The following is a 123,889-nucleotide window of genomic DNA, read 5'->3' on the forward strand; positions in this document are numbered from 1 at the left end:
ATTTAAAACTCGGCTCCTTACTCCACATGCTATTTCTACTGTGCAAAGTAATTAACTTATGTACGTGGCTCAGTGTCGAGAGGTCGTAATCGACCTCGAATTTTAATTCAGAGAGATTGCCATGGCAGGGAAGATGCATGTGCCAATGGAAGTGGTCGACCCGAGTCGTCTGGGATGCCAATGGCCCCATGCTCATCCACACTACTTGTACGTCGTCAATGGCCTATCAAGTCTCACCGGATTTCTCTTTGTACACTCTTACTTTGTCCTTCAAAGTTCAAAATATTGGGTTTTTTGGATAGAGTATTATTTGAAATAATTATTTGGAATAATTATTGTAGCATTTTTTGTGATGTGATGTATGTGAGATAAAAAGTTGATTGGAAATATAAAAAGGTGGGTTGGAAAATGTGTTTATGATACAAGCGAAATATTATTTGGAATAATATGTGTATCCAAACAAACCCATTGTTTGCTGAAGTTCAATGTCAAACAGCATTTCAAAGTTCAAATTTGGGGTACTTTCCAAGTGTTGGTGTGTCTAATTAACTTTGGGATACTAAATTAAATAAGGTCCCATTTATTAGTTTTTTTCAGGACAAGTGTAGTTAAATTGAAATATATATATATAATATTTATATAATTAATTTTTTTTACACTGACAGTATATACACTGTTAGCGTTGGATGAATGACAACTACGCAAAATTTGAATTTAAAACTCAAATTTTAACCATGTATCATGAACCAACAGTGATAGTGTATACATACACACACACACACATATATATATATACACACACGTATACACACACACATGTGAGGAAATAGAAAGAAATAAATGTGAATCCATACAATATTATTATAAATAGAAAAAGGTAATAATTTGAATCAACCTAACTTAATCAAGGAAGGAACTGTTTTGGCTAAAGCTTCCTCGTTTTACTAGTACTATTAGTATTAAGTCAGTGCATCCAAAGGTACTGTTTCTCTCAAAGCTACCCTTTTGGACAGGGGCAGTGTGCCGATCAAATATTTTTTCCCCAGACAATCCAGGGATAACCATCTCCTCATATTGTCACAACTCATTATACAAGCTCCATCTTCCAGTCCATGTCTCTAGTCCTGAACTTTGACTTAAACACCTAAAAGCAGCCAAATTATTAATACGAAAAAATTCTCATTTTCGGTAGTTGGATGTTGAAAGCTCGTTTGCTGATAATCAAGCTGGAGAAAATCTGTTCCGGGGAAATTAGAATTACGGCTGCCAATGCAAGCTGTTACCTAGATATATTTCTAAAGCCATAATAAAGTAATAAGTTCGGATGAGCTTAAGAACCCACGGGATCCTCAGTGTCACTTTTCCAGTGACAATTCAGTGTCACTTTTATATTTATGTCAAGTGTCATATTTATTTAATTTATCATGTGCTATTTATTTAAATTTCTTCTATCATCATGTGATAAGTGAAATTGGCACTGGATTTGACACCGAATAGTGGCATAGAGGATCCCAACTGGCCTAAATGTGGCCAATATTTCACTAAGGTCAACTTTTCTCACCACACGGGACGGGATCCTCAGTGCCACTTTTCCAGTGACAATTCAGTGCCATTTTTATATTTATACCAAGTGTCCTGTTTATTTAATTTGTTATGTGCTATTTATTTAAATTTCTTCTATCATCACGTGATAAGTGAGATTGGCACTGAATTTGGCACCGAATAGTTGTATAGAGGATCCCAACTGGCTTAAGAATACCGTAATGACCACTTGCTAATGCTGTTACACCGGTTAGTTTCCGTAAAATTGGAAGAATTTTAACGTTTAAGCAGCCCAAAAGTAAAAATAAAAAAAAGGGATGAATAGAAACACTCAGCCCTTTCATTGATCACCCCTAATTGCGAGTCTCAAATCTTGGTAGTGGCTCACTGACTTGCGAGTGTTTTGGAGGAGGGGTACAACCAGGTTGAGGAATGCTTAAAATATATATATATATATATATATATATATATATATATATATATATATATATATATCATTTTAATGGATTTTTTCATCAATTGATACAAGGATCCCTAATTTTAATAAGAAACAGTGGATTGACGATTAAATTGACAAAATGACAAAAAAAAATGCGCCATTTCTGTTAATTCAGTAGGTGTTTTGAAATTTAAAATAGTTCAGTAGTCAAAAACACACTACTAGAATGGTTTAATGGCTAATGAAGTTTTTTTGTTTTTTTTGTTTTTGGCCCCCAAAACAATTACGTGAATGAGAACAAATGGAGGCATCTAGTTAGCGGACTTGGAGATATATAATTAAGAGTTGCAGCTTGAAGTTATAAATACACGTTCATAAACGATTATCGTACATTATAGTGAATGGCCAAAAAATTTTTTTTTTTTTGACAGGTATATGATTTGTCAAAATGCTAGTCATCTCATAGAGAAGGATGGGTTGCCTGATATGAGGGAAGGGAATTTGACATTTTCCATTTATATTAAAACAAAAAAAAAGCTTATAAAAAATGCTATTCATCTCTAAATTATGTAATTATGTAGTAGCACTTGTGCCTAAATTTGCCAAAAACATAAATGACTGAAATCTTTCCTCTCTTTTTTTTTTTTCAAAAGTTAAAAACTTTTGGACCGATAATATTTTAAATTTATCCAAAATAAAAGAAATACCGTTAAAAATCGGATGCAATTAAATTGTTAGACCGTTTCACGTTCTTTTAAGTTTGATTTAATTCAAGTGATGATGTGTCTTCTTGTGGTTGGTGCTAAGAGCTGTCCGGTAAAGTCTCGATTAATTGATGAAAATAATGCCATCTAAATTCTGGAAGGATAATTTCTTCTTTTGCATTTAATTAGATGAATAATGAAGCCAGGCTGTGTGAGAAAAGTTGACCTCAGTGAAATATTGGCCACGTTTAGGCAGGCAACGCAGCGCCTTTTTATTTTTTTTGGAGTACAATTTTCCTGAAGCAGCGCCGGCGCGTGCTTAAAAAAGCATTTATATCGTCAAGTCATATTAAATACCACATCACATGGGCTTCCTTGAGTCAGAGAAGCCACGACCAATCCGGGGGCTTATTGAATGTACTAAATGGTAATTTTGTCACATGGATTTCTGGCCTTTTCTATCGCACGCACGCTGGTCTGCTCAGCCACTCGCCATTGCTTAGCTTATCAAATTCGTAATTAATAGGTCTAATCTTATTGATAACTAACTTTAGATTTGATTAGGAGATACAATATAGCATCTCTTCCTAGTTCCTTCCCATGGGTTATTGATGTCCAAATTACATGAAAGTTACGCGTACCCTGTTGTTCTTATTAATAATTGTCCCGAGACAGATATATTATATTCTGAGCGTTGTCTCGTGGAGTGTTTCGTCCGGTGGTTAAGGTTGAAATTGTCGAATATAAAAATGCTGAATTCAAATTTATCGTTTCTCTTCCCAATTTCTTAAATGTCATCACTTTTCTACTGAGAAAAAAGCTGAGTGACATGGGCAAAGATTAATGCAGACACAATTCAAAGCCGTATGTGGGGCATGCGCTAAGATTAATGTAGACACAATTCGATGAAAATATGTAGTGACATCAAATGTCAAACCTATTCTTGTAGACGGCAATGATGGGTTCAAGTTGAAATCAAGAGATAGATGAGACTCTGAAACCGATTTTGTGCAGTAAATTTCGTGCACATCTGAAATTTCTTAGATCATCATACAGTTAGACTGCAGTGAAGATCTTTGATGTTATGATTTTCTTTTGCCATGTGGAAGCAAATTCCGGAGGTATCGAACTGTCTTATTTTACAGCCGGCGCAAAAAATAAACGAGAAAGCGACTCAACAAGTACGTGTATATGATAGCTTGGTAAGTTCTAGTGACCGCCCCACTTGAGTGGATTTATTTGTTCCCAATATATAGCTTATGCATATTTCTGTAGCACAAAAACGAAGTGCGGGTTGATCAAAGAAAAACTCCAGGTTCGAATTTGCGGCGACTATTTGCTAGATTAAACTTGGACAGGGCAATCCAGGGGATCGAATTAAATTCCATCATAAAAGCATTGGTTCAGAAACCTGCAAAACATTTCCCGTCCGCAGGGTTCTAATGCAGTTCCGGAACTGGAGCTTGCTTACAATTTATCTGTCAAATGTCCGTTGATCCAACACCAGCATCCGAATTGACTTGATTCTTGCAGAAACTCTGCAAGATACGCTCGTAGTACATAGCATCAGAGAGGACCTGTGTGACTTGCAAATTTACTTTTACAGGCAAAGGCAAAAGGGAAGCAGTGGAATTGGAAATGCAGCCCGATTGATTAATTTCCAAACGTATCACCATCAGAATCCGTCACGGTTTCTGCATTTGAGTGATGATGGCAGTGGTGGTATACGAGTACTACATGAGCGAGAAATAGCAGAACCCCAGAAGCCTACTTTCTGCCGTTCTGGCAAATGTTGTACTTTGCTAGAGAAATTATGAAGCCTGGATATGGAACGCCTCTCAGCCGCTTTTGCAGATGCACTTCTCCCTCTGATGAGCAATTAAAAAGGGATCTAAATGCAGCCTGGGAAAAAAGAGAGGTTGGTTGGAGATATTCTCCAGCTTCATTCAATTCTTTCAAGACCAAGTTCGGGTTGAGTTTGAAATTTGCATGCATGCTTTTTCAATACAATCTATGGAGCGTACGAAGTGGTTGGATGTTTCTGTGTCGCTGTACACCAAACCGCCCCTTTACTCGAATGACCATTCATAGCTCAGCAACCGCGTCAAATTCGCTTTTTGCAGTAAGAAGCATTCCCAAAATGAGCAAGGCAGCACCACCGTGCCATCAATAGCTTGGAGAAGATGTCTTAATCCCGAATTGGGCCTTTTTTTTTCTTTCCTTTTTTTTCTCCCTTAGTACAAGAGGAGTAACGACACTGCCAGCAATATCTTGGAAAAGATGTCCGAATCCAGAATTGGACTTGAACAAAATGATTGTTGTACTTTTACACCAAGTCCCAGTTTCAGTTTTCTGCTTGAAATCAGCAGGAGAACAGGTCCCCAGACCACTCAGGGTATGGTAGTACTAGTAGGAAGATGCCATGCTGTCTCTGGACTATTCTTTCGGAAAACCTATATATATTTTTATTGATTGCAGTAAAAATAACATTTTGCAATAATATTTGCTGACTGCTGATGGTGACTTCGAAGACAAATGCTCCTAGAGCCAAAGATCCATTCCTTGAATACGCCCACGAGAGGATCCATTCCAGGGACAACGAGGACAGCTCATAATTTAAGATTTAGTAATAACAACTGAAATGAAACCTGATATGAAATGTCAATAGATTTTGAGATGTCAGAATGTTTGATGTCCCGTAAACTGCATCGAAAAAACTGCTCAAATATTTCGCCAGAAGTATCTTCGTCACCATCAGCGAAAGGAGGGAGGGGGAATTAAAATATGACACTTAAATTTTACAACGACTACTACATTACTCATGACTTTCACACATTTCAATTTACCCCCCCCCCCCCCTTTTTTTTTTGTGTTTCGGAGTCTCTTCTCAAACTAATCTGCCAATTCAGACCGTTTTATTTCGATTGATGAGAAGCCAAAAACAAAAGCAGGAACAAAAGAAGGGCAATTGAGCATATGTATGGGCATAACAGGCAGCATAAGCATAAGGAGAGTTTAGGCTGCAAAGCGAAGCCCATTGATGCTTTGTTTAGTGTTTGCACTTTGTAAAATTAGGCAGCTTGGCCATCTTTTTACGGCCACAGAGCCTCAGTACTTAGTGCAGCTGGCAAGTAACAAAAGACCATTTTCATCAGAGATGCAGAGAAAAGAAAAGATCTACGAAAACAAAGAACAACGTTGACAATCAATTTTAGTACTCAACAGATAAAAGGTTCCCCGGAGTGGAGTTTACTGTCGGAATGATCTCCAGGACAGATTCATGGGACTCACAGCTGGAGACTGAGGTGCCGTTTGCGTTTTATAACTCAAGAGGAGCTTCAGCGAGCTGTTTAGGGTTTCATTACCCAATTACTCCTATCACTTCTTAACTTCCAATGTTTGAGGTTTCCGCCCCCCTTCTTAACTTCTTTGTCTAGCGCTTGAATACTTTTTGGGCTCATCCCTCTATCCTCTACCGTCTGCCCATGTGTGTGTGTGTGTGTGTGTGTGTATCTATCCTTGATCCATCTAACCAAGATTGTGGTTTGGGCCCTGTTTTATGCTACTTGCTTTCTAACATCCCTCTGCTGCCTAAGCCCATAGCTCCATGGCTATATTCTTCGCCTATCCGTGACCTAAACCTGCTAACATATATATATATATATATATATATATAAAAGTACATTGGTAGCATATAAAAAAGTATTACTCTTAACTGATTATAGATTTTGATTTGAAATACTTAAAAGTTTTTGTGATGTTTTCATTTGCTCGTTTACTTTTGTACTCAAATTACAGATTTTTTATTTAGCAGTTAAAAAAGTTGAAGTTCATTAATCCTAATCAACTAAAGAGTAACTTTTGCAGATTCTATAATCACTTTTCATAATTAGATTTTATGAAATCTGAAGCAAACAAGAACGAGGTTTAATTAGCCAAACCCTAGTCTCATAATTCAATAGTCATGAACATAAAAATCAAAATCTTCACTAATTTTACTAAGAGAATTTAATCATAAAATGGAGTGGTTATAATAATATTATTGCCAACAAACCATTTCACCTCTTTTTTTTTTTTTTTAAGTACTCTTGTGATAAAGTTGTGTTCACAATTTTCGAAAGTGCACGTACATTGCTAAAAGATTTATCAGTATACGTATCAAAGCTCCATTTTAGGCCTAATGTCCGCCTCAATATTCAATAATGTTCAAGATTCACATTTGGATAAACTCGATTTTCAGCAATCCAATGAATCAAATCATGCCACACCTTCTAAATGAATCAAATTGTGTCACGTCATCTTATCTAATGCGTGACATAATCTAAATCATTGAGTACTCGAATATACCCAAGTTTTGGACTTCAATAATCCATGTGAAAGCATTACTTCAACTCCTATCCGCAAGCTGAACATGAACCACAAAAATCGCTGAACATGAACCACAAAAATCAACCTAACCCGTAAATGGGGTAACGGGGCGACTTTACACTAATCGTTTCCTGCAGGCACGGTGTCACGACACGGGCGGTAAACACAAGTAGGGAAACCTTTCCGAACTCTGAAGTAAGTTGGAAAGGCGTGGAAGGCACAACCGCACAACATACTGGTTTATCATCCCTAAGCTTTCGGCATGTGCAAATAAATATATCAATGCGTGGGATTCCAGAAATTAACTTGGATTCTACAAGTGCTATGTCTTTTTTGCTTTGAAAGTTTGCAGCATTTTCTTTTCAATATTCCCGTCATATATTATGCAACCATCTTTTTTCTAAAAAAAATTTCAGGGACAATCCAAAGAATTGCATGCCACCCAAAACGTACTCAAATGATGAACATCAGTCATAAATCAGGTGTTGCTATGCTACTCAATTATTCGGGGAAAATGTTAAGATGGCTTGCATCCAAACCGTACTTTTCTTTTTGAACATTGATGTTAATTATATACTAATCCTTTTTCCCAATGACTAACTTGGGAAATTAACTTAATTATATATGATGAACATAGACGCCGGATGCGTTTGGGAGTTGTTCTCGACTTAAGGTCGTCGTATTTATCCAATATTTGTTTGTTTGTGTTAGAAACAATATTTTTAAACAAAACAAAAAAAAATTGACAATTTGGCTACTTATACCTTTTTTTTTTTTTTTGAATATGTTATCCTAGCCGTTGATCGCTGATATTGAACAGTGTGTTTGAATAGAGTATTATTTGAAATAATTAGTGTAGCACTTTTTGTAATTTGATGTATGTGAGATAATAAGGTTGTGTTTGGATTGCATTTTCCATGATTTTTCATGAAAAAATTACTATAGCGATTTGATGTATGTGAGGGAAAAAGGTAATAGGGAAATGTGATCACGGAAAACAACGTAATTTTCCGACGAAAAGTTGCAATCCAAGTAAGGCCTAAGTAATTGAAAATATAAAAAAAATAGATTGAGAAATATGTTTATGATGCAAACGAAATATTATTTGAAATAAATTTACAATCCAGACACTTGCGTATGGAACAAAAAATAAAGAAAGAAAGTCATTGGATGAGAACAAAATATCTATATATACTCCCATTTCTGAAAATTAAACCCACACCATCCCCAATTTTATATCACCATTCCTCTCTCCCATTCCCAACTCTCCAACTCCCTCTATATCATTCGGTGTTTTCTCATTCAATTCCAACCATCCACAGTCTTCTCTTTGTCATCGGCTTTCCGTCTTTATTGTCTCGGTCCTCTCGGATCGCTATTTTCTCCGCCACCGGCTTTCTCTCATCGGCTTTTCGCCTTTATTGCCTCGGATTGCTGTGTTCGGAGGGACTACCATTTCTATTTTGATGTAATGCCTCTTGAACCAATATTCCTAGAATAGGGCTGCACACGAATTTAATTGCTCGGGAGCAGATCAAATCAAATTTTGCCTCGAATTCAGTTAATATCGAATTTGAGCAGATCAAGTAGAACTCGAGTTCAAAATTAGTTAGCATGCGAGTCGACTCAATTTTATAGATATATATATTATTTTTTAAAAGTAAAATTATGTGTATATTCTTAATATTCTATTATTTGTTAAGAAAAAAATTATTATTTTATTTATTTTTTTTACAAAAATAATTATTTTTTAATCTCGAGCTCAAGGCCAAACTTAACATTGAGAGTTCGTTAAATTTGAATTCGAGTTCGAACTTGATAAAATTAAGTCGAGATTCAATTCGATTAGACTAAAGTTCGATTCAATTCAGCTCATTTGCCCTAATTAGAGTAAGACTGCTTTGAAATCTACTTTTTTAAGTGTTATATATAATTGATTTAGTTGCTATGTTAATTCATTCTTATGATGAAAAGAAACTATTACCATAGGGTTTCATTTGGATTCTGAATTTTAGGAAAAAAAGTTCGAAATTTTTTAGCACATATTTCAATTAAGTTTTTTTACCTCATATAATACAATATATATTTTTTTAAAACTCCAAAAAAGTTGCAATCGAACCAGACTCTAAGTTGTTTAAACTATCATAAACTTCGCACCTTTAACCAAATTGAAGATATCCAGGATAACAAACTTTGATTTGTACTTGAGCATTTGATATTCTAAGGTCACACTCAATAAGCACCTTACAAGCCAAAAAGTGGAATAACTTTTTTCCGGGGATAAAGCATGCCGGGTACTTGCTCCGAGCATGTTCCAAATGATTGATCAGGACCAGAATATAATTTTCTGACGATAGAGTATGATAAGTACTTCTTTAAGTACTCCTTTTAGAGTATGATAAGTATTTCTTGGGAGGTCTTTGAGGTAAGTAGGTTCTTCTTTAAGATCTAGTAAAGGTTTTCCTACTAATTTTTTCGTAGTTTCGCATCGATTCTAAGGAGTTTGGGGGTTGGGTAGTTAAGTCTCAAAGTTTGTCTTAAAAATTGTCGATTTTTGGGTTAAATGCATTTTTCATGAAAAAATTATTATAGCGATTTGATGTATGTGAGAAAAAAAGATAATAGAAAAATGTGATCATGAAAAACGACGCAATTTTTTGACGAAAAACAGCAATTCAAACAGGTCAATTAACTAACTTCAGAAGTGTCTGATAAAAAAAGAGTATGATAAGTACTTGTTCGAAGCATATTCCAAATGATTGATCAGGGCCTGAATATAACCAAATAAATAAAAATCCTATCATACCCACGGAGACAGAGACAAAGCTTGATAAATGTAACCGGAAGAGGACCTTAGAGACCTCCTCACTATTAGGTTCATGATCTGAATTTTTAAGACCCGTCGTCCCTATTAGATTTAGGGTTTGAATTTTGTGTTGATTGTTAGAGATAAAAAAGGATGGGAAGGGGTAGAACCCAAAAAAAAAAAAATCCATACACACACATATATATATATATATTTATAGAGGAATAAATCTGTCAAGGAGGATTGAGCAAATTTTCGCCCTTCTCAATTGATGACTACAATAAAACTCCCTATTTATAGATTAGGATTCTATCTGGATTCAGTTTTTTTTTTTTTTTTTTCAAATTAATAAACTTCTAGAAATATCTAATCTATACAAATCTCAAATATGACTAACCAATAAATAAATAAACCTATCATCCTTATTTTCCTCCACCTGCTACTTATCACTCCTCCCTTCCTTCACCCACCGCCGCCGCCTCTCCCCTTCCTCTCATCTGCCTTTTTGCCCTTCTTCCTCCCCCTCCCTTCTCTTCTATCGCCAGCCCATCCTCTCTCTCTAGCCACGATCAACAGGGCATAACTAGATCGCAGCCAGAAGTTGCGACTATCGCAATATGGTTGCACCAGTTGCGGCTTCTAACCGCAATTAGGTTGCGACTTGCTGGTCATTGCTAGAGGGAGAGAAAGAGGGTCTTTTGGCGGAGGGGAGGGGAAAGGAATGAGAGAGAAAAAGAGAGAGGATGAGAAGGGTTGATGGTGATGTCTGTGGTGGAGGAGGGAGAAGGGGAGAGAGGGGTAGTGGTGGTGGGTCCGGAATCTTATTTTATAGACTTGATTTAATATGCCAAAAGCAGGTTAAAAAACAAAAAACCTTGACAAATGTTTGGAAATAATTAGTAGACCTTCCCGATGGATTAATCGCTGCTAACAGTGCTATATAGATGCACAAATGATTCAGCATTGGCTTCCAAAATTACCACCACGCATTCACATGAAAGATTTATTTACATGGAGGATCGGTACAAGTGATGCTACGCCTTCACTGTACGCCCCATCTCCCACATGCTTATCCTAAATCTAATCGAACAATTAACAAATCACAGGAAAGATAAAATGTTGATTGAAAATTGTAATTGTGCTGTGAATAAAATAATATATTTAAAAGAAAACTGTAATCCAAGCACACTCAATTATTATTATTATTATTATTTTAGCAAAAAGAAAACACAGTCTCGTTATTAACCCAAGAAAGTCCTCCTGTGTATGTTAGTGGTTGGACCACAGGCAGGTGCAACCGTTCCCGGTGATTTTGTGCATTTTTCACATTGCATAACTTTGTTTATATGCGACCTAACTTTTATACAACATATAATTTTAAAACAAATTTTTGTGAGTTCCACCCACGTTATTAAAAATCAAGTACAAGAAATAATCTGAACCGTACAATTTTTTTTTTATCAAATTTTGACTGTGAACAGCTCAGGAACGGTACATCTGATTTCCGCTCCTGCCCCTCATCCGTTGTGGTTCCTCATCTGATCTGACTTGTTACACCATTTTGGATCACGGACTAAATTTTTGGGGAACCATGATTATCTTTAATTTACAGCTAAAACTAATTAATTATTGAGAAAAATGGTCAACAAACTTGAACTTGCGCGGAAAGGGGAAAAAGACGACCGTAAAACGACACCAGTCTTTAGCCCGCCCCGCGTATTCTCAGAGTTCGGTGACGAAAAAAGAGAGTAAACAGATCATCCAAGATCTCTCATTCTCTCCCTTGCATTCCTTTTGTTTCAGAGACACAGGGGCAGGCCGCCAGGTTGAATTTCCAATTTTAACCTCCCAACCACCAAAACCCTGATGGCTGTCTCCAGCTGCGCTAGCGCCTTCCGGCCGTTCGAGTGCCGTTCGGATCCCGACTTTTCCGGCCGTTTTCCTCGTCCGGAGTTCCCTACATCTGGCGCCGCTCGATTCTCCGCCAAGGCAAACTCGGTGACCCAGGGATTTCCGGTTGGCAGCCTGTCCTCTTCTCTCATCTTTAGGTTTCCGCCGAATTTCGTCAGGCAGCTGAGCACCAAAGCTCGGAGGAACTGCAGCAACATCGGCGTCGCTCAAATCGTCGCGGCCTCGTGGTCAAACAACCAGCAGGGGGGTTCCACTTCTCCCACTCCAGCGGCTAAGGCCGTCGATGCCGCTGCCTCAGCCTCTGTCGTTGCGCCTGTTGAGTTTGAGACTGGCGTCGTGGAGGAGAAGGTGGCTGCTGCGGCGGAGAGTGGTTTTTCTGATGGTGTAAATGTACAGCCTGACGATTTGGTTGATGCCAAATACTCTTCATTTTTGACCTGCGACGGCAGCGTCGCCATTCATGCTGGTATGGTTATGAGAAAATTTAGGTTTTCGAGAACCTATCTTCTTCCCCGATCTATCTATATTAAAAAAATTTCTCTATGCAAGTTTTCTTTGATTTACAGCCATGCAGGCATCGTTACGTCCATAAAAGCGTTTTTGTTTGTGTGTGCACAGATAATATTGCGTGATCATTCAGATTTGTTGTCTTGTTTTTAATGTAAAAAAGGAAGTTTTTTATTTTTTAACTTTTAATTTTTTTATTTTGTTTGGGAGAGTAAATAGGGGTCCACTTTTGCAGGTTACCTTTGTAAAGGTTTACAAGTATGCATGGGAAAGTTACCTAACAGAGTGATCTTATTGTGTTAATTATATTTTCAATTGCTCATTGTTCTCCCTGTTTAATGTAACTAGAATGGAGCTGTTTACGTTTTATGCATTAACTTGCACTCTTGCTTTCTTTTGCCAGGTGAAAGATTGGGTCGCGGCATTGTTACTGATGCGATAACTACCCCTGTTGTTAACACATCTGCTTATTTCTTCAAGAAAACTCAAGAACTCATTGATTTTAAGGTATCTTGTAGCACTAGATTATCTTCTAGTCGTGCATTAAACGCAATATTCCTGCTCCTGAAATAAGGCCATGTTAGAAATGACCAGCGTGCACTTGATATACATGCAATGTTAGCATAATGACTATGACGGTAGCTGTTTGGTAGGATGCCAGATGTCTAATGGAGTCATTTTTCAGTTATGAGTTCTTTGCTTTTCTGATGAATGTATTTTTGTTTACATGAATGTTGCTTCTGTCATCTTTTGCAGGAGAAACGCCATGCAAGTTTTGAATATGGACGCTATGGAAATCCCACAACTGTTGTAGCAGAGGAGAAAATAAGGTCTTTTCCCCCTAAAACCGTGTTCTATTATATATTCTGGGGTTAAAAACAAAAAAGTCCCCTGTGGTATACCTTTTTATTGAAATTGATAAATAACCCACACACACACACACCTAATTTAAACAAATGCAGGACTTAATCGAAGACCGGCCCTGTGGTATACCTAATGTATAAAAAAGTCCCCCTTGATTTTAAAACATACAAAACGACGCCTTATGTTTTGAACTAAATTGTAAATTAACAGAATTCGGTAAACTTAACGAAAATGACGGTCTCGCCTGTTAAACTTACCAGATTCCATTAAGTTGATCGTTAAATTTATTGGATTCCGTTAAGTTTACCAGATTCCGTTAAGTTTATCGGATTCCGTTAGTTTTACAATTTAGTTCAAAATATGATATGTTGTTTTGTACGTTTTGAAACCATAGGGAGCTTTCCTATATATTAGATATACCACAGGGAATTTTCTTGTTTTAACCCTATATTCTGTATAAACATGCAGCACTTTAAGAGTTGAATATATGTAAATTGATGTGTTCGTTTAATTGACACAGTGCACTGGAGGGAGCTGAGTCAACCTTGATAACTGCCTCTGGTATGTGCGTGAGTACTTGCATGCTCTGGGCTTTGGTGCCTGCTGGGGGGCATATTGTTACAACCACAGACTGCTATAGGAAAACTCGGGTATTCATCGAGAGGGTGCTAATACCCAAAACAGGAATCACGGTATGGTAACTGCATAGAAATTGGTCTTTCATGCATGGTATTATTCTCCCCTTGAATTTGTTCCCCGTGAAGGAGCTTTTTGGTTCTTCCTAGGGCGGGGATTGGAGTTGCGGATATGTTTCTCATCTAATTTATTGTTGTCTGAACCAGCATCATGCGCATATGCAATTATACTTTGTTTTGCAATTTTTGTGTGTAGTAATGTACTTGCTTGTCATATTCCCAAGTGCAGGCTACAGTCATTGACCCTGCTGATATTGGAGCTTTGGAGGCTGCATTGAACGAGAAGCAAGTAAGTTTGGGTGCATCATTACCCTGTTACAATTAATTAGTCTCAAGCTTAGGGAACAATTGACCTGAGTTAAGGCACACTTGAGTAATTCGAGCTGTATATTTTTAGCTTGACATACCTGAAATCTTTCATATTGACTTGGCTTGATTTCAGCATGTACAAGTCAACCATTGATTTGAAACAAGGTTTTTCTAACTTATATTGATTTGAAACATTATTAGCAGTCTTGTTTAATTTCGCCACTAGTAAAAATGCAAGATCTCGAGGTTTGAATTTTATTCAGATAATTTCTGTAGCAATCAGGCTTACAATAGTTGATTCAACTGTTTTGCTGCCATGCTCAAGTTTCTAGAGCAAGTAACTACTGTGCTGACTGAGTGTTATCCCTTTTCCATCCAGGTGTCCCTTTTCTTTACGGAGTCTCCAACTAATCCATTTTTGAGATGTGTAGACATTGAGCTGGTTTCAAAGCTTTGCCATGAAAAAGGAGCCTTGGTTTGTGTTGATGGAACCTTTGCATCTCCAATCAACCAGAAGGCCCTTGCTCTTGGTGCCGATCTTGTTCTACATTCGTTAACAAAATATATTGCAGGCCACAATGATGTATGTGGGGCTAATTTTTGTTTCTAATACTGTCATTTATCAATGACTTTGAAGCTATTTTAATGCAGGTAAACATTAAGAGCATGTCGTCTTTTGTTGCAGGTCCTTGGAGGTTGTATCAGTGGTCCAGAGAAATTGGTCTCTGTAGTACGTGATATGCATCATATTCTGGGTGGTACCCTCAATCCTGTGAGTATACTTGATTGAGATTTATCCCATGGTGTTTTACTTTATTTGAGGTTTAGAACTTCAGGTCTTGATGTAAAAGATATCCTGGGCAGTAGTTGATCTTTGTCTTATTTGTTGGAGAGGAGGCTTATAATTTGTATTTGCTTTTGTCATTTTTTTAAATTGTATAAACAATGATGCTTTTTTCCCATGGTCAGAATGCCGCTTATCTGATCATTCGAGGCATGAAGACGCTGGATCTTCGCATACATCAACAAAATTCAACAGCATTGAGGATGGCCGAGATTTTAGAGGCGCATCCTAAGGTTCTGGTTTTAGTACTGGTTTTCAAACTGAAAGTTTAATCTGTAAGCAAAGGTTCCATAATCTTCTTAAAACCGGGGGGCTTCCTTTCTCTAACGTAACAAAATAAACATGAGTTGCAGGTGAGACGTGTCTATTATCCAGGCTTGGCAAGCCATCCAGAGCATCACCTCGCAAAGCGGCAGATGACTGGTTTTGGTGGCGTGGTTAGTTTTGAGGTGTGTTTTTCTGCCTCCTATTTTCCCTGTTTTGACATTGATTTTCTGGTATCTCTGTATTAAGTGAATTACAATTTACTTATTAGGTTGATGGAGAGCTATACACGACTGCAAAGTTCGTTGATGCGCTGAGAATCCCTTACATTGCCCCCTCTTTTGGAGGCTGTGAGAGCATCGTGGACCAACCAGCAATAATGTCTTATTGGTATGTATCTGGTCTTACTGGTATACCAATTCTTGTTGCCTTATTTGTACTAAGCATTGATTGTATATCCCCCTGATATTGGTGCTTGCAACATGTTCCAAATTTTTGTGTTTCTTCATCTGCACTACTCATGATTTGGGGGAATATGATATGCTCAATAAATTCTGAGAATTGATGCTCTCCTCAAAATATCCCAGCTGCATGCCAATAATGATTTTGAAGAATTTGATATGTTAGGTAGATTTCTGAGAATTGATGTTGCCTCAGAAGTTCCCATCTGATTACTGTGGTGGTTTACCAATTGGCTTTTGAGCCACTACTTGCATTAATAAACTTGTATCCTATAAGAATACTATAAATGATGAAGCAGTATTGGAGTGATCAAATGAGTATGCTATTGAATCAAATTTCCTTGGAAGCAGCCTAGGCCATCTTGATCGTGTTTTTATCAGGCCATTCCCGTCTGATAGCTAACGAAAACATTGAATGCTTCCTGCCAATCCCGGTCACCTTTTTTTCTGTCTCTGGGTGTGGTTTTGTCCTTGAAAAATTGTGAAGTAAAACTCTGTGGCACCAAGTATCATTTTCATGATGCTAGAAGTTGATGGTTGTTATTTTTCCACTAAATTGCAATCAGGGATCTTCCCCAGTCAGAGAGGGCTAAGTATGGAATTGTGGACAACTTGGTTCGGTTCAGCTTTGGGGTTGAAGGCTTTGAAGACCTGAAGGCTGATATCCTTCAGGCTCTGGAGACTATATAGGACGTCTGACCGGCACCACCAATTTTCGCTGTCTTTTTCCAATTGTGCCATTTCCCTTTAATATGTTATGATGTTCAGTTGATGTTTAACTGGGAAAGTGCTCGCTCAATGTAGGTGCAAAATCACCAGAAGAATCCTTCCATTTGTTTCCTATTTGGTTCGAGTAAAATGATTTGCTCAATATTTATTGTTGGAGGAATAGTTCATGGAGTCTCTTCTTCATCGCATATTTCTTTTTTGAGTCGTAGCGTTGACTTTTTGCCTGTGGAGGTTTAACACTGGAGTCGTGATGACCTGTGCGCTAGATCATTGTGGAGGCACTAGGCCGGGCAACTTGAAGAGTCATGATTGTTCCTTTGGGCTTGGATAAGAAATTTTAAAAATTTATGCTTAAGCTGTCCTTGAAAGTTGTAACACAGACTTTATTTAGTCATAAACCCTAGATCTGATTTTATACTAAATTGCCCTTCTTATGATCGACATACTGTGTCAACGAGTACAAGCTCTTTGTTTATTAGTAGTATACATTTGCCAGTCCTGGACCATGCGTTCCGAAATAAGCTTCCTGGAAGGGGGAAGGATCCTCAATCATCATCTGGTAACCTGCTAAACCAAAGTGTTTCGAGTGTCCCCATAGGTTAAAATATGTGGGGGGTCAAGGTCCAGAAAATGTTGCAAGTGGGAATAGGCCGGCGCTGCGCGTTTAGAATGATCGGCTAATTCGTCTTTTTGGTGCAACTCCAAATCTTGAGTTTTGATCTGCGCATACGGTCTCTTCCTTAGAAGTGTCTCCGTGGTGCCGAAATGATATTTTTATATATATACCATATGTACTATAGAAGAAGGTGATTGGGGTTAACATTAGAATAACATTTATGGTCATTGTATGAACATTCATTATGGTCACTGTGTGAACTTTCATTTTTGTTCCTAAAAACAAAAGGTTTTGAAACCCAGACCGTTTATTGATCCAGAAAAATGAAGGGATCAAGAGTCTGATTCAGTCGTTGGGCAGTTCGTTATTACTCCGTGATGTCATAAATATTATTAATAAATATTAAACATCCAAAAAATAAATAAATATTTGTAGAAATTTAATTCATATTATTAAATGTAATCACTTCAATTCTTATTCTATTATTCTAAGTAGTATTATTTGTTTAAGACTCAAAAATAGCTTTTAAAGTTAAAGGATTTTAAATAGCATTATTTCATATATTTTTAATTTTTCTAAATTATATGAGTGCTAGTTTATATGTTAAAAATTGAAACACTTAAAAGCCATTAACAAATAAATGAAATGCATTCAAGATTTTAAAAAATAATATACTCAATTATATATCATAAATGTTAAACAAGAGTTAATGTGTAATTGTGGAGGAAAAAGAGAAATGAGTAGAACAAGGTAATAATTGTTATTATCTAATTAATTGGAGATAATTATGCATGGGTAATTGATAAAATATTAAATTTGAAATGTCATTAATGAGATTAGTTGATCAAATTCAAAATTATTGACTTAATTAAGATTGGATATTGAACTAGTCGGTTCTTCCAAAACCGTTTCGGGTCAACATTCAATGATGGAACCGAATGGTTCAACTTGTTTAAATAAAAATTGATAAAAATTGGTTTTTTAAACAAAGCCAGACCGAAAAGAAGGCCGTTCGACGGTTCAACCTATTCGACCAACAACGATCGGAGTTGAGTTTTAAAACATTGCCTATAAAAACTACTTTTATTTTAACTACTTATCATGACTATTTTTTACTTTTAACCATTTAAATATATGTTTTCAACATAACTACCTCTAAGCATTGTGACTACCAATATAAAATTATTTCATGAAATTTTTTTAAAATATTAAAGTTTGCTTCAATAACAAAAATTTTATTTAAAATATATGATCATAAAAATTATGTATTTTTTGATTGCACACACGGTGGGTGCATTGAACGCTAATACTGTGTTAAGGCAACTCGAGATTGAGAATTAAGGAGGCGCCGCGGGAGAGCGGAAGATTGATTATGCCATTTGGTATTCCTCGGCGAATAATTAGCCGAAAGGAGAGAACCTTGGTAAGCTCCAAAAAAAAAAAAAAAAGAGAACCTTGGTAAGCTCCAAAAAAAAAAAGAGGGAAAAAGAAAAAACATAATGCGCTGGCCCGTTGTCGTCGTACATCTTTTTATTGTTATACCTACGCGTAAATGCGAGTACGACAAGGAGAATAACGGGTAATGTGGATGTATGCTCCTGGGGAGGGGTGCTCTGTCATGTCATCAGTCTCTATCCTTGAAAGTCCGAAATTCGAAAATTGTTGCATCCTCGTCCTCATGTCATTGCCAAATGGTCCAATTCGCAGAAGAGAATAGCCTCCCCATCCCGTCGATGTTTATACCTCCTTCATAAAACCTGAGCGGTGCTAATAAGTAATAACCACTCTCTCTGTTACTCTTTTACTTAATATCCTGGCCCTGGGAAGTGGGGAATCTCATCCGAGTCATCCGTAATTCCCTGTTGGGCTCTCTTAAATTTGATTATCGTCCAAAATAAATACGTACCACTGCTTCTCCAAATTAGATGAAGTTTGGGAAAGAATTTAAGACCCATCTGGAGGAGACCTTGCCTGAATGGAGAGAAAAGTACTTGTGTTACAAGCCCTTGAAGAAGCTCCTCAAAAGTATCCCCACCCCGGATGCCGCCCCAGCACCCGCCCCCGCCCCGCTCCCTCCTGCTGACGGCGACAACTACCCTCCTCCAGCTCCCTTCCCGGAGCTCCAGGACTGGTTCGTCAGAATTCTCACCGAAGAGCTTGAAAAGTTCAACGATTTTTACATTGATAAAGAGGAAGACTTCATCATCCGCCTCCAGGTCTTATCCCTTTTCAATATGTGCTCCCTCTCTCTTACTCAATCGTCTTCTCGTTCTTTCTCTGTGTATTCTTGTATGTGCCTGAAAGATTAGGTTTTTGTTCTGCAATTAGTGGAAAATTTGTGTAGTTTGATCTCTCTCTCTCTCTCTCTCCCCCCCAAAATTGTTTGTCGTGCTTAATAATTTGGAGCTCTTGACTAATTCAAAGGTCGCGGAATATGGAATCCTAGACAATGCAAGTGGAATAGAATCTTTGCTTTTTCTTTTCCTAGTTGTTGTAACTTAGTTGGCTACTAAGCTCTTATATTTGTTAGGTGGATAGGATCACATGTGCCGTAGCGGATTTTGTCTTGTGAGTTATAGATAGTAGTTTGATACCAGCATTCATCTGTTCTTGTTATTGTAATTGCGCTCATGTTTGTTTTGGGGTTTTTGTTTGCTGCGAGTGAACTAAATGATTCATCCAACTAGGATGATGTCTCCCTGACTTAAGAGGCCTTTAAATAGACCGGGTAGGAGTAGTTGACTGTTCATCAATTAGCCAAACAAATCAGAGAAACCGACCTTAAATTAATTTCCTGACAATATCTATTACTAAATGCTCTCCTTTCTGTGTTGGCCCAAACAGCTATTGTCGAACTCGTTTTCTTTTCCTTTTAATTTCTTTAAAAGCCTTGGATTTTCAGGGGAATTCAAGTGCCAATATTCATCTTGATGATAATATATATTGAGCAGTTATGACAGAACTATATGGATATATCTTATCAGTATATGTGCACTATTACCTTTAAAAGGGTGGCAACCTGCTGAACTATCTTGTTCTGGTATTGTGCTAATACAAGTTAATTGGCAATATGACAGAAACTGAAGGAAAGAATTGAGCGGGTTAAGGATAGGGAGATCCAACATGGTGCTTCATATACAGACCGTGAATTTAGTGAGGAGATGATGGACATACGTAAGGACTTTGTTTCGATTCACGGGGAAATGGTTCTTCTGAAAAATTATAGCTCCCTAAATTTTGCAGGTAGGATGGTTGCAAAATCTCCTTGTTCTATAATTAGATATGCAATTATCAGTAAACCTTATTTCAGTAACTATAGGACCTCTTAAGATTAAAAGGTGTAAGAAGACATTGTCATGAATATCTTTATCATACTGTTGGAGAATGTGAATAACTTCTAAGGGAGTCCTCTGTGCGTGCTTAGGTCTTGTGAAGATTTTGAAGAAGTATGATAAACGAACTGGAGAATTGTTGCGTTTGCGTTTTACACAGCTTGCTTTCCATCAGCCTTTCTTTACAACTGAACCGCTCACTAGATTAGTACGGGAGTGCGAGGCAAATCTCGAACTTCTTTTCCCGTTGGAAGCAGAAGTTGTTGAATCTACTGTTGTTGCAGAAGATAAGAATGGAGGAACATCATTAAATACGTCTATGGACACAACGCTGCCACTTGGGAAAGAAACTGCAGATATTTATCGAAGCACGCTTGCAGCCATGAGGACTATTCAGGGCCTAAAAAAGGCAAGCTCTACCTACAACCCATTGTCATTGTCAGCTGTCTTTGGAAATCAGGATAATGACAGTACAGGTGATGTAACAGCAGAAAATTCTGCCGACTCTTTGTCCAACCTGCAGAATGTGGACGAGGTAAACAACGAAGTGGCCTCTTCTCCAAAATAGGTTTCAGTGTTCTGGTTGCTTTATATTGAATAAGTTTTGGAAGTTGATATTGAAGACGTGTAGGTTTTTGCTATGCAATTTTTTTTTTTTACTTTGTTATCAGTTTTTTGTAGTTCAAATGATCTATGTGCCTGTGTTATTATAATTGTGCAATAAGGTGCCAGCCAAATATTGTTAGTGGCAGAAATGTTGGGCATGAAATTGCTTAGTATCTTGGCTTTCTTTAGACTTGGAAAGGATTTGTGCAGAAAGTTTTCAAGTTTACCGTGAGCCCCTGTTCTGTTTATTTTTTTTCCTCTCAAGTAGGCAATCACTTGTTTAAATTATTTTAGATGCTGAGTTGCTGAAGATAAGCGATGGAGGTAAGTTGGAGCTTTCAGCAGCTGCATATGATGTTTGACTTTGTTTACAGAGAAACTAATCTGAACAGATTAAAGGGCACTCATATTGGTTGATGACTGCAATGGATTTACCATTGTTAATCATTTTAGATTTTTTTTTTTTTTTTTTGTATCTTCCCAGCCACAACTGTGAGGCATAGGATTTGAACCTTGAATCCAGCTGCAGGGAAGACTATAAAAGCCCTCTCCTGAATGCTAGACCAACCCTAGTGGTTCATTGTAGATTGCTTATTGGATATTTTTCTGACGTAAAAGCCGTTGCCTTAGAAGTATAGCCATCTGGAGATTCCTTTGCCATCTTTGACTTGGTATTGCATTTTGATGTGTTGCTGTTATCTGCCTCTGTTCATTTCTTCAAGACAAAACGGGGGTTATCCTCCCGCAAATTTACATTTATATGTATGTCTGTACAAACTACTAGCACTATACGTCCCTATGTGTACCTACTAAAAGAGAAAGCTGCAATGTAATACTTCCTTGTTATAGATCAGCGGATACAGGCAGTTGTGGTTAAGAAATGTAAAAAGATGAAAGAAGAGCATTTTTCTTGTGCTGTACTGCTCTGTATACAATCGCGTACTCTTGTGCCCACCATGGTGAAAAAAGGTGTGGTACTGACTTGAACGCCCTGTACTTCCGAACATTATTGTTCAAATGCTAGTTCTCCAACCTCTGAACAGTCAAAATACGGGCACATTACTACCGGTAATGAGCAAAGTTTAGAATAGTAATTTATGTGCGGCTGGAATATATTCAGTTTGGCCCGAGTAGGCTAGACTAGATAATGTACCATCATGCCTTGAGAAACACGGGTTATATATGCAGCTAGATGCAGTGCATGAAAAGTTGAAAACAACGAGCGCATCCATCTGCTTGCTCTCAGTTCTTCGGCCTCAGTCCTCAATTCACTTACCTTTTCCTGACAACTTTGTTAAATCTGATCATCCAATCACCACAGAAAGAATGCAACCTTTCCCCGAAGTTGGCAACTGAATTAATTGTAAGACACTGCCCTGATCTTTTGTCATCTGATTTTTCAGCTTGTAATTCTTCGGCCCCTAACCCAGCTTGCGTGCTAGTATTTGAACTAATCTACTGATCAACAAAAAAAGTATACCAGATTTAATGACGATGTGAAGATTCATGATTAGAATGAAATTCTTTGATCACCTCACCCCTGCCATTATTGAGGTCCCCAAAAAATGAAGAGCAATCCAGTTGAAACTGGTCCACCCAATTCAATTCAATGGTTCTAATTCACTCGTTAATCTGGTGGTGGTCTTCGTTCCGGACGAGAAATGAGTGAAAGAAAATGAAGGGTCTGATTTGCAAACGTGTTTTTGTTCCTCACAAGTTATTTTGCGTTTCTATTGTGAATTTGGAATGCTATATATTTCTTCAAATAATTTTTAATTTTTCAAATACAATATTATGTTACAGTAGAACTTACTAAAAATATCTCCAAAAAATTTAAAATTTTAAAAATAACACCCTGAAAGGGTACCTAATCGATGCATAACCTTTTAATTGTACAAGAATAGCAACACTTCGACTAAAATGTTAGCTAGCTGCTATTTGTGTGTGCATCTCTAGATATCAACATATGTTGTTGATTATGCCTTACCTGCATTCTGTGGGTGTGGGATGCTCATCAGCAAGAAAAAGAAGAAGTCGGGAAAATCAAACAAACTAAGGCAAAAAAAGATCAATTACATTACAGGAGAAGAGATCATTACTAATCTCTCTCACCTTAAAAGGTACAATGGGGTTGCCTATTTTTCTCTCCGTCGTGGTAAAAAGGCAGTGGTACCGACTTAAACGCCCTGTACTTCCCTACGTTATTCAAGTGCTCGTTTTCCAGCCTGCACAGTCAATATACAGCGACATAACCATCAAGATTAAGCAACTTAAGTATGCTGCTAAATTGCCGCCGTGCACCAAGATTACTTTTCTAGATTTCCTGGTCCTACAATTTGCATTTCTTACTGTAACGAGGACATGTAACATCTATAGCATCAGACCTGAAGAAGTTCCAGATGCCTCGCCGAAGGATTTCGAGACAGGCAACGACTGCAACTAAGGCTTTCCTGTGGAGGAATGGTGCTTCTTGCAAATCAAGAACCAGCTGCATCCACACAAGTCTTAACAGGATATTAATGACCTGCCATCAGGTGATCAGATTCCTTAGGTAAGGCCCCCAAAAAATATATATATATTCTTTTGGTTACTGGATTGACAAGAGCCGTTTAGTGAATGGCAGTACTTACCATGGCAGCAAAGTAAATCTTCTTGTTAGATATGAGGAGCTTATCTCTGAGCCAGGGGTTTTTGGAATTTCTTCGCAAGAGACCCCAATCCATTACAATGTCCCAGTACGCGCTGCCAATTGTAGTAACTCCAGAACTGGCAGCTGCCATAATCTTCCAAAAGGTACCTCTTCTGAGATCATAAATAGTCCTCATCACAACAGCAACAATTGTCGAGAAATACTTGAGCCCATTAAGCACTTGCACAGGATCGCCTTCCTCCAACCACCGACGCAGACACTATTTGTACAATAACATTTTTGTAGTGCATTTATTAGTTGTTTGAGTTACGGGTATCAGAATTTGACCGAAAATATAGCATAGGTACCTGAAGAAAGCGAGCCCAAAAAGGAACGACTGCTATAATGATGTAAAAGATTTGATAAACATGACTCTCCTGGCACCTGTTTGATCTCCTTTTGAAGTCTCCCCAACCATAGTAACAGACATAGAATTCCAGGCTCCTGAAAGCCTGAATCTGTGTTCACATAGCAGACAATCTGGGAATGAGTTAATGGGGTAGGTGGAACTCTTAAAAGTTACAGAGAGCATTTTTCGGACCTGGCTAGTGAGCTGATCGGCCAAGAAAAAGTCCGGGAGAGTAACCTACAAGATGCAACTCGGCACAACAACATCAGATGATTTTTTATCCGGATCAGTAGTTAGTATGTGCAGTTCTCCATTTGAAGGTTCCGCAGATACCTTGTAAAGAGGGGCACAGAGACAGCGCCATGAGCATTGAATAAGAAAGAAGCGGCTTGAGCGATATATGGTGTTGAAAGGACAAAAGAGTATAAAAAGCACTACCTGCAAGTTATGTTATTGTCAAACTACCTTTAACAAATGGTTAAAATCAAAAGCATTAAATTCCCTTGCTGTTTGGACAGTTGAAACTAGTCCCGTAGAAAATATCCTTAATAAAGCAAATATGATTGTCTCCAGTAGGCTTACAGTTACAAGGCCTAATGGCACCAATTCAGTGATTGTCCTGTAGCTTTTGGTTCCAGAGTCCATTTCCATATCCAGGTTTGAAAGCACAGCAGCCAAAGTGAGTACTGAAAGACCAGAAGCAAGGAGGAGGACTTCTCTATAACCAACGAATTCTTTGAATCCAAATATAAAGGGATAGTTAACTCGAAAACACCTCCAGAGATACATATTCACGGCAAATAGGACCATATGTAGGACGATGTAGCCAAACAAGCTGCAATGATGATGTCCTTCGTTATTAAATTGAATGTGATATATAAAATTCTCTCATGTCATTACTAACCAGAATGACACTAAAGAAGGAAAATGAAACAATATATTTTTCTAGCCAAATATCACCTGTAAAGTGGGAATATATTTTCCATGTATCGTCCTCGTTCCTTACTATTAAGAAGGTTTCTTGCATGGATGGAGACTATAATGGCTGCTACCAGCGAGATCGAGCAGCCAGAGAAGAGACCTGCATGGCAGATTGGTTCAGAAATTTGCAAGTCATGTAAATGTGCTCCAGGATGGTTGGTGAAAGATGACCGCTTACAAAGCTTACCCAAGAAAAATGTTACACTATGCCTCTCTCTGTAAGACTGTGGCCTTAAAAGTCTCATGCCTTCCCTGTGATTTCCGTTGGCGAAGTGCTTTATGATCGTAGCCTCCACTCTTTCTGTTAGTCTAGTAATCTGATGGAATCACAGAGAAAGACAGAGCAAAATGTTCATATATTTTGCGTAATTTTGCTGAACTAAATGAACGTGTTATGAATCAGATTAAAACCTCATCAGAGTTCCCTAGATAAGAATTGTCAACCATTTCTAGATAAGTTTTTGATGCACTCCTTGATGTGATCTGCTTGATCACAAATCAGCTAAATTTTAAGATTCTGGAAATCAGAAGGAGACTTTGAATCTTGAGTTGACTGAAAACTTGCAATTTATACCTTGTCATACTTCTTCATGATCTTAGAGAGAGCCAATAAATTCAAGAAGCTGGCACAAGAAGGAAGAGGTAGTCACACTACTAAATTCTGCATAAGCCTCTATTTATTTATTTATTTCATGAAACGTTGATGAAGAAAAGAAGAAGAAGAAGAAGAAAAGTTGATGAATGTCTAGCTAAACAACAGCAGATGAAGAAGAGAAGCTATTATCTTTTATTGGTACCAGTAACTTTTAAGGAGTCGAAGCTTTTGATGGAATTGAACAAATGCCTGTTTGATTTTGTCCTCTGCTTTCTTTAACTCCTCCTTGCTGAATGACAGATCGGATTTTGAGCTCACAAAGACGTTTTTCAAAGTTGAGACAGGAGTTTCTGGTTCAACATTGACCCTTACATGATCCAAGACTTCTAATTCAGGAAACGCGAATCCCTCAGCAACATTTAAATTGCTTTTGTCTCGCATCCTCTGATGATTGCTCTTTGATTCCCTGCCACCTGTTCTCATTTGATCCTCAGAAATCCCTTCACTGCCCATCTCAACTTCTTGAATTGCATCCATATGAGACATTGCTACAACTTTGTGAAAAGACCAACATCAGCTCCTACAGGATAACAGAAGCAGGTAGTGTGGACTATCCTGATAATATTATTTACCTTGTTTGCCAACATTATTCGAATGAACAACCGAATCTGGTGGTGGGGCTCTACCATTTGTACTCTTGTAGGCACCATTCAGTTGCATCAATGGATTATCAACCTTGATTCTCAGAGCAATGAGAGCATCCATCTGCTTACTCAATTCATCTGCCTCAGACTTCACTTCATTTAACTTGGCCTTGTAGAATTTGAGTACTTTGTTGAACTCGTCATCCAACCTCCTGAAGAATACGAGCTCATATTCTCCCCCTTCTTCAGAAGACATTAAGAACATGGTTTGGTAGCTCCCTTCTGAGTCATGGTCTTCTGGTTGTTGAGCTGCACTGACTAGTATTACCTCATCCTCGTTATTCTTTCCAAGGGAACTTCGCAGACTGTTGTGATAACTGGTCAGGCCACTGAAGGCTCTATACAGGGAGAGCCTTCTCTTTAAGGTACCTTTTGGGGTCATCAAGTCTGATGCTGATGTTGATGCATTTCTGTGTCTGAAATTCCAGACATCTTTCAGCAACTTCTTGAGAAAATTGTAGTCCATATAGGCTTGCTGCCATTCCTGCACCATCTGGGAAACAAACTCCTTTCCAAACTTCATCTTTTACCTATTGAGTTAGGGAAGGCACCGTCTTTTGTTTGTGGGATGGCTATGCAAATTTTTCTCTAAAGAAAATGAGGAAAAGTTTTAATGCATTGTTTTTTGTTTTTCCGGACGGCTTTGCAAATGCAGGTACATGAGAGAGAGCGACAGTGTGATTGCCTTGACAAGATTGTACATCATCAGTCCTCTTTATTCTTAGTTGGCGTTTTCTCTTTGTCTTTGCCTCTCGTTGTCTCTAGTGATTAATCATTACTATTTCATTTGATCAACCAACAGCGAATTGGTCTGCTCTTTATTAATCATTTCAGGGTTATCAAAGTTGTTAGACGCATTCTTTCAAAGAAGAAATCTTTCTGACGCCATTTGTGCCAAAAACAACAACTACTACTCAATTAGACAGTATGGTAGTAGTAATATTAGTACGCAACCGTACAACATGCATGACGAGTTCATGCACGCCTCAATCTGGCAAAATAGTAGCACGACGTCGTGATGCAACATTTCTCCAAACATGGAGGAGTCAGGTCCCTCCTTTGACTGTAAGTTGAGGATGTTTGCGTTTTCAGTTTAGGATTTTCTTAAATTTTTCATCTGCAAATATTTGAAGTGAGTGTTTAGTTCCTTACGAATCTCTCAATAAAGATCTACTCCTCTCGTTAATTTAGAATAGAAGTAGAATAAAACTATTGCGTCGACTAACCCAAAAAAAAAAAAAAAAACCCCACCAAAGGAATTGTTTTTCTCTATTTGTGAGTCACTAACGTTTAGCACTTGGGACAAATTCATCTGTTCAAAAACAGCCCTTTCTCAACATTTGGATTAAACAAGGTATCTAACTCATTCCACGGCCACCTAATCCAAAATTAGGAGCAACAGCTGTGTGGGTAACACTAGAATTGAAATGACCGGCGAAGAAGAAAAAGAAACCGTAAAATAGCTCCAACGTACTTACTTCCTACTTAATCACCTTCCTTGGTTGAATAGGCCCTCAGACGTTTCCATGGAATTCAATTTGTTGCTAACCCACTCCTGCCTGCTCTCTGATAATTTGGTAAACCTGCCGCTGGATTTAAGCTTCGGACTACTCAATAAATTAATTGAAAATTCAGGGTCCCATGAAACGCTTAGTACTCGTATCTTATCGCACTTAACAACAGAATACATACTACTTTCTTCATTGGCATGTCGGAATTCTTATTGCAACTTTTCCTATTATTAGTGGGCGATCGACTCATTTGGGAGTTTGATTGGAAAAGACAATTTACCTGTATTGTTGTGTTTAGCTGGTGCCCTGTTGATGCAATGGTTGCTAGTAGATTTTTGGGTTTTAAAGAATTCCCAAGCAATCAACCACCATCCTTCATTTTGACCTTGCTCTGAATCTTGCTGTTACTATAGTTGGATTCATCGTTGGTATGGTTGCTGTCGGAATTTATCCACTCTTTTCTTCCCGTTCCCTTGTAGAAGAGGGATCGTAGATTTTTATACATATCATTCCATTTTTGTTTTCCTCATTCTGAGGTTTGAGCACAATGAAATTGATGATTATGCTGCCAAAATTCAAATGATGCTAAAAGTCCCGCAGAAAATAAATCTAGAATGAAATAATTGCCATACAAGAGTTATATTGACGTCCAGGACAAAATGAACTAGAATGAGCGGGCCTTGTATGATTACTCTTTCTTTCCCTTGCTCACCTTGTACTTTTATGTGCAATCTATTCTTTTACAGCAAGGGAATGAGTATGATCGTTCAAGTACATGCCATTGTCGAGATTATTCAATAGCCAAAAGTGTATCTTAAAAATACTATTACACAGACGTTGCAAGAACATGGCATTTTTGCTCTTGCTTAATTCCCGAGATGGAAGAATTCCAGAATCAAACCATTACGCGAAACTTTAAGGCCACAAAAGCAAGTCATGGAGACCAAAGCCAATAATTTTCAACTTTGACATGAAAAGCAACTTAGCTGCACTTAATCAGACAAGGGGAATATCCACAACACCTTCCCAGGTACTTGGGATTTCACTTATCAGCTTACAATCAAAAGCAAAAGGCTGACGATCTCACACACAATTAACTTGAGTCTGCATAGCTCTAGTCTATTTATTTCTTCTCAAAGATACTGCAACAATATATGCTTAAAACACGCGAACACTGAAGGGAAGCATGCCAACCCCTTATTCAGTAATAGTGGAGGATTGAAATAACATGAACCCCTAACAGACCACCACTTGCCAGTTTGCTCACTCATCATCATAGTCTTTGCGGTGGTGATGGTGGTGGTGATGCTTGTAGCGATGTTTCTTTTCCTCATCATCATCAGAGCCCTCGCCGCCCTGCCAATGTAAAAGCATGACATTGTAAATCAAACCAATCGTAACAGGTACATAAAAAATATATATATATCACGATACATAATTCCCCCCCAAGTCTTCTTGAGTATAAAATATACTTGAAAAGAACATCATCAGTGTAATGGTGACAATAACATCTGCAGCATGATGTACATGCTGATTCCCCTGCAACGGACTAGTTACGGCAAAACAAAACAGAGACATCATTGAGCTACTGTCCTTTGATCTCAAAATAATTCAATCATCTTCTAAGTTTTCTCTGTTGTTATACGGTTTATCCTTTCATCCCTTCGTTCTCATGTTTTTTATGTGCATGCATGGATATCCGTAAGTGCAAAAAATCACTCTTATTTCACGGTGATGCTTAAACAACGTATGATAGATCTATACAAACGTCAAATGCATCTCAGTGCTCAATCAATACGGAAATTCACATGAAACAAGGACACTGGTTTACACAAATTCCCAATCTTAAACACTAATAAACCAAGCAGGATAAGAAACAGAACCACTCCAATGCCCCTATTCAATGATAAATTAGTTCTGCCGCCAATAAACCACAAAAAAACAGGGATAAATATGTTACCCCCCGACTAACTTTAACGGCAGTAGTTTCTTGCCATGCACAAAAGCTGTAATCTATAAGGCAGTGCGTACTAAAATGAAGAGAGTACCCAAAAAAAATTTCAAAGCACTAGCCAAGTGAAGTAGGAGTATATATGACAGCCATAATCATAATTTGAGAACAAATTTCAAAAGGGAGACACAATAAATCCGAATGACAGAATAATGGGCAAAGAAAACTGCGGGAAAACAAAGGCAAGAAAAAAGAAGAAAAACTAGAGCAAAAGTTGGGAATGGCTTTACATATTTCTTGCGGCCATAGCCTTCGTCGTCGTCATCACGGCTCCCATAGCTGGGCTTCCTGTACTCCCCTTCCTCAGACCTTCCATAGCTGGGCTTCCTGTATTCCTCTTCCTCAGACCTTCCATAGCTGGGCCTCTCATAGCTTGATCCTCCATACCTACCCTCACTCTCCTGACTCTCGTAACTCGGCCTCTCAGGTTTCCTTCCAAATCCTCCATACCCACCACTCTCCTCCTCGCCATAGCTCGTCTTCCTCGCATACCCGGATCCATACTCCGATGTGGGCTCCTCATACCCGCTCTTCCGGCCGTATCCGGATCCGTATTCGGAAGTTGGCTTCTCATAACCACCGGATCCTAATCCGGAAGTTGGCCTCTCGTAACCACCGGATCCATATTCGGAAGTTGGCCTCTGGTATCCACCGGATCCATATTCGGAACTTGGTCTCTGGTATCCACCAGATCCATATTCCGAGCTAGGCCTCTCATACTCCGGTTTCCGGCCGTACCCGGATCCGTACTCCGAGGTAGGCCTCTCGTATTCGGAGCCGGGCCTCTGGTACCCAGATCCATATTCAGAACTAGGTGGCTTCGTGCGACCGTATCCCTCGGATCCGAAACCGCCGCCTCCGTACTCGCTCTCTCCACCATAGCCACCGGCTCCGGGACGGTTCACGCCAGGCTGGAAGGCGTAGTTGGGCTGAGGGTTGTCATGCCCATAGCCCCCAACATCCCCAGATGGGGCCCCGTAGGAAGGTGGAGGGGGACCGGGGCGGCCGGGGCGGGGCTTGGGGCGAACATAACTTTTGTACTCATTTTCGAGGGCCTCGTCACCGTAAGCGGAGGGCTCAGCATAGGAGGAGTACTGGGGACGGTCGTAATCGAAGGACTCGGAGGTTGATGAGGAGCTGCGGTAGCAGGTTTCCTCGGAGGGAGGAAGTGGGCGGCCGTAAGTCAGAGACATGTCGTATCCACCACTGTATGGGGTGGGATCGTACTCATCAAAGTCCTCGACGTCATCGCTGTGATCTTTTCGGAAGTAAGACATGGTTTGTTGGTTGGTCCCTTTGCTGAAGAAGAATGCAAACTGGTGATTTTGATCTTGATTATCCGGTGATCAACCTTCCTCTCTTCCCTTCCTCCAATATATACTACATGTGAAGGGTAGAAGACGGAGGAGAGATTCTCGCCTTGTACGGTGTCGTTTTAGATGGGCTAAAATGCCTAAAATTACTTCGATAGCGCCACGTGCCTGCTGATTTACTATGATTTTCCGTATATGGCCCTTAATGACCAATTTACCCATGTCGACAACAAGATTCCATTCCTGCCCTCCTCTCAACCTGACAACTTTTCTCCATTCTCGATTGATTTTTCCCCTGCTTTTTTGTCTCAGCCGTTGATATGCTCCCAGTTCCCCGTATGCATGCCAAGTAGCAGAGTCGGCCCACCAGTATCTACTTCCACCATTATCGACCTTGTAGCTAGGCGTGAGTAATTACAGTAATTACTGAGTTATCGATCGAAATCGATTTGAATTTGATAATCCATAAATCGGTGATATCGAATTAGTAAGAATCGAATTAGGATCGAAAATGATATTGAAGTTTTTGAATTTGAATTTGAATTCGAATTTATTAAATTCGAATTTATTTCGGTAAAACGGTAAAATATTACCGTTTTCAAATTCGAAATTCCGAATAAAGTAAAATAGGAAATAATATGTCCGGATGCATGTTCCAATTTTAGTACCCTAATTAGTACACTTTCTAATTTCTTCTGCTCTTCTCTTCCTCTTATTTTTTTGCGCCGCCGCCCACTGAAATATAAAGCTTAAGCTGTTTCTGAGTTTCTCCTCTCATCAACTGAAGACACTTTCTCAGTTTCTCATTTCTCCTCTCCTCTCCTCAATTACAGAAGGCTCACCCCTAACTTTCTCCGTTTCTCGTTCTGCTTGCTTTCTGCTTTCTGCTTTCTGCTTTTTGTTTCTGGTTTCTCAACTGAAGATAGAAACCCTAAGCGGCTCAGCCTCCTCCAGCCGACTCCTCACAAGTCACACCTCCTCCAACCGGTCCATTTAAAGGTTTGGTTAAAAATTAGAACTGCTCATTGAATAAGAGGTTAGACATGGATTCTCTAGTTTTTTGTTTGTTTCCTATTTGGCGTCTTTCAAGTGAGAACAGAAATATTAATCATCAGAGGGAGAGAGGAGGAGGAGGGCGGTCTTCATCAATGGCAATTGACTTCTGTAATGTACACCCACTGGCCAGCCTTGGGGTTTCCTAAAATGATGAGGAGTAAAATGGATGTAAGGCTTGAGAAATTTGGCAATGGGATTGATAAAAAAGAAAGTAGGCAGACAAACCAATTATCAGTAATCATGAGATAACGTGCGCTTTCTCTTTTAGATATCTGGCTCTGCTTTATGGTTTCTAATTGGGCATTTGCCTTGTTATGGTAACGTGCTGCTTGCTGATAAAATATGGTCAAAGAAACAGTTTCCTGGAATTTGGTTAAATCGGTAACTTTTCGTTTTCCGAATTGAATTTGGATTAAATTCGAATTCGATATTTTCTATTTTGAACACGAATTAGGTCGAATATTTTCAAAATTATTTATCGAAAATTATTGATTTCAACCTACTGAATTCGAATTCAATTCTCACCCTTATCTGTAGCACATATTTTGCTGGCTAAAACAAGAGACAAGAAAACTTGTACAAGCATCAAATATATTAAATTAAAAAATAAAAGAATTATAATCTCTTGAAATTCTAAAATCTGAAAAAGCTAATTCTGATATTTCTTTTTAAAAAGGCTTGTTATTTCCTACATTTGAGCGTAGATAACAAATAATTTGGTTGATGATTGAGTACTTGAACCTTCCATCGTCACTCGAACCTTCACTTTCAATCTTCAAGCTTTTGACGTGTACGGAAGAATTTGTTCAACTTGATTTTGACTTGAACAGAATGATTTGTTTGACTTTATTTGTTTTTTCTTTTTTGGACCAATCGGTAATTTCTACACTAACCCGTTTAAGGGATGAAACAGACTCTGTTTGAATTTCTCAATTTTTGAAAAATAACTTTTTCATGTATAATATTATAATAATATATAAACAAAAATAACTTAAAAAATATCATATTCATACAATATATAAAAAATAATTCCAAATATATAAAAAAAATTACATCACTATCCATCACTCTCTACTATCACGGCCACCACCCCCACACCCACGACCCTCTCTCCTCTCACGCTCTCTCACTCTCCGCCCATTCTTCCTCCCTTTTTTCTCCTTTTTTTTTCCTCCTTCTTTCTTCTTTCTTCTTTCCCTTTCTTCGCCCCCCAATTTCCTTCCCCTCCATTGACCGCAACCTTGCTAGTCATGATCAAATATGATCGCAATCAAAAGTCACGACTAAAACGATCGTGGTTAGAGTGGTGGCTAAAGTTGCAGGCACCACCCGCGAGCAGGAGAGGGATTTGGGGTTGGGCGGAAGGAGGGGAAGGAGGAGAAAGGAGATAGAAGAGGAAAGAGGGGGGAGGAGAAGTAGGAGAGAGAGGAAATAGAGGGGAGGAGGAGAGGAATAGAATGGAAAGAGGGCAGAAAAAGGGAGGGGGTGGTGGTGGATCATACAAAATTAAAAAAAATATTCCAAAAAAATTATAAATTATAAAATATTAAAAAATATATTTTAAAAATACCTCTAAAAACAATTCAAAAAATATTTACAGTAAAATTTTTTCATATACACAGTTACAGTAAAGTTTTTAAAAAATATCCCAAAAAACATCTAATCCAAACAGAATCACAATTATCTTAGAGGGGAAGGTTCCTAAGATATCTGACTTATGACCCATTTCACTTTACCACCTAATCTAGGGGTGCGTATCGAAATCGAAATCAGTAATTTAAATTATTGAATTTGAAAATTTGACATCAGAAAATCTAACCGAATTCAATTTTGAATTCACCAATTTTGAATTCAAATTCGTATCAAATTCAATTCAAAATTCGGCAAATTTTGATTTCACCAAATTTTGATAATCCTTTTTTTTCTTTTTGGAGTTTTGTTTTGTATTTCTAATTTTTTATTATAATTATATATAAATTTTGCTAAACTAAATGTTAATTTTTGTATAATATATGTTTATAATTATAACACAATATACAATTAACTTAAGAAGACTTATTAGTGTATTGTTAAACAATATAATTATTAGTTAGATGTATTATTATATAATATAATTTTATATTACATATATTAATATATATCTTTATACTATATAAGATTGAGTTTTGGTGAAAGAATAAGTTGAATTTCAAATGCATAAGTGAGGGTTTTTTGGAAATGTGAAATGTTGTGTATTAGTTTAAAACCTTTACGTACAACTTAACGAGGCATGTATTTGGGTATGTTTATTGAAATGATCCCATTTTAAAACATTTAAAGTTGTCATTGTTGAGCCATCTGGATATTGATGGAATGTGTAATGAGTGTGTAATCGTTTTTACATTTTGTACAACCTATTTATGCTCGTGTGTTGGTATAATTACCGAAATATCCCTTAACTATCAATAATTTTTCATTTTAATACATTTAAGATTGTCATTTATGAGCCATGTGGGTATTGATAGAATGTGTAATTAATGTACAACTGTTTTTGTATTTTGTACAACCCATATATGCTTGTGTGTTTGTGTAATTACCGGAATATCCTTTAGTTACCAATTATTCCCCTTTTCAGCCGCAGGTAACCGTTTGAGATGTTGTTTTGTCTGAAACGTTTCAATAGTTGCTGAACGAACTGTTATGAATGTTAATGCTTTGGTCGGCATCTATTTCTTTATCATTTATAATCTACATTTATAAGTCACAAACGTTGGTCAGTTTATCCCTTTTTAGTTTCAGGGATTAAGTTTTTCCTTTTTACCTTTGTCTACAATGATCTGGCTCATCGTTTTCTCTTCCATCCGAACTCAACTCTGAAATTACCTATTATTTTGTAATTAATTACACCATAATTTAATTGTGAAATCGTTGGTATGTTAATGGCCAGACGATTCATTATCAGTTTCTTCCTGTTCGCATTCTGGAATTGGGATAATTCTTCCTGACTTTAAATTTATGTGCTCATAATGCTCTTTAGTCGCAGCTACTTCTGGTGGTTCAACTTGAAGTTAGATTTCATCATCCTCCTCAATTTTTCAGTTACTCTCTTAATTTTATCGGTATGTGTTTTAGTACCTGTAGTTAGTGACTTTTATCGCGTTGCTAGCTGCAAGATATCATTTTTTTCATTGATTCGGTTGTCCACTGTAATTTGACTGGGTTGGTTATAATCTTATAGGTTTGGAGCAACAGTAAAAAAGAACTCTCGGTGGGGATTCTGAAATAAGGTTAGTTTTTTATGTTGCTCTGTCTTTCTGTATTATCACCGACCTTCAATTTGACACCGTTTTATTGTAACGCTGCATGAATTAATTGATTATATTGTTTATTGTTGATTTGGGTGTGAAGTGTTCACTTCACTTACTACTAAATGTGTTCCCTATTTTATAGTGTATGGGAACAAATTTTTATGTTGTATCCCATGCCGAAATTGGTATAAAATTAATGACAACTTAATCTATAATGAGAAGAAGCAATATGGGACTTGCATTCACTAATCTGTCAAATGTAAGTTCGTCAAAAGTACCGATTAAACATGGGACCACATCAAAATGGATTAGCAGTGCTACAAGCGTACACAATAGCGGAGCACTTGAGAGATCTCCAGGAACTCAACTCCTGAAGAGCTCGCTGTCATATCAAAGTACACAACCAATATGCAACCACATCAACATCTTGAAATTCTGATAGTGCAATAAGTGTAGCTGAAGTAGTAGAAAAATCAGACTTTATCTTTCAAGGAATGGCAATAGATGTCGCAATGACAGAAATGGAGACAAGGAAAAGAGTCGGCCCAACCAATTTGGACACCTCATCGTTTACAAAGTCCAATAAATGAACCAGTGGTGCAACACCTACACAACAAAATGACGAAACCACCAAGACGCAACACAACTGAGTACTTAAGGCTGTCTATTAAAATATCTAAATTAGTCTACTACTATTACTATCACTAAATAAGGGACTGTATGGTACCAGGATTATAGCTATTACTCTCTTTGTTTTCAACAATCTTTGCTTTATAGACTATTACTACTGTTCTCGTTCAACTACTTTATGGACTATTTTTTTTTGTAATAGTAACTGCTTCTCATTATTTGATTGTTATTTCTTCTCATAATGTACTATTGTTTGTTCAACAAGAAAAAATCTTCTTCCTCACAAGCACCAAATACCCGCGCGATGCGCGGGCACTCCCTCCAGTATATATATATATATGAATTTGAAATCAAAATCGATATTCGATTTTCGATCTCACACCGATTTGAATTGTGAAGTCAAAATCAGAATTTTCAATTTGAAAAATCTAATTACCGAATTTGAACCAAATTCGTATACTTCGAAATCGAAAAACTCGAATTCCATTCTGATTTCCGATTTACCAATTTCAAAAATTTTAAATTCAATCAATAAATCAAAAATTTTTAATTTTACACACTCCTAACCAAATCCAATGTTCCTTCCTTCCCCTCCCTCTTTGTTCTGCAAGACTTAATAAGGCATTACTCGATAGTTGTTGGAGACAAATCTTGAAATGCTTCTTTCACGATCTACATTTTTTGCCAACATACTATACATCAATTTTGCAATTTGTGAAGATCAAACGAATTCATAGTGTACTCGAGGGCCATCGGTATAATTTACATAAACTGGGAATAAATCATGTTCATTGCCACTTCGGGACTAATCAATTCCCTTCTTTAGATAGACTTAGCAATTGCTGAAATGCTAATTCTTCTAAACACGATACCTCACATGCATAATCAGAAGTTTAGCTGAAGATGTTATCAAAATATTCCACATGGCTAAAATAGAATATTATTTAAATTATTACTGTAAAATTTTTTGTAATGTAATATATGTGTACATGAGTTAAAAAATAATTTAAAAAAATGAGTGATTAATGTATTTGTCATGCAAGTACAAATATTACTTGAGATAATTACGGCCCCGTTTGGAACCTGAGTTTTTTGAAAGTTTGTCTAAAACTTTACTGTAGTGTACTGCAGAATTTTTTGGAAAAATTTTTTAAGATGAATTTTTTTTTTCTTTTTCTCTTTCTTTTTCTTTCCTTCTTTTTTCTTTTCTTTTCTTTTCTCTCTTCTTCTTCTTCTTCCTTCTCCTTGGTCTGTTGCCTCTGCCTTCCCAGCAGAAGGCAAGAAAGAGCAACAGTTGACAAATATCAGGCGGAAATTTTCTTTCTTTCATTTTTCTTTTTCCTTCTTTCCTCTTTCTTTTTCTTCTTCTTCCTTCCCCCTCCCTCTTCCCTCACGGTATCAGACCTCTACCTCGTTGAAGAACCAGCAGTCATGGTCCCAATTTTTTTTTTCTTTTCCTCTTCCCATCTTCTCCCTATACTCCCCTTCACCCTCCCCCCTCCCTCCAAAAGCCAGAGAACCAGCAGCCATGGCCTTACAATTTTTTTTTTTACTTTTTCTTTCCCCCTCTCCCTCCCCTTCCCCTTCCCCCTTTGCCCAATCCGGTCGTTGACCAGATCTCTAAAAACTTTGTCGCGACTGGGTGCGATTTGATCGAGCTATCAGATCGCAGCCAGGGAAGAGAAAGGGTAGCCAGGGAGGGAAGGAGAGGGGGAGAGGGAGAAGGAGAAAGGAAGGAAAAAAAAGGAAGGTCGGCGCCGGAATAGGTGACCAGCGCCGGAAGCAGTGGTGGTTGGCGGTGGAAGTGGTGTAGCCGGCGATGAAGATGTGGTGGATTGGGTGGGGTAGAAATAAGAAAAAAAGAGAAAGTTTTTTGTGTATTAGATATTTTGAAATGTGTAGGTTAAAAAATTTGATAAGTTTTTTTGAGTTCGTGTAGCTAAAGTAGCTAAAAAACTAATAGCTAAAAAACTTGGCCAAAAAACTCGGTTCCAAACAAGCCCTACGTTTTGGGTAAAAAATAAAAAGCGTTAATTACATTTACCTCCCCTGAGGTTTAACCATATTACCAATCAATCCCTGTAATTTGTCCAAATAACGGTCTCACCCTTTGAATGATCAAATGTTTAACAAAACCCCATTAATGCCGAAAATGCCCTTATTGAGGCCATGTTGCATTAAAAAAAGAACATATTTTTATTTTATTAACCCTGAAACAATCCAAAAAAATAGAAAAAAGCTTTTGCTTATTATTTTATAAAAACCAAGGGTGTGTTTGGATCCCTTGTTTTTTGGATTGTTTTTGAAAAATTGTTTTTCACATTCCAAATGCTACAGTAAATGTGTATTTTCAAAACAATTCAAAAAATACTATATCCAAATATTATATCAAAAACAACTACATATGTATATTTCAATTATGTATATTATATATATAAATATATATATTATATTATATTAATATAAATTGAAATATACAAATTGAAAATTATATATATTATATAAATAGTTATAGAAATTAATATTAAACATAATATTGTATATTATACATAATATAATATAATATACATAATATGTAATCTTGTATACAAAAATGTGTAAATATTTATACATAATATATTATGTACATTATATTATAATATATACATTATTAATGTATAATATTATTATGTACATTATTGTGTATAATAATGTATAATAATGTTATGTATAATATATAATATATATAATATGTAATAATGTAATAATGTATATTATGTATAATATAATATATTATGTATATTATATTATATATATACAATATTATGTATATTATACAAATTGAAAATTATATATTATATATTTATATATTATATATTATATGAATATTTAAATAATGAAATATACAATAAATATTACAAATTGAAATATTATATAAACACCATATTTATAATATTATAATATTTATAATTAATATTAATGTATATTATATATTTTAAATATTTATATATTTATTTATACATATTATAAATATTTATATATTTATATGAATATTATATATTATATAAATTATATATAATATAACATATATTATATATTATACATTTATACATAATATATATATATATTAATGGATATTTATAATATACATTTAAATTATGTATTATATATAATATAATACATTTATATTAATATACATAACATTAATTTTATATTTACACGTAATATTAATACATTTGTACATTTATATTAATACATTTATACTTAATACTAATATATATTAATAAAATTATAATTTATACATTTATATAATATTTATTTGTAATTTATACATTTATAATAATATAGACTTATACGTTTTGAAATAAATTTATATTATTTATTATATATAATATAATACATTTATATATTTTTATATAAATACATAAATATATTTATTTTAAAATATTTATAAATGTATTATAAATGCATAAATGTATATTTATATAAAAATATAAAAATTATAAATTATAAATTATAATTTATACATTTATATAATATTCATTTATAATTTATACATTTACAATAATATACACTTATACATTTATAAATATATTTATATTATGTATTATATATAATATAATAAATTTATAATACATTTTTATATTTGTATATAAATATATAAATATATTTATTTATAAATATTTATAAATGTATTATAAATGCATAAATGTATATTTATATAAAAATATAAAAGTTATAAATTATAAATTGTAATTTATACATCTATATAATATTCATTTATAATTTATACATTTATAATAATATACACTTATATATTTATAAATATATTTATATTATGTATTATATATAATATAATACATTTATATATTTTTTAGCGAATATATAAGTATATTTATTTATAAATATTTATAAATGTATTATAAATGCATAAATGTATATAAAAATTATAAATTATAAAAATACCCAAAAATATGTTTTAAAAATACCTCTAAAAATAATCCAAAAAACATCTAAAGTAAAAGTTTGTCATATAGGGCCTGTTTGGCACCCTAATTTTTTACCAAGTTTTTTAACTACTAGTTTTTTAACAACTTTTGCTACAGGAACCCAAAAAACTTCCCAAAATTTTTTATCTACACACTTCAAAAATCTATACACAAAAAATTTCCCAAAAACTTTTCTTTTTTCCTCACCCAACCCACCACACCAACCACCACCTCCACCATCTCTCCCGGCGCCGGTTACCTATTCCGGCGCCGGTAACCTCACAAAAAATTTCTCTAATTAAACCTCAAGTTTTCCGCTTCAAGCGCCGGAAGATTCAGTCCGCTCTGAAACAACCAACAAAAAGTTCATATCTCACCAATTCTGCTCACTCTCTTTGAGCCTTCTCTCCCTGCCGTCACAGCATGCAATTTTAATGAAAACCAACCCATCATTTTAATGAAATGAAAGATTAGCAGAGCTACCCAAAAAAAGAAAAAAAAACCCAAGAAAATTAATACTAGGATTTTAGGAGGAGCAACAAATACAAAAGAGAAAACAAATCATCAAGAAGAAGAAGAAGATGGAGGAGCCCAAAAGCACTTTTCCCAAGCAACGAAGGAACAAGACTGTGATCAGCAGAATGGGCAAAGCCGGGGGTGGTGGAGGGATTGGAGTTGGAATTATTTTCTTGGGCGGAGTAGTAGCCAGTGCTACTGCAGCTTTCCTCATCAAGAGGCGGCTCCAAAAGTCCACCAGAAATATCAAGAATTGCAGCCATGATCCGTCAACTCCATCCGCTGAGATTCCTTACAAATTGCTGGAGGACAAAAACACAAATCAAGCCAAGGGCCTAAAGTTTATTGCTCGCGATTCAAATTCTCCTGCATGTACGGATACGTATCAAAACTTGAGGTTTGTAATTGCCGAAAGATCCTGGCGGGAGGAGGGAAAGGGAGGGGGAAGAGGAGAAAAGTAAAAAAAAAAAAAAAAAAAAAAAAAGCAGAGGTAGTACTGGCGGAGGTGCTGGAGGTGGGAGGCAGAGGAGAGGTAACGGGAAGTGGGAGGGGAAAGGAAGAAGAAGAAAAGGAGAGGAAAGAAAAGAAAAAGGAAAGAAAGAAAAAGAAAAAGAAAGAGAAAGAGAAAAAAAAAGGTTTTCACTTTATAAAAATTTCTACAAAATTTTTCACATTCTAAAAACTTTTATAAAATTTTTTCAAAAACTTCTACAGTACACTACAGTAAAGTTTTAGACAAACTCCTAAAAAACTCAGGTTCCAAACAGGCCCATAGTTTTTTAAAAACACTCCAAAAACAACTAATTCAAACGGACTTGTATTTCAAAAACGAAATGCTACAGTGCTGTTTTTGAAAAACAACCCCAAAAATAGTTAATCAAAACGGAGCCCATATCTTTGCTTTCATAAATAGTTTTTGAATCAATAATTATTTTAAATCTTAAAAATGAATATTAAAAAGTAGATAAATTGAAAGAAAAATAAAAAAAAGAAGAAATTATTTTAATTCCTGAAGTATGATTCAAATTGAGGAAAACATGCCTTGTACTCTCCGCAACATGTCTTGAACCACAAATTCGAACCATGCTTGAGGATTTAAAATAATTGCTTCTTTTTTATTTTTCTTTCAATTTATTTAATTTTTAATATTCATTTTTTAAGATTTAAAATAATTATTGATTCAAAACTATTTATGGAAGCAAAAATATTATTTTTATAAAATAATAAGCAAAAAAATTTTTCTATTTTTTTGGATTACTTGAAGGTTAATAAATAAAAATATGTTCTTTTTTTAATGCAATATTGCCTCGAAAAGGGCATTTTCGGCATTAAGGGGATTTTTGTTAAACGTTTGATCATTCAAAGGGTGAGACCGTTATTTGGACAAATTACAGGGATTGATTGGTAATATGATCAAACCTCAGGGGAGGTAAATGTAATTAACCCAAATAAAAAAAGTCCCCTATGTTAAACCTAATACACAGAAAAATTCCCCATGGTTTCAAAATATACAATACAACTCCTCATACTTTGAACTAAATTGTAAAGGTGACGGAATTCATTAAATTTAATGGAAATGGATGAAATGACCAAAATACCCTGATATAATTAAGCAAAAGACAGTTCAAAAAAATCATTTGTTTTATTCTCTAAATAGAGAGAATTGAGAGTTAAGGGGTAGAATAAGTATATTTGATAAAAATTATGTATAAAATTTTTTTTAGGTTCCAATAAATCATTTCCGTTAAGTTTAACGGATTCCGTCACTTTTACAATTTAGTTCAAAATATGAGGTGTCGTATTATATATTTTGAAATTATAGAAGACTTTTCTTTATATTAGGCTTATTACAAGGAGCTTTTTATTTTTTAGCCTTACGTTTTCAACTGCACTCATTGATATTACTGCACTTCACCGAAGTGGTGTTGAACACGTACAATCCTCTTTCTCTTTTTTTTTTTTTGAGAGCGTGGTTTTTTGGGTTTTTGTGGGGGGGGGGGTGGTTAATTCACTTGGGATTCTCGATGACATGTTTTCTATGCCAATGCAATGCCACCAATAGTGTTGCGCCAAGTGTCATGTTATTATTTAAACTTGTGTTAAACCAAGCCAAGTTGAATTATTAGAAAATTAAAGTGTAAATAATAACAAGACATTTGGCGCAACACTATTGGTGGCATTGGGTTGGCATAGAAAACATGTCTGATGTCACCGAGGATCCCAAGTTGTGGTTAATGTGGGATTTGTTTGTCTTGAAAGGCCGCATTTTAGAACAGGGAACCATCAAGCAACTGCCATGTGCGATTTCATCAGGCGCCAAACTCAGTTCAGGGCCACACAATCAGCAGACATGATGATGATTATCAAAAGAGACGAACCTAAGTATGATGTCTCTACCCTGCCCTTTATCTTTATGCTCCCATTATGGTCCCACAGCCAGAGCCCAGCACTAATGAAATTGTAGTACCAAATCAGGCAGCGAAATGCTCCTTCCGGTGTCTCAGTAGTCTGCAAGACAGATAGAGACAAAGGAGAATGAACGAGCCATGTCAGTTTTTGTAGCGCCCTCGTCCTGTAAGAGCCTACTGGTATCTGGCAAACCATGGAATCACAAGGCGGTGGTGCTGCCACCCAGGTTGCAATGCGGCTTCACCTTCAGCTGCCAAACAAAGCCAAAGCCTTTGATGATTATCGCACAGATGGCCAACCCTTCAACGTATTCTTCCAGAATCTCCACCGACGTCCCTCTCTATGAACTTCCCGGGGTATTTCTATTACCAATCTGATGTCTCTTAATCTCCATCATGCATTTGTCTGTTATAGCCATAGGGGCATTGGTAATTAAGCATGTTATTGACTATCAAGTCGACCAACTGTGAAATTAATGACGTGGTAGGCCACTTTTGACCAATATCTCGAGGATAAGCCCAGAGTTTTTAGAGCCATCTTTCCTGACAAACAGAGAAGCCAGCAACTTAGTGAGGTAACTGTTTCTCGAATTCTTGGACCCCAATCACGAGATTGGACTTTATCTAAAGGATCCCTGTTATGTGGAAATTGAGTCCCTTTTTAATTGAAAGGCTAATGCCCCTTTTGGTTCCAATTTTTTTTTTCTTTTTTCCAATGGCTGGTGGCACTGGATCTTGCTTTGAATGTATAGCCCCGAATATAGGCCATGAAACCCTTGGAGTTGTATACAGAATTTATGTGCTCGTCATGTGAGCAATAGATATCTTCGCATTGCTTAATTGACCTTTTCTTTCTATCTTGCTTTTGTTGGGGATTTACTGGATCACATTAATTGTAATTTCATTCTGAATTTTGTCATATATCCATACCAACTATGAGCATTTGGGGGATCGTGTGGCATCATCTTAATTGTAGGATAATTGTTAAATCTGTCAAGACGGGTTATATCACAAGGCTTAAACACTGAAATTTCATAGGGGGTCAATTGACAAGACTTGTTGCCAGGAGCTGTTTCTCGCTTCGAGTTAAAGCCTAAAATTGAAGTCTTGAATTTTTTTTCTCGAATACTTTAGCGAATGCTTTTAAGAACAATTAAACTTGCAGTGAAAAAAAAAACTTGCAGAAATTTCAACAGCATCTTGTTTTCGCTCTTTGCGCTCTCTCTCTTTCTCTCCCCCCTCTTTCCTTTGTGCTTAATCTTTTATCTATCTTTTTTCCCCGTAGTGATTGTGGCCGTACATATGTTTGCCTCCATATAACGCTTGAAAAGCAATCTGTCCCATGCAGGAAGAATGGAGAATTAATATGCTACCCATAGACTTCCTGTTCCAAACCGTCAAGCCAGTAATTGACATGAGAGTGAGATGTAAATCACAAGGGGTTGAATACCCTCCTGAGGTTCCTAATGATATTACAAAGGTGGTTGAACTTGAAATTGTAAGTGAATTTTCAGGGGGGAAAAAAAACGTATACTTGTCATTGTTCTATCTGCTGGATTATTAAGCACTTCAACTGTCACTGGCTCCTCATTCGTTATATGTGGTGCAGATTAGATGGGAGCTTCAAGGACTAGATGATGTGCTAAAGCCTTCTCATTTTTCCCTTGGAGTAAAAGGAATTCTTTACCCTGATAGACGGGGTCCTCGTACTAGGCTTACAGGTACACTGCAGATTAACATGAGCTTCATTCTCCCAGCTGCGCTCTCACTAATTCCTGAAGAAGTTCGTCGAGAAGTTGCAGAGTCGGTTAGTTACTTGGTGCATCTTCTTGTTCATAACTTACCCTATTCCTGACTACGAGAGATGGATGGTAAATTGGATTCTGGAAAAGATTAATTTTGGTGGGCAAAAGTGTTCTTCTGACCGATTTGTCTACATTCTTTGTTGTGCTAGGTTCTAAGGCGATTAATGGAGAACATGAAGAGTAAAGTTAACGGTAGCTTGCTGGCTGACTATAGTTCATTTAAGAGGGAAAAGTCCATCAGATAGTTATGTACTCAAGACACCGAATGACAGTTGAGATTACAAGAAGAGGCCTCATGATCTGAGGAGTCTGTGTAGGAACGTGAGAGGATGTGTTCTTTCCCAGCAAGTGAAAAAACGAAAGATGTAATTTTGTTTTTATTTCTCAGACATTTACCGTATTAAGCAACTTCTTCCAAACTACCAGCATGTGTTCTTTCCCCCTCCAGATGATAACAATGAAGTTAAGTTCCTTTTTTCCAAGTTGTCTCTGCTATCCTGAGTTCGCTATGTTGCTGCCAAAAGAAATAAAGGGTGCAGCTGTTGTGTTGCTGGTCCCATGTTCTCTACGAGTCGAAAGTTACAAACTAGAACTTCGTTTTACTGTGGATTCTTCGGAGCTGATAGTATTACGTCTGTTGGGATATAAAAACCTATTTGCTTGTATAACTAACATATATTTTAATCATTATTTTATCTTACATATATCATATCAAAAATTACTGCAATGTTTGTTTCTTTTTTCGATACCATCCAAACACACTAACTATTTTTAGGCATCATATAAATCAGTCTCATTGCGTTTTTTTGGCCGGGCCAAATTCGTTATTCCATTGCCAGGATCTACTGCTGTGTCCGGAAAAACAAAAACTGACTGACTGATTAGTGGAGATGCGGGGGATCGAACCCCGTGCCTCTCGCATGCAAAGCGAGCGCTCTACCATTTGAGCTACATCCCCCATTTGTGACTGCAAACATCAAAATATACCTAAAGATGGAATCTATATGATAAATTTGGCACTCACCACCAAAACTCTTCCCTGAAGGCACCACCAATTAGCTTTTCTTGGTTGACGCTAAACTTTATTTTCCAAGGAGTACGATCCATCAATATTCACCAGAAATATCAGTAAACGAGGTATAATCGTGAAAATCTTATTACATTTAATGGATGTGGGCATTGAATTCTTTGACGCCAAATTCTCGGATGCTCCGATCGCACGTAAATTCGTAATCCAACACCATAAGAAATCAAATCATCTTGTACTCAGAAGCACATTCAATTAATCAAGTCAAACATCAAGTGCACACACGAGAACAAGATCAAGACAATGGGTACTGCAATACATCATCGAAGAAAACTATTTGGATAGTTTGAAGTACAAAATCAACACAATGGCAACAACAAGGACGGTGATTACAGCCCCAATAATCCACTTGTTTCTGTTCATCCTCCTCGAAATATTGGTCACTATTTTCTTGCTCCCGCTTATATTGTCATCGACACCATGCAGCTAGAAAAGGAGGAAATCATCAGTTGATGGAATGCCCCTACCATTGATTCATAATAAGACCACAGCCCACAGATAGCTAAAGAATATGGAAATTTTAATGAAAAACATCGATCCTCCTATGTCGAATAAAGCTGAAATGTATATGAACCACCCATTAATTAAATCTTACCGTGTTATCAGCACGTAAAAGAGACTGTCGCTGCTGGTGCAGGTCTTGGAGAATTGAAACACCAAGATCTTCCGTCTCCAGCATGGTCTTCCTGCTGTCCCTGATCCTGTCACTGGACTTGTCTAATCTTTCAGTAGACGTTAAAAGTCTTGCCCTTTGATCTGCTGATACCTAATGAGAGAAGCACCACGCTCCCATAAATTAGCAAGAGCGAAGGTAAAGAGATAAAAGAATCACAATTCATGACTTCCATCTCAGTTATAGTGGTGCTTGCGAATATTTAAGATCCTCTCTTGCCCTAGCACCTTAACCTAAATCATCTATTTACAAGTCAAGTTCATCACTCTAGCAGGCCAAACAAATGTATACATAGGATACTGTCCAGCAAAGAATCCAAAAAGAAAATGTAGCACACAAATTCTTAAGATAAGCTTGTCAGGGACATTGACGTCATTTTTCCGTCCTACTAAATTAAAGCAGCCTCCAGATGCTATCAGGCTTTCCTTCGTAAGAGCAGCATCAATTTTTTTCTCCAAGCCTCCAACAGTTAGAAAATTTTCATAATGATTGGCGGTTTCTCACCTTCTCTTGTGGAAAAGCTAAGCTGTAATAATAGGCTTCTCAGTTGCAGAAAACAAAAGAAAAGCCAGCCATTGCCTCATAAAAAATCAAGACATACCGTTAGTGTATCGGCCATTCCAGCCTCCAGTAACTCATCTCGTGCAGCCTGGTTTAGGTCAGATGAAGCAAGTCGTTTCATTTCACTTTTTAAATTGTTCAGATCAGATTTGTATTCCCTTAGCTTGGCAAGCAGGACTGCCTTAATATTTGGCTGCAAACTTCGAGCCTCAAGATCCATATTGCGGATCTGAATTTGATAAACCAATGTCAGAAGTAGCTCATAAGCTGAGCACTAAATTGGAACATTCAAGTAGTAGATCAAAGTCTGAGTACCAAAGATTCTGCATCGTCAACTCCAGCTTTTATTTCGGATATTTTTTGTTTCTTTCGCTCTGCAAAACAGTAGTAATTTTTGACATCCCAATATATATGTCAGTAAACATCATTGTTCACAGATTGATGATGCATGCAAGGCACACGAGATGAAAATCCAAATGCCTAATCCATACACAAAACTTGGTTTCTGCATCTGTGCGCTTGGAAATGGTGGGAAGGACAAGGTCTCATCCAGAATCCAAGACTAATCCCCTCCACCACCAAGGCTAGCCAGAATAGAGAACCCAATGTCCTTGATGACATAGTTGACATGTAACTATCAGTTGAAAACCAAACAGAAATACACAACAAACCTAACAATGATGCAGAAAGTTGTGCATGATCAGCTAACGCGATATTACAATTTGAGAAATCGAAGGAAATTTTTAATTTAATTAAAAAGAAAAAAGGAGAGAGTCTTGAGAAAGGGCTTTCGTTAACCTCCATCAATAAGACTGGCTGACTTGCACTTTTTCAATAAATTCGACGACAGCTCGCAGTATTGTCTTTCATATCTTTCAAAACCTTCACTCATCTTGCTCCTCTGGAAAAGAAGCGCCCTCCCCCGAATTCAATTCAATTCAACCCTAAAATTAGGTGTCGATTCAGTTAAACCAGAGACCAGTCCAGGAAAAGTATCCAAATTCGCATTCGTTATTATCCGCAGAAAACAAATAGTAGAAATTAGAAAACAAATAATAGCACCTGATCGATGGCGATCGGGAAATATCGGAATCCTCTTCGTTACCTAGAAAAGTGACCGGATAATTCGCCTGCTCTGCTATGAGATTTTTTTTTATTTATTTTTAACTAACGTTTTGCCTATTTTATTTTGGGCAGGGCAGCCAGTGGAGGAAGGTGGCAAATTTCTGGCTTTTTTGATGGGTCTGCAAAACGACAGCCATTATTTGCAATTTGGGTCCGCCCAGTGTTTCTGAGGACTTTCCTGCAATTGTCCTGAAAACGAAAGAAAGATTCGAAAAAAAAAAAAAAACGATTATCCGTATAATAAGAAAAGAAAACGAGATACGTTAGGTTCGAGCGGACATTCGAACTTTAAAAAAATTATCTATTTATTTATTGCGCAATAAAAAGCAGCACCATGGCATTGGATCCTTCCAGCCCTTGCTAAGTTAATGAGAGAGAGAGAGAGAGGGAGGACCATGGCGCAAAGCGAAATTCACTAATACCGCTTAGCAGTAACATTGGGTGGGGTACTTTTTGTACAAATGGAATGAATAGCTACGAATAATTCATTTTAGCGTAGCAACTACTACCATCTATTTGACAGCCCCAAAACAGCACAAAACAAAATTTAACAAGTAAAATAACCTATTTCTCTCCTAACCCCCTCATTTGGGGAAGAAGAAGGGCACCAAACTGCCCTCAAAACAAAGGCTGGTATCTGTACTTGTAATGGCCACATAAAACAATTTGCAAGTATCAAATATCAGCTTTGGCTTCAACAAAAATCGTTTACTTCACCCTCTTCTTTCACAACATCTCAAACTCAGTCACTCACCAAGATCATCATCTCCTTGGGTTGCAACCGGACTCTATGTTATGACTTTCACCCAACAATATGGACACTTTGAAGCCTCAATTAATCACTGTCCCGAGCCTGTGGTTGAAAATCTATCTTCAAGCTCTGGTTTCACTAGGGGGAACTACAACATTTCCATCTTGGATAGGACTACAACCATTCGTTTGCGTCTTCTGCTGCAGCTGCTCCAATTCATCACTAGAAAAAACTTCTAATTGCAAAGATGGGGCCAAATTTTTCACGCTCGACCAAGTTAACTGCCAAAAATTGTCCTCTTCACTTGGCACGAGAAGCCCACTTGACTTCATAATAAGCAATGTGTTTTTCAGGAGCTCAGGGACTAATTCATGGATCTTTTCACTTCGTTTCCCTCTGAATTTCACTTTCATATATCTTTCCATACAGCTAAGAACCCTCGACCATAATTCGCTGAAGGATGCCAACTGTGAGACATCGTGCAATAACTGTAAAAACACTTTAGATAAGAGCTTCAGAGACAGAACAAGTGTCCCTTCCATATTACGATAGTCCTTTGCAGAATGCTGCTGTGCAATTTCAACTAAATCGTCAAGCAATGTAAAGATCACTAGATCAAAACACTGCAACCACAAACCAACTGGGATATGCATCACCTCCGCAGCTGTTAAGCACCTCTGTAACATCAAAATAGCATGATTTCTTACCTCTTCTCTTTGGTCTACACAGACTTTCCTAAGACCTTGTACCAGCCTCAACCACATTTCCCATATATCCTGAGCCATTTTTAGGGCAGCTTCCTCCCCCATGGCTTCCTTGGTTTTGTTAAACCATCGTACCAAGCAGTCCAGTGAACCAGCCATCAGATCTAAAGACCTGATTGACTGGTCAACATTACCAACTCGGGACTCGGCAAACTGCCTGGCGGCAGTTAGACAAAGTACATAATTTGCAGGCGACAGATGGGCCCCTTCGGACATGATAAATGATAATGTCTCAAAACCTGCTTCAGATGCCTCTGGATGTCGAGCTGTGATAGATAGCAGTGATATAATAGTGCGCCATCCCATATGCGATCTTATCTGCATCGCATTTGCTTTCACAATGTGCATGACTTCCTGTGTGATCTGCTCACAGTATGCATCAGCAACCCGAGCATCAAGTTTCAGTATTAGTTGCAAAGACTTGAGTAGCTCATCAGTCAGATTTTCCTTGTATGGAAGCAACCGTTGACATATCCGGAGGAGCCCAAAGACAGCCTTTTCCACCAGAGCACAAGGCATCACAGTTGACTGAACAACACTGGCTATGTGCTCATAAACACCTTGCCATAGAAGCATGATCCTGTCCCGGTTGTTTAGCGTGATTGCAATCAACAATTCCAGACAGAAAACTGCTGTGACTTCATCTTCCATAGAATTGTTTGCCTTGCGAGGCCGCCCAGCAGCTAAGAGAAGAGCCTGAACAAGCTGTGATAGGGACTCAGCTTGCAAAAATTTACTCTCTGCGAAGATGCTATCTATGTGAGAGTCTTGGATTGTCTGAAGAGAACGCTGACGAGCAGCAACCTGTTCTTGGGTAGGATAGGATTCAGGTTCTTCTGTGTCAAGGTATAGCAGTTGAGTAAACCGCCCCATCAGGCCAGAGGATTTCCTCGATGGGGCAACTGGAGATGGAGTAGATGTTGTTGGGGAAGATGACGGGGGTCTAACTAGGTTTTGATCAGAAGAAACCTCTGAGTCATCAACAGCATCACTGGCAAGTCGAGCAGGAAGAAGACCCAGCTTATTCAGGCTTAATATGCAATCCAGAATGTTTTTCCATCCTGAGCGAATTTGATCACCATACCTGTTTGCTATTGTGAAAACAGCCACAGTTGCCATCCTAGCTTTTGCATCATCCCCAAAAGCTAAAATAAATTCTTCATTGTTTAAGGATGGAATCAACAAATTAGTGAATCTGCAAAGAGACACAACCAAATCGTCTAATGAATCGACAGAATTATAGGATGCTGAAATTTTAGCCATTGTCAAGTATCCATCAATACATGTATGCAAAACATTGTCCCGCTCCACATGATCTAAAACCACAGAGATAGCTGCAATTGTGGGCCCAGACAAAATAGCAAACATATCATAGTCAAGATGTGGACCAGAATCACAGAAAATGTATGGAGCAGATTGTTTTGCTCTGTGCACTAAACTGATCCAATGACTTCGTGACATTACTGAAGCAGCAGCAGCTTGCTCTGGAATCATTCGGATCTCATTCTCACAGATTGAGTGGTAAAGTTGAGACAAGAACTCTCGAGGGAGATCACTTCCTCCATTTATTGCACGATTGTTACGGAGGAAATCTTCTTCAGTCATCTTCTTCTTCACCTGCGAATTGTGTTGATCTGTGTTGAGTATTATTAGAGAATATGACAACACAAATACAGCATCTTTGTTAACCAGAATATCTGGTGATTGCTCATAATATCTTTCTGCAAATGCCTCTAACACTCTCTGTATCTTCTGAGACTCTCCAGGCAATCTGAAAGTTTCCAAGAAAATGCGCAGTGCAGTGTCCAAGCTCATGTCCTGGAAATCAAATGACTGCGCAAATTCCTTAAGCACCTGAATACAAAACTCATCATGACTTCCCAGAAATTCCCCAACAAGATTCTTATTTAAACCAGTTGTATATCTGAAGAAGCATGCTACACAACGGGTGTCACGTGTATCTGGCAACAAATTTACACCTTTAAGAAATTCCAGGCCCTTCTTGGGATCAAGGTTGAAGTGGTCAGCACCAATCATCAATTTCTTCTTAATTTGCTTCTTCTTATAAACAAAGGGGACCCAGCAATTAGGTTCACCATAATTATCACACGTCACCGTCCAAAATGGTCTATATTCCTCAGGTTGTATTGGAGACCTTTCTGGGGCTGATGACTCATGTCCAATCCTCTCAGATATACCCTCAATCATGGCAATCAGACCGTCCAGAGCAAGAGTATTCAATGCAGACAAAGGGCTGTTCACTGGAAAGGCACTTTTTGACAACAGGTTGGCAAGATCTTCAAATACATTGCTGCAGGATATGTCACAGTCAAAATTGGCATACATCTCAGCCATAAAAAAAGGCTGCCGGCAGAAATCCACAATGGCTTCCATGGCAACTTCCTGCTGTTGGTAAGAAGATCCATGCTTGCTTCCAGCAATCTTTAATAGTACTCGAGAGAAGAAAGCCTCAAGCTGCAGTTTTAACTTGGTACGCAGATGATGATACAGATTGAGAACTATGCTGCAAACAGTTGAGAGAATCAATGGACTCATTGACAAGCCAAACTGCATCAAATTATAGAACAAGTCTTCCTGTATCAGGACCAATAATTTAGCATGATCTCCAAAGGAAGCCCCAGCCAATTCTATTGCCGTGTTAATCAAACCTAAAGCAAACAAGGGCACATCTTCATCGTAAGCAATAGGATTGGATCTCACACCACTTTCAATTTCCATCACATTCAAGAGAGAGCACAAGAATTGAAATATCTCCACCATGCAAGGGATACCATATTGATCCATCATAGAGTCAGCTCCATTCTGAGCAACCTCCACTGAGCCAAGTGTCATAATTTCCTCATCCACTTTGCTTGCTGATGTGAATGCAGGATTACCTGAAGCCTCTTTAAGAGGTAGTGCCTTACCATCAAATTTTGCACTGCCATTGGCATTAACACCTTGCGTACCTTCCAAAATATGAGTATCTTTTGGCACATGAACCTGCAGAATACCATGAGGTTTAGGACTCGGAATTTATTTATTCATTTTGCATGATGGAATGAAAACTTTAAGATACATCTGGTAGAAATACCCATAAACCCATCATCCATTTTTTTATTGTCAAACAAAAACAGGCTATGGCCTTAAACAAGTATATATTAACCCTGAATGCTCATACCCCATCCACTAAATATATTTAAGCCCAGATACAAGATAACAAAATACTATTTCAGATTATATCAATATACAAATGATTGTTCTTTCCAATCATCAGTATATAACCAGATAGCATATCTGTAATAAGACTGCTGAAGCATCAATCCAGTTAAAATCAGTCGACATTCGCTCACTGCGGCATTATTCATCAGGCCAAAGAGAAAAAAGATATTTCTAAACCTATAGAGATGTCAGACAGGAAAAATATCCATGCCTACCTCGGTCTCAGCAGACATTCTGCTTCCCTCAGCCAACGCATGCGGTCTGTCGCCAATGTCAGGCAGGTGCGAAAAGATGCACCGAACCAATTCATGCATAGTGTGGCGTGCTATTCTCTGTAAAAGTTCACCTTTAGAGCTTGCCTGATGAACTATCCGAAAACATGTGTTCACTATGTTGCAAACATGATGATTACTCAAATGAACTGATGCCTTATTCTTCATGCAAGCTAAAAGAACTTGAAGTATCTTCATTAGTGCCACTTCTTCAGAAGCAGGATCAGTCACCTCAAAGCGGCAGCTGGTTACAGCATCGACAATTAGATGCAAAGCCTTATCAACATTCACAGTCTCTGAATCAAGTATCTCCAGGGTTAAAATTTTATAAACTGACGACAAAGCAACGCCAGTAATTGGAGCCCCAGTTTCATCAGATTGAATCACATCCAGAAATGGTTTAAGGTAAACCACTGGATCAATTGAATGCCACTGATGTTGCCATAAGAAAATTTTTTTACGTAGTTCCTTGAAAGACTGGATGAGAGAGTGCTCTACTTGATCATCATCAGCATAAAGCACTCCCCATCTTACATTTCTCCTCATCACAGCCAAAACTGCACCAATTTCTGAATTTACCATGCATGCCAAGGCAACCCTTGAAGACCTAAAGGAACCATCCTTGGGCCCTCTAACCACAGCATTGACTGCAGTCTGTTGATTTAAGCAACCCATGGTATGACTCCTGAATGCCACTCAAGAAGGACTAGAACAATATGCACCAGCTAGCAGTAGAAAAAAAGGCAGAGCTTTACGACCATATATACGCACTGTAATTGACAGAAATCAAGCAAAAAGATGAGATATACAAGTTTGAACCGTACAACCCAATGGGTCACTTCTCAATATTATCGAGAAGATGCTAAAAGAAACTAAAAAGATTCATGCCGTGCTAAAAGAATCCACTGAAATCAGCCATATGTCAATATTATCAAATTTTATATCATATGAAGTATCAAAAGTTCTGCCAGAAATGAAAAAAGCACTTAACGACTAGGTTTACTTAGAATCAATTGCTATATATATCCCAAGGTCTCCCTATGATTCCACTTTAGTATGCCAAATTATTTACAAAGTACAGAATTTACTACCACTCTGGAATTTATCATACATGCAGTCTATTGGTGTCCCCCATAAGCAATAATTTTTTACAGAATGCCAACTGTGTTTTCAGCCATTAACCAATTACACTTAAAATTAGGTTCTTTTTCAACCTTATTGTCCCCTGACCAGCTATACAATCAAGGCTTCTATTTGGTACAAAGCATTAGAAGGGATGGTCACTAGACGGGCTTTATGATTTAGAGTATTAAACGTTCTTTGCAACAATTAAATGAGGATAAAAAGATAAGTGTCCAACCATCAGCTAGCCTGTAGTTACAAAACAGTACCACAAGCATAACCAATAAAAAGAATTCAACTGCCACAAGGGCTTCACTCTTTTGTAATTTTATGGAAATAGTCAGTACCAAAGACAGTCTATAATTAAAGATAGAAGGCATTTCACTGTACTTTGGGCCTACAGTAAATTTGACATTCGTCATTCTCTTGAGTAATCACCAACAACCCAGGGCAGGGAAAAAAAAGTGTTGGGTGCCTAAATTGATAGCTCGGTTGGAAATCGCTCCAAAAAATGAAAAAAAAAAAAATTTGTTGGAGATTTAGCTTGGTGCTATGAATAAGGCCAGGATTGGGAGTGTGATGAAAACCCGGAGCTCCAAATCTTAGGTACCAGATCTAACTTCAATAGGAACTAAATTCAACAATAATCAATCATATCAACAACGTGAACAACAAATCATGGTGAGAGTAACACGGGGACACAAATACATCAGCAATAAAATCAGATTTAAAAATAACTGTGGCCTGAAATACAAACATACAGATCAAAGAGGAGGACAAATACCTGAAGATCCCGATCCCGATCCCAATCCCAAAACCCCCAACCCCAGAAAGGATTTCGAGATAACTTCTCAATCACAGGGGATTCCTCGGAGTCGGAGTGGCGACCCGCCAGGAGATTGGCATTTGATTTTTGGATCACTCCGCCAAATATATACTACTATATAACTAGTACTCCGTACTAGCACGGAGCAGGAGTACCGGGAAAAAACAATTAAATAAGCCCCTCCTCCTCCACCTCCTCCTCTCTGGATTTGGAACCGGGCCGCTGACTTTTTAGGTCCCCAAATTATACTGACACAAGCGATCCACGGTATCAATGGCAGTACCAGTCTCTTTTTCAACCTTATTTATTAGTAGTTTGTCGTTAAATTTCATATCTCATTACACAGGCTGTTTGGGGTTGGGATTGCGCTGTTTTTGTTTAAAAAAAAAAAAAAGTACTTTTGACGTAAGCTTAAAATAGATTTTACAACAACTTTTATATTTTAAAAGGGTAAAAAAGTTAATTTTAATAATTTTATTATAAATTTTGAACTAAAGGATGAGAAAAATATTTTTTTAAAAATTTTAAAATTACACATTATCAAATAAAAAATACTTATGCAATTATGCACCCAAATAATATGATGAAACACTACTATAACCTAAAGTTCTACTAATTAAAGTGCATTTTAGTAAACCATTCCAACTTCAAACAGACAATTAATCACGTGTGTTTCAAATAAGAACTACTATCTTTTTTTTCCAAAAAAAAAGGTCTACCTTTCGAAGCTTGTCTAATTTTGCAATTGGTTTTTTCGATCATTTGTCATTAAGGGTACATAAAAAATAATATTGTTGTATAATTACAAGGCTTATGCAAAATAAAGTTTCAAACCATTCCATGCCTTTTTTTTTTTTCGATGACTTACCATTTCAATGTCATCCTACCTATAAGATTTATTTATTAGTACGTAAAATAAGCGTTCAATTAGTTTGTTTATTATACGCTCCATTGTGATCTAAATTGACAATGTCAATTAAACATTGTATTTTTTGAAATACAATCGTAAAAGTCTAATTTAAACATTATATTTTGATCTAATTTTTAAAAGTCTACAATCATGTTGCTTTTCTCTAAAATTGTGTTGATTATAGCTTCTAAATAAGACTTCATTTTCAAGCTAAATAATTTATGGGAAGGAATGGATTGGGTGGTATAGGAAAAGAGAATGCAAATTCTAAATTCTAAATTTGAAATTTTTTACTTATATTAAAGAGAAAATTCAAAAAATGAACCTAAGGCCTTGTTTGGTTTGTAGTTTTCTAAGAATTTTTTTTTTTTGTAAATAAATTTTTCAATCACCTATTTAAAAAGGTGATTGGATATTTTAAGTTTTAATATTTTAAAAGGATTCGTTATGACATGTTCTCAATTGTTTTTCATTAGTTCTTTAAAATTTCCATTTTTTTTGATAGAATATCCCATATGAATTGTATTTTTTTGATGTTTTTGTAAAAATATATACTATAGTAATGAGATTTATGTGAAATAAAAATTTACAAAATTTGTCAAGAAAAATATTTTAAAAAATTTTCTACAAAAATTTACAATCTAAACTGGACATGAGATTAGCGGTGAACAGTTTACTAAAAAGATTTGAAGGGTATTTCAACTTTAACAAGGGGTACAAATTTTTTAATGCAAATTGCATATTAAAAATAAAGGCGAACCTGGGATTATTGGGTAGTAATTATTAATTGATAAGAGGCCGAAAATAGGAGCAAGGCTGAGTTGAGTTGTAAGTGAGGCGGTTTTAACATTTATTTGGTTAGCGCCAAGCAACTTTTATTTGGTTACTGCCAAAGCAGGTGAATAAGTTGAGCTGAGCTGATCCCTGCCCTCCCACCCACTTTTTCCTCTCAAAGTAATTTTACCGTCTGCTTTCATTCTGCAACATAACCCTCTCAATCAAAGTATCGATTCTCTACTTCTTCGATGATGAGTCGGTTAATTCTCTGCTCAGTATCATCTTTCTCGAATCTTGATTAGGGTTCCCACTCTCTTGGTCAAAAGTTTGACTGGTACGGTTCTTGAAGTAGTGAGCACTGCTGCTCCCCCTGTCGCCATCATTTTTGTTCAGCAAATTCGAGAAACTTCAGGTCGCTGATACTTCTGCTGCTCTAAAGTGTATAAAGATTTCTACTTGTAAGTCTGTATTGGGAACATCACGTTTACTGATATCAGAATCAACACACGCAAGGAAAAGCTTCTACTGTTTTCATTACCTTCTACTTACAGCTGATTCTGTCACACCCTAAATATTTTATAGTTTATCGCCTTCTGACGATTCTGGGTCAGTAAAAAGCTGTATCTTATCATCATTTTATTCCCTCTTTCTTTATCGTTTTGAATTTTTCCGGCTTGATACGCGATATTAGGAGTTTCACTTTAATAGAAGAGACCCAAGAAAGTTTGTTCTTTAGGAGTGCTTCTATAAATGAAGTCACCCCCTTTACGCTATTGTACCTCATGTTCTTAGTAACTCTTTTAACATCGTTTTTTTTTTTTTGGCATGCCCAGTTAAGTCGATCGAACCATCTGATAAGGCATTCTGAGGAGGTGGGTTTGTTTCTGTGAATGAGTACTGTAGTTCGGGTTGAGCCAGCTACTTGAAGTGATGATTCTTTCTGCACTATTGACATCGGTTGGAATCAATCTTGCTCTTTGTTTTCTGTTTTTTGCATTGTATTCCATATTGAGAAAGCAGCCAGGCAATGCCGGTGTATATGCACCAAGACTGGTTGCTCATGGCAAATCCCAAGAGAGAGGGGATTTCAGCTTGGAGAGGTTATTACCGTCTGCTGGTTGGGTCAGAATGGCATGGCAACCCTCAGAAGATGAGCTTTTATCAGTTTCCGGTTTGGACGGCGTAGTATTCATGCGCATTTTTATCTTCAGGTTATTCAGTTTTGGATTTCTATATGCGTGATTGCACGTCAAAGGCTGTTCATATCTACGTGTCCGTATGCCTTTTTCTTTACTTTTGTTGCATGCCACGTTTTGCTCAATGTACCTGTTTACTTCTGCAGTTTGAGGATCTTCACTTTTGCTGCGGTTATTGGGGTTTTTATTCTTCTTCCTGTTAATTATATGGGTGATCAGCCAAGTCTCGACTTCACGGGCGTGCAAAATAAAACTCTGGAAACTTTCACCATCTCAAATGTGGGTGATGGCTCAAACAGGTGATTTTTGTCTTTAATTATGAACCCGGAATTTACTGGTACTTCTGACCAACGGGATATAGGAGATTGCTGAGGATAACAAAAGCCAAAATCATTGAAAGAATTCCCACATTTGTGCCTTTTGTCATGTTTTCTAATTCTTATATATGTAACACGTCTTACGATAACAAAATTGATTCCTTTGACTTCATTGCCCCTTTGGCTTAACATTGGTTGCATCAATTGGCTGGTATTAATTGACAACGCAGAGATGTAGTACAGAGTCTCAATTGCTTGCTGAAATTTAGTGCATTTATAGCAGATATTTAAGTTGGATCTGATCTCTGACTGTCTATCTTGGCCTTTCTAAGGTTGTGGATTCACTTTTGTGCTGTGTATGCTTTCACGATGTTTGTTTGCTGCCTTCTTTATTTTGTAAGTAAATCATCCCTTGTGGTTTTAATTTATCTTTCCTGGTCAAAATATTATGAATCTAGGAGTGTTTGGACTCTGAAATACTATACAATCTGCAGGAACATGCATATATCTCAGCCAAAAGATTGGCGTGTTTCTGTTCATCGAAACCTCAGCCACAAGAGTTTACTGTTTTAGTCCGGAGCATCCCTGTAACCTCTGGGAGAAGCGTCAGCAATACTGTTGAGAGCTTTTTCACAGAAATTTATTCTTCTACGTATCTTTCACATAATGTAGTTCGTCGAACAAGCAAACTCAAAAACCTTATCGTAAGCACCATGGGAATTTGATATATTTGTCACTTCCAATATTTGCAGATCATTTAAACAATTGTATCAACTTCATTTTACTTCTCTGAGAATAATCTTCGATTTGTGCCTTCATAATTATTTAATATTAGCTGAATTGAGAAGTTTGTCTTGGATTTATGTTTAATTCACAAGTCTGAGTTTAATTGAGAAGTTCTGGATTTGTTATAGCCTAGTAGAATAATGTGATATTGGCTGCTTGTGGAAAAATTTGAGTAATTGCTATACTGTTACTTTGATTTTACACATTACAGCAGAGTGTTCATTGACTAGACATTTTCCTGGGAAATCATCTCTGGTGTTGCCATATTGACATGAACCAGAATATATGCTGCTTGGCCAAAGGTTTTATGTAATTTTGTGAAGATATCTATGCACTACAAATATACAACAATGTGGAAACTGGATACCATTGCTGATATATGGCATCTTAGTCTGTTTATGACATTTGCTATGATTTGGTCTATGGAAACTAACCACATTGGCTTGACGTAAAAAGCATGAGTAGATGCAAATGAAAAATCTCTTATTTCTTTCTATGGGTTCCAACAATGTAGATTAAGTACTTTAGTTGCTTCAATCTCTGAGATCTGTGTAATACTCCTCCAGAATGATGCAGATAATTTGTATGGAAAGCTTGTGAGATTGAGGTCAGGCAACGGGAGCGAGCAAAGGTTCAAGCGTACTGGGTTTATGGGACTTAGTGGACGTAGAGTTGATCTTCTGGAACAATATGAGAAGCAGTTAGAAGATGTTGAAGATAATGTGAGGACTGAACAATCTTCAGTTGCAATGAAGGTAAATGACCTTTCTTTGATTTTGTTGGGAAGTGGATTTTGTTGGGCAGTTATTTGTTTCTGGAAGCATTTTTCACTTTATCTCATTCTTGGCACCCAATGATTTGGTTTGTGTAGGAAGGGAATACTTATGTTTTTGTCAAAGTAATCTAGAGCAACTCAGGAAAGCTAAATATGATACTAACCTGAGGAGATGGTCTCATATTATTGGATTCTCGAAAGCACTTATTCAATACCCAAACTTTCCTTTTGTACTTTGTTAGAAAGTGACAACCCAGTGAGTTCATTTCTGTGAGTTGGTTTTGCATTGTCTTTACGTTATGTTAGCTTTACATGGTACATCAATTTAAGCCACTGCACAAGCATCTTTAAGCTGTAAGAAAGTCTATCTTCATTGAAAGGAGCTCACATATATCCTAATGATGGCGTGCTAATCAAGGAAGAGAAGATCTAAGTGAATGACTAATCTTCAAACATCAACTGTCAAGTTTTAGCAGTATTGGTCCTCTAAAATAAGCATCATTTGGACAATGGTGCTGTTTCAGACTTTTTTTCGAACAATATGCTTTTGTTTTCATTGTGGACTGAAGCCACTTGCTTCTCTTTGGCTGAATTTTAATATCTTTCTAGTGCCTATTCCGAATGTGGCATATGCTATTCTGAATGTGGCTAATATTCAATCATTGAATGGTGTATTGTATCTAGTAAAGGATCTGTCATTGTAACAACTTCTATGTAGTGACTTACTGCATTTATGTTGTGTTTATCTCATGACATCTCTTTTTTTCTTCTTCTTCTTCTTTTCCTTTTCTTGTGTTTACCAATTTAATGCAGTTATGCTGCCAATGTGCATTGCCCTAGGGTGCTCTGGTGTTTACCCAAATATCTGATATGCAAGCATTATAGCATCTGTCTCAAGGCTTATTAGTGAGAGTCTTTCATTTATATATCCTCTTTTTGTGTACAGGAAGTCCGGGCTGCTTTTGTATCTTTCAAGACCAGACTTGGTGCTGCAATAGCTTTGCATATCAGACAAGGGATAAATCCCACTGAGTGGACAACTGAGCGAGCTCCTCATCCCCAGGATGTGTACTGGCCTTTCTTTTCGGCATCTTTTACAAGGAGATGGATTTGCAGCATTCTTGTCATTGTTGCATTCACCGTTCTCACTGTTTTATTTCTCATACCTGTTTTAATAGTACAAGGTCTTGCTAATTTGGACCAGCTGGAGGGTTTCTTCCCTTTTCTGAAAAGTATTCTGAGAATGTAAGTAATCTTTCTTCAATTTTGTTTTCATATGTTTTGTACTCTAGTTCTCATGTTTCCTGAGTTAAGCATGTCAAATACTTGTTTTGGATCCTTTTAAATCTGCTCATGAATATCTGTAAGCTAGTCTTCTTGAAATGCTTGGCATACTTGTGTTGTTTTCATATGGTAGTCTTCTAGAAAATGTGGCTTCGAGCTCTTGAAATCCATGAACAACCATAAATGCTGATATATAAGACTTGGAAAGCTTCAAACTTGTGTAGCAGAAGAAATTCATTTGTTTTGTCACTGAAGCTTCTTTTATAAATGAATCACTTCAAGTGATGTTAGCATTCTCCTTGGTATTATGATGTTCCCATGCATGAATTCACTCGAGACCTGTTGCGAGAAGGAAGAAAGTTAATTTAATCCTTTTTTGAAAAGTTATGTAGTTTGTTACGTCATTTTCACTTTTATGACACTTTGAGCTTTCTTTTTGGATGCTAATCACATTATTTAATTACAAAAAGAAAAATGAAAAAAAGATAGAGATGGTCTGACAAACTACAGCGTGAAACTTGTATCTAATGCAAAAACGAAACTTTAAAGTCTTGCAATATTTGATGCACATTCTCAATTTTTATCCAGAATCTTAATTGCATAATCTCCTCCTCCTTACAGACAGAGTCTATTTTGGATTATTAATATGAGCATTTGTTGTGCGCAGATCGTTCATCAGTCATGTGGTCACTGGATATCTTCCTAGTCTTATTCTTCAACTGTTTCTCTATTTTGTACCACCCATCATGGTCGTATTCTCCTCCATACAAGGATACGTTGCTCTCAGTGAGATTGAGAAAAGTGCCTGCATCAAAGTACTGTGGTTTAGCATATGGAACATCTTTTTTGCAAATGTATTATCAGGATCCGCTCTCTATCGTTTCAGTGTTCTTCTTGAACCTAAGGAAATTCCGAGCTTATTAGCTGTTGCAGTTCCTGGCCAGGTATGTGCTTCAATGTTTGGCCAGCTGAAATGATTATGCTGATCAAAGGATTCCTTAGTAATGTATACCAATTTCTATTATATACTACCCTACATTACCACCTCAAAACATGGAATTCTTTGTATGGAATAGAATGGCTATATTTTGCCTTGGAGAATCAAGTCTGTTCTTGTGCACTAGTTTCATCCTGATAGGACTTAATACAGAGAAGACCTGAGAAAAATGTACATAGGTTTGGAATTTTCGTGATTTCATATTGGGCCATTGTATTTCCAGGGAAGACGTTCAATTGAAAATGCACTTTGAATTGAGCAGATTATGAACATTTCTACAAGAGATATGCTAATAATTTCAGCAATATAAATTCCCTGTGACACCTTCTCACACAGTCTTGATCAGCTGAAGCATCAAATAATCGGAGCTTCAGTGGAAATAGAAGCCCCATTTGTTGCCACTCATTACCCACAGATAAAAATATAAACTATCCCCATCGCTTAGTATTGAACAAGATTACAGGGCGTATGAATCAGCATCATGTAGTCAGAGCTTAAAGAAATGCATTTATTAGACGAAGCAGTAGTATTACTATTTGGCAAATTGAAAAAGCCTTAATAACTTTACCTATGCCCACTTGTATGTACTCCAAGAGAGTGATATGATGCTGCTTTTTTCTGTAGGCTACTTTTTTCATTGCATACGTCGTGACTTCTGGATGGACTGGTACTGCCTTAGAACTTGTTCGATTTATGCCACTCATATCTAGCTTCATGCAAAGGAAATTTTGTGGGAGTTCTAATGACGAATTGGAAGTGCCATCAATTCCTTACCATGGTGTAATTCCTAGGATTCTCTTTTTTGGCCTTCTTGGTGTAACATACTTCTTCCTTGCACCTCTCATTTTGCCTTTTCTCTTGGTTTTCCTCTGTATGGGATACATAATCTACCGAAACCAGGTCAGTCAGCTATGTTTCTGGTTGGTTTTTATCAAGTTATTAATTTGATATCCTGCATGACAATATCTACTTGCCTTAAATGAGATTGGGGACCATGGAAGGATTCTAATGCTGAGTCCATGCACCATTCCTTGCCTCGCACGCAAAATGCATCTGTGTTTGACAAATTGTGATCCAAGTTAAGATCTTATTATATAATGCTTTCATGTAATGAAGATTGGAAACTTTCTATCAAGTAACTGGAAGATTTTGGCTTTCTTTTTTGCCTTTGTTTCATCCAATCTTCAACTTCGTTGTAGTTTTAGTTCTGTATGATGCAGAGTTCTAGCACTAACTTGGCTTGGCACCTAGACGTTACCTTGTCAACTTATATAAAAAAAATATTCCAAATAAACCAACAGGGAAGTTTTAGGATAAAACTTGTACACAAGTTCCTTCTATTAGTTGCACGTGAACCTTTTCCTGCTTGTGAACAGACAAAAAGGTATAGTGGTATTGATAGGTATTCAGTGCTTGATTTTGAATGACTGAAGGTGGAAGTGACAACTAAAGAACTTAACATAAGTGGTAATTATATATATTCTTCATTGTGTTATCCTTGAACCTTTTACTTGATTTCCTTTCTTTGGATACTGTTTTTCAACTTGACATTTGTGATATGGCCCACTGTTGTGTCTTTTAGATGGTGGCATTTAATGAGTTAAATTTGCAGCTACATCCTTCTTCTTTTTTTGAGAAAATCTTGCAGATAGATTCATTGAGTTGTTCTCTGTTTCAGTCCTCCTGGTGTCCCTATATTTGCAAATTTCTGGTAGTCAGTATTCAATACACTTGTACATTTAGTATGCGTGGCCCTATCATTAAGGCTGTTAGACTTTCACGTGCTTTACAACTATTTTGGCTTCAGATACTGGTTTAGTTTATCATTGGTGTTTCTTTTTGTGACTTAATATCCACATTATAAATTTCAATTAGAAGAAACCTAAGCTTGGATCTTTTTCATTTTCTTTTTTTTTTTTTTTTAAATTGCCATTGAGCAGCTATTAAACGTTTATGTACCCAAATTCGATGCTGATGGAAAGTTTTGGCCCATAGTACACAATTCAACAATATTCTCATTAGTTTTGATGCATATCATTGCGATTGGAATATTTGGCCTGAAGGACCTGCCACTGGCTTCGAGCTTAACAATTCCTCTTCCAATCCTCACTCTTATATTCAACAACTATTGCCAGAGACGTTTCCTGCCTGCCTTCAAGACTTATTCTGCTGAGGTAGATTTTTCCACCGACTTGCTCAAATATTTTATTTTAAAGTGTTTTAGGTCTTCGTGCAGGTGATAACCTTGTCCTTTTTTATACCATTGAATATTGTTCAGTGTATACCGAATCCATTTTGATATAACTTATACAGTCCCTTTTTTTAATGTTTGCTTTCAATTCTTTCTTGCAACTATTTAAACTGTCCTTGAACATTGTCCTTTTCCTTCTATTTAAACCGTCCTCACAACTATTTAAACTGTCCTGGAATATTGTCCTTTTCCTTCTATTTAAACCGTCCTCGCAACTATTGCTATTAAAAAACCTTTTTTCTTGATTTTTTATAAATTCCCTTGGTGCAAAATAATCTTAACGAGAATGACTAACTAATCCTTGCTCAAAGTGCATGGTCATAGGGGTCACTGTCTAACAATCTAATTGCACAAGGGTTGTTGATGTGAAGGAAAAGCGATGAATGAGTGTCTGGCATAATGTATGAAACTGCTCATTGTTTGTAGTCCTACCTAGCTGTGTTTGATCTTAATCCGGCACAACTGCTAAAAATCTAGCACGTATTCTCCATAAATGTCAAACATTGGTGCAACACAGGCTATCGTGAGGCAAGAACACTTGAGGCAAAAGTTAAAAAGGATTGGTAAAGAGCAAAGAGAGAGAATTGTTTTATAATGACATCCATTTAGATATGCTTCTTTTGTATCATTACTTTTTGCTACTATGACGCTTAAGATTGGTTGGGGAACGTTTACAACTTATTTGATGGTTTTATTCCTTGCCGGATATCTTTAAATAGTATTCTATTAGAAATATTTATGAAAAATAAACTGAGCATGAATCATAATGGATGATGATATGTGAGGTCTATTCTTCTGCAAAGTAGTATTCTGATTCGATGTATAATATTGGAACGTCTTGTAACAAGTTATGTGTTACAGAGTTTGATAAAGAAAGACGGAGATGACCAAAACAACCCCACAATGTCTAGTTTCTATGAGGAACTTGCAACTGCATACCAGGATCCTGCTCTGGTACCCGTTCGGTATTCCACCAATGGTGAAAGAATAAACTCTCCCCTTCTTGGAATTCCTGAGCCTTGAACTTGAGAGAGGTATTCTGTCATTTCAAGCTTCATTTCAATCACAATCTACTGGAGAGTGCATGGGTGGGAACAGAATCACAATTTTCATCCTGATGCTCTCAGCTGGATTTGTTGTGTAGAACGCATGATTGGCGGATCAATCACACTGGGCTCGTTACGTTTAATCCTTCTGTATTTTCTTCTTTTCATACTGTTTCGGTCTCAGTGTTCTAGATGCAATTCCTCGCATTTTATTTATTACAGGAGCATTGATTGTTATGCAACTGCTTTAGCTTCCCTTTTTTTTTCCCCCTTATGGGCATATGATTGTGGTAGGACTAATACGTATAACCAGAATACTGCTTGAATTTTCGACATGCAGGATGTATACCGTCCACTAATATGTAGTCACTCCTCCTCGCTGTTTCCTGCAAAAGCAGCAGCAGCAGCAGCATTATTGTTGATTTTCACCTGATTCTCTTCCGTGTACACTCTCTCTCTCAACATGTCCGAGTTGAATATTATACAGATAGATATTGCAAGTCAATCGCGTCGTCATCACGAAATACGTAATTGCGTGGACTGAAGAACCCTCTGATTCGTTCCAGGACCCCCACTTGGAGTTTGGAGGGCCATTGAGGAGTGTACCTTTTTATTTAGGTTGAATTGATCATCAGGTGGTGAACTTGCAATCAGGTTTCCACTTGGCAATCAGATGGAAAGAGAGAGAGGAAGATGGGTTTTGTCACGCGATCAAACAACAAACGCAAAAAGGTCGGTTTTGTCGACATTTGGAACACTTCGTCTATTGTATCTTTTTGTCCTGTTGTGGCCGCTCACTTTCTTCCCCAATGTCTCGTCTGTCCCATTCTTTATCACCTTTTATCTTTGTTGCTTCCTCTGAATACCAATACCACAGGAACTTGAAATGCCCATTTGCTGTGCGATTAAAATACAAGAAGCCCGTGTGATGCCTTGTTATTGCCTACTCATGTAATGACATGAAATAGCTTTCCCCTTGTAAAGACTGGTCCTTTTCCTGTTTCCTAGTCCCGGGTCTCGGGTTCTTATACTTTCTTATTACCCAACTAAGAGGAAAAAAAAAAAAGAAATAAACGAATGGTTTTCTTTAAGCCAAGTCATCCCTAAAGAAACGTGTGGGTATTTTGTACAAAGAAAGAATGACCCAGATCCCAAGATTAGATTTTTTTTTTTTCCTTGTTCAGTTTCGTAGTTTAGTTGTGACATGTAAAGGGCTGGATGCTCAAGAATGTAAAAGCATGGACTCAGTCAGTGTTCTGCCATCTGGTTTCCGCTTGAAGCCAAGCTACAAGGGACGTCATTGTGTCTCGCAGCCATTTGAGAAATGAGAAGAGAAAGCAGTTTTTGTATTCTACAAACAAACCATAAAGTCAAGGCAAAGGAAGAAGATTGTTCTGAGGATCTTAGAAGGAAGTTGGAAAAGTACATGACAAAGGACATAAAAAATATGGGTGGAAGCCTGCCAGCGTCAGATTTTTTTTTTTTTTTGTTTTGTTTTGTTTTGGGGACATGCTTCTTGTCCGGGGCTTTGGAGGAATCGCTTCACTGAAGGATGACAAACGTAGCAAAATTCGAGATCGATGTTCCCGCTTCACTGAAGGAATCGCTCCAAAGTGGTTAGTACGACGACTACTATTTAGTGTTGAGCTCTCCGGAAAAACAACTAACTGCGAAGCTGACAAGGGCAAATATGGCTCAGAGGTACGACGAATTTAAACCGTCATCGCCCAACTCAGGAAATATGTAATATGCTGTAGGCCTCCATGGAATGTACCATATGGATTGCTACCAGTTGGAGAACAAGGAATTCAGGAATTAATCTAGAAACACAGGCCTCGGAATATTTTCCTGAATCAAACGAATATTTTCGAGCTTTAGTCGTATTCAGAGGCCATTTAGCTATCAAATTTCGGAGTTGTTCTTGATTTCCCTTTTGCGCGATTGCGTTCGTGAAATGAGATTGTAAAATAACTAGGCCTGTCAATCGGCCCTAATGAGCCTGACTTTGATTTGATGTGTTCAAGCTCAACTCATTTAATTTGAAACATTTTTGGGTTTCGCGCTATGAGTTTTGGGTTCGTAAATGTGAAGCTCATACTCAACTCACATAATATTCGGATTGTGAGTCTTAATCGGGTTTACCCCAAGCTCACTTATTACTCCTTAATTTTCTTAATATAATTACTATAACTATTAAGTTGTAAAACTAATTTAACATTTACAAGACTATAATATTAAAACTAAACATGAACAAATAATAGTTCTTAAAAAGTATATAAACCAAAAATTTTTTCAACAATATTTATATTTAATCCATTTAAAATGCATGAAAAATAGTAATAAAACATCCGATCATAAGCCAATACATCTTTAAAGGTTGAAACTTTTTTTATAATCTTGTGATTTAAATCCAAATATGCTTGATGATTTTTGTGTTTGTAGACAAAAAAAAAAATCAACCAATAATATGCTAATACAAAAATTTACTCAACCAATAAGAAAAATTAGAGATTTAGTTATGCATTACTAATATTGGCTCTCAAGAAAACTCATGAAAGAGTCTTTAGATGTATTTTTGTGTTTTGTAATTTATATATAAATTTAGTATTTAGTAAAAATATATTTGGATATATAATTATACATAATATCAAAATATAAATATTATATATATAGGTAATTAAAGGGCCGGACATATATCGGGTTTGAGCCTAATAAGGCCCAAGCTCGACTCACATTTAATTCGGGCCTAATTTTTAGGCTCAAACTCAGATCGACTCACTAAATAATCTGGCTCATCGGGCTTTCTGTCGCGCCGAATGAGCCGAGCTCGGGCTGGCCCAGCCTCATTGACAGTCCTAAAAATAATGTCTTCTTATCCTCTCAAAACACATCAAACACCGAATATATATATATATATATATATATTATTATAGCACCTTCAGATATCTCTAAGCTAGGTACTGCAACACTGTTGTGGGAATTTCTTTCCCCGCTCTTAAATTTTTCTCTTCGTGAGAAATTACTATGAAGTCTCGGTCACCGGAATTCCTGTAACATGAATACATTGAGATGGTCACTTGTAGCGCAGCTCCATCGTGGGCTTCAGCTGTTTGATCTAATTTATCTATCTTGGGGTCATGGTTTGCAATATCGGCCGACACGCATCGATATCGGCCAAGTCGTACTCGGAACAGAGGAAACTGGTACGATACCGATCTCCGAACGACGAATATTACTATATTCGTGACGACTTGCTTTGACTCTGTCGATATTAGTCGATTCGAATCCGTGATGCATGATATTGGCCCATATATTCAAGTCAACTCGGAGTAGACTCGAATATTTTTTTTTAAATTGTGTCTTTTTTGATATTTTTTAATTTTAGTAATTTTTTCAAAAATTTTGGAAACTTTTGTGTGGTACAATATGCGTGCCACGTGATATTCAATCGATATGCCGCGATGGATATGGAACAACCGAGATCGCGACGCTGTCGCGACCCGCCATGGCGAACCATGCTTTGGGTTGTTGATGTTGTACTAGAAATATCCACAATGACAAGGAACAATCAGTCTTTTTCGTCAGAGTGATGACTTCAATGCACTATTTCTCCTTCCACGACAGAAGAATTACTGTGCTTCTTTTGGGTTTATTATTAATTCAATCAGTGGCAAATCGTGATTTCTTTCCAAACTCGCTGATTGGTAGACCGGTGGTTGTAGCTATGCTCCACATAAATAAGGAGATCAAGGCCCCAAAAAAAGCCAAAATCCAACTCGGGTTAGTTTCATTTTCATATAACTTAAAATAATCGATCGAGACATTGGAAAAAAAAAAAAAAAAAATGCCCCTCATGTATAGCTAGCAGCGGAAGCCAGAAACTCGATCCTTTGGCTGGGTCAAAGCTACGATTTCCAAAAGAATCATACAGAAATCTAGCAAAAAATACTAGCTTAATATCTCTCTATATCTCTGCCTACAACATCAAAGAGAAACCTCCACATGTTTTCATCTGATGCCGAATATAAAAACAACAAAGGTGTGCGTACAAGCAAAAAAGGACCTTTTCAAACTTCAATTTGCCTTGACAGGTTCTCATGTCGTACGTGTATAAATATGTGTACTTTGTTTGTCAAACCTCCAAGGGACCCCATTAACGAGCATCAACCGTCTAGTCAACAAACGTAGCTACCTACCCATCCAACATTGGGATAGCTAGAAATTGAACTACTCAGAAAAACTGATGGCAAGGAAAAGAAAGGCCGGTGATTGTATGGATAATGAGAAGAACTCATCCTCCTCGTCATCGTCTGGTGATGAGGGAAACGTTGCATGGGATGAAATGGTGAAGGAAGCTGCAGCTGCTGCTGCATTCGGCGGAGCACGGCGGGCCAGGAAAAGATTCGTTGGTGTTCGACAAAGGCCATCAGGGAGATGGGTTGCGGAGATAAAAGACACCATACAAAAGATAAGGGTGTGGTTGGGCACTTTTGACACTGCTGAGGAGGCTGCCAGGGCCTATGATGAGGCTGCTTGTTTGCTTCGAGGGGCCAACACTCGCACAAATTTCTGGCCTTGTTCTTCATCATCTTCTGCAACCCCAGCTCTGCCTTCTAAGATCACTAATCTTCTTCTGAGTAAGCTCAAGGCCAGAAATAATTCTCTTGCTGCTGCTGCTGCTGCTGCTTCATCAGTTCCAGCATCGGATCATGAGCAGCAAAGGGAGTCGCATGAATTTCCTGACGATCAATCATCTGATTTTCCTGATGCTCAATTCACCGATTTCCTCAATGATCCTGAAGATTATACCCCTGAAAAAGATGGTACCACCACCAGCACGGCTAGTAATTTAAGTACTAATAATAGTAGCGATTCTCATTTGAGCTCGAGCCCTGAATATTGCTTGACCCAACATGATCATCATTGTGAGGTGATTAGAGAACCAAGTTTAGACCTAGAGTGCTGGGATGACACGGTTCAATCTTCCAACGGTCATGAGTGCCTGAGCTGGGATGGTAGCACTGCTGAAGATGAAACAGAGGAACATGCTGAAGAAGGAAACAACGTCAATCCCGGGATCGTGGATTTCAATTTTGTGGACGAGATAGAATCTTGTTATAACTGTTCTCCCTTTGAAATTGCTGGACAAATATCACAACCTGTGGAGATTGAGGATTATGGAGATGATCCATCCATGCTGAGCGAGGCGATGAAGAGGATGAACTATGAGAGGAAGTTTTCTGCTTCTCTTTATGCCTTCAATGGGATAACTGAATGCTTAAAGTTGAGGCTGAGATCAGTGAGTGTACTTCAACAGGAAAGATCAGAGCAATTGACTAGACTCCGTAATGCATGTAACAAGAATATTCCAGATCAGGAACAGCAAGAGACACTTCAAGGGGACAATGTTGAACTCATCAAGAAGCAAGAAGAGGAAGCAACTCCAGCTGATGCTGGGGCATCTTCTTCAAACTTTGATGGTGACTTATCGCTCTGGAGCTCTATTGATCTCCCACCTATCTGCTATGTCACTTAGTTAGGTAACTAGTGACCTTTGGCTTTTGAAGTTCGAGCTACCTCAATTAGGATTCAAAAATTGGTAAAACAGATTCTGACTGATACATCCATCACGAGCAAATTCTGAGTTGGTATAGGAAACTAGAACTATCATGTAACTTCCCTTCCCCAGATTTAGCAGTCAGGAATGACTGAGGTCCGTTATGTTGTACTCTTAACATGACTTCCGGTTAAGATTTTACTTCCTTCCTTGAGATATGCCAGTTCTACATAGTTTTTTTTTTTTTTTTTTTTTGGGTTAAAGCAGCATAACTCGATGTACTTCCAACAAATTCACGTCTTGAACCTTTCTAAACGAATTTTCATGGATGAAATCAATCTTATGTCCTTCAGGAGACCGTCCGCGATAAAGTAGAAGATAGATGCATGTAAAAATGAAGTTCTTGTTTGGTTTCTTTCCTGTTTCTTTTGGCTTTCGATATTTATGCCTAAACGATTTGATAAGGTACAAGATTTATTAATCCATCCACGGTCATATTCTTCAACAACCATTTATTAATCAATCTGAATAAGCATTTTAAGATTATATAACCATTCAATTGTAAGATATGTTCCTTTATTGCGAAAGAAGAAGTTGTCTGTGCGGCTTCAAGACTCCAAAGACAAACTTCGAAATCTACGCCTTGATTCAACTTCTGCGTTTTGGCTTGTCCCGACTCCTGACGAGGAAGGCTTCTACATTTTGTTGCAATGCAATATTTGGCAAAGTGAATGAACTCTCACAGCTCGGTTCATATCCAGCTTGGATTACTTAAATACCTTTTTTCGTGGGATATGATTACCTGTCAAGTACAGTTAAGCCATTGAAAAGAATCCCGTTTTGATGAAATAAAGAAGCAGAAGATGCTCAAATATGGGGACAATTAATCCTGTGGAAGCCCAGAAAACAGGGTGAAAGAAGGAAGTATCAAGATACGAGTATTCCCAGCTGTTAGGCAACTGTGCTTTAAATAGCAAAAAAAAAAAAATGCAGCAACCTATGGAAATCTGAAGGTGAAAACCGAAGCATAAGGCTGACGAAATTTTAAATCATATCACTATTTATCCAATATCTGCCTCTGCACATCAAATAACCTAATTATATAAACTGGTTCATCGTGACAAATTAGAAAGGGAAAATAAAAACTAAAGAGGTTGTGCAAGAGGCCGAAGGTCCTAGTGCGTCCACAAAAACACAGGCTGTGCATGACCATTCACCTTTGAGAGAAAAGGATGAACTACTACTGTGACGTTAGGATAAAAACATTGTGCCCACTTCAGCTGCTGTAGCTAAATCTTATGTACATCAACTTTCTTCACAAGCGTCTAGAGATCTTTAGGACGGATTTTTTCAAATTCAGAGGACCCGAAGCTGAGTAAGGAAAGCTGCACAAAGATCCAGAAAGAGTAGCTGGGGACCTTGAACCCTCTGTAGGTCAAGTAGGTACTTGTCCTCACGAGTCTTGTAAATCTGCAGTTTAATTACAAACATTATCAGATCACAATTAAATTGCAGTTCAACCAATTTTTTGGATAAGTAATTGGTGGGAAATGAAGAAGCATAACATAGGTGAGCCGCACACTGCAATGGATTTCACTTTCCTGAAACCCAGCTATCTTTTTGTATCACTTGTTTTAGATTCGAAGAATACTCAATGAAGTTTGGGGAAGGAGGATAACTTCTAGCATATTTTAGAGCAGTTTGTCTAAACAGTGCCCATGGAGCCCCAGGTGTTACTATTTTGCGAGAGTGATGTTCAATAGGAGAAGTCTAAATGCAAGAGGGAAAACAAATAGAAGTTAGTGCACCATATACAGAAACGTAATGTTTGTCACAGGCACGGGCATGGGCACTGGTTAGAAAAATCTATTTCAAAAAACGGACTCATTAGCATCTGAAGTTGTACACTCACAAAGAAAATGATATAAGAGAAATACCTGAATCTCAAATTTGACCACAGCTGGTACCCTAGCAACGCCTTCATTTTCTCTGACACAAGAATCATCTCCAAAATAATGATTACTGTGCATAGAGTTGTTGATCATCACTTCATGTTGACCAGGAATCCCAGGACTCCACCTGCATTTCATGTTGTAGTGCCCAATCCTTTTCCAACACACATCAAGTTCTTGCAGCGCTCTTAGAACTTCAGTCATAACCTCACGAGGATGTGCTCGAGACTGACAAGGTCAAAAAGAGGGGAACAATAATTGTTGTGAGAATGATTTAGCAACTTTTGAAAATAACTGTTGCAAGCACTCAACTAAGATTAACCTGAAGTCCCAGAGCCCACTTTCTGTCATACAGACACTGTCTCAAACCAATCTGTTGGTAATCCATAATTCCTGTCATGCGTGGTGAAGCTACAGCTTCATTTGATTGCATTTGGTTAAATCCCGTTTCCTAGAAACAAATGAAAGCTTTAGTCAGGTCAGATCAACTGGAATAAAAAGGTTGATAAAAATCTTCAAAGATCTAACCTGTAACGTGGAATCTGAGATTGTTTGATCACATTTTTACCTTCTTACATACTAAAGCTGGTTCAGGCACGGTCCACTGGTTGTGCCAGTTTATTATAAAAAGAAAATTATCAACTCGAAATATTCTCATTAATTGGAACGCCTTGATGAATTTCGGAGATGGTTTTTGTTTGTGATAGATTATGAGGGATAGAGTAGACCTACGAGGGATAAAGTAGACGCTTGCAAAAAGTGACAAACGAGTAAAACCACAAGCGGGCTTAAGCTTTGTTTATGATATAGATATCGATAAAACAGATCTTATTACAAGTAAACTAGACAACTAGAGTAACTATTGCCATCAATATGAAAATTAACGCACCATTGACTCCTCAAATTCAGCTCCAAGGTAACCACTGGAAGCACGGAAACGATTGTCTAACAGCAAATAGTATGTAACAGTTCCCTGAAAAGTTCAGAAAACATAACTGCACCTTTAACCAACCCCACGTCGTCAAATTTGGAGAGAGAGAGAGAGAGAGAGAGACTAACAAAAAAAGAAAAGAAAATACCTCATTTTGGACCCTCTTGCAGAGAGAATCAATGAGGCTTTCCCTGTCAAATCCCTTTTTAACCACTTCAAGCAGAATCTCTTCATCGATCTGCACTCGAAGGATTACAAAAACTAATCACTGAGATGAATTGGAATTAATATCACTAAAGTGAGGAACCCAGGTACAAAAGAAATTGATAGAGAATTAAGAATGGCAGAAACCATGTCAATGGACTGAAGAAGAAGGAGTCACTGACTTGCAATATGCTCAAAAAAGACTTTAAGATTTTTTATTTATGGAACAACCTAATTCTATCTCATACAGCAAACTGAATGATTACAAGAAGACAAATTTAAATATGAATAATCGAAATATGGGTCTTCCTTTAATATCTGAAGTGTACTTGATAAGGGAATTAATTGCAAAACGAAGTACAAGTTAATCGATCAAGAGTAGAAAAGGCAATATTTTGCAAATTGTAATTTCTCCAAACAAATAAGCATATACACAAAGGAGTGTTGAAAACAAAGAAAACTATCAGATGTCCTTTTGCAACGTATGTTGCAATGCTCAAATCATTCTCCTAACCAACAAGAACAGTTTGGCATTGTTGAATGATTGACCAACAACCTGCATCCTCCTAATTAATTTCAGCATGCATTTTAGATTGTTAAACACTAACAATATAAGTAGTCAGTCATAAATAGTAACATGAATTCACAAGTAAAAGGAGAATATAGAAAAGCTATGAGCATTTGTAAGTCATGCCACCACCTAACCTTTTTAGCTTGTTGGCTTGTATCTGGTGGAGGCACAGCCAAATAGCGTGGCAAATGAGCTTGGAACCAAGGGTGTAATCGTACATCAGGAATGGTGATTCGCTTAATAGGGTCAACTATTAGCATCCTTGGAATCAAATCTCTTGCACCAGGAGACAAATGGCTGGGAAGAGTGTATATTCCACCCTGAATAGTAATTTCAATGAAAATTACAATGATATAAACACACTTTCTCTTCTTCTTGCTAGTAAAAATTGCAAAAACAGTTGCAACTCACCTTTATTTTCTTAAAGAGGTTAGGAATATTTTCATCGTCAAATGGCAGGGTTCCACAGAGAAGTGCATACAGAATAACACCACAGCTCCATACATCTACCTCGGGCCCAGAATATAATTTCCCTGATATAACCTAGATACATGATAAACATCAGGTTTCTAATTCCACTGTTGGAACAAAAACATTGCTCAGAATAGAAACCAAAGGCTTGGAAATTTTGGAGCGTTTATGTAAAAATCTGTTTCAAGCCACCAAAACCTTATGCACCCAGCTATACCTCTGGAGCAGCATAGTTTGGACTTCCACAACTGGTCTTGAGAAAATGACCATCGTGCATGACATTGCTTAAGCCAAAATCAGCAATCTTCACATTTTTGTTGGAATCCAGAAGCAAATTTTCAGGCTTAAGATCCCGATGAGCCACCATATTTCTGTGGCAGTACTCCACCCCAGAAATTATCTGCTTTCAGAAAGTAAGATGATTCACATTAATAAACAACAAAAAACCAATAATTGCATAAGGCTTTTCCACAGGCAAATTTGAAAGAGTAATCTCCGTGTTCCACCATAATTCTATGGCAGAATTTTGAAACTCGAAATTTTCTATAACAACGCAGTAAGAACTACTATCTCTAATGTAAAATGTATCTATACAACATAAATCATGCCAGATTCTTTACCTGCTGAAAAAATCTTCGAGCTTCATCCTCCTGCAACCTACCCTTTTCAACAATGTGATCAAAAAGCTCACCAGATTTGACATACTCCATCACAACAAAAATATCTGTTGGGGTCTCTATAACCTCATAAAGGCGAATGATATGAGGGTGCATAAACAGTCTCAATATCATGATCTCTCTTCTAACTGCAAAACCATCAATAACATGCATGATGTGAGAGTCTGAATCCAGAAACAAAGCACCCTAAGTTAAATTACAAATGACAGTAAATGCTTTATAATGGGATTTAGAGAAGAAAGATTTAAAAGACACTAAAACAAACTGCTGTCTTTGATAACTAGAGATCTGGTCATCAAAAAAAACTTTAGAAAGAGACTAGATGTCACATACATGAATTCGGTACTAAAAGAACAAATATAATGCAGAGGATAATGATGATTAGAGTTTTGCCAAGATCTAAACTTTAATATATTATTCTTGATAATTGGAGGAGAAACCTCCAACTATCAATTAAAATAATAAAGCAAACAACCAATTTCAGTTTAAATGACCATATTTTGCACATAATAGCAAGGCATCCTAAAAGAGGGAGGCAAATATCTCCAATCAAATAAGAATATTTCCAAGCTAAATTGGTTCAGAAAGTGACATCCCACAGTCATATGTACCCTGCAGAAAAATAGGACATAAAAACAATGTCCATGTGGTTTAACCTTTTTCTTCCATTTCCATGTTCTTTATCTTCTTGCGGTTAAGAATCTTCACAGCAACTTTGTGCCCTGTTAATGCATGCTCAGCAATTTTCACTTTCCCAAAAGAACCAATTCCAAGAGTTTTTCCAAGCTTATAGTTACGTAAGAATGAATCTGCACTACCACTCCCATGAACAGCAGGTCCATCCATTTCCTATATGGGTAACCACAAAAGTCAAAAAATGGAAGTGCAAGCTTTTCAAACATCATAGCAGCGCACACATAATTTATGCAGTACAAAAGCAAGAGAAATACGTTATCTTACAGGAACATAATCCTAGATAGCAATACTTTCTTAAAAAGGAAAAAATTGCACAATCTTTTATTTCATCATGAAACAAATTGCACAATCAAATAAGGGCCATCATGAAAAGAAATCCTTTCCTTTGGAAAAATATTTATTTCATAGGATGGAAACAAAGTTATTTAAAAATGCCCAAACACAAGTTATGAATTGCCCTTAAGCAAAAAAGATAGAATAATCACTTCTCCCTACATCTCAGAAGTTCCAACTTCAATTCTAAAATTAAGTAACGTTAACAGAATTCATCCTTTTCCCTTTTATCTCTGCCAGCCTTTCCTTCTTCAATAATTGTATGTTCCACAATATCCCCAGCAAAAGGTTAACAAAGATGAGCAAAATTTGTCAGTACAACAAATACTACAAAACCGTCAGCATATTTACAATCTAAATCAGTTTGAATACCCCATACACCAAAAAATAAAAAATCTAGACTTTACGAGGGACGAATTATAAGAACACCTAAACCTTGGTATTCAAAAATCAATACTTTCAGCATGATATCCACATTCAAATTGAAAACCCTACCTTCCATAGATCCACACATTGTGAACAAGCAAGACAAAATCATCGCCCGCCCAATTCAAAAGAACAAAACTTTCAACGTGTCACATACATGTATAAATACAAATAGAAATTAAAGAGCCAGAAGCTCACAGCAGCGAAACTGAGAAAAGCAGAGAAGCGCTTCGGCAGAAATTCTGGCAAAAATTAACACGTAAAACGAAGGGAAAAAAAGGAATAATTACTGAAAATGCAAAATCGACAAAACTCTAATCTACTCTGATAATTTGAAAAAAAAAAAAAAAAGTACAATGAAATTGTTTTGCCTACGGAGAGAAACAATTTCGTAAACAGAGAAAGAAAACTCACACTAGAATCTCAAGCGTGAGCAAGGGGAGCTGCAAATTGCGAATGTCGAACTCGGGGGAACAAGTGTTCGAGTGTGCCGTTAAATAAATGCCTCCCCCACTCTCCCAGAAGAAAAGGAAACTTTTTATCTATAGTAATTACGTGGGAAGGAGGATTTCATCGTTCCTCAGTTATGGTAATTCTCAAGCAGTGATGACTCAGTAGCTGCTGCCCGACGTTTTATCTCAGACCCAAGAGTTCCTCAGACATGGTGGCGGTACGCTGTTAAATCCCCTATGATTGAGGAGCTTAATTGTGGGGAGGATGACTCCCAAACAAAAAAAAATCTCGACGTTGCCTCCTTTTCCTCTCTCTTGCTATCTGTTCAGCTATATTCGTTTCGTTTTTCCTCGCTTTTATTAATTTTTTCTTTTTCTTCAATCGAATCTTTGATTGGTTTGATTGGAGACTGTTGCTAATTTCTTGGTGGATCCGATCATGATCTACGGCTTTAATTGGATTTCTTTCTTTCTTTTTTTTTTTTTCTTGGTAATTACCAATATCGCTTGGAGTGATATAGGAATCTCGTTAATTACTCCGATTGAATATAAGTACTAGTAGTAGTTTCTCTGTTTTCTTTTCTTGGGTAGAAATAATACCACTGCTACTAGTTACCATTGGAATAACCGACGTGGTTTCTTTCCTTCTTTCCCTATTTTTTTTTTTCACTCAACAAAAAGTTTTTCATTGGCACCTCATAGATTTGCAGTGTTACCGTCATTTATTTAAATGTTAGTATGTTGACGCAATTCTACGTGTTCAATATCTCTGTCCAAACTTTAAATACTGATGGAAAGTTTTTTTTTTTTGTTGCCCGATCAAATTCTCTTGATGAGATTTAGTGGACTTGGATATAAATTTATTGACTTTATTTGAAGTTAGGTTTAGATATAGACAATTTCATAAAAAAACCTAGAAACGTTCCAAGAAAATATTGAACGCCATTTGCAACACATATCCTACCTCACTTCTTATTTCACTCGCTAGCGTACTTTTTATTATATTGCTATTTCTTTTTTATGAACATCATATTTTATTTTATTTTTTAAGATTCAATAATTATTAATTGAGTAATACATAAAATTTAATAAACTCAATTTTTCATGAAATTTTTGCTGTCTTTTTTTTTATTTTCTATTACATACTATTTTTCGAGACTGTTATATTTATTTTTTACTATGTTGATAGTTATTGAATTTTACAAAAAGAATTAAAATATGATGTTTATGAAGAGAAAATAGTAACGTGGTAAAAAGTTGAAACAGGAGATTCATTGCACACAATTGCGGAGGCAAAATTCATAATACCCTTGAAAGGAAACGGAGCAATGTTAGAATTAAAAGGGAAGAAAATAAATCAATTCATGGAGTGTCACGATACAAAATAGAGCAGCTAACAAATCAAACGTAAGCAGGTAAGGCTCTTCCCATCATGCTGATTGGAAAAATCCTGAGGAGGTGGTTGGACGAGGAAATACAAAATAGTACTTAGTACTAGTGACAGCAGTATGGTACTGTATTCGAATCTCTGCTGCAGCAAAGCCGAGCACTTTATTGACACGAGTCAACAACAACAACAACGTATGACGTGTTCGAACTATGAGGCTCCAACAGACAGTTATCCTCCGGTTCCCATAACAATTTAGTAACACTCAACTGTTTTGCCGGTAGAGCGGTCCTGTAACTAAACCAACAGCACGTAACTGTTTCCCTATAGTTCTTTTGACTTTTATTTTGTGTTTTGCATAGCGGATTTTTGTTTCCCTATAGTGTATTAGTTCCCTGTGAGACCTCAAGAGTTGCCGGCTTTTGGGGTTCTCACGGGATTCGGGTTAGTATATTGCCGTAAAAGTCTTTGGGCTTTGGTAAAAAAAAAATTTATATGTTATTAAGCAAAACTAACAGAGTAAAAGACTCACTCACATTCCATATTTCCACCAAATCTGAATTGTATGAATCTTTTGTTTCTGGGAATGAAAATTTATTTTAGCCTCTAATCTACGATACTTGAAACAGATCACTTTCGATTCCTTGCTCTTTTTTTAAAAAAAAAAAAAAAAAAAATCATTTTTTATGGTTTTACAATGTGGCTTGAGATCTAACTTGTAAATTACAAAATTTACAGTTTAAACAAATTTGCACAAGTCATCGATCAGATTTCCGGTCATCCTGTAGTTTAACTTTTAATTTTCGAGTTTCATGCACCCGATCTCAGCATTTTGTTTCAAGTTTAAGGGCGACTGAAGATGGGATCATGGACCATCTTAGCGCAATTCTATGTTCAATATGTAAGATACCGACATGCTTCATTTCAATTTAAGTGGATTATATAGTTGCCTTGCAATAAGGGGGAATGTTTCAGCAACTCCCCCTAAATTAGTACAAAATTAACCCAAAGCAACTCCCCCTGCTGCTTTCTTCCACCTGCTTGTGCCTCTAGATTGTAGGTCTCGTTCTGGAATCGGAGTCCTTTCGACTTTATAAGTTTACAGAGGAGTACATTGAAACTGTGTGATTTCCAAATTTTTAATCAAACGATTTGGTAAAACTGATAGAAGTCCTCGCCGAAGGCTTTAAGAATAAGTGCTCAGCCATGAATAATCAACACAGAGAAACTGAATCATTTCTGTACAGTAGATTTATAGGCAACAGGTACTGACAGTAAAGCTTCAGCAAGCTCCAACTCTGAACATTCAGGACAGCAGAAGATTCAGTAATCAGGTATAGATGTAAAGCAGTATCCTTGGGCGCCTCTCCAGGAATAATATGCAATTCGAGTTTCATAAAATCCTGCGGCCAAATGTAGACATGAATTAGTTCTACTTCCTCGGCTTCCAGAGCAGAATGTGTAGCCCGATCAAGATTTATATAATTCCTTGTATTACTAGGACGAAATTGAAGTGCATCATCCACAAGAAGACACAGAGACATAAAAAAGCCATTAGACATACCAGGAAGGAAGGCGAGGATCCCCAATCCAAGGAGGCTGTATGCTTGCGATAGCTCTCCTCCCATATGACCAGTAAAGATGAAGCACGCAAGCAAGAGGAGTAGGCATCCGAGTAGTAGTAGAAAAAGAGCAAGGGCAATGGATTTCCATGGGATTTTATCACGGGATTTTGGAAAATAGTCAAACCGAGGGTCATTGTGCCTTGTCCCATCATCATATCCATAATTTTCGTCATCAGCAAGACGACTGTAGCGAATCTGCCGCCTAGATGCCATGTTGCCACTTGATTCTCTGGAAAGGTGTCCAATAACTCCTCCGAATCCGAGCTTGACAGAACAGTTTCAGAAACAAGTTGCAGATATCATTAGCAGAAAGTACGGAGAAAAATCAAAGTTCAGCAATCAATTTGACATCACATCGAAAGTACAATAAAACTGGAAAATAGACAAGAAGTAATTCTCATGCTTTAGTGACCAGATAAAATTCTCAACCAGACAGCACAATGGAATTCAATACATACGAAAGGAAAACAACTCCATTCCCCAACCCAGCAGATAATTCATCATGGATTATGATCAACTTTACCAAGCTTCAGGCAAAACTGCAGATAATTCATCACCTTGAATTAGTTTCCAAATTTTTGTTCGTAGAAATTAAATGGAGCAAAGCTGGAGATAAACATCTTGGGCCAAATAAATTAGGCAGCATAACAGAGTAGACAAACCTCTACAGCAGCAGATCAAAGCGGATAAAAGTCTTCCATGTCTTATTTACGTTCGATGCAATTAAACTTCCATCTAGATAATATACATACTTTCCTGGGTCTTCTCGACTGAGATAATCAAATCATTAACCCAAACTATCATGCTTTCATGCTTGAAAGTGAAGCAGTAAGTAGCATAAAAATTTCTCAAGATTCTGCTCGCAAGGTAACAACAAATGGTACATATATACATATAGGGCATATGCCACCAGGTGAAAGAGAGGCAAAAGCAATTACAAAATCGTGAATAATTGGTATTGGTCTTATCTGTTTTAATCTATAAATGTTCCGTCTCATTTGGAAATGAAATGGGATTTCCAAATTTCAAACAAATATCCATGAATAAGAGCTGTCTTTCATTTTTGTATTTTTGTTTTTCAGTTGAGCACAATGAGTGAGACTTATCAAAGGATAGAGCTATAAATGCTTGAGATGACGAGAAATTTGGCCGCTTGGGGATGGAGATAGTACTATAAAATCATACAATTTCGCTCATTTTGCTGTGACTAAGGTACAAAATATTCGAACCAATAGAACAATTCTATACCAGCAGAAGAAATCAGAGTCCATCGTTGTGGTTTAAAAACAAAATGCATTCCTAGTCGGAAATTACTTCAAACAGTGGATAGGCATTTTGCAACACACAAACACAACCATAGAAGCATGCTTACATATACAGATATACTCTATACATGGTGGAAAAGTATAGCAAGTTCGCTGGAGAAGGTTACCGGTTAAGCAGAGTTGCCAGTTCCGGAAAACTGTCTATGGCTGTTTGTTTACTGGATTTGATTGAAACAACTTTTGTTTTATCAGAGCTTCCATGCCTAAGGACCTGCGGGATCGGGATCGGGGGGGGGAGTCCTCAACCAATCCTGTTTTCTTTTCTTTTCATTTTGATTTTATTCCTACCTTGGAGAACGCGATAGCTAGATCGGCATCGCACCACAGTTTGTATACCGTGTAGGAATTATTCCTCTGGCCCGACATTTTTGTTCTTTAAGATCTATTTTCTGTAAAATTTCCAAAAGGGCTATTCTGGCTTTGCATTTGTTTCGTACTTCTTTTCTTAAAGCTGTGCTGGGAAGAAAGAAGGAAAATTGATCCTTTTATCTGTCTAAGCAGGTTTCTTCTTTTACTAATTACTTATTATTAAAATTCGTTGAAACCCAAAAAAAAAAAAAAGAGGAGGAGTTCCCAAGAGTTTGTATTGAGAGCTTCTCCTAGGACGAGCTGAAATTACAAGTCAAAGGCAATTTAGAACGATTTACAACGACCACTGGATCGATCCAACGGTCAGGAGAGACTCATAGGTCTTCTCCCCTTTCAATTTCAAAGTTGAAAAATTAATTGTGAAGGAAAATTAATATTCTGCCAGTCATGTACACACCAAAAAAAGGGGGAATGAAAAGGAAGGGGGAATTTTTTATCGTCTCCCTCTTCAAGATGGAACCCTTTTGGAGAAATGATTACAAAGAACAAACTTTATTTATTTATTGGCTATATAGGATTTTTTTGTGGATCCTCCTTAGATTGCTCTTGTTGGGCCGATTTCTCGATGCTTCCTGCGTCATTGAGTGTAAGTGTGTGTGTGTGGGTTTCTACCCTTTGGAAGAAAAACACCAGATTCATCTGCGAGGGTGTGCGCGGGGGGTTGGGTTTGCATCATCCCACATCGAAAGATTGTGGGTCTTTACTCTGAGTTTAAAATTCATGGGGAACCCTTCCTGTAATCAATTGGCTGGATAAGATTTCTCTATGAATCCCTCTTAGATTACTCTTGTTGGACGATTTCTCAATGCTTCCTACGTCATTGAGTGTAAGTGTGTGTGTGCGGGTTTCTACCCTTTGGAAGAAAAACAAACTTTATTTATTTATTTTGGTGTGAATCTTTAATGATTGCATTTTTTCTACGACAACTAGGCAACTCCTAGAGAAAGTACGGATTATTAGTAGTAATTTATTGTCACCCAAAACATAATAAATAGACTAGTTGATCTGCTTCTCATCCAACCTACACCACTTGCGGTTGCGGGTTGCGGGTTGCTTGCAAATAATTGGGTTGCGACAATTTACGTTGGATTCACTGACTGAGAGCGAAGGCCCACCACCATGCACGTGGTTAAGAATGAATTATTCCTTGTTAATCACTCCTTGTCCAAAATAACAGCCTACTTTTCTGTGTAGCCTGAGCTCTCCACAACGGCGTTCCCTAGGATTCTTTCGTTTCTAACCTACGGGGATTGATACAGTTAAGGCCTGTTTGGATAGCCATTTTCTACTGAAAAATAGTCTTGTTTTCCGTGAACACATTTCCCTTTTACCTTTTTACTTCACATACATCAAATCGCTACAGTAATTTTTCAACGAAAAATTCACGGAAAATGCAATCCAAACACACTCTTAGTTACTGAGAAAAATAATAAGAAAAAGTAAACAACTAGGCTTCATTTCTTTGTAAAGTTGATATACAACTCATAACATGAAATTGTTTTATTTATAGAGATCAAAATAATTTTATTAATTATTCCACTAATTCCACTAGCTACTCCATTGACTCCGCTGATTCTACTAACTCCACTAAATAGGTAGAATAAAAAAAACAAACAAACGTGATCAATTGAAAACAAGTGAATATTTCTAACAGGAATGAGGAGAGTCAAACTGAACTTGTACACGCCAGACAAGTGCACTGGCAGTTAAAAATTTTTTATGTCAAGAATTTTAGAATATTTTATTTTTTTTATCATATGGTAACATCTAATCTAATCTATTCCTACTTTAATCTACACTTACCAGAAAAGACCCAACAGCACATCATGCATCCGTCTGAATTTAAAATAAGTCACATATAATTGTATATTGATAAGAGTTCAACATTTGAACTCTCGAACCTCCGATCTTATCAAGATTTAAAGTTTTTTAGGGTGACCAACCGTCATTATTGTTATTTTAGAATATTATAATTGATCACAAAGTTTTGCACGTAAAACTGGTACAATTTTTAATGCTCAATGATGTGTGCACTAGGAGAACCACGTGACATGAGTAGAGGGTTGAAAAGTAACTTACCAAAACCACCAATTTTGGGAACAAACATGAACAGATGATAACAGAGTCCTAATGTCTGATAATATGACAAATTGAACACTTTTCACTTGTTATACAGAAATTTCTAAAATCCAAAAAGATATGGATTTTGAGTAAATAAAAAGTAATGTAGTTTGATTTACCAGAAAACTTATACGGGACAGGCTTTGTAAGAAAATAGTAGTATCAATAACAGCAGAAACACAACAGGGCAACGCTGCTTATAAACGCGGGGGGAGAACTTCAGAGTTTAGAGATAGAAAAAAAAATTGATGGATTATCATGCGTTTTGCATAATTATCGTGCATTTGTTTTATTTGGAAAAAGAGGTACTACAAAAAAGGCAGGGTGTAGCCCAAGCAACCCAATCATGTCCTTTTTTTTTTTTTTTTTTTTTTTGATCGACACAGGGGTGTTCGCGTCAATTCTTACGGGACCCGACTAATTCCCTGCGGCCCAGGCCCGACGCCACAACCCGACCCTAGTACGTTAAGTGCGCGGAGGAATTTAGCAGAGCGGAGACTCAAACTTGTGACCTCTCGATCCCTGTGAGAGCTGGCTTCCGCTGGATCATTCACGCTGGGGCAACCCAACCATGTCCATGTGATTTTGATTTCTGGTAATTCTGGGGAAGTTAGCTTAATAATGGATCACATCACATGGTTCATTTCTTCTGTGCACGTCTCCAATAACGCACCACTATTGTTAGGCATTTTGCGGCTCCTACAACTCTTATTTATTTATTTAAAGGTGCAATCGAGTTAACTCGAGCTCAATTATTATACTATTTAAATTCAACACAAGTAAAATAAACTCATGTTAGAGATCGAACTCATCAAACTCTTGAAAGTCGAATTTAAGTTCGAATTTGATTTTATTTTGTCTTATTCGAGTTCCAGTTCAGATAAATCAAATCCAATCGAATTTAATTCGAACTTAATTGAGCCTAATCAAACTTAAGAAATATAAATTTATATTTTATATGATTTTAAATAAGGGACAAAACAGGCATTAGGAGTAGATTAGCACATATGGTGTCGATTTACAAAAAATAAAATAAAAATAAAATAAAAGAGAGAGAGAGCTGGAGTAGGAAGTTTTTTGCATTTATAATAGTGGAACAGTAATTAAAACATTCAAACATTCGAGGATGTGATGGTAATGTACCCTCGCTTTTTTTTTAATATATAGGTAGCAAATAAGTAGGAGGTGTAGGCTTGAAATATCATCATAAAAGCAAAAGTAATGACGTGGGCATGACGACGGAGACGGAGGCAACGATCAAGGTTGCGAGGAACCGTCACCGATCCCGCTTTCCCACCCCTTTTTTTTTTTTTTTAACTTCCTTATTTTTTTTCTTTAATTAAAGCGTCTCTGTCTCTGGTCTTTTAAATTGATGATCGGATAATGTTCATCCTATAATTTTTTTATATTAAAAAATGATATTTAATTTCTCTAAATACTGATTAAAAAAAATAATAACGACAAATTCATCGTCATATTGAAAAACAACAGTTGAAAAAGGAGCTGAAGGACGTCCTTGTCCTCCTCCCCGCATCGCACCTCCGCCTCTTCCTCTCATTCTGCCTATAAAATACTTGTCGCGCTATTAATTCGTAAATATTCATGTATATAGTATATACGTGGACATCATATATTATTATATATATCCAAAAAATACGTATCTATTTCACAAGGGGGAGTTAGGATCCGACTCCGTCCCCGTCCCCGTCCCCGTCGGACGCCGACCATTGCAGCTCTCCCTCTCCCCGTCCGGTCATTGCTCCTTTTTTTTGTCTTTGGTCGTATCGGAGTGCGAGAGGGAGGGAGGTTCACGGCTCAGGGCTGTTTTTTCCTTGCATTTCTTCCCCCCAAGGTCCCCACTTTTTCTTATTCCAAAGCGAATCATGAAATGAAAGTACTATCTATGTATTTTGTACATTTTGATTTGTGCAGCAGTACAATTTTATGCGTCCACTCAGACGATTTTTCTTGAGCTAGAGATATGTTTGGTATTGGTGATTCATTTTCTTTTAATTTTGTTACGTTTAGTTGTAATGCCTGCTTCTTCTTCTTTGAATTTTAATATAGACTCCACGCATTTGCCGTTTATTTATTTTTTCTTCTTGTTGCATCAGAAGCTCAATTGCCGTTAGTTTTAATTCCCGTCGTGTTGTTTGTTAACACCCCCCCCCCTCTTTTTTTTAAATGGTCTGATTTTGCATTTATAATTTTTCCTGTTTCGAGTCAGAGAATGGAATTGATTTGATTTTTTTTTATTTATTTAGTTGTTGGATACGACATTTTCGTTTTATATTATCGTGTCTGTATGGAATATGCAATGTATTTTCCTGCACAAACTCCCACCATCTTTATCGTTAGCCTTTTTTCTTTTCAAATTTTGTCCTGTTTTGTTCATTGGATGTGCAACTACTTTCCTCTTTTCTATCAAATATATGCGATTTTCTGTTTGATGGTGAACTCAACAAGGTCATGTTCATTCTATTCATCTATTGGGGATTTTTTCTCTCTCTCTCTCTCTCCTTTTTTTTTTTCTTCTTCTAAACAGGCAACTATAAACTCAACTGATTCTTTACATATTGGGCTGTACCTAGACTATTAAAGTTTCCAGTTTTACTTTGGAGTTTTTCATTCGTCTTTAATGCCTCATCCAAGCGTATATTCACAATAACAAGTCTGCTTTATCAACAATATGCAGTCCCATTTGTATATTTATAAATTTCTTTGCAAATTGATTTGGAATGGCCGATTTCAACTTGTTGATCCATGACATGTTGAATTCAAATCTTCTTCTTTGCAGCCTCTTTATTAAGTGTACTTGAAATTGTAGAAAGTCATGGGAGGATTCTTACTTCGTCGTTGATCCATTTGCCAGCCTTTTTCCAGTTACAGTCTCAGTGATTTTACTGGAGATGCTTGCTTTTTGCTAAGGTACAATCAAGTCCCATATGATCCAGCAATATTTAGTTGACAATCCATTTGTTCATGGCTAATTTAAAAACTGATCTCACGTCAATTACTAGAGTTTAGACTCCTTGAAGTACGTGTTACCCGTGTCATATTTTCTTTTTTCTGAGTTTTTGAGTCTTACCATAAAGTTTCATTCCTAAGTGATACTTTCCTCATGCAGAGATAAACCTGTGGCAAATTTCATGTCTTGCTGACCAATACTTATTTAGCATATATTTTCAGATTATGGCCTGAATTGCATTTATCCCTTACCACTTTTTCATGTCTTAACTTCAAAAAGTAACACTTTCCAGGTTTTAAGTATATCTACATGTTTATTATTCTCCATGGATTCTCGTTGTCTGCTTTTTTCGAAGCCTGCTGCTACATTGTGTGTCACAGTGTCAGTTACATTGTTTGTAATTTGTTGTTGCAGTACTTGTTGGTCAGGTTGGCATCATAATTGTTGTAACTTCCTTTTGACTCAGTTTTCATTATGGGTGCTTGTGTGTCAACTCCATCCCATAACATTAAGGCCCGGAGGAGACCTTATTATCGGCCAAGAAAACATAAAGGGAAGCTTTCTAATAATGTAGCAGATGGGATTCGAAAAAGGAACAGTGATGCTCGAGTAGCAGATTTTTCACTTAGTGAGTTTGTTCACACAACCACTACCTGCAGGAGATCTGAGGTTTCTAATGCGACATTCCATCTTACTCAGTTGCAGTGGCTCCATAGTCAAGTTGATGCTAATGGTATGCTTTAAAATATATGGCAAAGCTTAGTAAAAGTTTTGGATATGGACACAATACCTAGGCGTATACACCTTTATCAAAGCTAAATAGACACTATGTAATTTTATTGCATTGGATGCCTGATAGGAGGTAGAACTGTATCTTATTGAGGGACTGTTACGGGTATCCATGGTAATTAGTTGAAGGTGAGAAGAGAAACTAGCTAGTTTACTGAAATCACGTAGAGTTATTCATCTGTTATGGTGATGGGAGACTTCAGATATATTATCGTGTGACAGGAATAGTAGAAGAAATGGTGCTAGAGTATCTTATGCATTTTTCTTATAGCATTTTAATAATTTTGTTTAACAACATATGTGAGCATGGGCTCATTGATGGTTTCTTCCTTCTTAGTTTGACATAGTAGTTGTTAAACACTATCTGCCGAAGGATATGTAGCTTAAAAAATTAAAAGTAACCAAGATATCCATGTACTTGCAGTTATTTGTCACGAAGATGCATGGTTTGACACACTCAGCATTCTGGACTCAGATTCTGATGATGACTTTAGCAGTGTTCATGGAGGTAATGGATATTTATCATATGGTTGAGACTATCCCAAGTCATTCTCTTATGTTAATTTAAGTCCCCTCTTTTCAAGTGTTGACACATTATCTAGGTCTATGTTCCTATCTAAAGTTTTAATAATAAAGGTAAAGCTTTCATCTTTATTTATCTGACAAGTGGCTGAAGCAAAAGGTACTATAGCATATACAGAGTCTTTGTTCCTTGTAAACGATCTATATTTTGTATCATTTTGATAATAAGAAAATGAAAAGAAGAAAGTTTGCTAATCTTACGCCTTTTAAGGAAGCTGCTTCTACAAAGCACACCCTTCATCAAACTTTAGTTGAAATAGCTTTTCGTAGTACAAAATAAGGATTCTTTTGTGTATTTGTATATAGACATGCATCTAAGACACAATTAAGACATTCTTGTTTACCTTGAAGCCCATTTCTTAAGGCAGTAGGAGTTGTAAATAGTGGCTTGCCAATGAGGAGTACATTGAGAACAATTTAGTATTAGTGCATTTTAATCTTTACCTTTTTAAAGTAAATTTTGTTTTGGTACTAGTTTTGATTCAAGTACTTAACACCAGGTAAAGAATTGTCAAAGAGATTGGGGCTGAAAGTGTAATTGTTTGGCAAATCAACTTTTATGGGGAAATCTACAAAAAATATTTTGAGAGTTTTTCAAAAACTTGTTTTTCATCTACAATGCTACAGTAAAAATTTTACAAAAACAACTTCAAAAACACCATACCCAAACAAATAATTTAAAAACAACTCCAAATATACAAAAAATATATTAGTATATATTTATATATAAATATTATATACAAAAAAATATATTTTGTTTAATAAATATATAAATACATATATAAATATTAATACAAAATATAAATATGTATAATTAAATATATTTACATATATTTATAAATATATTTTTATATTTATTTATGTAAATATATAAATATATTTAATTATATATATTTATATAAATTTATAAATATATTTATTTCAAATTTTTTTATAATATGTGAAGTAATATATATATATATATATATATATATATATATATATATATATATATATATTGATATGTATATTTTGATATTTATATTTCAATTATGAATATAAGATATATATAAATTATAGTAATATTAATATATTTCAGTTATGTATATTAATATGTATAATATATATATTATATCAATTGAAATAAATATTATATTTTTATATATAAATATAAATATTTTGTTTAAAATATATTTATATATATATTTATTTAAATATAAATATATATCTATATATATTTATATAAATATATAAATATATTTATTTATATATTTATATAAATATGTAAATATATTTATTTCAACTTTGTTTTATAATTTGTATATTTTATTATATATAAATTATATTAATATTAATATGTATATTATATATATTATATCAATTGAAATAAATATATATATTTATATATACATATTAATACTTGTTTAAAAAATATATATATAAATATTAATATTTGTTTAAAATATATTTATATATAAATATTAATATTTGTTTAAAATATATTTATATAAATATATACATATCAATTTTGTTTTATAATATGTATATTAATATATATTAATATATATATATTTGTATATGTATATTAAATATATAATAATATACATATTAAAAAACAAAATTGAAATAAAAATATTATATATATAAATAAATAAATAAACATTAATATATAGAAACAGAGTCAGAATATATTTAAAAAGAATCTCAACAAAATTCTAAATTATAAAAATATTGAAAAATATATTTTAAAATACCTCTAAAAACAATCAAAAAACATCTACAGTAAAAGTTTTTCATATACAAAGCTACAGTAAAGTTTTTAAAAAATATTTCCAAAAACAGCTAATCCAAGCGGAGCCCTATTGTTTTCAACTACAGAAGAAATATCACGTTCCTCGTTATCAGATACCATTAACTCAACCAGGTTCTGAGACCTGTACCTATCTCCTTCTCTTTTTCGGATCTCAGTGCTCACCGAGACATGGTGTGTTGCCTTAGCTGTTTATGCTATCTGTAACATATTTTCCATAGCTCCATGACTTACCATAGTATACGTTTGGATCATTTTACTGACACTGTTTCGGTAAAAAATAAACATAGAATATGTCTTTAAGTGGTAATGCAGTATTTCATTCGTTAATTTAGCTAAGGAGCCTTACTTTTATTTTTGTATTTTGTCTCATCTGCAGACGTTTTACCTATCAAATCCAGTGGACAAGTGCTTCAGTACGAAACTTCATCATGCTTTATGGATAGCAAGTGCACATACAAAGAATACCATGAAAGATATTTGAAAATAGATAATGGTAAGTCAGAGAAGCGCATGAGCATAGATGGAGTCAAGGAGCCAAACAGATATGCGCTTGTAAGCACTCAAGGGTATGAACTGCCATGCTTAGCGCAGACTGAAGAGCTTGGAACCAAAAGGAAGAAACTGTTAGATCGTGCTTATGGAAGCTTTAGTGGTTTAAAAGAGGATAAGCATGAAATGGAGGAGAAAACCCAAGAGCACATGTTGAAGTCTGTTTTACCTAGACTTGTCTCTTCTGTTAGCTTCAATGACAAGATCATCACTGGATTAAGTGCACATCCACAGTCTCAAAGAAAGAAATCTACCGTTATTAGGCTCTCTATAAAGAGGACATCTGTTGATGGAGAAGAACCGAATGAATTCTGTAAGTATCTTGCGCAAAGACTTAAAATAGTATGATCAGTGTTGGAAATCTCTTTGTGGTATATCCTGATACTGTTATTACGATGAGTCCATACTTCTCTTCAATTGCCTTTGTTTTATGAGATTGTTATTTAGCATTGTGACGTAAAGACGAATATGGTGAATTCGAACCCATAAGCTTATATTCTCCCCAATTAGTTGTACATGATTTTCATTCACTAGGATGTGGTAATTTGTTGTGGTTCTATCCTTAGTAGCATCAGTAAAAAATTTCTGTTGTATAGGATTCTAACAATCATTCTTTTGTCATAGGTGAATCCAAAAAGTATCTTTATCGCCCCAGAGCAGGACTTCTAATCCCATGTTGTACAGAAGAGAAACCAACTTTAGGAAGTTGGTCAGCGATAGAACCCTCAAAATTTTCGCTCCGCGGTGAAAGTTATTTTAAGTACGGTGTTGCCTCAAATCCACTGACCTTTATAAATCTTCATTCTTCATTCTCCTTACATTTTAACAGATAAATGCCCTTTCAATTACTATTGCAGAGACAAGAAGAAATGCCCTGCCCCAAATTATTGTCCATATACTCCAATTGGTGTTGATTTATTTGCGTGTCCCAAGAAGATTAACCACATTGCCCAACACTTGGAGCTTCCTTCTGTGAAAGCAGATGGCAAAGCTCCTCCTCTCCTTATTGTTAACATTCAGGTATCAATTCACATCAATTAAATGCATTGTGTTCTGTTCAGGATTTATTCAAAGGATAAACTTCGTGATCTTTGAGCAAAGTGCTTTACCTGTAATTCCTCAACATTCTTTATTTTGCTGCAGTTGCCCACGTATCCTGCACCAATGTTCCTTGGTGATAGCGATGGGGAGGGCTTGAGTCTTGTATTATATTTCAAACTTTCTGATACTTTTGAAAAAGACATCTCTCCACAGTTTCAAGAAAGCATTAAGGTAGTATACCTCTTTCTCTTTCTCTGAGACTGTTTAAGGACAAAGAACATCTCCTTGGCTGTGGTTGCTTTATTTCCAATATAGTATTTGCCATTGGGCTGCCACTTATATTCTCTTTTGGGTCTATCTGTTTGCTCTAGCCCCAGGAAAGTCATCATTGTAGAAAATTATCTCAATTTTATGGTTAGAATGGGCTAAATTATTGGGGCATCTATAGAAATTTTCTTTTTGCGAGCTAGGTGGATCTGCCTTGAATGATAGATAATAGGAAATTGCTTAGTTCTGATACACATTCTTGATGATGTTAAACTTGTACCGGAAGACATTTTGGAACTAGCCAATCTTGTTAAGTTTTCCTGATCTCTGTGCCGCGTGTCTTCAGCATGCAAAATGAAGAAGCTGGACACAACATCCATATCAGAAATTGGTATTGTATTCATATCAGTTTGAAACTTTTCTCTTCGAGTTACTGCTATTATTGAGTGTAAAATGAAAACTAGGAACTTGTCTCCTTGTTGACCTTTCACATGAATGTTAAGCAACTTTATTCTCATTCAATGCGGGTATTTTGTAGGTATCGTGAACTTGAGAGTAATCATACAAGTCACACATCCTTACGATTGGTTTATTTGCATTTTTGCTATTTCATTTTTTGTATGGTAGGGGGAAGCAATAAAGGTGTTGTAGCAACTTCTTACTCTTAGGAGGAAATAGAAATGACTTGCTCAATCATTGGTGTGGAAGTATGTTTTTCATTTTGTTTTCATTGATGTCAATTCTTTGTGCTGCAGAGGCTGGTTGAGGATGATATGGAGAAGGTTAAAGGGTTTGCAAAAGAATCTACTGTTCCTTTCAGAGAAAGGTTGAAGATAATGGTCGGGGTGGTTAATGCAGAGGATCTTATCTCAACCTCTGCTGAAAGGAAGCTATTACATGCTTACAATCAGAAGCCAGTCCTATCCCGTCCTCAACACAACTTTTATCAGGTAAAATACACATAAAGCTAGACATTGTGGTTCTGCTGATGCTCATCCTTGCTGCGTACTAGTGGTTAGTATTAGATTTTGGGCTGGTCTATTGTAAGCTTAAGCTCTATCCCGCATATTAGGAATGCATAACAAGAATCTTAAATTTCGGGAATTTTTTTTCTAATTGCATGAGAATTTTCTTACTTTCTCCTTTAATGCAGGGACCCAATTACTTTGAGATTGATCTCGACATCCACCGCTTCAGCTTCATCGCAAGAAGAGGATTGGATGCTTTCCGAGGACGTTTAAGAGAGGGAATACTGGATTTGGGATTGACCATTCAGGTTCGGAATCTATTACCTTTCGCATTGTTCATTAGTTTAGGTTTGTGCGTTTATCTCGGCCAAACGCACCGATGCCAATTGGTTCGAGAAGCAACTAACTCTCTTTTTACCATGTGTACATAGGCCCAGAAACAGGAAGAACTGCCGGAGAAGGTGCTTTGCGGTGTCAGACTGAACAAGATAGATTTCGTTAATCATGGTCAAATTCCCACGCTAGTGAGGCTGGAAGATGATTGATTCCTGCAATGATGATTCACACGGTCTATAGTCACTAACATGTTCAGTGGGGTAACACGGGGTCTCTTGGATACATTGGGTAGCAACTGCTTCAAACTTCTAAATATGTAAAATGAAACTTAACTCCTCTCATACGAAAATGAAATGTCAATGGCAAATGATTTTGCCAAAACACAAATTTTTAGTTCCACATCAGAAACACAAATTTTTGTCTTGGCATCTTATTGTTACTTCGGTCTGTTTTATTTCCAAGAAGTTACAAGAGTGATCGTTCTTAGGATTGCAAACGAATCAAATCGTTCACGTCCAAATTTGAATTGAACTCGAGCTCAAAATATTAATCTCGAGTTCGACCTTGATAAAACTAAGTCAAAACTTGACTCGATTAGATCAAATCTCGGTTCCGCTCATCGATCTCGAGTTCGATCTTGATAAAATTAAGTCAAAACTTGACTCGATTAGACCAAATCTCGGTTCCGCTCGACTCATTTGTAAACACTACTATAGTTTTGGCAAAACAAAGACAAATGCTCCGGAGTCTAGAGACAGCACTTAGTTTCATTCTTCCGTCTCTTACTCCAAACACAGCTGCTCCTAATTCCATCTTCCAAGCAATGGCGGTTGTGAGGGAAACGGAGCAGTATCTCCATTCTTCACCAAAATGGACCATTTCTTTAACAAAATTAACCATTAATCAGGCAAAACTTATATGTTAAAGTGGGTGCCTTGAGCAGTAGTTCCAATAACACAAGTTACCTTGCAAGCAGTCGAGTCAATGTTCCCATATATACGTATCGTATTAGCAAGATACTCCATTATTCAAGACTAAAATGAATTTCCACTTTATTACTGCAACTCACGTCTACAACTTCGTTGGCCAAAGATAATAATTATATTTGATCGGTAAAATGGACTACTTCAACTAAAAACTTAATCACGCAATACCCAAAAACTACAACTTTATTTATTATCAGAATGTACCTCTTCGTTAGCAAAAGTAACCACACCAACAGCAAAAGTAACAGCTTTATCACAAGAACTTCATTTAACAAAATGCGGTACCGTACATAAAAATGTACCCACCTTATTAGCCAAGCAGTATCAATTAATTTGCAGTTTTTAGCATTTTATTACAACGAGATTATCTTTTCCTTTGCAAGAAAAAAACAAAAGGGCCAAAAAACAAAATTTTTTTTTTTGTTCCCGGAATGATACGACGACTGTGGCCTGTGGATGTGGCTTCCCGCTCATTTCGCAACATCGTCGACGGACTCAAGCTTGTTTCCAAGAACACCAAAGCTGTAGGACAGCCCAACTAATTATATGTTTGAGTACATATAATATATATATAATAATATATGTAATATGTAATATAATTATGCATGTAATAACTGAAAAAACTAATGATTTATAGATATCCAAATAATGATGCATAAATATTAAACATATAGTATTTTATATGATTATGTATTAAATTGCCAGCTTGCGCTTAGAGCTGTTAATCGAGCTGAGTCAAACCGAGTATTTGACTGCCGAGTTCGACTCGAGTTTAATTCGAGCCAAGCTCGATTCAAGCTCGTTAAGCAAATGACCTTTAAAATGTGTTCGAACTCGACTCGTCAAATGTACATGCGGCTCGAGTTCGACTCGTTTATCACAAACGAGTCGAGCTTGTACGAGCTCGAGTTCGAGCTTGTACGAGCTCGTGTAAATTAACCTCAATAAAATTTATAATTTTCAATTTTTATACTTTTGACTTCTAAAATGATAAATATGCCCTTTATTAACTCAGATATCACTAAACGAGCACATTTCTAACTCAAGCTCGACTCGTTTACCGCAACTAACGAGCCAAGCTCGAGTCTTATTGAGCCGATCTCTAACGAGCTTTCGAACTACTTGTGAAGTTTAATACTTGCGCTGGACCCAATTAAGCCCAAAGTTCTTATAATTTTGTCAGCTAAATACGAGCCTTATGGCAGTAAGCCTGAGATCTAGCCCAAATTTGAAACCGAAAAATCTTTTCAACAATGGTTAAATATCAACCAACTTAGGGGGAGACTCACTAAACTCCTATTTCTGACTGAAAGGAGAGTTCAGTGGACCTTAAGGTGGGGGATCTCTCACACTCTCAAATCGATCTGGGAAAGGGGAGAGGGATGAAACCGAAAAATCAAAAGTCTTTTTTTTTTTTTAACTTCTATAAGTTGAATTTAGATTTGTTAAAACCCGATTTACTTAGTTCCATTGACAACTTTAATTCAACACCCTCGTCCATGAAAGCACACAAATTTTTCACGTAACATCGGCAACAATTTAAAACAATATCGTGGTTAGGTCATCTAATCATATCCTGCTTCTTCTGTGAATGAACCCCGATAATTGCAAAAAAGAAAAACAATTTTAACCAAAATTTCGTGTCATAACTAACACATATCCCGGAACAGCTGAAATAAATGGGAGGCTCTGGGCAGAAAGCTATGAATCAGCAAGACTCTCCTAAGGCTAAAAATACAGCCCAACTTTATTAAGGGCTCCAAGAATTGAATGCAATAGATGTTGTAGTCCAGTATGGGAGCTCAGGATTTTGGGCTTCTTGGGCCCGTGTTTTCAACCGAGGCGAGGAATATGCGAAATCATGAATTAATGCAACAAATAAAATAACGGTAAAAGTTAGAAGGGTGCAAAGACTTCTATAATTTAGATATAAGACTTTCCGTAATTTAGATACAAGGGTGTAAAAACAAGGAAAATTAATTAAAAGAAGAGAGACACAGAGAAAAAAAAAAAAAAAAAGAGCAAAAATGAACGAAAAATTACAAGGGTCATGGAAATGTTGTCAAGCAATCTTTCTCAGGTGTCAGCAAGGCAAGGGTGCAGGTGCTCTGGAGTACGTCGAGGGAGAAAAAAAAAAAAAAAACTTTACATTATCATCTCAGCGGTACAAAAGCATGAGCTTTATCATTTGTACAACACGTTGTAATTGTTGTACTTCACTGCAGGAAAGGATCAGCATCAGCAGTTGACCGTGTCTGAATTCTGTCAGCCTCACTATATCTATGGTGAATCCGAAGTTCTTCTTACGTCCACTACTTTATGTTGCATGAGATGATCCTCCTAATTATGCTCTGATGATTTGCCCTTCTCTTTTTCTTTTTTTGTTTGTTTTATTTTAATCTAAATTTGATCAACCTTCTTTGTTGATTCTTTAATCTTGAAAGTCTTTTGGCCTCTAAACTGGAGCTCGAGTCTAACAGTTGAAATGCTGACTCAAAATTAGCAGAGCCAAAAAGAAAAACCTTGCGAAGGTAGCACCATATATGTCTGTCAGCAACGAGCAGTGGTTTGGACTCCCAACCCAAGGAGTCCTCAAGAATCTCCAGGGGCAATAAAACTTCCACTACAGCCTCTTCAGAGCACTAGAATATTTGCAGAAACATGCATCCCCGGCCCTTGAATTACAAATCTGCTAGTGTAAAACAAGTCATTTTGAATCTCTTTCGTCGTGATTTACCATTCAAGGATGATTAAATACGAGAAACAAAAGTTAGCTCTTCGTTTGAGATGAAGTGAAAAATTACTCTTCAGACTTTTTTACCTCTGGAGAACCGGGATCTACGAATAGGGTGATGGATCTGACTGTCTTGCCTTGCTTCGATTCCATGGGGCTGATATGTCAAAGGTCCTGATTTAACCCGCCCTTGTTGGCTATTATAATCCTGGTGCATTCCAAATGGAGAATCGAGTTACTTAATGCGCATAAACCAGTCATACTTACATAATATATAATACATGTATGGTTAAATTCTCTTCAGCTGTGACAAAGTGTGGATACTACTAGAAACAACATATTTTCATCATGATATTAGCCATTCTAAAATCTCCTTTTTGTCTAACTTGATCATGTTGAGACTGAAGATTAGCTTTTGTCGAAATGGTTAGAGAACATCACACTGAACGATAGAGATCTGCAATTTGTCTCCTGATTTTAAGTTTTGGCAGTCATAACAAGAGAGCCCGGCTTACCATTTGCAATTCCTGATTCTCGTACATATCAGATGATTCAAAAGAATCTAGTCGATGAGGCCTCATTCGTTGCTTCTGCATAGCACGCTTTGCAATCTCGTCAGCACCAGCCCTGCTTGAGAAATCATCGTACTCTTGCTCTTCTGATTCGAAGATGGCCTCTACTTGCAGTACACTGGAATGATCAAATGCACTCGGCTTCTGAGTTCTCATGTTGGCATTACCATATATCTTTCTGGATGCATCCTGTTTTCGCCTTTTTGCCCATGCAAAATTACTTGATGCTGGCATTTCTATTGGGACCGAACGAATGCTGTCATCGTGAGATTCTTCTGTCATTTGAGAGGCCTCTGACACCGTGTCAGATGGCTTCAGAGACATCCAGGATACAGTTGCCCCTTTGCCCTTACTACTACTGTTGTTTCTTCGAGTAGCTTGAGTAATGGGATCAACCTCCTATACATATTTACAAGCAAAAATGTAAACGGGAGAATTCACTGCATTTGATCAAGAGTTCCAATATGATGTGTAATCTTGCACATTGAGAAATTAGATATGCACACATGATAATAGAAAAGTAGAGACCTCTGTTGGAACAACTTTAAAGAAGTTGTTTGGTTCTTGAGCACTTTTGCGACCTCTTCTCGTATTTCTCGAGGCTCCAGATGCTCTGACTGTGCTTCCAACCTTTTTCCTGAAAATGCAGTGGTGTATCACTAAGCATATTGGTTGTGAAAATTACAAGGAGAAAGAAACTCAAAGCTGGTTGGTAGTCACTTGTTTGTCGAAATATAGAAACCAGAACCTCCCCACTGTCTTAAGATCCTAGCTAAGCATTTCATTTCCTTTTCTATTTGCCTGGCATTTTTCTTGAAAATTGAAATTCGATTTGAGAGGCCAATAAATTCTGTTTTCCCAGGAAACATCTTCACGCTCTTGCAACTATTGCTGAGTTCTTGATTCTCTAATTCTCTAATGAAAGGATGTTGAGATTTGGACTGGCAAATTTAATAAGATGGAACTGGTTGCCAGGCAACTTGGATCAATGTGATTTGAGTTCATTGAGAAGTCTATGTAGAAGTCAAAGCAAATGCCATCGAAATGGAAAGTTTGCAGACTCTAGTGGTAAACCTAAATGCCAAAATTTCGAGGTTCAGTGGCAGTTTTGACCTGGAGCATTATGGAACGAACTCCAGAGAATATTAATTCCTTTCCTAAAATATGAACCACCCTGCAAGTATAAAAGAGCAGAAATGTGGCAACTCACAGGATTCAAACATACACATGATTGCAAGGAACAACAAACTTCACCTTTTTGCTTCTTCACGGAATTTTGCATCGATCTCTTTATTTGGAGGATACTTCGGCATGCTTGATGGATCACATGCATAAGGCTTCGTATTGAAATACTGATTGAAAGGAGATTGAGGACATTAGCTCATGTCTTAGAGGATGAGAATAAAAGATTACATGTATCGGACACTATTTGTTTATAAACTAATGATGCAAGAGGTCAATTCGATGAATGATCATATCAATCAAGAACCAAGAACTATATGCAAGATCACTAGTTTGGAAGTTAAAGATAAACTGAAGCAATATTTACCGTCACAGATGGCAAGACTAACCTCAGACTCGAGGGCAGCTGAAGCAGTTCCACGTTTTTGGGGGTCCATTGAAAGAAGGGTTTCAATGAGGTTAACTGCTGTCTTGGGGAACTCTTTACATCTTTCACGAAGTGTACTTTCATAAGGATGCTGGGGCTTGAACATGGTTGCAAGAGGAAGTTTGGACTGTTTCCAGTATTCATCAGGTGGAGAACCACAAAGTTTAAAGATTTTGTGCAACTGTTCAACCTGCATATGTAAGTAAACGCATCCTTTTACAGATGAATAAGAACGACGGGAGAATTAAGGCTGGTTAAACCTCAGAACGTATTTAATTTATATTTACACGTAAATCTATCTTTGGAATGCACTGATGTTTCCAACAGAACTTTTTCAATTCATACTATTCCAATTACAGCCTATAGAGAAGAAACTGAAATATGAGAACAGCTGATTTGGTTGTTCTTGATTTCTTGTTTTGCATATATATCACCGATTATTATCACATTTTATCTAATAATTTGAAGAAACATATCACCACTTCAGTAGATAAAGAAAGTATTTGGAATGGCTGCTGCCAGCTCACAGCCATGATAAGATGTCTTCTTCCTATCAGTAAGGCTTATGATGACTCAAGAAGTGGTTTAAGTATCAGAAAGTTACAATCTTGAAATCTGAAATCCCATTCAATGAATTACTTCCATGATGAACAGGAAGTTAGCAAGAAAAATGCAAGAAGAATCAGTAACTAACATGCAGGGAACTTTATGATCTTTATGGTTTTTCCTTTACTTTTCATTGGCTAGCAGGTATACATTCTTTTTTAGTTTCTATTGGTGATCTATCCTTTACTATCACTCCATCAACCGTTTTATGTTTGAAAAGGATCTACCACAACACCATCTTGCGTATTGTTGTTAAGATCAGAAGAGCGTAATGTTTTAGTTTGTCCTTACCTCAGTTCTTCCCTTAAGAAGGGGCCTCCCAATGAAAAGTTCTGCAAAAACACATCCCAAGCTCCATAAATCCACTGTTAGCCCATAATTTGTGGACCCCAACAGAAGTTCAGGAGGCCGATACCATAGAGTGACAACGCGACTAGTCAGTGGTTGCTTATTCCTTGCACTAAGAAAATTTGCCAGACCGAAATCTGCTATCTTCAATATTCCTTCGTTGTTCACCAAGATATTTGATGCTTTAATGTCTCGATGCATAATTCCTCGTGAATGGCAATGCTCTACTCCACTTACTAGTTGGCGCATATAGCATTTAATCTGCTCCAGAAAAAGAGAGTATACATAGAGAGATGTTGAATTAAAACACAGAAAGTTAGCTAAAGAATTATAAGAGCTTTTGGAAATGTGGGAGAAATCATTCAAAACTCAGGGGTTGTTTTACTTTGAAATAAAACACAACTGACCTGTGATTCAGTAAACTTGATGCCAGGGCAAGATAATAGACCAGAGAGATCATGTTCCATGTACTCAAAGACAAGGTATATGCTACATGATAAGCGAGACGTTATTATCCCCTCCAGTTTCATGATGTTTGGATGGTCAAGTTGGCGAAGGATTGTTATTTCTCGTGCCATAAATCTGACACTTTCTGGTTGGAAATTGTCAAAACGCACCTTCTTCAGGGCTACCATCTTACCAGTCTCATTATCACGTGCACGATACACACTGCTGTAAGTACCTTGTCCAATCTAATGCATGCAGAAGCCATCAACAAAACAAATCTTAATTTAATCGGGCATGGAAATTTATTTGCTATGAAAGTGGCCAGAAGCCAACAAGCATTCAGGTGATAGTATTGGAACATCATTAATGTCATTTCAAGTCAAAAAAAGGCTAAATGTTTAAAAGTGATCAACATGTAGTACTATGAATTGCTAGCATGGGATGTCAGATGATTATTGTAACTTCTAAACCAGGATGATCAAGGATTTCATAATAGCACATTGTCAAGACACAATGGAATGGAGACAGCTCGAAAATTGCTATCCTGACTCTTCCCTTCACTATTCTTAATATAGTTGTGATCATTTCAATAGCCGAACTTCTTACACGATGCGACGGAAGAAAATGTGGTTTCCCTAACACTTCAAGAGTCTCCAGCAAAGTGGAGATGGAGCTTCTATGAAGATATATACTGTTTTTTTTTGTTATATTCCCAGGAAACGGTGTCAAAATGTGGTTTTCCAGAGGCCAGTAAAAGTGAGGCCTGAACAGTAGCAGAGAATTATGTAATTCCCCTTCATTTTCAAACGTACTAAAAAATGCTGCTGCATGCACTGTCACAATGTGGTCTTCGAAATTCATATTTTTAGCTGAGTAATTGAGAGAATCAGCATTCGTAGTGCAGGAGATGTTGGTAAGATCTCCACGCAGATATATGACCATGCATATGATGGAAGCACTAGAAACAACGCGAATTCAAAAGGAACACGATAAAGTAGCTTGCAACACTTCACAAAACTAAAATCGGCATCCCAAAGCTCAAGCATCGGATGAAACATGAAGAAAACAGAAACACTCAAAACTGTATCTACTTGGCAAATGTACTTGACCAAGCATTTATCAGGCTCCAGCACATGCACCACATTCAAACTAACATAAGGACTCCATTTTTCATAATCCCCGCTGAGGAGAAAGATGACGTGGTCCATAACCAAATTACTAGTCCTAACGAGCAATGAGCTACCTCAAATGGAATGAATATAGACCATGATGATTACCTTCTCTAATCTCTCAAATGAATCAGACCTGAGGGGCAGCCAGCCAGCAATGGCTTCCCCGGCCACCGCAGTAAGCCAAGCGGGCCAGCCTGCGGCAACATGCTCACCTTCTGTTAACCTTCCAAATTTGAGGCTAAAGGCAGACTTTTTAACGGAGGCAGAGGAAGCTTTCTTGGAAGACCTGGAATGGTGGTGGCCTGAATGGGGGCCACTAGCATGATGCCGCACCGGTGGCGGCTGCGTTACGGATTCATCCTCCTCCTTTTCAGATTCCTCCCTAATCTCCTCTAAGGTCCCAAGCCCAACATTAGAATGAAACTTCAATGAGGAATCCAAAATAGCAGGGCGCCCATTCCCCCCATCGTCGTCCTTGCTGACAATCACATCCACAGGGGAATCAAAAACAGGCGATTTTTTCCTAGACCTGGCCTGTTTGGAGCTAATGCAACCCATGACCCCCCAAAACCCATCAAAGAAATGAATGGATCAGAAATGGGGGGAAAAGCTAGAAACCAATTCCCGGATGATCGAGCATGGCATGGGAAAATTTGTGGGGGTCAAAAGGATTTCTTCTTCTTTGTTTGTTTTCTGGGGAAGGGATCAATGACCCCTGCATCGACTCATTGGCTGCAGGTTGTGCTAACAGAAACAGAAATTCCCTGAAAAACTGAGAGCCTATGAGTTTTTTGGATGGTTGGTTGGATGGGCACCTGGGCACAAAGCCAACAAAATCTAAAGAGTGAAATATTTTATTTTATCTTAATATATTTTCTTCGAATTCCCCGCGCGGGATATGCGGACGGGTGAGAAGGGAGAAATAGAATGTCGGTCTGTGTCATGATTTCCTAACTCCGAGGAAGACTCACAAAATCATTGGTGGCTCCCAAATTCATGCAACAAGAATAATTAAATACTTCTTCACTATTTGTTTTTTTTTCTTTTTCCTTTCTAACAGTGCTGGACTACTAACTAGTACGCAGAGAATTCATTTCATTTTCTGCAAAAAAATGAAGAAGGTTGATTGATCGTCGATCGTCGCTTTGCTGCTGACGTAGTTGTTAATGCTGCTACTGTCGACTCAACTGCGTGGTCCGTCTGAGGCGAAAGGAAGAGGAAGAGAGGGAAAAGGTGAAACGTAGCCGTTAGGAAGCGTGCGTTTTAATTTATGTCGGTTGAAATTGGAGGGAGAGACGAGACGATGCTGTAGAATTTTGGACCAACTCTCCAACCAACTCCGGCTCCACAATCTGACGTATCATCCCACTGCTATATGATTGGTTGATTATAAAGGATTAAATTGCGCATTTTTGCTTTACCCGCTGACCCATTCTTTACTCCAACAAAAACCCAACCAAAAATAGAAACTCTCTCTCTCTTTCCAGACTCCTACTCGAAAAGGAGGGGGAAAGGAGAAAAAGGCCTAATGGCACATAATTGTTGAGCAAGGTACAAGTGACAATGCACATAGAACATACACACGCACTTGAATGGCCTAGAGAATTATATGGAAGTTCATCCCCTCCCTCCCTCCCTTCATTATTTACTTCATCAGCACAAGGAGGCATGCATACACCCAAAAGAATTAAAAGTTACATAAAAGTATGATTCCCATACATTTACGTGGAAGATTGAAGAGAGACCAGAAATATCGGATGAAACCCCCCCCCCCCCCCCCCCCCCCCCCCAAAACACAAAAAAAAAAAAAAAAAAAAAAGTCACTTCATAGGCTGCCTTCATCTGCTACTGATTCAACTGTTGCAAAAGCTAACACCAAAGCTGTACAGAGCTGTGCCTTTACCATTTGCACATACACTTCAGGATTACCGCTTATGCTGCAAATCTTTCCCTCCTTTAGCTGCGGCAAAACAACTGTTATCCAATCTTTCCTTTCATAATCACACTTCTCTATCTACAGAAGACTTTCTAGCTACAGGCCTTCGCGGTTTTAGCTTAGTGTTTGTGTTGACATTGTTTTGGCCGCTGTTTCTACCTGCTGGAATGTCATGATTATGTTTGCCCTCGTATGTAGTTATAACGGCTTTAGGGTCTGCTGAAGCCCTTTCAACATGTTTGCGAACGTTACATCCCGCAAATGTACATCTGTAATAACTCCTGTAGATGCAAACACAGCAAATGTTGAAAACCAAACTCAAATTAGAGACCCTCCTAAGCGAATATCATAGTACAGACTGTAATAGATGCAGAAGGAAAGAACTAGAAATTTTTCTTGCAACACGAAATATTTTCATGTCTCCTAAGAATATCATATGCATATATATATATATATATTCCTCACACCAAAGCACAACCTAACAAAATCGGCAGCAGTGACAAGAATTCTTCAAATCTACAATATAATATCGACAATGCCAACTCTCATACTCGGTTCTTACCCCCATATCATTCATATCCTCCATTTCTCATTGCAGAAAGGAGAAGAAAATGATGCTTCTCTCTTCCAGCCTACGTTCTCAAATTTGACAAAGGGACTCTCTGATTAAACAGGGCTGATTTGAAGCAATAGTAAATATTACAACTTGACTACTAATTAAGCAATTCATTTCTTAAGTTGAGAGAATGAATTCTTTTTTCACAATAAATGAGCTGAGAGACGAAATCGCCAAGAATGAAGAAGAAAAAACTAATATTCATGAAGTGTTCCTATGCACACTTATTACATATATAACCAAAATTATTCTACACCCGATGATGAAGTAACTCAGCACCTAATTCGAGATCCTAAAAATTGTAAATGCATAAAGTATGAGAAAGGAAAGAACAAGTGGAACCAAGTCAAGGTCTGACATTTTGAAATATCTAACTGCAACAAACTTTTGTCACTAGCTGCTTTTCATTTTAATTAATTCCTTCTCTAACGCTCTTTACAGAGCAACAAAGTGAACATTAAACTCGGAACCCAAAGATATTGACAGTCAGAATGATACCCCACAATGCGTTTCTCATAACCATTACGTAAAACCCACTGAATCTTACCACAGGCAAAGAAAATGTGATCCCCAAATAGACAGCACCCAATATATTAGCCTTCTTAGTAGATAAATTTTTGCAAAGATAAGCTGCACTAGGCTTAACATGCATAAGTAGCTATTGTCATCTAGTAGGCAATAAAAAAATTCACAAATGATGTAGGATAAGAGTCCCACCTTGGATGAGGGTTTCCCTTGACAACTTTCTGTCCGTATTTCCTCCACTTGTATCCATCATCCAAAAGATCAACTTCACTTCTTGTCTGCACAACTATTTTTGGTTCTGTGACTGTTTTATGCAATGGAGCTGGAACACCTGCCCCAACCTCTGTGCTCCTGCATAGATGGAAGATTAAACAACCAATAAGAAGGCACTTTTTCCATTTAAGATTTTCCCTTTACCATCTTGGAGGGTAATGCACTATCACAGACATGACAAAGATAAATTACCTTCTCTTTGCATTTGGTTCATCATCATCATCAATATCCTCATCTATAACTGTTGCCGAGTCTTCCCTCTCATCCTGTTCGCTGGCAACAGGAAATTGCTCAGATGATAACTGAGTGAATGCCTTGTGTTTTAAATTATTCGGGTGAGAAGTTGCAGCATCATGTGTAACTTCAGTCTGCCATCGCGAACCAGATTCAGGGTTCACCTCCGAGCTCATCATCCCATTCAGACAAGAATTATCTTTTGCTCGTGAATTGGGCTGAGGCAATTCATGATTGTGCTGTCCTTTATATGTAATCTCAGTTACTTGACCATCACTCGCCCGCTCAACCTTCTTCTTGACAGGACAACTAGGATGCGTGCACTTGTAGTAGCTCCGAGGATGTTCTTTTGCTTTAACCAGCTTCTGGCCATATTTCCTCCAGTTGTAACCGTCACTAGCTGGTTTATCAAGAGCAAAGGAAACGGTTTTTTTATCAGATTGAGATGCTTCTAATGGAACCATCTTCAGAGTCTGAGGTTCTGCCGGTATACTGTGCACCTCTTCTTGTAGGGTTTCACTAGGCAGAGAGGATGGCTTAAGCTCCGCTGCTTCTGCAGAAGCTATAGCTGAGGCACGCTGAAAATCAGCTTGAATTTGAACAAATGACTGGGATAACGCAGCCTGAGCTGTAACATGTGCTAGAGCCTGCTGGTGGGACATTCCAAATGGGCTCTGCAAGTGACAGGAAAAAGACTATATATCAACCTAAGACCAGTGCGGACCTTTTGTCCGAATCTAGAGTAAAATGACAGCTCAACTCTAAGTAGAGCTTCCCATTCTAAATTATAAACATGATAAGGCTCTAAGGAACTCGCTTTACTTTTTTTGTTTTTTTCCTTTTCGCTTTCCTTATTAGAATGGAAAGGGCGAAAAGTAAGCAGCTCGGGGAAACAGTAAGAATCAAAACGAGCAAAGACCCTTAACCTATGGACCATATTCGATTCTCATCTACTTGTAACTTCAGCAGTTGCAAACAAAGACGCAATCTCTTTATCCCTAATTTCCATAGATAAATTCGTGTTCAATCAAGATACAACAATGTGAGAATTGATACTAAAAAAAGTGGGACTGTCCACGCGGCAGGCAGTTACAAGTGATACTAATGGTTACAAAATTAATCGTGAGAACGCGCATCATCATTTGATTTAGAAATCCATGAATAAAGTCTCAAAAGACGTATATCACAGAAAAAAAAAATGTTCAGAACCATTTACATCAACTACTTAACCAAGTTAGCGGAAATACCTGAAGCGGAGAAAGAAAACCAGGTGAGTTGAGAAAGCCAGAAGGACTGAGGGCAGGAGGGACCAAAAACAAAGGAGACTGAGCCACCACCAATCCCATCGGCCTATTTTGCTTATACCCCGACCCCTTATCGTTCCCAACTCCAAAGTTGACATCTTTAGCGGCATAATTCTCAGTAGAATAATCCCCGGCGGTGGCAAAAAAAGTGGGCTTTCCAATAGGGGAAGCCATGGCTCCGGCAAGCAGCTGAGAGAACGAGCAGGAATTGGAATCAGGGGAAAAGATATTGGACAAAAGGGTCATCGGACCTGGGCTGTATCCGGGCATAGACCCACTGGTGAAAAGGGGTTCAAAAGGAGCCCGAGGTGGCACTGTAATCGTTGGCCGCCGCTGTCCTTTCGCAGCAGCACCACCACCAGTCTCGGTCGCCATCTCCGTCTGACCCATACTTTTGTTTTTGCTGATTCTTGATTTCACCTGTGTAGAAAGAGTTGAAGAAGAAGCTGAAGCCTAGCCCTTTGCGTCCTATCTGTACCTACGCGAGTGTAGATTATACTACAAGTTGAAGCTGGTGTGCTATATAAAAAAAGAAGAGGAGAAGTTAGTTGCTTTCTTGCTAACTTGCTATCGGCTAATAATAAGTAATAATCCAACTTGGGTTGAATTGTGAAAAGATTGCGTGTGTCCTGAAAAGCCAACTTGACCACTCTCTTTCCTCGCTGCATTTACATATTTGTATCCTGTTTTGAATTGTTGTCAACTGCTGGGACCCGTCACCGCTTTTCTAGCTCTTTTTTTTAATTTTTCTTCTCCTGTCCTGTGAAACTGTGACGTACAAATAAAGACCATGAACGATGAAACTGATGTAAATCCCGCATTTTTTCCCACCTGCTGTCTGGGCACTGGGCTTTCTATTAATATTACTCCCTCCGTCCCATTTTTATAGTTCTGTATTTCTTTTTCATCTGTTCTAAATTAATTTAATTCACTTTTCAATTAAAAAATGTAATTATATTTTAATTTTTCTAAAATATCCTTATTCAATGTAAGTAGTTATTACTATAAATCTACCCCATTTAATGAAAGTTGATTCTTTTTTTACCATCAATTGAAGTTCCCATAAAGTTGTATCATATTTAATGTGAAGGTATTTTAAGAAAATAGCAATCTAAATTTACTTTTCCAACAAAATTAACTACTTTTTTTTAAACTGTGTAAAAAAAAAGAAATAGGACTATCAAATGGGACGGAGGGAGTACTAGTCTTGAGGAGAGCATCGTCAATGTTAAGGTCTCTCATCATTTCCAAGTAATATGTCAATATTAGACTCTTTAACTCTCTGTTTTTTTTTAAATAGTTTAAGCGAACAAATTCATTGTTGCAATGAACTTTGGTGTGTGTAACTGTGTATTGATATCCACAAAACTTTTATTTAGAGGATCATTGCAAGTCGGTGGCTGGCGTGTTCTTTTTTTAACATGCATGAGTCCAAGTAGTTGGCTTTATAACATGCATGAAACAACCGCGCGGCAAACTGCAACGGATCTTCTGTTCACACCCCGTGCCATTCTCTGTCTTATATTTTATCATGTTGCTATTTTTTCTACATAAACATTATTATGTTTTAGTTTTTTTTTATTTTCTTAAGATGCAATAACTATTAATTGAGTAAAAAATAAATACAGCAGTTTCAAGAAAGCAATATATAATAGAAAATTTAAAAAATATAGCATACTTGCAATATAACTGCTTGTAGTACGTACTTGCATGAATACCATGAAGATTCATTACTGTAGCGAAGTGAGATGGCTACTATACTATGGGGTATGATTTTTTCCTTCTGTAGTTCTTTTGAGGGAGGTTGGGGGACTTTATATTTTCGGAAGATCTTTCTGTAGTTCTTTCTCAAGTCACTACTGCGTAGCAGAAACGAATTGGAAAGCTGCGTACAAAAAATGTCATTTCCATACACTACTGTATTCCATTCGTATAAACAGAGCCAGCCGATAAAGATCTTACAAAGCCATGAACGTGAAGGAAATAATTATATTCAGTTTTGTCGGCAGTTGCTCTTTATTGGTTTGCTGTTGTTTTAATCAACGAGGGAAGTAAGTAGATGGCAGGTTAGTGCTGAATCATGGGTTATTTTAGTCCCTAAAAAAAAGAAGTAAAAAGATGAAAGAAAATTGGATGTGATCAATCGGTGGCCAAAAGGTACGCATTCGAGTCAATTGTTGCCCACCTTGGAATTGGATGGGATACCCGTTTTGAGTTGAGCGTTGAAAATGGTACCTTATGTCTTCACTTTTCTGCACCGGGACTGTGCCTCGACACGTCACAGCAGCCACCGTGAGAATTAAGTACTAACTAGCTACTTGTTGTAATCACAAGGGGTCACATGTAGTCAGTCAAACCAAATGCAATTTCGGAACAAAAAGTCAAACATTAAATCAAATAAAAAGAAAAAAAAATCCTTCCTCTTAACTTGCTTTATTAATGGATTTCTTTATAATTTTTTATTAGTTCAAAAAATATTTATGCATTAGGAAGATTAATTACAAATAAATAAATAAAAATGTACCTTTGCTTGCATGTTCTTTTAATGAAAAAAATTTTTTTAGTAAAGAATCGAGTTCAAAGATTAATGGTGACATTTTTTTTTTATTCTTGAAAAAAAAATTAACAGTAATAATTAAGTAAGACAAGGTTGACAAGTTGGATTATTTTTAAAAAAAAATGAACTTCCATCTAGGTTAGTTCCACAATAAATGTAAAACCGTTTAATATTTGTTCGGTGACAATAAAAAAATAAACGTAAAAGACAGCTAATCATAGAAGGTGTCGATCTGTCAGTCAGTCATACGCAGCCGAGGCAATGGTAGCGATGCTCTCAGCAGGTCAACACCGGGCCTTGCTATTTTCGGACGTCATTCATTCATTTATACGGCTCTTGCGTTCAGGTTACGTATTTTGTACATAAATGCGTTGAATTATCGTACTCCTATTTCGTTTTGCTTTCCTTTTACTCTGTCTTCTTCTGCTCTCAATATGTTATTTTATGGGAAGGGATCATTATCCAAGTGGCAGAACAAAAAAAAAAAAAAAATCATCCAAGTGGCTGAAAATGCATCAACTACGGAGCATATAATTGCTCCACCTATACTACTCCACTTACATACAGATAGGCAGCTTGTTTCTTCTTCATCCATTGGGCCCTCAAACGTGCACGGATTTCTTTAAGATGGATGTGACAGAATGGCAACGGAACACCCACCCCATCCCACACAGGAGACCCAACTGTCTAGCCTTTGCGACTCGCGAGCAGCTAGCAAATTGCAAGTCCTTTGACAATGATGTCGTTGTACGGGACTCGCAAGTAGGATAGGATACTTTGACGCAGAATTGTGACTGCTAGTAAAAAGTGCATCTAGATTTTGCACATCTTGTCAAGACACTCCAGATACAAAAAAGCCTTTAACCCATAACATAACCAATTGCAGGAGATCAAAGGAGGGAGCATTTTAACGTGAAATAATAGGGACCCGACCTGAACCAGGCATGCAACATTTGCCTCATCCCCCACCTGGACCACAACACGGCTTCTAAAACTTTTATGGCATTGTCGACGTGCCATTCACAAAACAGCTACCTAACCACACACGCAGGCACCCACATTTTATCGCTGTGGCAACTATTGAAAAGCGCCATTTCATATAATCCATACTCGAGAGAAAAAAAGAACAAAGCCAGGGCTGACCCAAAGTCCTTGAAAGCCCTATGTATAGATGACCCAAACTTCGAAAGCATGTTTAATGCGATCGATAGGAAATTCTCTGTTTTTGCATTTTCTGGTTCAAATCTTCTGAATGTAGGTACTGGACGGCAAGGATTACTGTAATTCTGCTTGCAAAGGGCTTGTCCAATGTAAACTGGCAACATGATTTCAGAATCCGGGAGTACAAAGCTGCATTATCCAAGATGATTGACGACATAGGAAGGCAAAAAATGGGCAACTTGATTTTCATTAGCCACGATAAAAAAAAAAAAAAAAATAGATCAAGTTTAATTTATTGACTAGGCACCTCTCACTACATAATCCACATTTTAGAACTTCAACTTGTATACCCATTGATCATTTTAAGCACTAACAGAAATCTCCATGACATGATTTGAAACATATATATATATATTCAATTCAGACTGCATCCGTTATTTTTCCCAATGAGAAACCTGTATATCAGCTAGCCAGAAATACGCTATCACATCCGTAAATTTTTGAATGTAAATCCCCTTCCTATTTAATAAGTATCTAGAAAAGAAGCATCAGTAATCATACTCTGCTCTCCAAGAAGTAGGTTGAGGAGACAGCGAGGCCTTCCACGTCATAAGTACGGACCAGTCTCTGTCTTTTTCCAGGTGACTCGAGCCAGCAGAACTCCAAGTGGAACGATTTAGATTCTTGAACACACTTTGCCACGTCACATGGGCATCCCATGTACATACCCCCAGGCAGTAAAATCAGCTGGAAACCTCCGTCAAAGGTAACCAAATTCTTTGACATGGTCCCCGTCCAATGTACATTAGTAGTAATATCTCTCCCCTCCAATGTCGATGCAATATCCTGTAGGAAACAAGGAAAACTAACAAACTATTTTTAAAAAAATATATAATCCCCGATTATGTCAGGAAAACAGAATCATTAAAATTTAATGATATTGCACATTTTTTATCGGCAGAAAATAGCATACATAAGGTTAACAGAAATAAGAGCAGAAAGATACTGGTTCAAAATAGATGAAGAAAGCAGATATGTTAATACCACTCCTGTTCTTATTTGAAAAGATTTCTTTGAAGAGTGATATATCTTTTGGTTCTTTCACCTAAAACTCATCTCTGTAACTTCCACATCAAAAGAAATAGCTTTGAAGTAGCGCAGCAAACCTGGATTAGTTGACCATCCTTATTTATTTCAAGTACAGCCACAGTGTCAGCTCGAGCAAGTGTTGCTCCATAAACACCACTGCGCTTTGTGATAGAATGCCCTTTCCATGTACCCAGAAAAGGCTTAATCCTGTCTCCATAATCCTAAAGCCAGACATGATTGGATATCACGAGAATAATAAAGGAAAGTCAAAACCCAAGAACTGAAGTTGTAATATGTACTATTCAAGCTTCACTTGGTGACTCGAGTCTACCTGAGAATCATCAAAGGTAGGTGGAATAGGTGCAGTGCTACCTCTATCTTCAAGGAAGACAAGGAGCATATCCAGAATTCCTTTTGGATCGATGACATGGAAAGCTCTTACTCGCCGATCTTTCTCCAGTGAATATAGGCAATTCTCACATACAATAGAAGGTTGTCTCGAGGGAAGCTTTAGATTTCTGTGGAAAAGCAAAACCAGTGCAGGGACAGTTGAGAAGGGTTAGCACAAAAGGATTGCCACAAAACCCCAATGTCAAGCATGTTGGTAAGTATCCATGAGAATACCAGCAATAATCCAGAAAACCCTCAAGATCAAGCATACTGGTAAATATCCATGAGAACAGTAGCATAGATTTTATCGAATAGTCCCCAAATGAGCAACAATCTGAGTACTCAAATCATCAGCAAGCGTTTAATTGCACATAATTAACAATTTTCAACATTACACGCGACAGCTTTCTTTAGTTGTCTGACTTAGATTGAGTCAAAAAAAGGGTCTGATAGTAACTTTTGGTTCCCTCGTCTCCATTTATATGCATGACCAGGCATTAGGGGATGAGCAATGCAACCAGGGATGATTTCAGGTGTGTAACCACTCAGATTTTCAATATCAGGAGGTTAGTTGCATTCTTGGGAGGATTCACAAAGGGGTGATACTTCTATCTACCTATCACCAAGAAGACGGTAAGAGAAACTTATACGGAAAAGAGACACGCACCTGTGCTCTACTATACCCAATTATTGTAAGTTAGTGAGTCATGCACCATGCACATGCACATGCACAAGCAGCTGGTTGCAATTTGCAATGCATAAAAAGCAGCTTTTCAATTTAAGAGGCACTATACAGAGGAGAAGCAGGAGGGATGAAAAATGAACATGACAGCACCGAGAGGAATGCACTCACTTGGGTGATTCTTCTCCAATATCATCCTCGCCTAACACCCCTTGTCTGAGCACAGTTTCTAACATTCCAGCAGTCTGGTACCTCAATGCAAATGCCCTCTCTTTGGGGAAAAAACCAATCTGCAAACTAAGTTCAGTTGAATCTCAATAGAAGCAAACATATGAAAATAGTGTGCCACAGCTCCATTTAGAATAATAAAGTACGAAATTGACAGTATCAGGATTGAGAAGGCTTACCTGCTGATATTTATCCATAGTAAACATGTTGATCTCTTTGATTTTGTACTCAGACCATTCTGCCTCATCATCATCAATTCCAGAAAATGAAGTCGTTGATGGAGGTTGTTTGATGTATAACCTGACAATTTAGTCATGCGGTTAACAAGGTCATCATAATGGATTAAGCTATCAAACTTTCCATTCATCGGACTTGGGTCATGCCTAATGTCGTTTCATGAGGCGAGTAAATTTTACAAATTAACCAAATATATGAGCTTATACAAGGACACACATTGTGCATCTAGAAAGTTTTGAGGCAAAAAAAAATAAATCAATGATTAACTAAGCTACCTACCTGATTTCGGAGAGGCAATGAAATTTAAAGTCTTAAAAGAATTGTGAAGTAGTGCATTAGATATCTTTAGTTAGAATTCTCCCAATCTGCCACTGAAGAGGCCATGAGAGTTGACAGAATTGCAATTAAATCTGTGATCAACTTCAGCTCTTTCTAAGACTGAATCAACAAGTCAGTAGAGCATAACCAATGAACCACAAATCATGCGGCCTAAAAAATAAACCGTCGAGAATGAGAATGTCACTTATGTAACCAAAATTCAGTTAACGAATCTGGAAAGCATAATCAATGAGCCAATAATCCGTGTGAATTAAAGGCATTCCACCTACCTAAACCACATCGTCAAAACAGTGTCGGAAGAATTACGAGGAAAAGAAACAAATTGAAAAAGTAGAGAGGCTTAGTGATTGCAGCAAAGGTACAAACTACAAACTAAAAATCAGTAAATTAAAAGCTAAAAAAAGAAGCTTACGTTTGAATCAAACTTATGAGTTCATCTTCGCCATAAGAACCCGCAGCAAGCTTGGTACTTATTTTATGCATCAAATTCCCCTGGCTATCAAATTGCTGCAAAATTGAGAAACAGCAAAAAGTAGGGGTTGGGGAGAGAACACGGTCGTGAGACAGACTGAATAATGCATTGCATAGGGGGTAAGTCGAGAAAGAAATCAAGCAAAAAGAATTATATATAAATATAGCAGTAGTAATACAGACGTGGAAAGTGCCGGTCCAGTTCCCAAAATTGAGGTGAATAAATCGTTGAACCGCATCGAGGCTCAAGTGTACTTCTGGATTGGGTTGTGCGGACGACGATGGTTGCTTCATGGATTGAGCAGCTCCGGCGATGGATGTCCGACGTGAGGAAAGGGGTTGAGAAAAGCGTGTTGGAGCAGTGGGAGGCCATGATTGGGGAGGGAGCTTTCGGGTTGGAGATGGATTGGTGCGATAATTAGGTGATGAAGTTACTGAGACAGGAGAGGCAGCCGCTGCCATTCAGACTTTTATACTTTGGGAGCTTCTTCTCTTCTCCTTGTTGCTGCTGTTTTTTCGTCGCAGCCGCAGCTGATTTCATGAATTCATTTTCTCTTCTCTGCTTTTGAGTTCTGTCCCTCCCTCCCAAAAATCTTATCCCTTGCTTTTGAGTTCCATCACCATTTTTTTTATTTAAAAAAAAAACTATTTATTTGTTATTATGTACTGTTTTCAAGGTTTGTAAAATCGGGATCCTACGTAGGATCGATTTTAGTTTCACAGGATCGGATCGTAGAATCGTAAGATCCTATCAAAGGCTCTTAATTGCAATTAAAGGTTGCAATTCTTTGATAAATTACAAATATACCACAAATATTTTCATTTATTTGCAAAATGGAGTTTCGTATTTCACAAATTTACAAAAAAATTGTAGGATCGTACGATCCTACCGATCCTACGATCCTACGATCCTACGCGATCCTGCACGATCCTGAACGATCCTGCTACGATTCTATGTGCGATCCTGCAAAAAATTAATATGATTTGCGACTCTGCATACGATCCGGATCGATTTTGGTTATCCGGATCGTAGGATCGTCGCGATTTTGACAACTATGACTGTATTAGTATTTTGCAAGTACTACCTCTTTCCTTCTCATGTTTGGTTCGATAGAAGATTATCTAAGCCCGTTTCCCGAAAAAGGTGCAGCGGATCTACTTTTTGTCTTTGTATTCTGTGCTATTGAGGGCCAAAGGCCCATTACATATTGACTAACTGGGGAGTGCCAGCCGCTCCACAGATCTCTCGGCCCAAAAGCTCTTCAAATGTTAAACCCAGGAGCTAAACCTCTTGCTAGCTTGGCTGAGTGATCTGCACACGTGTAAATCTCTTCAAAATGCTGTAAATTTTATAATATTTGAAGTATGCTTCCTTCTATTGGGCTAATATGTGGACGCTAACATGTGGAGGCTAATTTGGACATCATTTTTAATACCAAAAATTGGGGGATTTTTTTTTTTTTTTTTCGATACGATAGCTTCCTACACTGCAGGGAAGAGGAGGACTTGAAGAGTTCATGGGATAATTCGAAGGAACTGAAACAACACCGGATCAAATCAAAGGCGCACATGCATGAGGGGATGCGTTGGGTTGGATTTGGTATACATAATTGCAGTGTTCCTGGGCGGAATTGGCTTCAAGCAATTAAGGTTTGAATTTTACTTGGAAACATGAGTAGTAAAACTACTGATCCATTCATACCACGGGCAAACAAGAACTAGGTTTCAATACTTGCAATCCCAAATAGGAGGGAGAGGCTAAAGTCGGTGAACGGTGAAAGGCGGAGACCCATGACACCAAATTACAATGGCAGCAGCAGAAACCATGGTTAGAGCAAGCAGGTTGCTGCTGGTTGTTGTCATGGGGGAACCATTTTTGGGGGTGGGTTCAGGTGCGGGTGGGGATGCTTCAACAACATTAATAGCCACCTTCATGCCACCGTAACAATAGCCTCCGCCGCAGAGGAAGTAGTAAGGCCTGGCCTCTGTGAGTTGGAATACGTCTCTCCCACCCCTTGTAATGTTCTGTATGAAACCATGGTCGTTGCACAGCTCGTAGTTTGTCCGGTTCACCTCCAGCACGTTGTACATCCTCTTATCGAATCTGAACACTGCAGAAAGAAACCAGTTTTTCGCTAGAATTATATGTCAAGAGCGCAGAAAGAAACAACCACCACAAGGGGAGCAAAAGATGGAAAACAAAAGGAGAGGTAGGGAGACAATTTTATGAGAGAGTATGGTATACTGACTGAGCCAATCTCCCACGCAAAGCTGCTGCTGAGCGGCCCATTCGGTGTAGTTAACGTCCGGTCTCCAACCAGGCTTACCTCCAACCTGGATGAGTCTGCAGGAAGCGCAGGTTAGCGTTGCCGCCGCCACCAACAGCCATAATGCACCACCCCTTTTGCCCAGCATCATGATGATCAAACCAACCAAGAACCACTGTCAAAAGAGAGCAAAATAATGAAGGAGGCCGTTATGGAACTAGAACCATTAGATTTGATAAGTCTACGTACCATTCCTCGCGTTGATGGATGGTGCCAGCTAACCGTAAATTAACTTATTCCGCCGGATCGACCTCGAAAAATCAGCAAATATATACAAAAGAAAAGACTAGTAACTAAGTAAAGAAGACCCCAAAAATGCATATCTGGCACGAAGAAGAAGAGATGGCAAGTGGCAGATTGGCTGGTATTTAACAACCAACCAGCCATATAGCGAGCGCAGTGACTAGGATGCTTAGCTAAGCTGAGTGGTGACCCGCTGTTGGACTCTCGCTTGCATTTTTCACGATTTCTGTTTTGCTAATCTTACCTTTTTGGCCTTGATTAATCACCGTCGCCCACTTGTACAAAGCTGTGCGATACGACAACCCGTTGGCGTACCGGATCTCCTTGCAAGTACTGCCGGACCAGCAGCAACATTGGGGTGAGCGGCCAGCCGAACCATTAGTGCCCAAAATTAAATGTCGACTCTTTTTTTTTTCTCTTTTTTCTGATACGATAGCTTTCTATATTATAGGAAGGGGAAGGACATGAAGAAATTATAAAATAATTCGAAGGAGACTAAATCACTATCGAATCAAAAGAGTGCACTACGCATCTGCCTGAATTTTTTTAAACAAGACCACATTTAATTGTGGCAAATTACCTCCCACCCCACCAAGCCTTAATGTATTAGCGGTGATCCAAAATTAAGCGTCCACTCGAGGTGTAGAATTAAAACTTTTATTCTCCTTTCTTTCTTGGCAGATTGATGTATATCTTTGTTTTGGAAGTTGTAAATAAATATATTAAAAAAAAAAGGAAAAAAGAAAGCAAAATAAAAGGTTTAATTATTTGAAGAAATCAAAGCAAAAAAAAAAAAAAAAAAAACTGTGCACAAAATATGATCAAAGATTTCAACATTGAACAAGTCCACCCACAAAACCTTTGACTGATTTTACTTCACAGGAACTGCATGCATGCATCACTGCTTTCATCAAAGGTAGAACAAATGTATGCTAGAACAGTTGTTTTCTACACACTTTGTTTAATAGATTGTGCGTGAAATGAAAAGTTTGTTACAGAACATATTACAAGAGGAGATATTTACAAATTACAACGAGGAAGATAGAAAATTGGAAGAACAACCAACAGAGGCTTTCAGTCACCTGCGTCCCATACGGATCGAGTCCAGGTGCTAAAACCGCATCATGCAGTGAATTGTTGGGCTCGATCTGGGGCGGTCAATTAATCTTTTGAATGGACAGCCCAAATTAAATGAAGCTCAGTGGACCAATCGGCCGTTGATTGCATGCTGCGATTGATCGTCTGCACTGCAGCAACAAGCACGCACAATTCGGATCCCTCCGGAAAAGTAATGGGTTGAGCGGTTTAAGGGAGTGAATACAAGTAAAAGATCTCGGATTCGAATACTTCCAGTTACACTTCAAAGAAAAAAAAAATTTAAACCCGTCCCAACCTCAAAAGGAAGGCAATCTACAAATTCATTGAACCAACTATCCCTCGGGCCGTTGGCCATTACAAAAGATTTAAATATTTGTGAAATGCCAGATCAGGATTCAAATCTTATTTTTCATCACTTTATCACTAAAATATCCTTTGAGATCACAAATTTGGTTGTCACTGGCATATCCTTGGAGTCATAATTTTGGGGTTAAAAGCTCTCATATCACAAATGTTTGGGAACAAAATTTCAATACTCTCCTCCCAGAAAAGAAAGCAAATTATTTGGTTGCCTGTTCTATGGAGTTGACGATTTTACATTTCAGAGACAACCCTCACATCAGATGGTACCGCACGCCGCATGCAAAGATTCAAGAGTCATATCCCGTGAAAAAAATTACTATGTTTTCCGTGAACACGTCTTTCTATCACATTTTTACCTCACATACATCAAATCGCTACAATAACTTTTTTACAAAAAATTCAGAAAAATGCAATCCAAACAAGGCACTGTTACCGTAACCGGGAACAATTCCAACCCCGATAATTGACGGAACCAGGAATAATTAATTTATCAAAAATGGAAAAGCCCGCCCCCATGATTTCCCTCCCTCGTCTCGCAATCATCCATCCATACGAGCCATAATCATACTACAAAGCACGCGGTCTATGGACCAATGCAAATAAGCAATCCATCACTTGCGGCGCAGACAAAGATCTCCGCAAATCATGCAGTTAAGTCATTCAATACAACATTCTTTAATCAATTTTGGTCAACATACTCACAGACTTCCAACATCAACCGCCTTGTTTGATCTGAAAAACACTATTAACTTTCAGGCCAAACTATGCAATGGACAAATAAGAGATTGTTGGAAAAGGAACAATCGAAAACAGCCCAATCTTGATCCCTAATTGGATCAGAGAAACGGCTAAAATGACAAACATTTGCTCAACTTCTGTTTGATCACAAGCGTAGAATAAAGGCATCCCATAAAGCAGCAGCTGCAAAAAGAGTTGGTATGAAAACCTGGCCTCTGCAAGTGGACAGCAGCAGACATGGTGAATCACTCTTTTGAGGCAAGGATGCTGGTGGGGGAGGTAGATTTTCAACATGAATTGCTACCTTCACTCCTCCATAGCAGAAACCCTTTCCACTGATGAAATAATAAGTCTTAGTTATGTTCAGCGGAACAACATCCCTTCCTGCTCCGGTCGTCCAATTCTGAAGAGGATGATCTGAATTGCATGAATCAAAATCGGTCTTGTTTACCTCAAGCACATTCATCTGGTTCCTATCGTACACGAAATCTGGAGAATAAACAAGGAACCATCAGAAAAGAACTATCAGACGGTATTTTAACCTGCAAAAGCACAGTTTATATGGCTTCTTCAATATTGACCTTCAAAATGAACTACAACTAAGTGTGCCACATTGATCCAAAGCAGCTATCATTTGGTTTTTCTAATTGCAGATGGGTCCGGATCAGAGACATGAAGCAAAATGCGGTCAGCATGTCTCACTGGATCTGATTTATCATGTTCTTCCTTGCATATATAAGCAACGCATTTTAACATGCTGCCTCTCGTCATCATCGAAATTAACATTTAGGACGGTTCCGCGAAGTCGAGCCTTAATTAAAAAACTCGGGAGAGCGAATCTCAATGGGTGAAAAGACAGGAAAGAAAACCAAAAAAGGCGTTCACAGTCATGCTAATATTGGCGGACTTCGGACAATTCCATTGTATAATAAGGAGAAAGGAAACGAAAATGGACTTAGAGGAAGACTGGATTTCAAGGGAATTCATTTCGATATCAAGGTAGGCCAGTCAAGAAAAAGAATGGATCTTTAACCAAATAAAACAGTACACTGAAAGATAGGATGAAGGAATAAGTTAATATAGGATGAAGGAAAATGATACAGTAGCAGTTTTGAAGAACAATGAATAGGGAATCACTGAATTGAATCAAATTCAGGAGAAGATCAACAATTGCAAATAGAAGTAGTAATTGAATATCCCAATTATTGCGACTCCATTGAAGGACTTGCTGTGACTAAACATGTAAATAAAAAAACGCCAACGAAAACACTTTAGTTAAGCTAAAGTAAAAGAAAATAGAAGATCCCACTTTTTTAGGTAACTGAGAAAAAGTAATGCAATCTCAACCGCATCTATCCAAGGACAATAAGAACCAAAACTTTCCGTCACTATGAATATCTGGGGCAAGAAATTGCTGATTAACAAGTCGACCTGCATCTCATCTCAGCAAAATATCCCAAATGAAGTTACAACAGCATACTAAGAAACAAGAAATCAGCTCAATATCAAGCTCCGCATTCTTCTATGCAGGAACAGAATTGGTAAAGTAATGCTAAAAGGCAAGCATGTTATAAGGCAAGCTCAGCTGGAAAAAAGTACTGGATCTGAAGAGAGAAAGAAATTTACTTACAAAGCCAATCACCATTGTAGAAATGTTTGCCTTGAGCCCAGATAGTGAAGTTAACATTAGGGGCCCAACCACCCATGTTAGATCCCACAATGTAGCGAATAGATGAGACTTGAGGCAGCATCACTAATAACACGGCTGCTGTTAGCACCGCCGCCGCCATTGGCCACCCAATACCCCTACTCCTCAGGCCCAACCCCTCCATTTTTCCTCTTTAGTCTTAGTTTAGCAAGTAAGAGCACTGAGAAAAGCTCCGTATATATCCTAGTCGAGTACAAAGTAGAAAGAGAGAGCTCATGGGCTAAAGATGGATAGCTAGCTGTATCCGTATTATTTTTGGGGTATGCGTAGAGGGGATTGATACGAGACAGGCTTTGGTACAAGTAGATTCCAGATCTATATATGTCTAACCGCCGCAGATTTTTATTGTTATCTGGGGTCCGTGGGTTAAGAAATAGTACGGCATAATAATAAAAATAATCCACGACCCACTAAAATTTACTGCTAACTTGTATTCTTGTGTCACCTGCCTGATCGAAGTAGTTACTTCCAGTTGGAGGCAGCCCTGTTCAAACGTTAATTCCAGCTCATTTGTCAGTGGCATCATTAGGGATGTTTCGCGAATCGATCGCGAGCGGCTCGAATACGAGTTCGACTCGAGCTCGTCAATATCGAGTTTGAGTCGAGCTCGAGCTAATTAAGTCGATCTCGAACTCGAATTCGAGCTCAAAAACATTAAGCGCGAGCTCAATTATATATATATTTTTTTATTTTTTATTTTAATAATAAAATTACATCTATATCTCTAATATTTTATTATTTATTAAAAAAATTATTATTTTATTCATTTTTAAAAAAAATAATTATTTTTTATTTTTAAAAATAAAATAATAATAATTATTTTTTTATTTTTTAAGCTCGAACTCGAGCTCGATATTTTGAGCTCGTCGAACTTCACAAAATTAACTCAAACTCGGCTCGTTTGCACCCCTAGGCATCATCCGTCTTCTTAGCAGGGATTTTACCTTTTCCTCCATCAACAAGTAAAAGTAAGAAGCATCAGCCAATGAGACTTCGGAATTAAAAAATTTTGAGTTTAACTCTCTCTTTCTCTTCTTGCTTCCTACATTTGATCCCTTCCTTCCTTCCTGCTATTAAAAAAAATGATAACAAGGATCAACTATATATGTAATTTTTAACTTGTTCTCCTTCTGAGGGTCTAAATGTTACGTGGCGGAGAAACTTTAGTGGAAAAAGGAAATATGCTCCCGAGTGGTTGCAACCACTTGATGTACATTTTGTACGCTTGCTTTGTTGAATTTAGCAAGAAATCAAAGGCACTCGGCGTTGTTATGATTCCGAAATTCACTGGCTTTTTTGTGTTTGCCATTTCCTCCCTAATGAACATGAGGTACTTTCCTTCTTTAATAATGGATCCGTTTGAATAATGCATTTAGGCCTGTCAACCGTCCTGAACTTGGCCCGAATCCGCTACGTTTTCTCGGGTACAGTTATAGTAGAGATATAATTCTGTTTGTTCGACTCAGACCCCGACCCTTTTTCTCTGATATAAAAAAAATCGGGTCAAATATGGAATATTGAATTCTGACTCATATCCTATTCTAACCCATTTAAATGAATTAATAGTTATAAAATATACATATTAATAATTATAATAAATATTAATATATAATTTTGGGTACGGGATATACCCGATCGAACTCGATTGGATCCAAATTCGAGAGATCGAGTGTAAGACTAGTCAGATATACGGGTCGAATTCATATCAAGTATAGTAAATGAGTTCAGATCCAAAATATTCAATTCCAACACGGACACGACCATTTTGATAAGTCTAGGATTGCATTTTGGTGTCTGGAAAAATTGAAAAACTTTTTTTTTTTTTGCCTTATATGCATGGGGAAAGAAAGAGGAGAGAGAGAGAAAGGAAAAAGAAAGAGAGAGGAAAAAACAAAGAGAAAGAGAGGTGGTGGTCGATGATGATGGTTTAAGATGAGGTGGCAATGGTAGAAATGAAAATAACTAGGTGGCATGGTGGTAGAAAAAAGAAATGAATGTATATTTTTTAATATGTTGATGCGTGTATTTTAAAAATTTTATGATGTTTTATAGCATATTCTTGTAGACAATGCAGTCAAAAATCTCTTATATATTATATAAGAATGAGTTTTGATCAAAAGGAGGTTTTGAATTTTAACTGCATAAGTGGGGGTACTTTGGAAATGTGGGATTATTTGGAGGGAAGGTTCAGTTTTAGGTACAACATTGGATAGCATTAGCTTTGTTGTTGTTTCGTAAATACCCTTACATTATTTTTAGCTTATGGGCATTTTAAATATGCGAGCATACTTTAATCGTCTTTTCAGCCGTGAGTACATGTGATATGAACCTTGTTTTTTGTGTGTTTCCTTAAATGCCCATTAAAGGCCCTAAAAATGGTTGAAAAGCAGGAGGCTCTAATAGTTGTTAAAGTGGTTTTTAATGTTTGAGCAATTGGTTTCAGCCATTTCTAAACCCCGCCCGAATGTATTTTCTTCCACTTCCTTCCGTTATGCTCTTTTTGCCTTCAATGCTTATATATTTGCTGTGGTTATTCCTTGCATTTTGAAATGGTTATCGGGCCCAACTATTCTTGGTGGTTCAGTTTAAGGTGCGTTTGCTTATTGGTTTGTTTTCCGTGTTTTTTACAACTGAACAAGAGAATTCATACGTACTAATGGTTCTTGTTGTCCATTGGAATTGAATTGAATTGGGTGGCAAGAACAATAGTCAGCGCTGAATTGAATTGGTTTGTTTTTGGTTAGTTACCTATCAACAAGGATGAATTGGTACGATTGGCCAATTGGCTCTTAGATAAAGGAAACTAATTCTTCAATTCTGACCACCCCAATTCGCTAATGAGATTAATAATTTGAATTTATCTTTGGTTAACTGTGCTAAGTATTCTCTCAGTGGAAAAGCACTTTACTTATTCACAATCCTAGCTACCTAATTGGACAACCAAA

The 123,889-nt window shown here is 37.2% G+C and overlaps 17 protein-coding genes, 2 long non-coding RNA genes and 1 other non-coding gene across 33 annotated transcripts; 7 read left to right on the plus strand and 13 right to left on the minus strand.

Annotated features, from left to right (window-relative positions):
- Positions 1 to 4,035: 4,035 nt before the first annotated feature.
- LOC140010138 (uncharacterized) lies at positions 4,036 to 6,310 on the minus strand. The gene is made up of 2 exons (XR_011817392.1): positions 5,909 to 6,310; positions 4,036 to 5,809 (listed from the first exon to the last, which is right to left on the minus strand). It is a non-coding gene; the product is annotated as an uncharacterized lncRNA (long non-coding RNA).
- A 1,961-nt stretch (positions 6,311 to 8,271) lies between these two features.
- Positions 8,272 to 16,605, plus strand: LOC140010348 (cystathionine gamma-synthase 1, chloroplastic-like). 2 transcript variants are annotated; one of them, XM_072057031.1, is made up of 12 exons: positions 8,272 to 8,521; positions 11,663 to 12,236; positions 12,681 to 12,784; positions 13,034 to 13,107; positions 13,662 to 13,833; positions 14,066 to 14,125; positions 14,525 to 14,728; positions 14,831 to 14,917; positions 15,115 to 15,222; positions 15,343 to 15,438; positions 15,525 to 15,643; positions 16,281 to 16,605. In XM_072057031.1, exons 2-12 carry the CDS (start codon positions 11,726 to 11,728, stop codon positions 16,402 to 16,404), a joined length of 1,659 nt encoding a protein of 552 aa, XP_071913132.1. In that variant the 5' UTR covers positions 8,272 to 8,521; positions 11,663 to 11,725; the 3' UTR covers positions 16,405 to 16,605. The 2 variants fall into 2 exon arrangements, with proteins under 2 accessions (XP_071913132.1, XP_071913131.1); XM_072057030.1 differs by lacking the exon at positions 8,272 to 8,521 and having other exon boundaries at positions 11,451 to 12,236.
- A 2,017-nt stretch (positions 16,606 to 18,622) lies between these two features.
- Positions 18,623 to 21,229, plus strand: LOC140010350 (SPX domain-containing protein 4-like). The gene is made up of 3 exons (XM_072057033.1): positions 18,623 to 19,275; positions 20,137 to 20,302; positions 20,484 to 21,229. The coding sequence occupies exons 1-3, from the start codon at positions 18,985 to 18,987 to the stop codon at positions 20,957 to 20,959; spliced, it is 933 nt and encodes a 310-aa protein (XP_071913134.1). The 5' UTR covers positions 18,623 to 18,984; the 3' UTR covers positions 20,960 to 21,229.
- Positions 21,230 to 22,806: 1,577 nt separating this feature from the next.
- Positions 22,807 to 27,002, minus strand: LOC140010349 (phosphate transporter PHO1 homolog 9-like). Its single transcript, XM_072057032.1, has 13 exons — positions 26,244 to 27,002; positions 25,814 to 26,165; positions 25,591 to 25,639; positions 25,428 to 25,499; positions 25,204 to 25,333; positions 24,996 to 25,116; positions 24,618 to 24,870; positions 24,369 to 24,473; positions 24,228 to 24,272; positions 23,995 to 24,144; positions 23,628 to 23,906; positions 23,382 to 23,521; positions 22,807 to 23,222 (listed from the first exon to the last, which is right to left on the minus strand). The coding sequence occupies exons 1-13, from the start codon at positions 26,836 to 26,838 to the stop codon at positions 23,111 to 23,113; spliced, it is 2,403 nt and encodes an 800-aa protein (XP_071913133.1). The 5' UTR covers positions 26,839 to 27,002; the 3' UTR covers positions 22,807 to 23,110.
- A 1,761-nt stretch (positions 27,003 to 28,763) lies between these two features.
- Positions 28,764 to 31,292, minus strand: LOC113697934 (uncharacterized). Its single transcript, XM_072057034.1, has 2 exons — positions 30,068 to 31,292; positions 28,764 to 29,182 (listed from the first exon to the last, which is right to left on the minus strand). The coding sequence occupies exons 1-2, from the start codon at positions 31,112 to 31,114 to the stop codon at positions 29,090 to 29,092; spliced, it is 1,140 nt and encodes a 379-aa protein (XP_071913135.1). The 5' UTR covers positions 31,115 to 31,292; the 3' UTR covers positions 28,764 to 29,089.
- An 11,732-nt stretch (positions 31,293 to 43,024) lies between these two features.
- On the plus strand, positions 43,025 to 45,302 carry LOC140010135 (uncharacterized). 3 transcript variants are annotated; one of them, XM_072056486.1, is made up of 5 exons: positions 43,025 to 43,372; positions 43,504 to 43,590; positions 44,364 to 44,513; positions 44,625 to 44,886; positions 44,970 to 45,302. In XM_072056486.1, exons 1-4 carry the CDS (start codon positions 43,154 to 43,156, stop codon positions 44,868 to 44,870), a joined length of 702 nt encoding a protein of 233 aa, XP_071912587.1. In that variant the 5' UTR covers positions 43,025 to 43,153; the 3' UTR covers positions 44,871 to 44,886; positions 44,970 to 45,302. The 3 variants fall into 3 exon arrangements, with proteins under 3 accessions (XP_071912587.1, XP_071912588.1, XP_071912586.1); XM_072056485.1 differs by having other exon boundaries at positions 43,028 to 43,372; positions 44,625 to 44,822; XM_072056487.1 differs by lacking the exon at positions 43,504 to 43,590 and having other exon boundaries at positions 43,026 to 43,372; positions 44,625 to 44,822.
- A 403-nt stretch (positions 45,303 to 45,705) lies between these two features.
- Positions 45,706 to 45,778, minus strand: TRNAA-UGC (transfer RNA alanine (anticodon UGC)). Its single transcript has one exon. It is a non-coding gene; the product is annotated as a tRNA-Ala (tRNA).
- Positions 45,779 to 46,067: 289 nt separating this feature from the next.
- On the minus strand, positions 46,068 to 48,425 carry LOC140010352 (vesicle transport v-SNARE 13-like). Its single transcript, XM_072057037.1, has 6 exons — positions 48,204 to 48,425; positions 47,940 to 48,085; positions 47,457 to 47,515; positions 47,182 to 47,370; positions 46,503 to 46,673; positions 46,068 to 46,333 (listed from the first exon to the last, which is right to left on the minus strand). The coding sequence occupies exons 2-6, from the start codon at positions 48,031 to 48,033 to the stop codon at positions 46,181 to 46,183; spliced, it is 666 nt and encodes a 221-aa protein (XP_071913138.1). The 5' UTR covers positions 48,034 to 48,085; positions 48,204 to 48,425; the 3' UTR covers positions 46,068 to 46,180.
- Positions 48,426 to 48,662: 237 nt separating this feature from the next.
- Positions 48,663 to 55,576, minus strand: LOC140010351 (ARF guanine-nucleotide exchange factor GNOM-like). Of its 2 annotated transcripts, none has more exons than XM_072057035.1 (3): positions 55,182 to 55,576; positions 53,219 to 54,045; positions 48,663 to 52,784 (listed from the first exon to the last, which is right to left on the minus strand). In XM_072057035.1, exons 2-3 carry the CDS (start codon positions 53,948 to 53,950, stop codon positions 49,140 to 49,142), a joined length of 4,377 nt encoding a protein of 1,458 aa, XP_071913136.1. In that variant the 5' UTR covers positions 53,951 to 54,045; positions 55,182 to 55,576; the 3' UTR covers positions 48,663 to 49,139. The 2 variants fall into 2 exon arrangements, with proteins under 2 accessions (XP_071913136.1, XP_071913137.1); XM_072057036.1 differs by having other exon boundaries at positions 53,219 to 54,000; positions 55,182 to 55,543.
- A 1,461-nt stretch (positions 55,577 to 57,037) lies between these two features.
- On the plus strand, positions 57,038 to 65,804 carry LOC113698715 (CSC1-like protein HYP1). 4 transcript variants are annotated; one of them, XM_072057040.1, is made up of 11 exons: positions 57,038 to 57,322; positions 57,744 to 58,121; positions 58,253 to 58,405; positions 58,756 to 58,819; positions 58,918 to 59,127; positions 59,776 to 59,964; positions 60,931 to 61,229; positions 61,936 to 62,212; positions 62,890 to 63,165; positions 64,206 to 64,439; positions 65,378 to 65,804. In XM_072057040.1, exons 2-11 carry the CDS (start codon positions 57,841 to 57,843, stop codon positions 65,537 to 65,539), a joined length of 2,145 nt encoding a protein of 714 aa, XP_071913141.1. In that variant the 5' UTR covers positions 57,038 to 57,322; positions 57,744 to 57,840; the 3' UTR covers positions 65,540 to 65,804. The 4 variants fall into 4 exon arrangements, with proteins under 4 accessions (XP_071913141.1, XP_071913142.1, XP_071913140.1 ...); XM_072057041.1 differs by having other exon boundaries at positions 57,038 to 57,516; positions 65,378 to 65,723; XM_072057039.1 differs by having other exon boundaries at positions 57,040 to 57,368; positions 65,378 to 65,723.
- Positions 65,805 to 66,158: 354 nt separating this feature from the next.
- Positions 66,159 to 66,564, plus strand: LOC140010353 (uncharacterized). Its single transcript, XR_011817628.1, has 2 exons — positions 66,159 to 66,294; positions 66,440 to 66,564. It is a non-coding gene; the product is annotated as an uncharacterized lncRNA (long non-coding RNA).
- A 3,120-nt stretch (positions 66,565 to 69,684) lies between these two features.
- Positions 69,685 to 71,367, plus strand: LOC113698747 (uncharacterized). Its single transcript, XM_027218674.2, has one exon. It carries the CDS (start codon positions 69,806 to 69,808, stop codon positions 71,096 to 71,098), a length of 1,293 nt encoding a protein of 430 aa, XP_027074475.2. The 5' UTR covers positions 69,685 to 69,805; the 3' UTR covers positions 71,099 to 71,367.
- Positions 71,368 to 72,429: 1,062 nt separating this feature from the next.
- On the minus strand, positions 72,430 to 78,106 carry LOC140010354 (SNF1-related protein kinase catalytic subunit alpha KIN10-like). 2 transcript variants are annotated; one of them, XM_072057043.1, is made up of 11 exons: positions 77,795 to 78,106; positions 76,582 to 76,774; positions 75,869 to 76,053; positions 75,466 to 75,648; positions 75,189 to 75,320; positions 74,912 to 75,097; positions 74,151 to 74,240; positions 73,961 to 74,044; positions 73,394 to 73,522; positions 73,057 to 73,299; positions 72,430 to 72,589 (listed from the first exon to the last, which is right to left on the minus strand). In XM_072057043.1, exons 2-11 carry the CDS (start codon positions 76,769 to 76,771, stop codon positions 72,476 to 72,478), a joined length of 1,536 nt encoding a protein of 511 aa, XP_071913144.1. In that variant the 5' UTR covers positions 76,772 to 76,774; positions 77,795 to 78,106; the 3' UTR covers positions 72,430 to 72,475. The 2 variants fall into 2 exon arrangements, with proteins under 2 accessions (XP_071913144.1, XP_071913145.1); XM_072057044.1 differs by lacking the exon at positions 77,795 to 78,106 and having other exon boundaries at positions 76,537 to 76,660.
- Positions 78,107 to 80,119: 2,013 nt separating this feature from the next.
- LOC140010735 (uncharacterized) lies at positions 80,120 to 82,969 on the minus strand. 2 transcript variants are annotated; one of them, XM_072058104.1, is made up of 3 exons: positions 82,277 to 82,969; positions 80,784 to 81,108; positions 80,120 to 80,622 (listed from the first exon to the last, which is right to left on the minus strand). In XM_072058104.1, the coding sequence occupies exons 2-3, from the start codon at positions 81,055 to 81,057 to the stop codon at positions 80,543 to 80,545; spliced, it is 354 nt and encodes a 117-aa protein (XP_071914205.1). In that variant the 5' UTR covers positions 81,058 to 81,108; positions 82,277 to 82,969; the 3' UTR covers positions 80,120 to 80,542. The 2 variants fall into 2 exon arrangements, with proteins under 2 accessions (XP_071914205.1, XP_071914206.1); XM_072058105.1 differs by lacking the exon at positions 82,277 to 82,969 and having other exon boundaries at positions 80,784 to 82,270.
- A 3,190-nt stretch (positions 82,970 to 86,159) lies between these two features.
- On the plus strand, positions 86,160 to 94,379 carry LOC113698075 (uncharacterized). 4 transcript variants are annotated; one of them, XM_027217748.2, is made up of 11 exons: positions 86,160 to 86,511; positions 87,457 to 87,587; positions 88,042 to 88,360; positions 88,841 to 88,924; positions 91,167 to 91,652; positions 91,964 to 92,099; positions 92,197 to 92,359; positions 92,483 to 92,611; positions 93,403 to 93,597; positions 93,801 to 93,923; positions 94,047 to 94,379. In XM_027217748.2, the coding sequence occupies exons 3-11, from the start codon at positions 88,102 to 88,104 to the stop codon at positions 94,158 to 94,160; spliced, it is 1,689 nt and encodes a 562-aa protein (XP_027073549.2). In that variant the 5' UTR covers positions 86,160 to 86,511; positions 87,457 to 87,587; positions 88,042 to 88,101; the 3' UTR covers positions 94,161 to 94,379. The 4 variants fall into 4 exon arrangements, with proteins under 4 accessions (XP_027073549.2, XP_027073547.2, XP_027073548.2 ...); XM_027217746.2 differs by having other exon boundaries at positions 86,161 to 86,511; positions 88,094 to 88,360; XM_027217747.2 differs by having other exon boundaries at positions 86,161 to 86,511; positions 87,487 to 87,587; positions 88,094 to 88,360.
- A 2,460-nt stretch (positions 94,380 to 96,839) lies between these two features.
- On the minus strand, positions 96,840 to 103,697 carry LOC113698074 (protein IMPAIRED IN BABA-INDUCED STERILITY 1). The gene is made up of 9 exons (XM_027217744.2): positions 102,531 to 103,697; positions 101,214 to 101,498; positions 100,750 to 101,067; positions 99,815 to 100,042; positions 99,498 to 99,595; positions 98,772 to 98,880; positions 98,187 to 98,642; positions 97,759 to 97,879; positions 96,840 to 97,626 (listed from the first exon to the last, which is right to left on the minus strand). The coding sequence occupies exons 1-9, from the start codon at positions 102,981 to 102,983 to the stop codon at positions 97,619 to 97,621; spliced, it is 2,076 nt and encodes a 691-aa protein (XP_027073545.2). The 5' UTR covers positions 102,984 to 103,697; the 3' UTR covers positions 96,840 to 97,618.
- Positions 103,698 to 104,412: 715 nt separating this feature from the next.
- LOC113698076 (probable WRKY transcription factor 4) lies at positions 104,413 to 107,949 on the minus strand. Its single transcript, XM_027217749.2, has 4 exons — positions 107,257 to 107,949; positions 105,968 to 106,683; positions 105,695 to 105,853; positions 104,413 to 104,642 (listed from the first exon to the last, which is right to left on the minus strand). Exons 1-4 carry the CDS (start codon positions 107,701 to 107,703, stop codon positions 104,426 to 104,428), a joined length of 1,539 nt encoding a protein of 512 aa, XP_027073550.2. The 5' UTR covers positions 107,704 to 107,949; the 3' UTR covers positions 104,413 to 104,425.
- A 2,422-nt stretch (positions 107,950 to 110,371) lies between these two features.
- On the minus strand, positions 110,372 to 115,071 carry LOC140004196 (uncharacterized). Of its 2 annotated transcripts, XM_072057048.1 has the most exons (8): positions 114,651 to 115,070; positions 114,409 to 114,503; positions 113,600 to 113,720; positions 113,364 to 113,482; positions 112,452 to 112,638; positions 112,198 to 112,341; positions 111,593 to 111,877; positions 110,372 to 111,220 (listed from the first exon to the last, which is right to left on the minus strand). In XM_072057048.1, the coding sequence occupies exons 1-8, from the start codon at positions 114,927 to 114,929 to the stop codon at positions 111,200 to 111,202; spliced, it is 1,251 nt and encodes a 416-aa protein (XP_071913149.1). In that variant the 5' UTR covers positions 114,930 to 115,070; the 3' UTR covers positions 110,372 to 111,199. The 2 variants fall into 2 exon arrangements, with proteins under 2 accessions (XP_071913149.1, XP_071913150.1); XM_072057049.1 differs by lacking the exon at positions 110,372 to 111,220 and having other exon boundaries at positions 111,726 to 111,896; positions 114,651 to 115,071.
- Positions 115,072 to 115,870: 799 nt separating this feature from the next.
- LOC113697837 (early nodulin-like protein 20) lies at positions 115,871 to 117,122 on the minus strand. Its single transcript, XM_027217429.2, has 3 exons — positions 116,984 to 117,122; positions 116,717 to 116,909; positions 115,871 to 116,578 (listed from the first exon to the last, which is right to left on the minus strand). Exons 1-3 carry the CDS (start codon positions 116,984 to 116,986, stop codon positions 116,226 to 116,228), a joined length of 549 nt encoding a protein of 182 aa, XP_027073230.2. The 5' UTR covers positions 116,987 to 117,122; the 3' UTR covers positions 115,871 to 116,225.
- A 2,011-nt stretch (positions 117,123 to 119,133) lies between these two features.
- LOC113699980 (early nodulin-like protein 17) lies at positions 119,134 to 121,263 on the minus strand. The gene is made up of 2 exons (XM_027220361.2): positions 120,867 to 121,263; positions 119,134 to 119,725 (listed from the first exon to the last, which is right to left on the minus strand). Exons 1-2 carry the CDS (start codon positions 121,066 to 121,068, stop codon positions 119,382 to 119,384), a joined length of 546 nt encoding a protein of 181 aa, XP_027076162.2. The 5' UTR covers positions 121,069 to 121,263; the 3' UTR covers positions 119,134 to 119,381.
- Between the last annotated feature and the right edge of the window lie 2,626 nt (positions 121,264 to 123,889).

The sequence above is a fragment of the Coffea arabica genome, chromosome 7c, assembly GCF_036785885.1.
Source record: "Coffea arabica cultivar ET-39 chromosome 7c, Coffea Arabica ET-39 HiFi, whole genome shotgun sequence".
NCBI classification, from domain to species: Eukaryota; Viridiplantae; Streptophyta; class Magnoliopsida; order Gentianales; family Rubiaceae; genus Coffea; species Coffea arabica.

Coding starts and splice junctions, on each gene's coding strand:
- LOC140010348 (XM_072057031.1), top strand. CDS start 11,726: ATGGCTGTCTCCAGCTGCGCTAGCGCCTTCCGGCCGTTCGAGTGCCGT. Junction 12,237..12,680: donor CAGCGTCGCCATTCATGCTG/GTATGGTTATGA, acceptor TTCTTTTGCCAG/GTGAAAGATTGGGTCGCGGC. Junction 14,126..14,524: donor CTGCATTGAACGAGAAGCAA/GTAAGTTTGGGT, acceptor TTTTCCATCCAG/GTGTCCCTTTTCTTTACGGA.
- LOC140010350 (XM_072057033.1), top strand. CDS start 18,985: ATGAAGTTTGGGAAAGAATTTAAGACCCATCTGGAGGAGACCTTGCCT. Junction 19,276..20,136: donor ACTTCATCATCCGCCTCCAG/GTCTTATCCCTT, acceptor GCAATATGACAG/AAACTGAAGGAAAGAATTGA. Junction 20,303..20,483: donor TAGCTCCCTAAATTTTGCAG/GTAGGATGGTTG, acceptor GTGCGTGCTTAG/GTCTTGTGAAGATTTTGAAG.
- LOC140010349 (XM_072057032.1), bottom strand. CDS start 26,838: ATGAAGTTTGGAAAGGAGTTTGTTTCCCAGATGGTGCAGGAATGGCAG. Junction 25,640..25,813: donor CGACTCCTTAAAAGTTACTG/GTACCAATAAAA, acceptor TTCTTGTGCCAG/CTTCTTGAATTTATTGGCTC. Junction 24,273..24,368: donor TCTGTGCCCCTCTTTACAAG/GTATCTGCGGAA, acceptor TGCATCTTGTAG/GTTACTCTCCCGGACTTTTT.
- LOC113697934 (XM_072057034.1), bottom strand. CDS start 31,114: ATGTCTTACTTCCGAAAAGATCACAGCGATGACGTCGAGGACTTTGAT. Junction 29,183..30,067: donor GCTATGGCCGCAAGAAATAT/GTAAAGCCATTC, acceptor TTACATTGGCAG/GGCGGCGAGGGCTCTGATGA.
- LOC140010135 (XM_072056485.1), top strand. CDS start 43,154: ATGTCAGTTTTTGTAGCGCCCTCGTCCTGTAAGAGCCTACTGGTATCT. Junction 43,591..44,363: donor GAAGCCAGCAACTTAGTGAG/GTAACTGTTTCT, acceptor TGTCCCATGCAG/GAAGAATGGAGAATTAATAT. Junction 44,823..44,969: donor GTCGAGAAGTTGCAGAGTCG/GTTAGTTACTTG, acceptor TTGTTGTGCTAG/GTTCTAAGGCGATTAATGGA.
- LOC140010352 (XM_072057037.1), bottom strand. CDS start 48,033: ATGAGTGAAGGTTTTGAAAGATATGAAAGACAATACTGCGAGCTGTCG. Junction 47,516..47,939: donor AGCCAGTCTTATTGATGGAG/GTTAACGAAAGC, acceptor ACTGTTTTGCAG/AGCGAAAGAAACAAAAAATA. Junction 46,334..46,502: donor TTTTACGTGCTGATAACACG/GTAAGATTTAAT, acceptor CTCCTTTTCTAG/CTGCATGGTGTCGATGACAA.
- LOC140010351 (XM_072057035.1), bottom strand. CDS start 53,950: ATGGGTTGCTTAAATCAACAGACTGCAGTCAATGCTGTGGTTAGAGGG. Junction 52,785..53,218: donor GAATGTCTGCTGAGACCGAG/GTAGGCATGGAT, acceptor GGTATTCTGCAG/GTTCATGTGCCAAAAGATAC.
- LOC113698715 (XM_072057040.1), top strand. CDS start 57,841: ATGATTCTTTCTGCACTATTGACATCGGTTGGAATCAATCTTGCTCTT. Junction 58,122..58,252: donor ATGCGCATTTTTATCTTCAG/GTTATTCAGTTT, acceptor TTACTTCTGCAG/TTTGAGGATCTTCACTTTTG. Junction 58,406..58,755: donor GTGGGTGATGGCTCAAACAG/GTGATTTTTGTC, acceptor GGCCTTTCTAAG/GTTGTGGATTCACTTTTGTG.
- LOC113698747 (XM_027218674.2), top strand. CDS start 69,806: ATGGCAAGGAAAAGAAAGGCCGGTGATTGTATGGATAATGAGAAGAAC.
- LOC140010354 (XM_072057043.1), bottom strand. CDS start 76,771: ATGGATGGACCTGCTGTTCATGGGAGTGGTAGTGCAGATTCATTCTTA. Junction 75,321..75,465: donor CAAACTATGCTGCTCCAGAG/GTATAGCTGGGT, acceptor TCATGTATCTAG/GTTATATCAGGGAAATTATA. Junction 73,523..73,960: donor CTGAATTTGAGGAGTCAATG/GTGCGTTAATTT, acceptor ATTTGTTTCTAG/GAAACGGGATTTAACCAAAT.
- LOC140010735 (XM_072058104.1), bottom strand. CDS start 81,057: ATGGCATCTAGGCGGCAGATTCGCTACAGTCGTCTTGCTGATGACGAA. Junction 80,623..80,783: donor GATCCTCGCCTTCCTTCCTG/GTATGTCTAATG, acceptor ATTTGGCCGCAG/GATTTTATGAAACTCGAATT.
- LOC113698075 (XM_027217748.2), top strand. CDS start 88,102: ATGGGTGCTTGTGTGTCAACTCCATCCCATAACATTAAGGCCCGGAGG. Junction 91,653..91,963: donor AGAAGAACCGAATGAATTCT/GTAAGTATCTTG, acceptor CTTTTGTCATAG/GTGAATCCAAAAAGTATCTT. Junction 92,612..93,402: donor AGTTTCAAGAAAGCATTAAG/GTAGTATACCTC, acceptor TTTGTGCTGCAG/AGGCTGGTTGAGGATGATAT.
- LOC113698074 (XM_027217744.2), bottom strand. CDS start 102,983: ATGGGTTGCATTAGCTCCAAACAGGCCAGGTCTAGGAAAAAATCGCCT. Junction 101,068..101,213: donor TCAAGTTTACTGAATCACAG/GTCAGTTGTGTT, acceptor TTTCTGGAGCAG/ATTAAATGCTATATGCGCCA. Junction 100,043..100,749: donor TTCTTAAGGGAAGAACTGAG/GTAAGGACAAAC, acceptor TTACATATGCAG/GTTGAACAGTTGCACAAAAT.
- LOC113698076 (XM_027217749.2), bottom strand. CDS start 107,703: ATGGGTCAGACGGAGATGGCGACCGAGACTGGTGGTGGTGCTGCTGCG. Junction 105,854..105,967: donor GAACCAAATGCAAAGAGAAG/GTAATTTATCTT, acceptor CCATCTATGCAG/GAGCACAGAGGTTGGGGCAG. Junction 104,643..105,694: donor AAGGGAAACCCTCATCCAAG/GTGGGACTCTTA, acceptor TTGCATCTACAG/GAGTTATTACAGATGTACAT.
- LOC140004196 (XM_072057048.1), bottom strand. CDS start 114,929: ATGGCAGCGGCTGCCTCTCCTGTCTCAGTAACTTCATCACCTAATTAT. Junction 112,639..113,363: donor ATTGGAGAAGAATCACCCAA/GTGAGTGCATTC, acceptor GCTTTTCCACAG/AAATCTAAAGCTTCCCTCGA. Junction 111,878..112,197: donor AGGATGGTCAACTAATCCAG/GTTTGCTGCGCT, acceptor TGTTTCCTACAG/GATATTGCATCGACATTGGA.
- LOC113697837 (XM_027217429.2), bottom strand. Junction 116,579..116,716: donor TTGCGTGGGAGATTGGCTCA/GTCAGTATACCA, acceptor TTCTTTCTGCAG/TGTTCAGATTCGATAAGAGG.
- LOC113699980 (XM_027220361.2), bottom strand. CDS start 121,068: ATGGAGGGGTTGGGCCTGAGGAGTAGGGGTATTGGGTGGCCAATGGCG. Junction 119,726..120,866: donor CTACAATGGTGATTGGCTTT/GTAAGTAAATTT, acceptor TTTATTCTCCAG/ATTTCGTGTACGATAGGAAC.